This window comes from Ammospiza caudacuta, chromosome 20 (genome assembly GCF_027887145.1).
Source record: "Ammospiza caudacuta isolate bAmmCau1 chromosome 20, bAmmCau1.pri, whole genome shotgun sequence".
Lineage (NCBI taxonomy): Eukaryota > Metazoa > Chordata > Aves > Passeriformes > Passerellidae > Ammospiza > Ammospiza caudacuta.
In genome coordinates, this window is record NC_080612.1 from 6664978 (window position 1) to 6786681 (window position 121704).

The following is a 121704-nucleotide window of genomic DNA, read 5'->3' on the forward strand; positions in this document are numbered from 1 at the left end:
AAGCAGCTTTTGCCAGAAAAAGCACTTCTCTGAGGTGCTTCTATCCCAGGGATCCTGCTGGAGAAGCTTTTCCAAGGAGGGGTGATGGCTGAATGTCATCTCCTATGCAGGAAGCAGCCAATGGAGGCTGGCACACACTGCCCATGGATGGGCAAACCCTGGCCCAGGGAAGGAGGCATCCCTAAGGCCAGCAGAAGCAGGAAGGACAGACGGACCATGGACTGATCCACACTGTTTCATGCCCAGGAAAGGTTTGCCATTCCCAGTGTGCCATTCCACCAGGATACCAGAGCTCAGAGCTCTCCATGGCCAGGCCAGCTGGGACAGAGCCAGGGTGGGAATGCAGATCACCCCCAAGAGGCTTTGGTGAGGTTTCTTTGCTGTTTGAGAAGAGGAAATACCCTGGAGCCCTCCCTGGGGTGGTGGGGCCAGGAAGTGTCTCCCACCCCACAGCATCCCCCCAGGACACCCCTGACTCTGCTGCTGCCTCTGGCTGCCCCACACAGTCATTTATCTCCTGATGAGCCTGCCCAGGGAGGACAGCAGCTGAGTGCTTAATTACAAGGCTTTTTTCTCTTTTTTCCCCCTCATTACTACCATGCAGAGAGCAGCCAGCAGCCTTTATCTCCACAGAGACATTGGTGCAGCAGGAGCAGCCAGGGCTCTGCACTCCTGGATGCTCATCCCTGGACCTGGAGGGTCCCCCAGTCCCCCCTTGCCTGCAGCACCCACATTTCAAACCCCATGACACTCCCTGCCCACCCTGAACCCAGCCCTCTCCATTTCCAGGATGGCTCCAGGCTGGAGAACAGAGAGATGCTGCAGAAAAAGCTGTCTTGGGGGCTCCTCTCCCTCTTTCTCCCATCAGGACATGAAACCAAAAACCTGGAAGGAAGCTAGAGAAAGGGGGAAGATCCCTGCTTGGAAATCTTTCTACACAGAGAGGCTCAGGGAAGGAGAGAGGAAAGGAGAGGATGATTTCTGCAGCAGCCTCTGCTTGCTTGTCCCCAGTGGGAATTCATTTTATCCTGAGCCCAGCAGTGGATAAATTCATTGCTGAAAAACCTTGAGAGTGTGTGGGATAGGGAGCTGGGCAGGTAGATGGAGACAAACTGGCAGCTGGATGGGTACCTGTGAGAGAAGGCTGCATGGTAGGGGGAGGCATGCAGGAAACGCTCCCTGAAATGTTCCCATGAAAAGGAGAAATCCCTTTGCACCAGGTGGAGCTGGACTGGGGGAGGACATGGTTCTGCATCCCAGTGTCCCCTCAGCCTGGAGCAATGTCCTCATGGAGCTGCCACCAGCCCCCTGCCTCAGCCACAGCACGGGCAGGGAAACAAAGGAACAGGAAAAAGCCACCCACAACACTCCCCCAGCTCTCCAAAGGTGCCCCTGGGTGCCAAACAGAGCCAGCCCTACCCTGCTGGTGACAATGGGGACAAGACATCAGACATCATGTCCCCCAGCTGGGTCTGTGTCCTCCCTGCCCCACAAGGAGAGCCCTGCACTCACAAGGGACAGCTCAGGGACACAGAGTGGCTGCCACCACCACACAGGGACCACCTGGCCCTGCCAGCACCAAAATCAGCACCAAAGCCATCAGCACAGCCCTGGCCAAGCAGCAGTGGTTTCCCACCAGGCTGGGAGCTACCCCGATAATAAAGATGATGGTTAAATATTTCATTATCTGCAGTAATTACCCACAAAACATCAATCACTGGCAGCCACTGCCTGCCTGCCTTGCCCAGAGGGAGAGGAGGCGTCCTGGGGTGAGCTCTGTGTCTCCACACACTCCCAAAGGCTGCAGGATGTAGCTGGGGACAACTGCTGGAATCCATTCCCCTCCCAAATTCCCTTACTGCCACCCAGGAGGGCGCAAATCCCCTGGCACCAAGGGTTGGAGCTGCTGGGGAGACTCCTGAGCAAATCCCTCTCTTCCCATATTAACCAGGGATTCACCCACGTACTTTGGGATCCTGATTCTCCTCCTACGTGCCACCTTGGGCCTTGGGGAGGTCAATCCAGCTTTTCTGCTTGCAGGTGCTTTCTGATACCTGGATTAGAGCTTTTGGAAGTGCTCAGAGATGTGCCATCCTCCATCCTCATCCTCCATCCCTTATCTTCAATCTCATCCCCAAATTCCATCCTCATCCCCTTCCTCATCCTTCTCCCCGTCCACCATCCTCATCCCCATTCTCCATATCCATCCCTATTCTCCATTCTCCTCCATCTCCATATTCCACCTTCATCTCTCTTTTCCATTCTCCTCCTCCTCACCCTCCATCACCATTCACCACCCTCCATCCCATGCCTGGTCTCTCCCTCCCTCCCCAGCCACGCTGAATCACACCCAGGGCGTGGAGGACCTGGACACCCACAATACCAGCTCAGAGACTGCCAGGACAGACAGAAGGACAGACACACTGCACACAGCCAGAACTGGGGGTGCAAGGCCCAGCCTCACAATCCTGCCAGGTTTTGGGGCTGCTGATTTCCAGCCAAGCTCTGAATGGTGGCCCAAGGATGTGACCACCCCCATGTCCCACCTGGGCTGTCCCAGCTGGGCTTTTTCCAGCTCACAGGTCCAGCACTCCAGCCCGAAAATAAAGAAGCAAAATGATGGGGGAAAGAGCATTATTTCACCGAACTGCTTTGGCCCTTCCCAGCCGGCTGTGCTGAGATCTCCCCCCCTGGGTCCCGCTGAGCAGCCCCGGGCGCTGAGCAGCCGCCGCAGGGCCCTGCCACAGCCGTACTGCGGCTGGAGGCGCTTCCCGGGGAGAGCGGGGATGGCAGCGCGGAGCCGCCGGTGCCTGGATGCTCTCCCGGGTGCCTGGATGCTCTCCCGGGTGCCTGGATGCTCTCCCGGGGGCCTGGATGCTCTCCCGGGGGTCGGGATGTTCTCCCGGTTGCCGGGATGCTCTCCCGGGGGCCTGGATGCTCTCCCGGTTGCCGGGATGTTCTCCCGGTTGCCGGGATGCTGTCCCGGGGCCCGGGATGCTCTCCCGGTGTCCCTCCCTCGCTAGGGAAGGGCGGCAGCGGTCCCCGGGCGTGCTGCCCCCTCCCCTGCCGTGCCTCGGTGCTAATTAAAGCCGCCTCCGGCCGGCGCTCCATTAATTCTCGCCACATCCAGCTGCACCAGCCGGGGCGGCCGTGAGTGAGCACCGGGGATGCGGGCACGGGATGTGGGCACCGAGCCCAGCACGGAGGATCCCTGGACGGCTGAGCGTGCCAGAGCTCGGCCCCAACACGCCACAGACAGCCCAGATGGGGTGAGCATGCTCCAGTCGCTGCAGAGAGGCTGACAGGGGTGGTCCCCATGGTTCTGCTGCCTCTTGGGGTCTCATCAGGACTGCTACCATCACCCTGTCCCCAAGCAGGCACAGCCTCATCCCAGGCTGCTCCCTGTCTGTGCTCTGGCGACAGCTGGGAGAAAAATCTTTTTTTTTTTTCAGGACACAAAATATGCCAGAACACCACGGCCAGGCAGGCAGCCTCCTCTGAACACCCAGCTGGAGTTACAAGGAGGAAAAGTCCGGGGTTGCTGCCATTAATTGGGCTGACCTTCTCCGGAGCTGCCTTCCAGTGCCAAAAACTGTGAGTCAGACCTTGAAGAACGAGGGAAAAAGGCAAATGTAGCTTTAAAAGTGCAGCCATTCTGGGGCTCGTTAGCGCTGCCCTCCAGCCCCAAGGCACAGGGATGATGCCCCTGGGAAGGGACAGTGGGAATGGTTTGCTGACAGCCGTCCCACTGCTTCCATCCCTATTTCCCCGAGCCCAGGGCATCTTTTCCTACAGCTGCCTCAACAGAATTTGACACCTCACAGACTTTAAAGCAATTAGTAAAGAATATACGGATGCTGGCTGGGGGGTCAGGAGCTGCAGATGCGTGTGCATACCTACGTCTGTGCAGATATATATAAATATATATATATAAAAATACATATATATTTTAAAATAGATGAGGAGGCTGGTGGAGAAGCTAAACAGTTGCTAAGCAACTGGGTTCCTTCCTGGCTTGGGGATGTAGGGATGGGGGAGCCAGGATTGGGAACTGGTCCCACACTGGACAAGCATCACACAGGGGTGTGGGCACACAGATTCCCTGGAGATGGTCCAGGGAAAAGGGCACAATGGAGGGTGAGGAGCCAGGATTTACTCCTGTCCCCCAAATGCTGCAGATGAAGCCCCCTCAGCCTGAACCCCTTGGGCTGTTGGCTGTCGAGGAGCTCCATTCCCAGCTCTGGCTGGAGAGGAGCTGGTGGGAAAGGGGTCACCCCATAACAGGGAGGGAGCCCCACGCAGTGAGCCCGTTCCTGAATCAGGGATGAGGGAAAGGAGCAGCACATCCACGTGGCAACAGCAATCCCTCCATGCTGAGGGGAGAGGCAGCAGATCCAGCTGAGGGGTTTTCCTATGGGATCCCCAGCCCTGGACCCCTTTGGCCACGCTTCCCTCATCCCCCTGGGAATGCCCTGCCAGACCTTCCCCAAACAGGAGGTGCTCAAACAAGGAATGGGGATGGAGAGGGGGAGCAGCCACCCCAGGTTTGGCACCCTTGGGGCCATTTGCTTTGCTGGGCAAGGAGTCAGGAGGAGGCACAGTCAGCCCGAGGCCCATCGCCCCTCTGAGGAAGGGGAGTAACAACACTACTACAAATAAAAGCAATTATCGAGCACATGGAGGAGCAGGGGGATGACTGTCACAATGAGGTCACCTTCCCCAACGGGGACACAATTCTGGTGCACGAGCCCTGGAGCTGAGCACCGCAGGCACAGGGGGGTCACGGCCAGTGCAGGGGGAGCATGCAGCCGGGAATCCCCCCCAGACCCCCCTGCCGTGCCTGGCTGGGTGGTTGTGTAACGGGAGGAGCTATTCCGGGGTTTGAGCACATTATATAAGCCACGGGCCACCTGGCCGGGGAAAACGGGAGCTGGGAGACAGGAAGGAGGAGGAGGAGGAGGAGGAAGGGCTCTGGGGATGGGGGACCCCCCATATCCGGCAGACCCTCAGCATAAGCACCAACCCCACAGGGTGATCTGCACCCCACAGGCATCCCCTGCCCAGATATGGGGTGAGCACCCTCTGCTCACTCTTCCAGCAGCCTCCAGGACCTGCTGCCACACACCCACCCACAAATGGATCTGGCCCTGGGGCACAAGACTCTTTGTCCAGGGGAAAAGCAGCATTTTCTTGGCACCAGAGACAAAGCCAACCAAGACCCCTGCACCCCTCTGCCTGGCAAAATCCCTGTCTGCCATTCCCACAGTGACCAAGGACCAAAGGTTCCCTTCAAACCTGCCCAATTTGTGGCTCTGAAAGCCCCCAATGTTCCCTGAATGTGCTGTCAGGATGAGTCCTGGGGCAGGGGGGGCAGGTGGGATGCCAGGGGGATTTTGGGGAAAGCAGGTGAGGCACAGAGGGTGGCACTGTGTGAGGCAGGGTGGGACAGAGCGAGGACGATGTGTGTGTGTGTGGGGACACAAACACTGTCCCCAAAATCCCCCCACAGAGGGGGTGTCCCTGTGCTCCTGCCAGAGGAGAATCCACATGCCAGGGCAAGGAGACCAGCGAGCATCTGCACCCTCAAGGAAGGTCCTTGACATTTGTCATCAACCTGAGACACCCCCAAATGCTGCTGGCTCCCGGGTGATCCCCCTACAGCACTGGGAGAGCAGGCAAACCAAGACACATCCAGTCTGAAACCTTGCTCTGGAGGGAATGAATGAACCTGTGTCCTCTGGAAGTCCCCCTGAGCCACGGCCTGACCCATCACCCCCAGCCCCCTGCATGGCACAGCCTGGACATCCCTGGGGACAAACCTGATGTGGGAAGGAGAAGCACAGAACACTCCCAAAAGACAAAAGTGGTTGAGTTGCTGCTGTGGCTTCCCGCTGCCAAGCCTTGCCCCCTTCTCCTTCCCTCGTGCAACACCCGCAGGGTTTGAAATCTCGTCAGCCAAACCCTCCCCAGCACAGCCTGGGGGTCCACGCAGCAGGAGGAGAGAGGGGCTTTGGGAACCTTGTCTCAGCCTTGTGTCCCACCTGCACCAGCATCTGCTGAGGGATCATCCCTGTCCCGTCCTTCCCAGCCAGAAACCACTGCAGGGGGTCACCCGCTGTCCCAGTGCCATCCTGGCTTCCCCCAGCACGGAAAGAGGGATTTGGGTGCCCCCCCCAGCACCAGAGAGCCCCCGGCACATCCCCGGCCCTGGAGGGACCCCCTGTACCCCAAAAAGCGCCTCATCTCCCGACCCCTCACCCATCCCACACCCCCAGGAGCATCAAACCCCACAGGGGACACCCCCGGCACACCCCTCCCGTGGGGTCCCCAGCTGTCCCAGCACCCCCAATACCCCGCACGCCTTCCCCATCCCTTCCATCCATCGGGGTCCCTTTGCAGACCCCAATTCCCAGCCCCCTGCCCAGCACCGCACCCCCAAATCCCCATCACGGGGGCCATCACCCGCCTGTCCCCAGCACCACCGGATGGGTGGGGGGGCTCCATCCTCCCGCACCCCCTGCACCTCCCAGAGCCCCCTCACGGCCCGGCGCGGTCCCGCCGCCCCCCGCCCCGCTCCGCTCCCTTCCCGGCCCCACAGCCCCGGGCCCGGCCGCGCCTCACCTCGCCCCGCCGTCCCGCTGGGCCCGACCCCGCTGGGTGGCTGTGGGCCGCGGGGGGTACCGGGGGTGCCGGTGGGTGCCGCTGGGTGTCGGGGGTGCCGGGGGTGCCGGGGGTCCCGCCGGCCGCGGCCCCTCGGCGCGGCCCCGGCGCGGCCCCTGCTGAAGTGCTGGACAGCTCCGGCACACGGAGCCGCCCGACACAGAGCGCCGCCGCCGCGGGGGAGCGCGCCGCCACCGCCCGCAGCGCCGCCTGCCGGCCGGAGGGCGCCCTGCACCGCGCAGCGCTGCCCCGGGACCGCGGGGCTTACACGGAGCCCGGTGCTTACACAGAGCCCGGTGCTTACACAGAGCCCGGTGCTTACACAGAGCCCCCGGCATCCTTACACAGAGCCCGGTGCTTACACAGAGCCCGGTGCTTACACAGAGCCCCCGGCATCCTTACACAGAGCCCGGAACTTACACAGAGCCCGGTGCTTACACAGAGCCCCCGGCATCCTTACACAGAGCCCGGTGCTTACACAGAGCCCGGGGCTTACACAAAGCCCGGTGCTTACACAGAGCCCCCGGCATCCTTACACAGAGCCCGGTGCTTACACAGAGCCCGGTGCTTACACAGAGCCCCCGGCATCCTTACACAGAGCCCGGTGCTTACACAGAGCCCGGGGCTTACACAGAGCCCGGTGCTTACACAGAGCCCCCGGCATCCTTACACAGAGCCCGGGGCTTACACAGAGCCCGGTGCTTACACAGAGCCCGGGGCTTACACTGAGCCCGGTGCTTACACAGAGCCCCCGGCATCCTTACACAGAGCCCGGTGCTTACACAGACCCCGGTACCTACACAGAGCCCGGTGCTTACACAGAGCCCGGGGCTTACACAGAGCCCGGTGCTTACACAGAGCCCGGTGCTTACACAGAGCCCGGTACCTACACAGAGCCCCCGGCATCCTTACACAGATGGGTTAGTACCGGTACTTACACAGAGCCCGGTGCTTACACAGAGCCCCCGGCATCCTTACACAGAGCCCGGTACTTACACAGAGCCCCCGGCATCCTTACACAGATGGGTTAGTACCGGTACTTACACAGAGCCCCCGTCATCCTTACACGGAGCCCGGTACTTACACTGAGCCCGGTGCTTACACTGAGCCCGGTATTACACAGATCCTTGTTCTTACATAGAGTCCGGTACTAGCACAGAACCCAGTACCTTTACACAGAGCCCGGTACTTACACAGAGCCCGGTACTAACACAGATCCTTGTCCTTACACAGAGCCCCCGGCATTCCATGGATCCCTGTACTTCCACAGACCCCCGTCATCCTTACACAGAGCCCCCAGTCCTTCTACAGCTCCTTTGGTCCCTCCACAGCTCTCTCTCACTGCTCAGAGCACCCCATCCTTGCATAGTGCCCCCATCCTTGCAGAGACCCCCATCCTTACACAGCCCTCCTGTCCTTTCAGAGGCCCCCATCCTTCCACAGAGCTCTGCTTCCCTGTATCCCATCCCATTCCATATCCCACCCTTCATCCCATCCCATATCCCATCCTAAACCCCACTCTGCATTTCATCCCATATTCCACGAAGTATCCCATCTCATACCCTACTCTGAATCACATCCCATCCCATATTCCACCCTGAATTCCATCCCACCCTTCACCTCCTCACCACGGTGCCCCCAGTGATCCCCCAGTGATCCCCCAGTGCCCCCAGTGCCCCCAGCCCTGCCCAGTTCCCAGCTGATTCCCCAGCCCTGCCTGGGAGCACCTGAACACCCTTTGGGATGGCTTTGGGATGGCTGGGGGGTTGTGGTGATTTGGGAGCTGTTGGGTCCCCATCAGGGACACTCCCCAGTGCTGCAGCTCAGGGAATGAGTCCGTGTTAATGAGCCCATAATTAATTTTCATTCCCTTCAGTGATGCTGAGCGCTCGCCCTCCTCAGCAGACAGGAAATGGTGAAACCAGAGAAGGGGAAAAGCTCCCAAATCTACCCTAAACCACCTCAAAACAGCCCAGTGTGGTCATGGCCAGGGTTTAACCTCCCAAGACACTCTGAATTCACCCTGGCTGTCACCCAGGGACACCAAACACACTTGGCTGGGGACACCTGGTGCCACCCCTGGCTCAGTTTCCCCTGCACTGCCTGGGCTCTGCATCCCCTGTGACCACAGCTCCCAAGCATAGCCCAACAAAAGCCCCTGGCCATCACTCCATGGGGGATTTGGCCCCAGAGCAGGATTTGGGCAGGGAGTTCCTGCAGAGACAGGGATGGGAAGCCAAAAATGGGGTCTAAGGGGAGCTTTCCTGGGGGCAGCCAAGGCTGGAGAGGCCTGTCCTGGTGGGGATGTCTCCACAACTGATGACAACAGGGTGATGCTGCTTCCTGAGGAAGGACAGATCCAGGAATCAAAATGCTGCCAGCAACACCAGCCCTCCATTCCTGACCTTCCTCCCCATGCCTGTGCACAGGCTGAGGTGTCAGCAAACCATGGGGACAGGTCCAGCTGGGGATTCACAGATGTAAAAGGGTTGCAGGGCATGAGAATCCTCTTTCCACAAGGGTTAAACATCAGTTTTTGGGGTGGTTTGCTACCTCTGCTGAGCAAAACCTGCACCCTGCATCCATTATCCATGTCAGGACTACAGAAACAAGGGGCCATGTGCTGGACCTGGGTCTCTATTAAACTCTATTTAAAAATTTGGGAGGTGCAGCCCCTGGAGCACTGCCAGGGCCACTGCTGCCTCCCTCTGCTCCCACCTTTGTCCCTGCCATGTCCCCCCAGGGCTGACAGCAGATGTCACCTCCTAGGAGGAACCTCCTGCGTGGTCAGGACTATTCCTGGTTTAATGCTGGAGGGGAAATTCAGCCCATGACAGCAAATCCAGCATGGCCAGGGTGAGCCCGTGCCCTTTGCAGCACCATTATCTTCCCCACAACCCACAGTGCTGAATAATGCATCAGGCACTGGGAAACAAAGAAATGAGGGATGGAAAAGCAGCACAGGGAGACCCTGGCATGGCAAGGACAGGAGCCCCGTGGGGTTTCCTGGTTTTGGCCAGCAGCCAGGGCTTTGTAGCAGGGTTTGACCAGTGGACCAGGACAACAGCAGTGGAAGATGGAGAATAGCCCAGCTCAGGGTGCAGAATCCTTGGCGTGGGCCAGAACCACTCCTGGAATGGGATGGAGACAGGCAATATATTGAATTTTTCCCAGCCAGGTGGGAAAAATTCAAGAAAAGCAGAGAGAAAAAGCAGCCAGGCAGGCAGGTGGGCAGGGTGAAGCCACGAGAGCAGCGAGGAGTGATGTGGTGGAAGAACAAAAGGGGAGAGAGATGGAAGGAGCAGAAGGGTCGGTAATTGCAGGCAAACAGGCAGAGCCAGCCGCGGCTGGGGGGAGAGGAGGGGAATCATCACTTGAAAGAAAGCGAGGATTTAGGAAAGAGCAGAAAGAAAAAGGCGATAAATAATTAAAGGAGATCAAACGAGGCAGGCAGCAGAACAGGCCTAATTGCGAGGATTTGCGCCGAGGATCGACATCTCCAGCAGCTCCTCCCGAAGCAGAAGAAAGCGCGGCCGCGAGTGGCGGCGCCGGGCGGGAGGGACCGGCACAGGAGCAGCCCCTGATCAAAGCTGAGCTGCCTTTCATGGAGCTCAACAACCTCAACGAGCCGGGGAGGGGGGAGAAAATACCAGAAAATGGGGGGTGAAAGCAAAGGTATGAAGGGGATGGGGATGGGGCACCGCGATCCTGTGAGAGCCCAGGATGGGATGGGCACAGGGCATGGGGACAGCCCTGCATGTGCCCAGGGTGACCTTGGCCCATCGATTTGGGCTTGATCGTGTGGTCATGAGGCCCAGCTCAGTGCTGGGGTGTGTTTGATGGGTTTCCTGCTTCCTCAGGGTTCCCTAAACCTCCTAGGCCTTGGCAGAGGTTTTTCTTCCCTGTGGATTTATCAGGTTCAGAAGCCCTGGGAAATGTTCTGTACCCACACTGTGCTGCAGCAAGATGCCCATCTCCCTCAGCTCATCCAGAACTCCTGCCTGCTGCTCTCCTTGGCACATCCTCACCCAGAGGTGACAAGTCCAGGAGGAAAGAACACAATCCAGAGTTGCCCATCCAACCTGGAAGAGTCTCTGAGCAGTCATTCATCACCAGAGCCATCCTTTGCTTTTGCAAACTGTGAAAAATGCATGTATTTTATGATTGGCTTTTAGCAAATATTCAAATGAATATTATATGTGTTGTATTAGAAAGTTATGCTGTATTAATTCTCCCAAGTAGTGTGTTAAATATAGTTTTAGGTTATAAAAAATGTTAAAATAGAAACTATGCTATGTAGGATTTTGTTTTAAAGAAAGGACTTGCAGCGAGATAGCAGTCACAGGACATCTACATCTTTCAGAGAAAAAGAATTTATTGCTCCCTTATCAGAAGAAATGAACTTCTTCATGCCTGGAAGGCGCTGTTAGGATTCAGAGGAAGAAGCTGACACTGACCAGACAGAATCCTGTATTTGAATGGAATTTATGCATCATGTGTGAGGTGTATGAATATGCAACAGGCTATTGCTTTTAAGGGTTAATCCTTTGTTAACTTTTAAGGGTTAATCCTTTTCCTGCTGCCCAGAAAAAGGTATCCAGACATCCGTAACTCTTTGTCTCTATTGTCTCATATTGTCCTAATTCAAATTGTCCAAATTATTATTGCTCTAATTGTATTACTATTTTTATAACCATTTTATTACTATTAAACTTTTAAAATTTTAATAACAAGTGATTGGCGTTTTTCACACAAACCCTCCCAGAGCATCGCCCGGCATGGCAGAAGCAGAGACCTGCCCCTGTCCCCGGGTCCCCAGCTGCATCCTGCCCTGTACCCGGTGCCCACACTCTCATCTGTGACCCCATCCAATCTGTCCCAGTGTCCCCACAGAGTCCCTGCAGGCAGCAGGTGCCAGGGACAGGCGGGGAGGTGGCAGAGCTCAGCCTGAGCGTGCTAACCTCTCCTAACAGGCAATCGAATCCCTGCCCCGGTAGGACTCCCTGCATATTAATTGCACTGTGTTATCCAGCCATCTGTTCCCACAGCCAGGAAAAGAGCAGTCCCTTTGGTCTCCTTTATTAACAGGTTTCCCTGTAAATGCAAACAAACCCTCCTGCCTCGGTGCTGCTCTCCAGCTCTGCTTTGAGGCACCCAGGAGGGAGGTGGGAGCTCCGGGGCACTGCAGTAAATCAGGGGCAGGGAATGCAAAGGTGGTGATTTCACACTGCCCGTGGCCAGGAGGGAGAGCCAGGGGAGGGGCAGAGCTCTGTGCAAAGCCAAATCCGCAGCTCAGATGGTTTGTGATGCTCCTGGTCACGCTAAAACCCTTTGCCCTTGCCCTGTGAGGAAAGGAGGAAGCTGAGCTGGCTGTGGGGGAGATCTGCCTGCGCCCCCAGCTACACCCAGCCAACCTCAGGGTGTATTTCCACCTCTCCTTCCCCCACTCCTGGGCAGAGGATGAGCTGCCTGCACTGGACTGCCAGCCCCAGTAATGTGAGGCTGAGCACAGGTACCTCAGGTTAGTGGTGTACACATTGGGCTGCCCAGGGGAGGGAAAGGGCAGCAACAGCTCCCTGTCCTGGCAGCTTCTGTGGGGAGAAATCACTGGAGACTGTGAATTTTGGAGATTGGCTCCTGAGAGAGGGCAAAAGTTACCCAGAACCTTTCTGAAGCACCTCCAGCCCCTCCAGTCCTGCTCTCCTGCTGGAGCTGGGAAGGCAGCCAGCTTTGGCAAGGCAGAGGCTGCACTAAACTGTTGTTCTTCCTTCTGCTTCTCCTAAATATCACCGAAATGCCATGGATTGTCCTCAGGCTCAGCCACGCCTGCTGCAGCTGTACCAGTCTTACCCCAAGGAAAGAGGCTGCTGGCAGCACCCAGGGTGAGCTGGGGTTTGGGTGGGAGGTCTGTACCCCCAGACCAAAGCACCAGCACAGAGTCAGGAAGGGAAAACAGATTTCCCAGGAATAACCAGCCTGCTCCTGTGGTCATCCCACCCCAGCCCCCCAGGACAATGATGATCAGGATGAGTTACACCTCTCAGCATTTGCTTTTCTCCTTGTTCCATCCTTTCCTGCATTTAACACGCTGCTGCAGCAGCACAGGAGCAGCAGGTGGGCTCCAGTGACCTGACATATGGCCATCTGGAGAATCTTTATTTATGACTCTCCACACACATCTCCTCTGTATCTTGACATCTGTGCTCGGGTGCAGGGCTGGGCTGCCCAAGGACGTGGCAGCTCCATGTGCAGAAATGATGCTGCAGGGGAAGAGGTGCTCAGAGACCATAAGGCAAAAGTCTGCTCAGTGAAAAGGATGAAACCCAAGAGATGTGCACAGGGCAGGTTTTTCACCTCCTCCAGACCTGGTCACTCTCCTCCACAGGAGGTTAACACAAAGGCTGCCAGCCTGGAATGAGTGCTGTGACTCAGCAGGGCAGCCCTGCTGCAGAGCTTGGAAGAGAGAGGATGAAGGTCTCATGTCAGAGCCACAGCACCAGGAAACAACTGCCAGCACAGAGGGTTGGCTTATCTGGGTACACACAGCTGATTTCTGCTCTTCCCTTATCTGGAATATGCCCCAGATCTCTTCCTCCTCCAGGGAATCTGCTCAGAGAGAAGGGTGGGATGACCCACACCTCTACAAACCGTCCTCAGAGGGATTGTTACCCACCACAGCACTGCTCAGCCACAGGGAGAGCACAGGGAGCACTGACACATTTCTCACCTTTAGCCAGCGTCCTTCTGGCCTCTGATTTCATTGCAGAAAGCCACAAAAGGGTGTCTCCTCTCCTTTCCCAAAAGGGAGCAGATTTCCAGCACAGGCTATAGCTGCATGTTTCCAAAAATGCAGCACGGGATTGGGGAGAAGAAACAACCCCAAAATCCAAACAGAGCAGGGAGTTTGTTAACATTCAGGAGATTTGAAGAAGACCTTGGAGAACCTAAAAGTCAGCAGGTGCTGAGACATAATCCTCTTCCACCTCAGCTCCACTTGCCCATGCTGTCCTTGAGTCCCTCCTGGTATAGGCAAAGCTTTCTGCTTGTCCCTGCAATTCCCCCAGACTCTGCTGGGTTTGGACTGCTGACACAAGAAAAGATTGAATAACCTAAGCCACACGATGAACCTCAAGCTCTGAAAAGTCTCCAATGCTCAGAAATGTGCTCTATCTGCTGTATTAAAAATAGCAGGACTGGAACAAAGGCGTGTTCCTGTCCTGCAGCCTCATGGAGCAGTGCCCCTGGACCACCTGGGCACCCAGACTAGACACACACCTCTGCAGGTGTGCACACACTGGTTTTAACACCCTGTGCTGCCTATTTCAGGTTTGAAATTGCTGACAAGTTAGAACAGTCTGCCACATGCTTTCCATTTCTTGTTTGGAACAGCCTCTACCACATTTACCAGGTCTGGCCTGTCACTCCTCCTCAGCGTCCTCCAGTTCCACATCCTCCCCTGCCCCCCTCCAACACCATCTTTAATCCTATTAATACCACCTAATAATTACTTTGTTCCAAGCCTGCTGAGTAACGACTGCCAACGCTTCTATTTCATTACTATTCCTGTAAAGAAACCAAGCTTTGAACATGCTGGATTTCTGCAGAGGAGTGACAAGGACTGTGCTTGCTGTCCTCCTTGCCCACATCTTCCATGGGGCAGGAGAACAACCAGGCACTTTATTCTCCATGCATCTACAACAGCCACAACTGTGTGATGTGGTTGAGAATGATGAACTAATTAAAATCAAAAAAATAAAACACAGTTAAGAGAAAAACATAAATGTGGGAGGAAGATAAAAGGCAGTGACCAAGGAGTATCTATGACTTAGGTATCTTCTAAGAACTACCCCATGTTCCCTGGCTCAAACCAACAGTTTGAGCTCACCTCAGTTCCTCCAGAGGTGCTGGGCTTTGGCTTTTCCTTCACTCATCAAAATAAAGTCTGTTCAACTTAGAATTCAACCTACACGGATGAGAGCAATTCAAAGCACCAGCGTAAGCAGCGCAGAGCACGGAGGAAGAGTGAATTAATAACTTCCTTCATTAAAGCTTACCTTCAAAGAAGTCAGCAACAGAACTCGTCATCACCATCTTCTTGCAGACATTTATTTTTATATTCACAAGAGGATGAATGTAAGAGAAATTTATGGAGATGCTAAATCAAGGCTTTTGTTCCTAACTAGAAAGAAGTCGCTCTCAGCAGTTTAATTATTGTCTTAGTGCAGGACTGACGTTTCAAACGCTGTGCTCTTTCACTAACTCCTTTAAAATCAAATTACATAAGAGATTAAGGTAACACGAGGTAAGAGAAGTAATGCCACCTCCTGGAAAAACAACTTTTGCATAATTTCACTCAGTTATCCCTACACCCATCCTGATCTGGTCACACCTGGTTCCCAGTGGCTGTGCTGAACAAGGAGCCCAAACCCAGGCAGCAGCAGAGCTGAAAATAATCAGTTCATCCCCTTTCCAAGGCTATTTCATCCCTGCTGAAACCAATCCCCTCTCAGAGACCTACAGCCTCCACCGTGCAAAGGACAAGCACATCAGGACACCTCCACATGGTACACTGAAAAAATGAGGCTGTTTTATTGATGATTAGACTGCACTGGCAACAAGCATCAAGCTAATACAGATAGACTTCAACCAAAGCATGAGCTTTGAATCAGAAGTCGGTAAGTGACATGATGCCTTAATAAATTAAGGAAGTTAATTCCTCCCCGTTGTCAAATCTTCACTTGAAGTTCTTTGCAAATTCCTCTCCTTTCTTAATAGAGCCCTTCAGCTCAGACATGGCTGCAGCAACCATCTTCTCTTCAAAGGGGGAGAGCTTGCCAAGGCCTAGGTTCTTCTCAATTCCTTTTTTCTGAGGGAAAGAGGATTTAAGGATTAACCATTCATTGAATGACCTAAAGAGTAGCTTAACAGTTCTGACTGAGTATTATCCAGCTGAGACAGGGACCCAGCCTGGCACCTGTGTCATCTCTAGTCTGCCAACCTTGTGCTTCCTGGAAAGAAGCTTCTTACTATCTGTGGCAACTTCTAGAGCCCTCACCAACTCCTCATTCACTGTTCACATGTGTGAAACCAGAAGCCAACCCAGCAGCTCCTTCAAGAGGCGACTGCCACCAACTGACCCTTCCTAACTCCACACCCACCATGTGGCAAGAGGATCTCCTCTGGTGTGTATCCTTTTCTTGCCATCTCAAACTGCCCCAGAGTGGCACTCCCAGGTTTTCAAGATGTCTATATTCCCTCTTAATATCCCTCTGCTTCCACCCTCTCACCAGCAAACACCACCCTTTGCATCCCACCAGCCATGACAGGGCTGCAGCATCACTGTTTTCCACTCCCCCAGGGTATGGGTGACAAAAGGAACACTGCTTTCAGAGTTCAGCAGAGGTCCTGAAAGCAAGCTGTTAATCCTAATCCACGCTGCAGCTCCCCATGTGCCTCAGTTTGTGAGGATTTGCTTGTAGCAGATGAAGCTGAGGAGACAGGATTGCTGACTCTGGTTAATCATAGGAAAGCCCAGAGTAAACAGGCCTGACTTGAGGCAAATGTGACCTCTTAAGCCAAGTCTGAACCTCTGGTTACTCAGTGACCTGCACTCTAAGAGCAGATAAAAGCAGCAGCATCCTTGTCAAGCTGAGCTGTGTGCCTAAGTACCACACCCAAACACTGCAGACTCTTAAAGGCACACTCAGCAATAGCAGGCATGAGCTAAACTGAAACCCCTGAGTAAAACCCACATGAGGTTTTACTGCTGTTCATAAGGCTTGTGATGTGAAGTACATACCCCAAGCTGCAGAGGTGTAGAGAAGTAGGGGACCTCTGTCACATCTGACCGAACAAAGGCACATTCAACAACCCCCTGCTTTCCACTCATGGCCTCCAACAGGGAGAATGCAAATCGAGCACCAGCATAGGCCATGGACAGGGTGGCAGATCCTGCAAGAGTTACACCACTTTCAGAACACAGCACATTGAAATTTGATACTTCCTTTAGCATCAAAGGTTTCCATACTAGTGTGCTGTCAGTAATAATGTGTCACCGACTTCAAGTTCATGGCCAGTAAGATAAAGCAGAAGCTTTTGGCCAGCTACATGTATCTAACTGATAAGATTTATAAAACAAACAGCTTAATTTGACAGAGAAAATTCTTTTAAAGCCATAGGTGGTGTGGGATCAGTTAATATTTAGTGTTACATACTGAGCTGTAGCACAGCCCAGGCAGCAGCTGACAGAAGAGCAGTGAGAATGACAACGAGCAGTTCATAACCTGTAAATAAGAATAAACTGCAGAGGACTGCAGCCCTACAGACAGCCAACAAGAATTACCTGGGAGCTTTACTCAAGAACCCACCTGCTCCTGCTTTAGCTTGGACAACTTCAGTCCCAGCTTCTTGAATTCTTGCTGTAAGCTTCTCCAGCTGATCCTGAGGAAACTCCACTTTTGGTGTGCACTGGATGGGAAAAAAGAAGTTACTACAAGTACCAGAACCCCTCCAGATTCAGTATAAACACAACATTTTTGTACCACTGCAGTTGTTATCAATAATTCTCAACTGGGCAAAATGGGTTTTCCCAGCTTGTGTGACACTGAGCAACTGTAAAAGTCAGAGCTGGGGTTACTGCATGGCTGGAACAGGAACCCAGCCATGCCCAGCTTCCTCAGGAACAAACCACAGCTTCACAGCCAAACCAGGCCTTGCCATGGCTCCTCACACTGTGTAGTCCTGTGCATTACAGACACCCTCCAAGCTTTAGGAATTTCAGAAAGTCATCCTGTAAATATCTGGGTCACCGTGGCATTATGGAAGTCAAGCCTTATGGAAGATCCAGTTTCCCAGCAGTATTTAGGAATTCACTGAACCTTCAGCTACAGCCACACCAGCAGCTTAAGCACAGTTGTGTCTGTCCCAATGGACTGCTTAACTAAAGCACCTCTCAGCATTCAGCCCTTGCTCTTATTCCCAAGAAAATCCTTCTCTAAAGGATACTTTATTCCCCACTTAGAGCACAGCTTTCCTCCCTTTGTTACAGACTGCTCCTGGCCACATCCCAGCACCTCCCCATGAGACTGCACCTGCTTCAGAACTGCATTTCAGCCTGGCTGAAGGGCCAGACTAGCAGTCATGGCTGGAACAGGCTCCCTGCACAGCCTGAGCTGTGCTTTCAATGCTTGAGCTTTGAGTGGGGCTTCCACTCCATCACAGCAAAATCAATTTTTCTCCTGTCATGAGATACCTGTCACAGGACAGGTATCTGTCAGGACACCTAAACACCCACACTACCCCTCAGTTCTTATCCCAAACTCCTTTAGAGGAAAGCTGGAACTATTTATACTGCCCAGATGGGTTCAGATTTAGGCTGCTGCCTTCTACTTCATCCTGCACCCCATCCCAGAAGGAAAGCAGCCATGAGAGCAGGAAAACTCTCTGTGCTCTATCCTAGCACATCTCCTGCCATCACAAAAGCACTTTATATCAACCCTAACATGCTGCTGAGTGTGCTGCCACACACAGCTGTCACCCTGACTCACCTGAGAGATCAGAGGGATGATGGTCTTCCCAGCATGGCCACCAATAACTGGCACAGCTACTCGAGCTGGATCCAAGCCCTGAAGGAAACACAAAACTTTCCAGCTTCTGAAGCACACAGGCAAGAAAAACAAGTGACTTCACTCCCTGTCCTGGATATCAGGACACACAGGGCAGGAGTTCCAGAGCAGCTGCACTCTAGGGACAAAGCCACATCCACAGAGCAGAACTCTGGGTGGCTCTGATCACTTCATAAAGTTACAGCATATTGTTACTGCAGGGCTGGGTAAAGAGCAGCACAACATAAACACCAGCAGGGCTATTAAGAGCAGTAACCTGTCACAGCTCCTGATACTTTGCAGAGTATCCTGTGACACACAGCACAGAGTTTGACTTGCAAACACACACCACAGCTCAAGCCTCTCCTCTGGTTGCATGGCAGGGTTGGGAATGCCAAGGCAATTAAGGCCAACACTCAGCTCACTTGCAGGGCTCAGCTGTGAAAAGGAAAGGTCAAAGTCTCTCGAACCACATTTTGCAAGAAACCTTATCTTGAGGCTCCTCTAAATAAGGGAGACAGGGAATCACTGCCTTTGCCTCTAGCTGCACAGAAATCTGAGCTCCTTTGGCTCTCTGCAGTGATTTTGGAAGCATTTGATAGATCTGATGATCAAAGCAGGCAGCATCCCTCCCCCTGCACATTAACCATGACCTGCCTTGAGTTCAGCCACAAAAGTATTTGCTCTGACGATGTCCAGTGTTGTAACACCAAAGATTTTGTTGGGGTTGTACACACCGTGCTTCTTGAAGACCTCTGAAGTTATTGGGATGGTTGAATTTACCTACAAGCAAGAAAAGGCAAGCACTGATTAAAAGCAGTTTAATAAAGAAGCCAATGCATGAACTTAACAGGCCAATTAACAACCTGAACTATACTTCCAATTTGGAATCAACTGTAGCCAATTACTTTAATGTCTAAATTGAAAAGCAATTTACAGTCAGGCTGGAATAAAAATCATTAATTTTAAATAACCATTAAGACAATAAATTTGTTCATTCCCATTACAAAGGCTCCTCCCTTAGTGAGCTAAGGCTTTTATCCCAGCTAATACACCAGCTTGCATTATAACCAGTCACAATGACTTGGAGATATTAAGCACTTTTACATCCAAGTTTTCTCTGAATTAAAAACAGCCAAGAAAAATGGGTTAGTAGAACCAGGCTTTTCTGCAAATACACTGCAGACTTTAAACATACTGGTCAAAATTAGTAGGAATTTGGATTACTCTAATATTTGGTATACTCTAGTATCTGGAATTTGGTGAGGTTTTTCCTCTACATTCCAAGGTCTCCAGAAAACACTTACTGGGTTAGAAATGATACAGATCATGGCTTCTGGACAGTGCTTTGCACAGGCAGTTGTCAAAGAGGCAACAATGCTGGCATTGGTGTTGAACAGGTCGTCACGGGTCATACCTAAAACACAGCCAGGGCAGGATTCCAGGTTACCCACAGTGACCATCACAGGCAGGAAATGCAGTCAAAATCCAAAATGAAAACTCTGCTCTGCACAGACACACATCTGGTCTCACAGGTCAAGAACAAATTCTCCAGCTGCAGTAATGAAATGGCTCCACAGGCAACTCCTCTCACTAATAAAGAGATCAGCCCTTCCCAGGAGGAACCAGCCCAACAGAACCCACTCCACTGAGGCTGCCTGAGTGCACTGTGACCACACAACCCACACCAGGTGCTCAGAGCAGCACAACTGCCCCCAAGATGAACTCTCCTTCCTCTTTTAAGTCACTTCCACAACTACAGTTTAAATGACAACTGCTGTGTGCTGGTTGTGCAAGTGCCACCTCCTATTGCTACTGCAGCAACTACTTTAACCATGAAAAATGAAGATTTAAAAAGAGCTAGGCTCTTTCTAAAGTCTAGAATTTTGTTATGCTCCTAATAGGATACTGGAAAACAGAAATGGAGGAGGTCAGAAATATTCCAGGAAGGTTTAACAGAATTTATTCAGAGATGCCCCAAGAAGTTGCTGTAAAATTGACACAAAACAAAATTGATTATTACTCTTCTGCTGAGAAATTAAACAAAGAATCAGCTTTTATTCCTTGAGCATTGCTCTGGGACAAGGAACACTAAGGGAGATTTAGGGTCACTTGCATGAGAAGCCTTTGCAGTTCAGGCCCAAGGAGGAACTCCAGGGATCAATTTAGCCCATTTCAGAAGGGAGAGTGTCAGAGAGGCTGAAGGAGCTGCCTGGTACCACCAGGAGCTCAGGGGCAGGAGCATGGACAGACCCCTGACACCCCAACAGACACAGCTCTGAGCAGCAGAACTGCAGAGATCCACAACAAACAGAACCTACCTGGTTTTCTCGGGACTCCTGCTGGAATAACAACAACATCACAGCCCTTCAGACATTCTGGCAACTGCTCAGGTCCCATGTAGCCTGAAATGGAAGACATTCAGGCATTATGTTTCTGACAGTTATGAAACAGTTGACACTTTGAAGTATAAAATCATGCCCAGAGGCATCCAAGTCTTTTTATAAAATTTAACCTTCAATTTAGACTTGATGCTGAAAAGCAAAGAAACACAACTAAGGATGGATCCCATTTGATGTTTTATTTTTATCCTTGTTTCAAAACTTACAGAATGAGAGTGGTGAGAATCTCACATTCACCTGTTTCCAAACTCTCAGTGTGGAGTGTATTTACTCTCCAAAAGCCTTGGCACTAGAACCAGTGTCCCCAAAGAACTGCAGACTGGCACATTCATGTGAAATGTCACCTTTTGGTGATCAGATAAAAGAAAGATGAGCAGATTAAGTTTTGATTTCATCAGAATCTAAGAGAAAAGAAGCACATGGAATCCACCCAGGGAGTGTTACACCTATTTCTAGTCAAACTTTTAAATTCAGCACTCTGAGATAATTTCACTGAATGCTTCCTGCCAGATGTCACAAATTTCCCTTCAACCACAGCCCATATTTATCTCCATACACATCAACCTAATCAGCTAAACCTTAATTAATCATTCACTGCTTGAGGAAAAAGCTACTTAAATTGATCCTGGGCTCCAGGATCAGTGGGTGAGGACCTCCCCGCAGAGGCAATGAGCACTGAGGGTCGGAGCCACCCCTGTGGGAGGATCCCTTTGGCAGCCGGGCCATTCCCAGGGTACCTTTGACGCTGGCTTTGGTCTCGATGTGGCTCAGGTCGGCGGCCACGCCCGGCGTGTGAGCGATGTCGTAGAGGCTCAGCTTGCTCACCAGGGGGCTGTTCTTGAGCAGCAGCGACAGCGGCTGCCCGATGCCCCCCGAGGCCCCCAGCACGGCCACCTTGGCATGGTTCTGTGCAAAACAGACAGCAAACACGTTGGAGAGCTGCTCTGGCGCTCACCCACCCTCCCCCAGCAGTGACCTTGGGGATTTCACCACTCTTTCTTTACTTTTAGTTCTGCTTCTCATTTTTTTTATCAAGCACTGTGCAAACTTGATGGTTTAAGGCTAAAGGAAATGACCCTCACAGCAGCCTGCCCGAGGTTTGTTGGTAGGACAGGTTGGAGGAAATGGTTACCTGTGATCTGAGCTCAAAAGGGAAACAAGGCTCGGTTAAAGGAACCCAAAAAGGGTTAAAGGAGATGGTTACCTGTGATCTGAAACTCAAAAGGGAAACAAGGCTCGGTTAAAGGAACCCAAAAAGGGTTAAAGGAGATGGTTACCTGTGATCTGAGCTCAAAAGGGGAAGCAAAGCTAGGTTAAAGGAACCCAAGGGATCTCCCCCCAAAAGAAATACCTGCCTGACACTAACACCTGCCACTCTGTGGGACCAGGCCTGGTTTAGGGCAAATCTGCTTTGTAGTTTTTCTAGTTTATGGTGCCAGTATAAAAAAAAATATGCTTTCCATCTGGCAAATCAATACATTTAATGGAGTACAAGAAATGCAGTAGTATCTTGGATTTATATCAGGTCTAAACACGTTCTTCACATATAAGCAGTGCATACATGTGAAGAACATGTTTAGACCTGATATAATTCCAAAATAGCACCTGCAGATTGAGGACTGGGAATATTAAGTGACTACAATTCCCAGCTTTGATCACATGGCTGAGAATCAAGTTAAATCAACTCTGCTTGGTTGCCCCATGAACCAATTTTGTCCTCACTCAGGTGCTGACTGGCAGGGTGTAATTTCTCTCAAAAATGCCTGTTTGCAAAGCGTTGCTCCACAAAAGGAAAGCTTCTTCCAGGGTCCAGAATCTTAAAGTGCAACACTGCCAAAGTGATGGAAAACTCCTGTGGAGCTGTAACAGGCAATTACTGCTGATAAAGCTATTCCTTATCACAATCTTTCCAGATAAAAGCCAGAACAGCTCCACGTCCCTTGATGAACAGCTTAATTACTGTGCTATGCAGGAAATAATCTACCCCAGATTAACCTCAGCCCAGTTTTCTTGCTATTGTAACAAAGATAATTTTGCATGAAATTCTTGAAGAGGAAGCAAAGTCTGGCATGAGTCACTGCTGAGCCCCATCTGTGACCGAGCTGATACTGTGGGGTCAAAATCTCACTGCTAATCAATGCAGTTTGCATGAAAAGACTTAGACAAGGCTCTCCTATATAACACATATTTATAGGTGCAATAATCAGTGTTTTACATTCCCCCAGGCCTATTAACACTGGACAGAGGTCGGTTTCTATCCGTGCAGCCACGCAGAGTGCTCTGGAGCCAGCACAGTGGATTTTGGCACATGAAGGATTACTGCTAAACCAACCACCAGCTTTAGCTCATAACACCTCCTTAACACAGGGGCATTTTTGCACTGGAGTGGGGAAGCACCAAACCCATCACTTTCTGCACACCATCAGAGTGAGTTCATACAGCATTGTCACACTCACAGCCCGGCAGGGCCACGGCGCTGTCACCGGGCACAGCCAGCACCGAGACCCCCGAGCCCTCTGCCCTGTGTGCCTGAGGCTCCCAGCCCCTCTCCGAGGAGTTCTGGGCTACACCCGAGCCCTGCAGCCCCTCACTGCGGAGCTACCGGGCTCCACAGTCCCCTCACTGAGGCCCTGGGCTCCTTCCCGGCCCCGCAGCGAGGACACGGGGCCCTCCCTGGGCTCCACCGAGCCCCGCTCCGAGGAGGGGTCTGGGCTACATCGAGCCCAAGGAGGGCTCTGGGCTCCACTCGATCCCCGCAGCCCCGCTCCGAGGAGGGGTCCGGGCTCTACCCCGAGACCGAAAAGGGCTCCGGGCTCCACCCGAGCCCCGCAGCCCCGCTCCGAGGAGGGGTCTGGGCTCTATCCCAAGCCCGAGGAGGGCTCCGGGCTCCACCCGAGCCCCGCAGCCCTCACCGAGCAGACCCAGGGCTCCACAGCCGAGGAGCACCGGCGCTGCCTCCCAACCCCGCACCCCCATCGAGGGCCTGCGTTCCACCCGAGCCCCGCAGGAGGAACTGCGTCCAATTCCGGCCCTGCAGGCTCAGAACGGAGAACAACCCGCCTGCATCCCCGCTCCGCACCCCTCCACCGGGCAGCGCCGGTGCTGCACAGCCCCCTCACCGAGCAGCACCGCGGCTCCTCCCGCGCTTCCCCCTCGGGCTCCAGAGCGGAGGAGGAAGCGCGGGGCCGCACTGCGGGGGGCGGTGTGTGTGCACGGGCCGTACCTGGGCGGAGGTGGCGATGCCGCGGCGCAGGGCGGTGGCGGTGCTGAGGCGGGACAGCATGGCGGGCACGGCGGGCACGGCGAGCGGCAGCGGCTCCGGTGACTCCAACGACCTCCAGGGCCCGCGCTGCGCCTGCGCGGCCCCGCCCGCCGCTCTCGCGAGAGTGCCGCCCGCGGCGGAAAGGGAGGGGGGGAAGTCTCGCGAGATCCCGCCTGAGGTAACCTTGGAGACCGGCGGGCGTCCCCGCGTGCGGCCGGGCGGGGCGGGGCAGCGCGGTGTCGCGATAGGCGGCGACAGCCGGGCCGATGGGGCATGGCGGGGGTGATGTTCTGCGAGCCCCGACACCTCTACAACATCATCAACCAGTACCGGTGGAGATCGCGGCTGGCCGAGCCCAACTACCTGTGCCTGCTGGGTGAGGCTGCGGCACAGGCCTGTCCCTACCTGTCCCTGTCTGCCCCTGCCTTGCCTTGTCCCTGTCTGTCCCTGTCCCTGCCTTGCCTTGTCCCTGTCTGTCCCTGTCCCTGTCCCTGCCTTGCCTTGTCCCTGTCTGTCCCTGTCCCTGCCTGTCCCTGTCTGCCCCTGCCTTGCCTTGTCCCTGTCCGTGTCCCGGTCTGTCCCTGTCCCTGTCCCTGCCTGTCCCTGTCTGTCCCTGTCCCTGTCCCTGTCTGTCCCTGTCCCTGCCTTGCCTTGTCCTTCCCTCTGCTTGCCCCTTCCTCTGCCTGTCCCAGTCCCTCCTCCCACCTGTGCATGCCCCTCCCTGTCCCCACCTGTCTCTGCCCTGTCTGCTCCTTCCCCGCTTGCTGCTTCTGCTCCTCCCTGTCCCTGTCCCTGCCTGTCCCTGTCTCTGTCCCTGCCAGCAGCCAGGCACTGTGCTCAGCCCAGGCAGATATCCCAAGCCATCAGGGCTTGTGAGGAAAGGCACACACATCACTTCTCACCATTTCTGGGGCCTGGCACCTCCCTCCCGTCCCGTTTCAGGTGCTGTGAGCTGGTGCTGTTTGGCTTTCCTCGTGCTCAGCTCTCCCTGCTCTCATCAGTCCCATGCACACACACTCTCCCCTGCTGCTCCCAGAGGTTTTGGAGCTGGACTGGGTTTCTCAGCCATTACACAAAGATTCCTGAAAACCACATCCATTCTGCACAGTGCCAACAGCCCCAGAGGGGTGCCTGACATTGCAATGTCACTAAATGTTTTGGTGAGGGAGTTGGCCAGTTTGGGAGTGGGTCTGGGGTCTTTGCAGTGCCCTCTCCCCAGCTCTGGAGCAGCAGAGGCAGAGCTGTGACCGTGTTCACAGGGGTTCTTGGATGAGGGAAGAGATGAGGATCTGACTCCATGTTTCAGAAGGCTTGATTTATTATTTTATTATATATATTACATTAAAACTATACTAAAAGAATAGAAGAAAGGATTTCATCAGAAGGCTGGCTAAGAATAGAATAAGAAGGAATGATAAAGATTTGTGGCTCGGGTTCTCTGTCCAAGCCAGCTGACTGTGATTGGCCATTAATTAGAAACAACCACATGAGCCAATCACAGATGCACCTGTTGCATTCCACAGCAGCAGATAATCGATGTTTACATTTTGTTCCTGAGGCCTCACAGCTTCTCCGGACGGAAAACCCTAAGGAAAGGATTTTTCATAAAAGATGTGTGTGACACAGAGCTGCTGGGCAGGTCAGGACAGGCACAGGACTGAGGCTGGCAATGCTGCAGGAGCACACTTGGGGCAGCACTAACACTGCTGGTGTTACACACAGACTCACATCAACCCTGGGGTTTGTTATATCCACACCAGAAACCATCAGATTCTAAAAAACACAAATCACAGAATCATCAAGGTTGGAAAACACCTTCAAGTTCACCCAACAGGTGACCCTGCAACACTACAACCACCCCTAAACCATATCCCCAGCTGCCACATTTCCAAACCCCTTTCTCTGAGTGCTGCCTGAATTCCCACTGACAAAATACAAAGAGGATTCCACCTTTAAAATCCAATTGTTCTGTCTTTGTTGGCTTTGTTTTTTTTTTTTTCAGATGCCCGTTCTCAGTATGAATTCGATGACAGCCACATTGTTACAGCCCAAAGGATTGTACTGGTGAGGGGATTGCTGTTTGAATTTAGCAACTAGCAGGAAGCCAGAACTGCTTTGAAACCCAGGGGAAATGTCCCAGCCCTGCCCGGCCGTGCCCCGCGGCTGCCACTGGGGGGATGCATTCTGTCACAAAGCACAGGTGGCTCCAGCAGCCCCAAGGATTGGCACACAGCAGCTGAAAATCAGGGAGAACATTGCTCAAGAGCTCCCCCAGCTCAGCCTTGCCCCACAAGGCCAGCGCTGGCATCTGCACCGCTGCTCTGGTGGAGCAATCAGCGGGGTTTGCATCATCCCTGACTCCTCACCGGGGCTGTCATTGCCCACCCACACGTGCAAACACAACAAACCCAAGCCAGGGTTGCAGCTTGCAGGGTGTCAGGAGTGTTGATGGCAGCAGAGGAGAGTGATGGAATTGCTCTGTGATTCTGGCAGAGTCCTGCAGGGCAGTATGTGATCCCCAATCCCGAGGAGCTGGGCTATGTCAGATTCTGTGTGGTGTATGACCATGACACTGGATTTTTGACTGACACTGACAATCTGGAGGAGGAGGAGGAGAAGGAGGAGGAGGAGGAGGAGGAAGAAACAGGTACGTGTGACCTGTGTCAGTCCAGTCCTTGAGATCCTTCCCATTCCTCATTTAATGTTATGAGGAATAATAATGTTATGAGGTGGATTCCTTGGCAGGAGGAGGAGCAGCCATCTCACATAATCTACTTCACTTTAAAACATTTGTGAAGAATTTAATTAAGACATTTCCTTTTTTTCCCCCGTTTTCCTAAAGCAGTTAAGAGCTTGTTGGAGGAGATGTAAATGTTTCCAGTTTTACATGAAAAACTGTGCCCTGCCTCTGTTTTTTCACTGTGTTGTGTATGTTCTCAGGCTTCAAAAAGCCAGGTTTTATTTCAGAGCATCCTGGCAGCCCTGGTTTCCCATCTGTGGATGATCCTCTGAAACTCCTTGTTGCATGTGAGGAATGGGTTCTTTATTTTGTCACATTTCCCTGAGATTTGGCTTGTCCAACAATTGCCTTTCAGGGAGCAGCACTTCTTCAGAGACTGAAATCAGCAGCTCAGATTCCGTGTGTTCCCACAGTGAGTACTTTGAGGGTCACAAAAGGCTTTCACTTCATGATATTTAAAAAGATTTACCTTTAATGGGGATGGTAATTTCATGGGGTTCACCAAGAAACGTGAAGTGCTGGAAACTTTTCCATGGCATTGTTCAGTTTTCCTTGAACCATGGAAGTGTTTGGCTTTCACACATTCTTCTGTGAGCAGAACCACTTCTGTTTGTTTGAGCTTTACAAAAGCTACAGAGTTTTAGCAAAGATTTACATCACTTTTTAAAGAAAAAAAACAGTGGAGGTGTAAGGGGAATGAATAAAACAAGCAGGTTCCTAAATGCTCAGTGGTGAGGCAGTAGAGGGAAGGTGTGAAGAATCAGGATTTCTATTGTGCTGATCCATTTCTAAAGCAGACACAGCTAGAGGGAAGCAGGATGGATTCCTTGGGAGGAGGAGGAGCAGCCATCTCCCATAATCTACCTCACTGAGGGGGGTGTTTAAAACATTTGTGAAAAATTTAATTAAGACACTTCCTTTTTTTTCCCCTGTTTGCCTAAAGCAGGCTAAAGAAAAGGGCCTCCATAAAACTAAGATTATTAAATTTAAATTAATACAACTTCCCTATTATGGGAACTCATTACAAGCATTTCCCAAAGAAAAATGGGGAGAAGAAAAGAAATCTGGTCCTAGAAAAGAAACCAGGAGAGGAAAAAAAAGATCAGGATGAGAGGGGGAAAGCAGCACCCCCTGTAACTGACCTGCAGCAACAAGTAAAGAATAAATTGAGCTTTTAACAAAGTTTTCTCCAGATGGAATGAAAAGGGATTTGCTGTGGACCCAGGGAGGCAGATGGAGACCCTGAACCTGCCCAGGCCAGCAGCTCTTTGGTCCTTTAGGTCCTGAGGAAAGAGGTGCCATCTTCCATGCCAGGAACTTGGAGCATTTCACCCGGCACCCTGTGCTGCTCCTGAAGGGAGGCTACAGGCGCTTTTCAGCTTGTTACCATTTCCTCAAGAGCCACAAGACACTGTGGATGCCCCAGGTGAGATGAGAATAATTTCCAAGCAGATTACATCAATATTCAGCTGCTGATGGCTGGTGAATTCAGGTTAGATGGTGCTGCAAACCTGGTATCACAGTAACTTCAGACAAAGGAATTGAATGTAATTTGAGTTACTGTGCTTGCTCTGAGCCTCACCACTGATACTTTTACAGCCACACTTCTTCCTCTTCTATTGCCTGAAAGGAAGTTCATGGAAACAAGCTGGGAATGTTCCCCTGATAAGCCCAAAACTGGCCCATGGAGAGCACAGATAACTGAACAAACAGTAGCAAGTGATGACAGGGAGCAGGCTGCTCTCTCACACGTGGTTATCTGGCATAGTACTCAGCAAATGTTTTCAAACAGAAGTACAATTCCTACCAAGCACTGGGATCCATGTCTTTTCATCAGGAAGGGTCACAAATGCCTTGTTTCAATAGGCCCAGGAAGAAAACAGCCATCCACTCAAACACTGAGTCCTGATTGCTTGGTTTCACCTATAAACATCAACCTATTTAGCTTATGAGAAACAATTACCCTTTATTGCACATTTAGGACAGGCAGGGCAGGTTAAGAAGGTGCTGAACAATGGAGCATTTATTCCAAGGTGTATTTTGTTCCCATTGTTCCCATGTGGTTCCCAGGGAACAGCCCATGACACGGTGCTAACCTGGGGATGCCACAGCACAGGAGAGAAAATAATTCATTTTGTGCTGCCCTGTGAAGGCCAATTCACTGCTGAGCTTCCTGCTCACACTCAGCTGGACACAGGCACCTCCTTAAACTGAGAATTGAAGGTTTAAATTGTCAGGCTCCTCCTGTGTGCTCCTGGAGCAGCATCCAAGGCACATCCCCTCAGGGATGTGAGGCACTGCTGGCTGTCTGGGTGTTTTCCTCCTCTCCAGGAGGATGCAGCTGTGGGTTTGTGCTGTGCCACTCCAGGGCACCTGCGGCTCACCAGGTGGTAAATTATTTCATTTAGCCTTGTAAACAGTAACCAGGGAGAGCATCAAAGGAATCTGTCCTGCTGCAGCCCCTCCAGACAATGGGAAGAATGTATTCCACCTCCTGTTTGGTTGGGATTTGCTTCAAGTAATGCCACAACAGCAGTGAGGCTGTTAATTATTCTCACTAAAACTAGCAAAGACTTCAAAATACAGCAAATCCAGGTGATTGAATGAATCATTACACTAAAATATGTCATGGGCTGCTGACTAAGTGCCTGTTCAACTCTTCCCATGACTTCTGTTTAAGAACTTACCCAGCAAAGGCACTCTCTAACCTGAGCTTGTGGTTTCTTTCTGGCAGGAGCTAGACACCTTCCAGCCATACCCTGTAGAAATACTGCCTGCCAAGCTATATATGGGCAATTTCAAGCAGGCCAGTGACAAACAAATCCAGAAAGATCTGAAGATCAAAGCACTGGTCAACGTCTCAGAACAGCCTGTGACTCTGTAAGTTAAACAGTTCAAGGCTCACCCTCACCAGTGTCTGTGATGTGAAAAATAGAGGTGACACAGAGTTTATTGGCAGAGGAGTCAGTGCCTGTGGCCTTCCAAGGAAACCTCTGCAGATTCCAGTGTCATTTCATGCTCAGTTTTCTAATTTCTGCTCTAGAGTTAGCACAACAGCAACACAGTCCTGCAGCCCTGACCATGCCACAGGTAATTGGGTAAGAGGAGGACTGGGAAGCCCTTGGTATTTCAAGTCTATCACACATCACCACTCTTCAGGAAAAACCTGTATCTCTAAATATTTTTCAGAGTAAAATCTTACCAACACATGTGTGTAAAAGCTAAGTCACCAATATGTCACATTTTGGGTCTTCCTTCCTTACCTGCTCTGTCCATGAGCAGACAGCCTTGCTGGAAATGCAATTTCACACAGTGAAAAACCCAGTGGCATTTCTCAAGGTGGTGACCCAAACAAGGTAATAAATCCAGTTACCCGCCCCAGGACATGTGCACCACCAGACATTTCTCATGCCTTTGGCTCTCTGTAGAGGAGTGTCTCTGCACTGAGGGTGATATTCCCATGCTCTCTGCATGATGTGCTTCCACATTTTGGAAATTCCTCACCAATTTTTGCCCCTCTGAGTCTGTGGAAGGAGGAGGTGCTGCCATAGAAAACCTCATGAAGGGAACTGGGGGACCCCACAAAACAGCCACCCCACACTCTGTGAAAGCACATCTGCTTTCAGTTATCTGCTTTCACTTATCTCTCTGCAGGTTATCTATCTGTAGGTTAAGGCATCAATATTGATACCGCTGAAATGGAAAATCAGTGATTAAACTGGTTCTGTGTTACAAACATCTCTGTGCCTCACCACAATAAATCCCTTATCATGTTAATAATGATGATGATTAAAAACTCACAAATGTGACAGCAAACAAAACTATCACCTTGCCTCCAACAAGCACATCTTGTCAAGGCTGCTCCTGTGCTCCTTGTGGTCTGTGCTCTTTTTCCAGGTTTGCAGAAGAAGGTAAATCCCTCCATGTACCTGTTCCTGATTCACTGGAAGCAGATCTTTTTTCTTCCTTCCCCACCATTTCTCATTTCATAGGTGAGTGGATCCTGGTCTGGAATTCCTGAGCCCTTGCTCAGTGTGGGATATTAGATGGGAGTGACAGGAAGGCCAGGCAGGAGCACACCCACACCTGATGGATGCCAGAGCTGCCTCCCTAACCAGCCTGATGGGCAGAGAGGAGATTTTACAGAGCACCTGACCCTGATGTCCCTGCTCACCCTAAGGGATACCTCACTGATAACAGGGAGCTTTCCACCCAGATCTTTGCAGCAGGGAATCTACCAGGGCTGCACAGGATTTCCTCTTACTCCTCTTACTCAGCAGCCCAAATCCTCAGCCACCAGAGCTTTATTTGGAGCAGAGTGTGTCACATTAGAGAGCTCAGCATAAGGCATTGATAATCTTTGTGATTTGCAGTGCAGACCCACTGTAGGGCCCAGGAGGACTTTCAGGTTGGACAGCATGAACCTGCCTTCAGCTGATTACATCAGATAGCACAAGAAAAACACTCTGCAGCTCAGGCCCCTGCAGCTCCATCCTGATGCTGTCCAACCATGTTGTTATCTTTTATTGTGCTTATCAAATAACACCTGCCACAGACCAAGGCCCTGCTGAGCTGTGCTGGACAGAGCCAGAAGCAAAAGACCACCCTGTCCCCACAGAGCTTAACCCAAGTACAATATCAGACATGACAACACAAAGAAACAACATTTGAGGATATAATTTTGTAGTCCTGAACTGAATTTCATTATTTGGTGTACCTGAATGTTGACATTCACTGACTTGCCTCTCATTGTGCCTCATGCTTTTCCCCAGTTGTGTTTCAGAAGTTTCCTTCTGACATTACACATGACTTGTGGCTGTTTCCAAACCAGACTACAAGAGCCACTTGTGGAAGTGTTCCACTGTTTACCTGATAGTGGAACTGTTTGTTTGGCAGTGGAGAGCAGATTACTCAAACCAGAACACGAGACTAAAGCTCTCCACATAGTCCAAGAGGAGTGTGCATGTCCTCATGCCAGGTGTGTGTTGGAGTGAGGCCAGTTCTACCCAGACAGAAGTAGTATCTCACAATAGAAATGGGTTTAAAAATGCTAGTTTAGTGCTTGGGGAAAAAAACAAAAACATCTTGACAGCACTAAAAGAAAAGGTTTTGCTCTATGAATTCTGGAGTTCTGTTGCTAATATTTTAAAATCATCATTCTGTCTAGAGAGGGAGGGAAAGAATTTAAAAGTTATTAATTAAATATGCAACCTTCCAGGCAAAATAAAATTTCAGTACCTTTAGACCTGTCTGGGGAGAGTCTGTGATGCTGACCACAGCTGGTAGCTCATGAAAGATGACATCTCCTCAGATCCCTGGTGTGAGGGTGACACTGATGTGTAATGAGGCATTGACTGGTCATTGTCATTGGTGCTGCTCTTCAAGGCCACGTTTTAACCGTGGATTTTTAGGAAAGGCAAATGCTTACAGAAATGGGAGCTGGCAGTGCCCATCTGCTGCTGTCAGGGCTCCTGAGGGCTCCTGTCTCTCAGGCTGCAGCCCCCCTGTCAGCTGTCACCAAATTAGTGCCACGGGGGGCTCCGTTTCCCAGCTCAGTAATTTGTGACTGGCATTTCTTGGCTCAGATGCTCAGCTGGATGAGGGAGCAGTGCTGGTGTTCTCCAGCCTGGGGATCAGCCGGAGCAGCACGGCCACCATGGCCTATCTGATGCACTCGTGCCGCTTCTCCCTGCAGGTATGTCCCTGTGTCACAGTGCCACACCACTGCCTCTGCACCCCCTCCTCCCTGCAGGTATGTCCCTGTCACAGTGCCACACCACTGCCTCTGCACCCCCCTTCTCCCTGCAGGTATGTCCCTGTGCCACACCACTGCCTCTGCACCCCCCTTCTCCCTGCAGGTATGTCCCTGTGTCACAGTGCCACACCACTGCCTCTGCACCCCCTCCTCCCTGCAGGTATGTCCCTGTGTCACAGTGCCACACCACTGCCTCTGCACCCCCTCCTCCCTGCAGGTATGTCCCTGTCACAGTGCCACACCACTGCCTCTGCACCCCCCTTCTCCCTGCAGGTATGTCCCTGTGTCACACCACTGCCTCTGCACCCCCTCCTCCCTGCAGGTATGTCCCTGTCACAGTGCCACACCACTGCCTCTGCACCCCCTCCTCCCTGCAGGTATGTCCCTGTCACAGTGCCACACCACTGCCTCTGCACCCCCCTCCTCCCTGCAGGTATGTCCCTGTCACAGTGCCACACCACTGCCTCTGCACACATCTTAGTGTCTCACTATAGGAATGAGTTTAAAAATGCTGGCCTAGCGCTTGGGAAAAAAAAAGAACAAACAAAACATGGTCTATCTGATGCACTCCTGCTGCTTCTCCCTGCAGGGATGTGTCTGTCACAGTGCCACAGCACTGTCTCTGCACTGCCCTTCTCCTCCTGAAACCCCATCTCTGTAGTAAAAATATTCTCTGTGATTTCATGCACCATATCCACCTGATGATGGGACTGATTGTATGATTTGAGATTGCATCTTTAGACCATTAAGGAGGTGGATTAGGTGTGATTTTGGGTCTGTGAGTCCTTACTCTAGAACTTGTGATATTTTTGTTTTCCCTGCTTAACTAAAGCAAAGCTGTGGATACAGAACATGGCATTTATCTCCTGGATTTGAGGGAAAGAGTGGAAGCTACTGCAGTTAATCCTCTCAATTCCATCGTGTTAGACAAGTTCAGAACCCAGTGTTTGCAGGGCTCTCATTCACCACTGACTTCAGCTCTGACCCCTTCCAAAATCCTTTTTTATTTCCTCCAGAAGCAATCCCCTCCCACAGACACCCCTGTCACAGTGCCACAGCACTGCCTCTGCACTCCCCTTCTCCTCCTGAAACCCCATCACTGCAGTAAAAATATTCCCTGTGATTTCATGCACAATATCCACCTGATGCTGGAACTGATTATATGATTTGGGATTTGAGATTGCATCTTTTTTGAACCATTAAGGATTAGGTGTGATTTTGGATCTGTGAGTTCTTACTCTAAAACTTGTGATATTTTTGTTTTCCCTACTTAACTAAAGGGCTAGAAAAGCCAAGCTGTGGATACAGAACATGGTATTTATCTCCTGGATTTGAGGGAGAGTGGAAACTGCTGCAGTTAATCCTCTCTCTTAATTCCATGGTGTTAGACAAGTTCAGAACCCAGTGTTTGCAGGGCTCTCATTCACCATTGACTTCAGCACTGAGTCCTTCCAAAATCCTTTTTTATTTCCTCCAGAAGCAATCTCCTCCCACAGACACCCCTGTATAGAAATCTGCAGTGGGAAAACACCTGCCCAGAGGGGATGTGCAGGTCAGATGTCCAGTACAGGCTGTTCCATAGCTCTGAATAAGGAAAGAAATTAAAGAAGGGTGGCTGGGGATGGCCTGGTGGCCTCTCCCCTGGTGCCATCCCTTTGCAGCATCTCCTGGTGCCTCCTGACAGGGAGCAGAGTTCCCATGGCAGCTGACCAGCCTCTCCTTAAAAACCTCACCCTTGTTTGGAAAGTTCAGGAGCTTGAAGGGATTGATCCAAACTTCACTGAGGCTGGGTCTGTATCTGATAAGGGGATTGATTTTGTGCAAACATGTCCAGTGTAAGAGGAAAGCTCTTTCCATGGCTGGGTGATAGTGGGTAATTAGAGGCTGAGGGTGCCAGCAGGGCTCAGACAGGGTTCAGCCCCTGCACTATCAGGGGTGTGATTGCTCCTGCAGGCTGATAACAGCCACTCACTCACTGAATCACAGAATGTGCTTCCAGTGGCAGTGCAAAAGTCACAGCCTGAGCCTTGCCATTCCCCTCAGTTGGCATCAACAGGTTGGCCTCAGCATTTTGCTAAATGCCAAAAAAAAAAAAAAAAAAAAAAAAAAAAAAAAAAAAAAAGAAAACATTGACAGGGCAGTGCTTGCCCACTGTTGGCTTTCCTGAGGGATTACCCTGGCAGCCAAGTTTGTTTGTTGCAGACAAAAGCAGTGCAGCAGATTTCTGTGTGATCCTCCAGCCAATCCAGGCAAAGATCTTTGAAAGTTTCCAAAAAGGCAAAAGCAAGGCAGAGTTGGGATGTGCAGCCCCTGATTCTATTAGTGAGCAATGTGTGAGTAAATCCAGGGGAACCAGAGACACCCACACTATGAACCCAGAGGAGTAAATATTGAAATATCAGCCTCAGAGCCTGCAGAATCAGCAAGATTAGAAAAACAAACCAATGGAGCACTATCTGCTGACCTTTGGTCTCATTTCCCTTAAGCAACCCTCCAAGTGCAGGGGTCAAGCTCTTTTACATGCAGGAAGATGAGCACTGACAGGAAAACCCAGGGATGGAGCTGCAGTAATGCTGGGGGATCTGCCCTGTGTGTGTCAGAGTTTCTGGGCGATTACTTGGAGCTAACAAATAATTAAGATGGCTGTAATTAATAAAGTGGGATAAGTGCAAGGTCGTAAATGCTCTGCCACATCAGGTCACATCAATTCAAAAATGTGATAACCTTCATTGCTTTATAACCTTTATGGCTGATACTTCACTGCTTTGCTCATCATCTGTGGAAGGAACAGCATTTTGGGGTGGAAAATCCAGGATTGCATCACTCCAGCAGAGTAGAATAACACTCAGTAGTGAAAACAGCCTGAGCTGTCCTCACATCCAGGAGAGCAGAGCATGAAAAGGGACAGGTTTCTCTCAGGGCCACATCTGGATCCAGCCTGTCCCCACTTTGGCACCAAAGGTTTCTCTTGGGGTCACATCTGGATCCAGCCTGTCCCCACTTTGGGACCAAAGGTTTCCCTCAGGGTCACATCTGGATCCATCCTGTCCCCACTTTGGCACCAAAGGTTTCCCTCAGGGTCACATCTGGATCCAGCCTGTCCCCAGTTTGGCCCCAAACTCCTCTCTGCAGGTTCTTGCTGTCCAGCACAGGCAGCAAATGCAAAGCTGTGTTGACTGAAGTGTAGCTGCTTTCTGAAAATGCCCAAGAGTCACTTTCTGTTCAACTCCTAACACTTCTTTACTTTCCTTCTGTTTGCAGAGAGCTTGGAAATACCTTCTGAAATGCAAAATGAACATGAGACCAAACCGGGGCTTTGTGGAGCAGCTCTCAGCCTGGGAGACCCAAATCTATGGGTACCCAGTCACAGATGTGTCTGAACCAAATTACTGACAGAGAACACCCGTGGGCAAAGCCACTTCCCTCCCCCTCTCTGGGGAGAAAGTTACTTGAAAGCTGTGTGAAAAAAGACCCAAATGTGATGGAAAAGCTTTCCTCTAGCTCCATGTTCATTTTGAGTCAAGATCTGGAGCTTCCTGGGGAACTCAGCTGTGCTGGAGGAGGTGGAAGTTTGGGGAATGCAAGTCCTGCAGGAAGTGGCCCATTAGACACAGCTCAACTCTTCTGTGAGCACAGGGGATTATAACCACAGCTGTGGGGCAGTCAGTGGGGTTATCACTGTAAGGGTTTGTTAGTCATGGTCTGGAATAGGAAATTTAGAGTCTGACAATGCCCACTTCCAGCCCAGAGAGGTGACAACAGAATTTCAGAATTTCTCCATGCCCTGTGAGTGCCTTCTCAGCCACCTCAGCCTCGCTGGCTGGGTTGTTGACAATCCACCCTTCCCGTTTGCTGCCTTCTAATCCCACAGCCAAACCCCTGGGCAGAGGTGGTGATTTTAAACCCTCAGTGCTGTCACATGCAACCTCAACCAGTACCTAAATCAGTCCGCCCTTTCTCTCAGAGCACTCTGAATTCTGTTCTTTGAATCACAAAATAAAACACGACAGAAAACCCTCCCTGCCTTTGCAGCACTCTGTGTTTGGGATTTAGGGGTGGGTTTGGGTTTCTCATCCTGACACGGGCACCCAGGGCTGGGAGTGCACCTCGAAAGCTGGGAGTGAGCCCGGGGCACCAAGGGCTGAGATTCCAGGGAATTTCTGGTTTTCCAGGCTCTGATTTTGAGGGAATTTCTCATTTTCCAGGCTCTCGTTTTGAGGGAATTTCTGGTTTTCCAGGCTCCGCTTTAGAGGGAATTTCTCCTTTTCCAGGCTCTGATTTAGAGTGAATTTCTGGTTTTCCAGGCTCCACTCTAGAGGGAATTTCTGGTTTTTCAGGCTCTGATCTAGAGGGAATTTCTGGTTTTCCAGGGGAATTTCTGGCTCTCCAGGCTCTGCTTCAGAGGGAATTTCTGGTTTTCCAGGGGAATTTCTCATTTTCCAGGCTCCATTTTAGAGGGAATTTCTGCTTTTCCGGGGGAATTTCTGTTTTGCCAGGCTCGGTTTCTGAGGGGAGCGCGGTCTGACGGAGGCCCCGCCCCCAGCCCCGCCCCGGGGCGTGCCCGGAAGGGGGCGTGGCCAGCGCCGCCCGTCGCCGCGGGCCGGGCCGGGCCGGTCGCCGCCGCCGCCATCGCCGCCATGGCCTGGGGCGCCTCGCTCGCCGAGTGCCTGCGCGAGTGGGAGGAGCTGCAGGACGGCTACCAGCGCATCCAGGTACCACCGGGCCCGGCACGGGCTGGGGCAGCGCTCCGGCCGAGCGCGGCACGCCGCGGTTACCGGCACCGGGGCTGGGGGATCCCCCGCCGGTGCTCCGCGGCATCCCCAGCGGGCACGGCGGGAGCCGGGCTGTCCCCGCCGTGCCCCAGCCCCCGTGTGCCTTGGGGCACAGCGTTTGGGAGCAGGGCAGGGTGCGGGCTGTGCCGTGCTGTACCGGGCTGTGCCGGGCTGTGCCGGGCTCGGGACCAGCGGGGTTCCCCGCTCTGATGCCCCAGCTCGCCGCGGACGTGGCGTGGAGAGCTCAGATCTCCCGGTTTTGCTGCTGGGAGCGGCGGTGCCCGGCGTGGCACGGCCGGACGAGGTGCGCAGATGCTGTCCCAGCCCTTATCGCCGCTCTCGGGGCAGCCGCGGGGACACCGGCCGGCAGAGCCAGCGCTCCCGGAACGCGGGCACGCTTCAGCCCGGTGCCGTGTCCCCAGTGCTGTCCCCTGTCACCGCTCCGTGCCAGGAAGGTGACCGGTGTCAGAGGTGCTTCCACCTGCTTTGTGTAATCCCCAGGGCGCTGCCTGCCTGCGTGCCGGAGAAGGAGTGGGCAGGGTTCAGCTCGCACAGGGTCACCCCAGGGGAAGGTTGGCCAACCGTGTCCTGTCACCGGGCTGCAGCCGCAGCCGTTCCCTTTCGCCCTCCTTCCCCCCGGAGCAGGGTGACAGGGTGAAGCGGATGCCGTTGCCCAGATCTGGGGCAAGGGAGGCTTTGAGAAACCTCCTCTTGCTCCATAGGGCTTGCGTGGATGTCCCGGGTCGCCCACTCCGAGCCCTGAGAGGCCGCTCAGCGCCGGCCCTTCCCCTGGGACACCTCCTCCCTGCCCGGGTCGCTCCTCACACGGGCTGTCCCCGGGGCTGGCACGGCTGAAGGACTGGTCACAAAAGCCACTTGCTCACGGTTAACTCCACAGCCAGAGCGAGGTGACTGAAGGTGGCAGCAGGAAAGCTCCGTGGTCAAGCAGGGAATGTCCTGGGATAAATCAGGGACATAAATCACTGCTGTGGAACCGGGACTATCTGGGATCCGTTCCCTCCTTGCTTGTCACCAGAGGGAGAAGGGCTCTCTCCTCTGCTCTTGGTTTCACCTTTCTCCTTTGGGAACACCTTTTAAGATCTGGTAAACGAGTGGTTGATAAGAGCTACAGAGGTTAGAATTAGTTCGTGCCAAGGTCTAGTCCAAGGGTTGGAGTGAGCAGCATGTGGAGGTGGCCCTCAGGCTGCTGTGGCCGAGGTGAGGCTCTTTTCCTGCTGATCTGGACAAGCAGCAGCAGCAGCATTGATCCAGCAGCTCTCCCCTTTCCCTACTAAAAATAGTGGAGAAATGCACTGCCTTATCCAGGTGTGGTTGGGTTACATTGGCTGCAGCCCTGCTGGGAGCCCTTCCTTTGTCCAGCTCATGGACAGGCTCCTTCCAGCTTCCCAGGGGAGCCCCAAAGCCACTAGCTGGGAGAGCTGAGGCACAAAGAGCTGCTCATCCTGTCTTCTGTGGCACCACAGTTGTACCCTGGCCCACCCAGGGTTAATTCCCAAGCCTTTCCTATCTGCTGTGTGCAGTCATTGGTGTCCCAAGCATGGGAACATCCTGTGCATGTCCTGCTTGGGATTGGGGCTGGGCATCCCCATGGAAGCAGGGCTGGCTGTCCCAAGCACACCTGGCCTTCTGCAGCCACCCCTCCTCTCACCCAGCAGCAGCACAGGTGAAATTAAGGGAATTAATGTCCTTAAAAAATTAAGGACATTTTTTAACAAAAGCATCATAGAGGGCTCAAGCTCCTTCCAGCTTCCCAGGAGAGCTCAGGTGGAGCCCTAAAGCCATGAGCTGGGAGAGCTGGAGGCACAAAGAGCTGCTCATCCTATCCCAGAACTCAAAGCCAACTGTGGCACCACAGTTGTCCCACCCTGGGTTTATTCCCAAGCCTTTCCTATCTGCTGTGTGCAGTCATTGGTGTCCCGAGCACGGGAACATCCTGTGCATGTCCTGCTTGGGATTGGGGCTGGGCATCCCCATGGAAGCAGGGCTGGCTGTCCCCAAACACACCTGGCCACCCCTCTTCTCACCCAGCAGCCACACAGGTGAAATCAAGGACATTTTTCATAGAGGGCCCAAGGACAGAGGTGTCTGGGCTGGCAGCTCTGACATGTGCTGGTCTCTCTCTCCTTCCCAGGACAACCACAAGCTGTACAAGCAGAAACTCGAGGAGCTGACCAAGCTGCAGGATGGCATCTCCAGCTCCATCGCCCGGCAGAAGAAGCGGCTGAAGGAGCTGTCCCTGTCCCTCAAAAAGTGAGTCAGTGCTTGTGACACCACAGGAGGGGACAGCAGGCAGGACTGAGCTCCCCTCATGCCTCAAATGCAAACCTCTCTGCAGCCAGGGGCTGTGGGCAGGCTGCTCTTCCCCAGCCCCCCTTTCCTGTGTCCTGTTTGCAGTTGAGAGCTTGCAGGGGTTTTGCAGGTACCATGAACTGCCCCCCTCCTGCACAAAGCTCTCCCCATCCTTGCTGAGGGTGAGAGACCCACCTGGCCTCACCTTGAGCACCACCACGGCCTGACAGAGGAGCTCACCCTGCAGATGGAGTTGTGGACTTGCCTCCCATGCCCCTTCCCCGTCCTTGGGGTGTCCTTGCCCCATCAGTCACTTGTGCAGTGCCAGCACGTGCTGCTCACGTCCCGGAGGCTCTGCTGGTGCCAGTGCCTGTGTTTGCTCCCCAGATGCAGAGCCCAGGCGAGTCCCGAGCAGGAAGCATCCATCCAAGAGACCCAGAGCCTGATTAAAGAGAGGCAGAACGTGTTCTTTGAGATGGAGGCCTATCTGCCAAAGAAGAACGGGTGAGAAGGCGCCTCAGCTCTGCCTGGGCCACCCTCCACATCCCTGTGGCTGTAAGGGACAGACCCTAGGGCTGCCACCCTGCACCCAGCTGTGTCACGGCTGTGCTGCTCCCCTTGGGCTCCCCAGGGACACCAGCAGTGCTGCCCTCACTCCTCTGCCTGCTCATGGCCATCACCCACCCTTGCCCAGTGGCTGTGCCCGAGGAGAAGCCCTGGTGAACACCCCAGGGCTGTGGGAGGTGGGCTGTGTGCTCCCCACCCATGGGAGGGGATTCCAGAGGGTTTGTGGAAGCACCTGGGGCTCATCCCTGGTCTCATTGGTGGCACAGGAGGGGACAGCTGCACAGGCAGGTCCTGTGCTAACGCTCTGCTCTCTCCCCAGGTTGTACCTGAGTCTGGTGCTCGGCAATGTGAACGTGACCCTGCTCAGCAAACAGGCCAAGTACGGCCCCCCCTCGCTGCTCCTCTGATTTTCCTGCCTTGGGATCCCCTTGGCACCAGGAACAGCAGCTCCTCCCAGGCAGACACGGGGCTGCCTTGGCTCACCTGGTGTAGATTCCCTTCCCAGGAATCAGCCAAATCCTTGGCTCCCCCTCACATTCCTGCTGCTGGGCTGGGCTGGACCATTAGCTCTGACAAGTTAATGGGATCCTCCAACTGAAGCCACGTCTGTGTTTCCACTGTGTCAGGAACTTCCAGGAAAGACAGACAGTGGATAGTCCCCTTCTCTTCCCTTGGGGAAGCACCAGAAGTTGGTTTTGGCCCCTTGGAGCCTTTCCCTTGCCAGAGATGCCCAGCCAGGAGCCACTCCCCTCTCCCTCTGCTCCCCAGTCCTCCCCTTGGAGATGTGTGCCCATCCCAGTGTGCCCATCTCCCCCACCAGGGCCACCCCCAGGCTGGGGTGGTTTGGGGAGCTCAGATGTGTCCCAGCTGTGTGGGAGCAGCCTGATGATGTGCTCTGCTCTCAGAAATACCCCCAAGGCAAGGTTCTCCCAGAAACATCACTTTACCCAGCCAGATGGGACGGGAGGACACAGATTTCCAGCAGCCCCCTTGCTCCAAGCCTGTCCCTGTGCTTCCCTGCAGGTTTGCATATAAAGATGAGTACGAGAAGTTCAAGCTCTACCTCACCATCATCCTCCTCATTGTCTCCTTCTCCTGTCGGTTCCTCCTCAACTCCAGGTGAGCCTGTCTTGGTGCTGGGCAGAGATCTCCTCCCTGCCCTTCGCTCCCATCCTGGAATATCCAGAGCTGAACAGGAGATGCTGCTAAAACACCTGGAGGTGGGGTGGCCTTTGTGGCTGTGTGGCCATGGTGGGTGGTGGGGAGCAGGTCCCTTCCCTTGGGGTGGGTGTCCCAGGGGCTGTCACCGTGCCTGTGCCCCCAGCACGTGCCTTGACACCCTGCTCTGTGTGACACAGGGTGACAGACGCCGTCTTCAACTTCCTCCTGGTGTGGTACTACTGCACCCTCACCATCCGCGAGAGCATCCTCATCAACAACGGCTCCAAGTGAGTGCCCTGGGCCTGGGGAGGGGCTGGGCCATCCCTGCCACGGGGGAGCAGCTCCCTCCCACTCAGGGTGTGTGCAAACCCTGCTGGAGCTGCAGGAGGAACCTCCCGTTCCGCGTGGGCAGGTGGAGCCGGCAGGGCCCTGGTGCTGCCCAGCCCCGAGGCCCTGGGTCCTGCTCTGAGGCATTTCCCAACCAGCCCTGGGAGCTGGGGATGGCTGGGCTGGGCTGCTGCACTCTCCAGGCTGCCTTTGGCTCTGGGTCCATGCTCCAGATGTGATGGTGCTTCTCTGTGTCTGCCTCCAGGATCAAAGGCTGGTGGGTTTTCCATCACTACATCTCCACCTTCCTCTCAGGTGTCATGCTGACGTGGTGAGTGTCTGTCCCTTGTCCCATGGAGGGACTGCCTGGGCTCTGGGACAGGCAGAGCTGGCTGTCCCCTCGCAGCCCCACGTCCCCCAGCCAGCACTGTCTCTCCACAGGCCAGATGGGCTCATGTACCAGATGTTCAGGAACCAGTTTCTGTCCTTCTCCATGTACCAGAGTAAGTGCTGCCCTGTGTGCTGGGCCAGGGAACTAACCCAGGTGCTCTGCACATGGAGACCTGGCTGCAGCTGCTCAGCTCTCAGCTCACCTGGTGCTTCCCTTGGCCTCGTGGGGTGCTGCTGAGGCTGGAAGGTGATCCCTGGGCAGCTCCTGACAGCAGCCCTGCTCTCCTTGCAGGCTTTGTGCAGTTCCTGCAGTATTACTACCAGAGCGGGTGCTTGTACCGGCTGCGGGCGCTGGGAGAGAGGCACAACATGGACCTGACTGTGGGTGAGTGGGGTGTGCCCTGTGCTGCTCAGCTCACTGGGAGCTGTGGGTTGTGCTGGAGGAAATGGTGGCACTTGGATTTGAGGTCACTCTCATCAGTGGCAGGAACAGTAAAAGCTACAAGTCAAACAAACCAAAGCTCCCAGAGCAGCATCTCCTATGGGGCAGCACCACCCCACAGGATGATTGTCCCCCTCCTCCTGCTCTGCTGGGACCACCAGCCCACAGCTGGCTCCTTCAGGATGTGATGTGTGGCTCTGGGCATTCCTGGGCTCCCTCAGGATGTGAGGTGGCAGTGGATGTGGCTCTGGGCATCCCAGGTTTGCCCCTTCAGACGTGGCACACCCCTCAAACCCCAGGCACTGTGGGCTGTCACCTCCGCAGCCCCTGTGACACCGACGGCAGGAGCTGGGGACCAGAGCCCTGTGCTGGATTAGGGGTCCCTGCCTCTGTCCCCCCTACCTGTGCCCACAGTGAGGCTGGAATGGCAGCACCTCCTCAGGCAGGCACGTGTGGGACTGAGCCTCCCTGCCCTCCATGTCTGGGGGAGCTGGGCCCCATCCCCTGCCCACAGCCCATTCCAGCTCCTCACAGAAACCTTCCTCCTTTGCAGAGGGCTTCCAGTCCTGGATGTGGAGAGGCCTCACGTTCCTGCTTCCCTTCCTCTTCTTTGGGCAGGTGAGGCTGCCCCAGTCCCTGCAGGATGTCAGAGCCTGGGTGGGAGTGGGATGTGCCCCATTCCCAGCTGTGCTCATGCCCTGGACGTGGCACAGACCCCACAGGCTGCCACAGCAGGGACATGCTCCCAACAAATGCTGAGCCTCTCCCTCCAAAGCAGCCACCACAGCTGGGGAAGTGAGGTGGGGAGGAGCTGGGGTGGTTCTGCTGGGTGAGAACCCTTCCAAAGCCTTTCCAAAGCCCTTCTGAGCTCCAGCTTTGAGCTGCTGATGAAAGGATTGAGCCCTTCCTCGGTCAGATTCTTGAGGCTGATGGCCAAAGGCTGCTCTGCGGCTTCCTGAGGCCCTTGGGCTCCAGCTGGCCTGAAACAGGGGGGATGTCCCAGCTGGGGTCCTCTGGGAATGAGCCTGGATGGGGTTTCACTGCCCCCACACGAGGTTGGGGTGGGGTTTATGCCCAGAGGGAGCAGTGGGTGTGGGGTTTGTACCCAGAGACAGCAGTGGGTGTGGGGTTTATACCCAGAGACAGCAGCTGTGTGGGGTTTATACCCAGAGGGAGCAGCTGGTGTGGGGTTTGTACCCAGAGGGAACAGTGGGTGTGGGGTTTATACCCAGAGACAGCAGTGGGTGTGGGGTTTATACCCAGAGACAGCAGCTGTGTGGGGTTTATACCCAGGGGGAGCAGCTGTGTGGGGTTTATACCCAGAGGGAGCAGTGGGTGTGGGGTTTGTACCCAGGGGGAGCAGCTGGACAGGCTGGGGCCTGGGCTGAGCCTGTGGCAGCAGCAGCAGCTCTCCTCAATCTCCTCTCCCCTCAGTTCTGGCAGCTGTACAATGCCATCACCCTGTTCCGCATGCTGCAGCACCCCGAGTGCAAGGAGTGGCAGGTAAGGAGGCTCCTGGAAGGGCCCTGGAGGGGGATCCCAGGTAGGTCTGTGCTCCTGACCCCATCCTCTCCTCCCACAGGTCCTCATGTGCGGCCTCCCCTTCTCCATCCTCTTCCTGGGCAACTTCTTCACCACGCTCCGTGTCGTCCACCAGAAGATCCAGAACAAGAACCAAGACACAAAGGAGAACTGAAGTGGGGCCCTGTGGGGGCCTGGACTGTTTCTCCATCCCCTGTCCCCATCTCCTCAATTCCGTCCGGACTCTGGGGTCTCACCCCATCCCTTGGAGGCCTGGCTGTGGGACAGAGCTTGGGGCCTGCTCCTGGACAGTCCCTGTGGGGCTGGATCCCTGCTGGAGTCACTCACCTGCAGCCAGGGGCACCCTGCACCTCCCGTCCTGGCTGCCTTCCCCATCCAGACAGCAGGGGACAGCCACTGCCCTTCCTGGCACTGGGATGTCCTCTGAATGCTGCTGCTCCTCACTGGGACAGGGCAGTGCCCAGGGACTGCCTCCCACAGCTCCTGGGGTGCTGCAGGATCCCCCTTTGCCCCCCAGCCCTGCACCCACGGCAGCTGGGGCTGTGCACAGCTCTGATTCCAGGGCTGCCCCAGCTCCTCCCTCACCTCCAATCCACAGGGAATGGGGTGGGAGCAGCAGGAGCTGGGGCTGGGCAATGCAAGCAGCAGCCTGGGCTGGCAGCTCCTGGGGCTGCAGATGTGAAAATAAAGGGAAGAAGCTGCCCTGGCTCAGTCTGGGAACTGCTCCCACACTCTGCTCTGTGGCTTTGGTTCATCAGGATGTGGGTCCTGGCACAACCTCCCTGAAAAGAGGGTGGAGGTGGGGGGCAAGAGGAAAATTGTCACAATAGGACAAGAGGAAACAGCCTCAGCTTCCACCAGGTTTAGATCAGATATTAAGGAAAATGTCTTCACAAAAAAGGGTTGTCCAGCCCTGACAGAGGCTGCCCCAAGCAGTTGTGGAGTCACCATCCCTGCAGGGATCTAAAAGCCATGTAGATGTGGCAGCTGGGGACATGGTTGAGTGGTGGGTTTGGTAGTGCTGGGTTAAGGGTTGGACTCTGTGATTTGGAGGGGCTTTCCAGCCTAAATGAGCCCAGGATTTTATGAAAAGTCATCTCCCTGTGCCCTTCCACCAGCCTGAGCTGCAGGGGGTGCTCCTTCCCACGGCATCCCAAGGAGCCCAGCAGAACCTCAGTGTCCCTGGAGGTGGGGAAGAGTCACCCTGCACCAGCTGTACCAGCACTGGGAGCTCTGGAAGAACCAAAGAGCAGGTTGGGCACAGCTGCACCCCAGTCCAGAGCCCCCCCTGCCATCCTCCCTCCCCTCCAGAGCCCAGCACTCAGGGTAGGGGCTGCCCCAGCTCAGACCAAACCCAGAGCTACCACCACATCCCCAAATTCCCTCCTGGTTTTCATCCATTGCTCCTCCTGCCTCCTTCTTCCCTCTGGCTGAGCAGAGAGATGCAGGAAGTGAACTCCAGACACAGGGTTTTTATTCCAAGGGTAAATGTATTTAAATAATTTACAATCATTGGACAGCCTGGAAGTCTGGGGTTTGTGTTGTTTTTGTTTTGTTTTGTTTTTTTTTTTTTGGTTTTTTTTTTCCACGCTAAAATCACAAAGATGTTCAAAATAAAAACCGTATTTAAAAAATGATCGTACGTGATGTGAAGGAGGGGCTGGGCTCAGGGGAGCAGGCAGGGCTCCCAGGGGCTGCTGAGAGCCCGCCTCCAATCCGGCGTTATTCCACAGGGGGAGGAGCTTCCCGCTGCTGCTGGAGCCAGGGCAGGCAGCAGGAATGGAGCAGGACACGCTGCTGGGGCCATGGGACAGCTCTGTGCCCACTGCCAGCCCCACATGCCAGGGGTGGCAGGAGGGAGGCAAAGCTGCGACCCCAGCCCCAGCACAGCCCCTCCACCCCCCTCTGCTGTCCCTGCAGGCCAGGCTGGGCTCCAGCCCCGGGGATAAGGCAGCACCTCGTGTCCAGGAAAGGACTCCCTGGCTGTGTCTGTCCCTCGTGGCCGTGTCCCTGCTGTCCCTGGCCTCAAGGCCAACGCTGGTGCACCCTGAGGTGTCGGTGACACCGCAGCTCCTGGGCAGCAGCCTGAGCTACCCCCCTGCCCCTCTCAACCCTTTCCACCCCCTGGGTGCCCAGCCTGCCCCGAGGGAATGCAGAGGCCCAGGAAGGGTTGGGAGTGACACCGGGGTAGCCGTGGGCAGGGGACAACACCGTGGGCAGGGGACAACACCGTCACCCACAGCAGCAGTGGGTGAGCAGGCACTTGCCAGCTCCCCTGGCCCATATCTGGGGACCTGCTCTCTCCCTGGCCCCGCCAGCCCTGCTCTTAGCTCCACACATCCAGGGAGTAGCGGCCCTTTGTCATCAGTTTCTTTACATAGTCCACGGCCTGGGGCTGGCTCATGTTGCCAAACTCGGAGACGATCTCGTAGAAGGTGTTCTGCACGTCCCGGGCCATGTTCCGCGCATCGCTGCAAACAGGGGGTGAGTGAGACACCAGAGCACAGCCACACAGCCACCTCCCACCCTGCAGGGTGTGCTCACCACAGCCCCCTGCCCTCCTGTGAACCTGGGCAGCAGAACCCTCCCAGGGCTTGTAATGCACACCTGGGGAAACTGAGTCACGCTCCTTTTCCTGAGAATTGCCCCCAAATTCCCATCCTGTGCCCAGACCTACCCGCACACGTAGATGTGAGCCATCCCCTCATTAACCAGCTTCCAGACATTCTCCTTGTTCTTCTTCAGTAAGTGCTGGACATAAACCTGGCAGGAAACAAGGTGGGAGTGAGGGGAGAGGAGCAGAGCCCCCACACCACAGACCTTGGAGGGGGAGGCTCAGGAAGGCAAGGCTGTGCTCACAGCTCTGGGAGACAGGAGGGTGCTGGGCGCTCCTGCCTGCCATGGAGTATGGTGGGCAGCAGGAACAGTGTGGTACCTTCTCAGCCTGGTCCCTGGAGAAGGCCACATTGAGCTGGGTGAGCACTCCCTCCTTCTGGAAGCGGGCCAGCTCCTCCCGGTACAGGTAGTCCTCGCGCTCGTGGCGGCAGCCATAGTAAAGCACTGTCTCACCCACCTCCTTGCCTGCAGGGTGGGTCACACAGCCTCATCAGCTGGGCCTTCCAGCCCCCTTCTGAACTTCCCCTTGTCCTGACAGCCCCAGCAGCCCCCAGCCCTGTGCTCTCCCCCACCCTGGGCTCACAGATGGGTTTTGGTTACAAGGGGAAGCTCAGGACTGATTCCACAGGCTTTAGAATCCAGTCTGAGTGACCTGACTGTGGTTACTTGGAGGTGTGGTGCTGGCATGTGGTATTCACATGCCCTCTGAACAGAGAGAAGCTGTGAGACAAGCAGAGAAGAAGGAAAACACAGTTGTTATCTCGCTTGCTGTGCCTGTGTTGGGCTAAAGTAGAATGCAATATGGGGATTGTTTACCCAAAGTGATGGTGTTTTGTTCCCTTGGCCTATCAGGGCCAATTGTGTGTGTGTTGGACTGTCATGGGACAGTCACGAGAGAATGAGAGATGAGTGCAGTTCTGTGCAGTTGTGAGCAAGAGTGCACAGCAGATTCAATTTAGATGAAATTATATAGTATAGTATAATAAAGTAATTAATTAGCCTTCTGATGATGGAGTCAGATGCATCATTCTCTCTCCCCTTTGTTGGAGTCACCTTTGATTTACAATAGTGGCAGAGCTTAGAGAAGTGCCCCAGGTCTGTCCACCCCCAAACATCCTCTGTGGCCAAGAGCAGGACAGACACCCTTGTGTGGACAAAACCACCAGCCCTGTTCACCCTGCCCCAGCACTCTGCTTTTGGCTGGACCAACCCGCAGCAGGACCAGCAAAGCTGCACCCTGGAGGCACCAAACTGCCCTTAGGGAGCCCTGCAGCAGCTCCAGCCCTGGGCACTCACCCTGCTGCTTGAGCCAGGCCCTCTCTTGGATGAAGCCCATGAAGGGGGCGATGCCGGTGCCCGGCCCGATCATGATCACGGGCGTGCTGGGCTTGAAGGGCAGCCGGAACTGCGACTTGCGCACGTACATGGGCACCAGGGAGCTGCTCCCCTGCTGCACAGGCACCTGGGAGCTGCTCTCCTGCTGGCCAGGCACCTGGGAGCTGCTCCCAGGCTGGCCAGGCACCTTGCTCCTGAGCCAGCTGGTGGCCACCCCTTTGTTCAGGCGGCCCGTCTTGGTCTCGTACTCCACCGTCACGGCACAGATGTGGATGGAGTTGGGATGGACCTGTGTAAGGGGATAGAATATAAGAAAATAGTGTAGAAAGTAGGCTTACCCCTAAGGAGTTGCAGCTGGGCCAATTATCAAAGATTAGGAGCAGGCCTGACTTGAACAGGCCACAGCTGTAAGCAATGAGAAGAAGATGCTATGAAAGAGTGGGGTGGCTGGTTGGGAAGGGAGCTGGAGTCAGTTGGTTACTTTGTGAAGAGTCAGTGTTCTGAGGAGCTGCCTATGAGGAACACCAAGAAAGTATAGAACTTTTGTGATAAGGAGACAACAGCATGTTCCCTGCAATACAGACTTGAAGGGAAGAGATGCTGGAACTAGGCAGAGAAGGAGCCCAGCAACCCCACACTGTGTTCAGGAATGTGGGAGAAATTTAACCTCATGTTAACACTGGAACAGTTACTCCTCCCTGCATGCTCCTCATGGGGCTTCTGTCTTGTCCTCAACTCATTGCGGGACCACTGAGCTTTCCTGGAGGTTGCCAAGAGAGACTTTTGACCAGCCCCTAAAATGCCACCTTGCCAGGCAAATGGGCAAAGAGGAGCAGGACTCCAGAGAGTCTGGTGGTATCAGGGCACAGCCGGCTGCAGCATGGAACTCTGCACAAACCCTGTGAGAAGCTGGGATAACTAAATCAGAGATCACTAAACCTGCCCCTCTCAAATGGCACCAGGAGAAGCTTCCTGTGTCCAGCTCCCAGCTGAGGGGAGCTGCAGCTGGAGAGGTCCCTCCATGGGCCCATTCCCTGCAGGAAGCACACCCACCTTGGAGGAGGAGGCGATGGAGTAGTAGCGGGCCTGCAGGCGGGGCAGGAGCTCGCACAGGTGGTCGATGGGGGGGCGCAGGGAGGGCATGTCCTGCAGGATGGCCAGGATGTTCCTGCGGGCCTCCACCACCCAGCTGAGGTACAGCGCCTGCAGGCAAGGAGAGCACAGGCATCACAACCTGCCCACAGGGCTGGCAAACACCCCCCTTGAGCCTGAAGGGCCTTTGCATAATATCCACAGATGTTTAATTCAGCTGCACGGTGAGATGTTCAGGTGTGGAGGGAGAGAATGTAAGACAATAGTGCAGAAGGCAATCTCACCCCTTAGGAGTTGCAGTTGCACTAATCACCAAAGATTAGGAACAGGCCTGCCCTTAACAGGCCACAGCTGTGTCCAATAAGAAGACAAGTGCTACAAAAGAGTGGGTTAGCTGGGTGAGAAGGGAGCTGGAGTTTGTTGGCTGTACTGTGAAGGAGTCAATGCTGTGAGGAGTTGTCCATGAGAAATCACCAAGGTGTGGGAGCTTTGCAATAAGATGACAACATTCAGGTCTCCAGCACACACACCTGCAGAGCTCAGCTTTCTCTCCCAGGGGCCTGGGGGCTGACCCTGGTCTGGGGGCAATACAAAAATAAGGGCCCAGCAGGGAAATGGGAGGGAATGGCTCAAGAACATAGGGACAGACACAGGAACAGGGGAAGCAGCCAATGGGGTGTAACTTAGGAGATTCCCCCCAGGGCCTCCCCACCCCGTGGGCTCTCTGGGTGCCTTTTGGGGACCCCCAGGGCAGGTGGGCAGGGCAGTGCTCCCACCTTGCCCTCAGCAGCAGATGAGGCCATTTTGCGCAGGCGCTCCTGCTCGCCACTGTCCGAGGCGTACTGGGCCAGCTCGTAGAGCACGTTGGTGCGGGGAGGGTTGGTGATGTCCAGGTAGTAGGTCAGGGCTGTCCTGTATGATGTGGGGCAGGGGAAGGGATGCTTCTTGTTGGATTCCTCTGGAGAAGTGGGAGAGAAAGAAAAATTAAAGATCATCCACCTTGTGCTGTTGCGTTAAGAGGTTTTGTGCCGGCTGTGAGGGCTGGAGACAGAGCACAGTGGGTTTCAGGGAGGAAAGAGCAGCCTGTGGGTCAGAGCCTCAGCTCACACTGAATCACCTCCCTGCCCAGGCAGCTCCATCTCCCAGTAGCCCATTTTGTGTTTCATAGATGCTTCCTGACAGTTCTGAAGCAAAAAATACAACAGACACACCCTGTGCTCCCCAAGGGGCTCCCTGCCCTGAGATCTCCACGCACAGTCCAGCAAACCCCCAGGCTAAGCAGGGGCTGCCCTCCACGGCTAATTTGGCCTCAGGCACTTACACCTCCATCAGATCTGGCCTCAAAAGTGTCCTCAGGCTCTGTCAGCTGTGCTCCAAGGCCAGCGCCATTCTCTTCAGCCTTGAGAGCTCCATAAGGGACACAAATGACAGCACGGGACACTGCACGGGGGCCACAGGCTCCAGCAATGCCTGAAATTCACTTTGTCTCTAGAAACCAGGAGCTCTCTCAGGCTTCTGGGCCAGCACATCTGATGCCTCAGGTCTGGTTGTGCTGCTCCAGGACTGTGGTGGGCAGCAGCTGCCATCTCCCTCCTGCCAGAGGCTGGTTCTGCTGGGAATGCTCCCCAGGAACAGCTCCTTGGATCAGCACAAGTGCTCCCTGCTGGCAGCTCAGTCCCCAAGCCTGTGCCTCCTCCCATGTCTGAATAAGAACATCTCACACACTCAGGGCCCTGAGGAGCTCCAGGGCTGCTGAAGGATGCTCTGGTGGGCTGATGCTCCATAATTAGGAGTGTGTTGTTACATAATTTGTTGTTGAATGGGCTCACCAAGCACATTTCACAAGTGACCCACTTCAGCTGATCTCAGCAAGCAGGCTCTGAGCCCCTGCTAAAACAGCACAATGCTGAGAGGGGCTGTGGGACATCTGGAGGTGCCTCACAGGATCTGAGGGTGAAGGACAGAGGCCACAGCTGGAGAACTGGAGATCCCTACTCACCATCCAAGTTGTTCAGGGACATGACAGTGTCCAGGTCCGTGCCCAGGATCTCACCAATCTGGTTCACCAGGGAGGAGTCGTTGGCTGGGTACACAGCCACGTGGTCCCCAGACTCATACCTGGCACAGAGCAGGAGGAAGGAGAGCACATGGAACACCTGCACCCCTTCTTGAGCACCCCCAGCAGCTCAGCCAGAACACAAGGGGGCTGAGGCAAGGGGCAGCAGGACAACCCTGAGGTCTGATGCACAGGACCTGCAGCACCAGCATCCACAGAGCCAGCAGTTGCATTGTGGGATAATGGTTTCCCAGGGTTTTTATTAACAGCAGTTTTGCCAGAATTCCAGCAAGGACAGGTCAGTTTCCCAACAGAACAGAGCAGAGCTCCTCAAAACCTCTGCAGTTGTTATGTTAAGCCACCTGGATTCGTGACTTCCTAACAATTTAAGGGATTTAGGCCAGTGAGAGGGTTTTAAGAACAGGGCTTTATTCCCCCTATGCTCATACATCTAAACCAGGCACATACAGGCAAGAGCAATCCCCGGCTCAGCTGCCCTCTCATTTATTGACTTCTAGAGAATTCCTGCAACTGGGACTGCTCAGGTAGGACAGGGATGTGAGATGGGATGGACCCAAAGCAGTGCAACAGCTGGTACAGAAGCCCAAAAGGACAGTGTTAAGGAGCAAGGTCTCCTTCTAAGTGCTGGATGAGGCTGGTGCCACATCCTTGCTCTTTGCTCCTGACAAGAGAGAGGAGCAGTCTCCCCCAGGGCAGTACCTGATTTTGGAATTGGAGATATCCAGCTCCAGGTGCATCAAGTGTCGCTCTCCACCCTCGTTCAGCTTGCGGTTCTCTGTGACCTGAGCCAGGAAGGGGTTCTTGGCATCAAAGGGGCTGCAAGGAAACACAAAGGTGCTCTGGGATTCCCTCCTGCAGACTCATGGAGCTCCTTCTATCCAGGCATGCTCCTCTGACTCCAGAGCAGGCTGCCATGATTTGCATCCTGTTCCAGAGCACACTGCACCCCAGCACGAACCAAATTATGATCTGCTGCTCCCCACACTGGCACAGAAACAGATCATGGCCCTGCTGCTCCCCACACTGGCACAGAAAACAGATCCTTTTCCTTCTCAGCACAGCCCAGCAGTCAACAGCTTCTGTCCCATTAAGGACACATGACAGAACTGGATTGGAGGCACTGTCACATCTCAAAGGAATATTTCAGGCTGGAATGAATGTTTCAAGCTCATCCCCCCACAGCAATACTGCCAGCAGCCATCATGCATTGGCCACTGCAGGCAAGGAAAGGCTCAGGACAGATGCTGTGGATGTACCAGCCAAGCAGCACATGTGACCACAGCCATTCCATCACCGTGAATGATTCATTAACTGGGAAATCTCAGAGTCCCAGTGGAGCTCTGAGCCCATTTCTCTTGGGCAGAGACCTGCTGCGCTGCAGGTGCTGTTAGAAACATCAGGGAGCCACCAGCCAAGCCCTGCCCAGGGGTTTGGCACTCACGGCTTCTGGTTCTCGTAGCTCTTGAGCCTGCCCATCTCCCCCGTGTAGACTTTGTTCATGTTCACATCTGTGTGCACCACCAGCTCGTACTGACGGATGCTGGGAGAGAAAAAAGGAGAGAAAAGAGAAAAAAGTCAAATTGGAACCCACAAGGTACAGCTGGAAGCATCATCTCCTTTGCTGGATTTGCTGCAGCTCAAAAACAAATGCAAATTCCATCCCTTTGTCCCTCTTGAGACATGAGAAAACAGGCAGACTCTGCAGAAAGCCCAAAGCAAGGGGAACCCTCAGCCTCCCTGAAGCCTCACAACCAGCACAGCCAGCCCCAAAGGAACCAGAGCCATCATCTCCCCACTCAGAACAGGAACCCAGAGCTGGGCACAGACTCACACCAGCACAGGCTCAGGCCAAACAGCCCCACTCACTGCTACACTTCACTCATGCCCTTGAGTCTGGAAGCGGAGGCAGCACAGAGGAAATGGAACAGCAGCCCAGGGCTGATGGCACAGCCACCAGACAAGGTGACCAGTCTGTGACACCCAGGAGGAGCTGCTCCCAAACCCACCTGGACTCTTCTCCTGTAGCCTCCACCCCGAAGTGCTCACACACTGCTGGCCAGAACTGCTCTCTCCAGGTGATGAAGTCTTCCTCCAGGCTAGGCAGGGCAGAAGAGAGAGTCAGTAATCCAGCCCCATTCCCAGAGAAGCCACCTGAGACCCCTGTGCCCTCCTCCCATCACTGTGGAAAAAGGCATTTCCTTAGACCCAGGCACCCCTGGGACCTCCACATGCCCATGGATCACCAGGAAAGCACCTGCAGGGCACTGAGTGGGAGCTGCTGCTACACCAGACACCCCTCTCTTCCCCAGCCCTGCCAAGGCAGGCTTTGTTATTTAGGCTCAGTCTTTAAAAAGCTCAGCTCCTCATTGTCCATCCCTGGCATGAGGGGACCTTCCTAAAAGGTCATTATTCCTCTGTGGCATTGCTTATTTTTCCAGGCTCAGAGAGCCTTCCACACATGTCACATCCCTCCCAAAAGGCCCTGCAGAGCTTAGAGGTAGAGCCACAGGTTGATGTAATGTCCCAAGGTGCTCAGGTGAACACAGAAAGGTAAAAAAAATAAAAAGAAAATATCATTGTCTGAGCTGGAAAATTGCTGCCTCCCACCATAAAACAGCTCCCAAGGAGATTAACTTGCTTCCTTCACTGGGATGGGTGAGTTTATCCACAAAGGCAGAGGAGGCAGCAAAGCCTGCTCCAGCTGTGCCATGGGCATTTAGAGCTGAGGTAGAATTTCCCAGACACAGGATCCCTCAGGACACTCCCTGTGCACAGGGAGCTGATTGTGGGAGACACAGCAGACACAAACACATCAACCCCAACAACAAACCCTGTGGAGCTTATTTCTGGCTTGGTAGTGGAACCCATTCCCTGCCAAGGTCCCTTCCAAGGTGCTTTCAGCCAGCTCTGCCCAGCCCCTCAGCCCAAGGCACTCACTTGCCATCATCATCTCCCAGCCCCAGCTCAAAGATGCGCTGCGCTCCAAGCTCCTCCAGCCTCTTGTCCACATACTTCCCCATGGCATTGAAGTGCTCATAAGTTTTGTTCCCCAGCCCAAAGACCTGGAAGGGAACACTCATGAGCATGCAGAAGCAAGAGGTGGACTTTCCCCATCCATTTGACATCCTCTGGCCAGGTATCACCCCACAGAGGATGCAGAACAAAGGCAGTGAGACCTCTCCCAGCTCCCCCATCAATTCTCCAGTAAGAATCTACCAGTGTGTGGTCAGGAGGCACCAGCACCTCCCCTGAGCCTGGATGCTCTTCCAGGAACTCCTGCATATCTCCTTGTGGGACCAGTAAGAACCTGGACTGCCTGGAGAGCCATTGCTGGCCTTTACCTCCCACAAACCATACAGTAAATAAATCCTTGCTCACTGCTTCACACAGAGTAGCTTCACATCTCCACCAGTGGATTTCACTCTCATCTGCAATATTATGCTGCCTAAGGAATTTGGCCAGGGTTTAGGTGGGCTGGCTGTTTCTCAGCCAGTTATTCAGCTCTGCACATGAAGAGAGCTACACACTCCTCCAAGTGATTTAATTTGTGGGAGAAGATCTGGCCCCAGGCTGCCCAATTAGCTTCTGAAGAGCAGCAGCAGCCTGCAGCTCATTTACAAACCTGTATTCAGTGCCTGCAGGGCTGTTTGGGGCTGTTTATACCAGGAAACCCTCATGACTTAAGAGAGTGGAGAGCAAACTCTGATATTTGCATTTAAAGCCTCCAGAAGTACATTTGCAGGATTCCATAAAGCCTGGGCAGGAAGACAGCAGGGATCTCATCCCAGACAAGGTGTACAAGGCACAGACATCATGTTGTGCCTTTCCCCACACCACTCTGGAGGGCTTTTGGCCTTCCTGCCCAAATACAACATAAAAACTGGAATGGAGCCACTTACTGCAAACCGGAGACCCGAGAGGTCGGCATCAGCCTCCTGCAGCCAGTCATAGAAATCCTGGGCATTGTCTGTGGGATCCCCCTCTCCATAGGTGGCCATGCAGAACACTGCCAAGGACTTGTCAATCTCAGAGAGGCGACTCAGGTCCGACTGCAAGCAGAGGAAAGAAGGAATCTTCAAGGATCCCACACTGTGGCTGTTGGGCAACTCCTATTCCCACAGCGTAGGTGTGCAAACAGCACCCCGTGTTTGCAGAAGGGGTTGGGAAAGGCCAGACCTACCCAAAATGGTTGGGAAAATAAAGGAAACCACCCTCACTGGACTGCAAGTCAATATTTCTGCTCCACTAGAAAGAAAAGCAATGGGATTTGCCATGCAAGGCTTTAAAGGATCAGGAGAATGCAGAATGGCAAGGATTGAGCCTGTACCTGCATCACTCAGGCTGATCTTTTCTACCCTAAATGACACAACTGCCCCTTGGCCAGAGTCATTGGATTTTTCTAGGGAGCACTGAAAGGTTGTGACTATCCCAAGGCTGTTCAGGGCTCAATTACCAGGTCATACTCCTCTGGGTCTGCTGCCATGCCCCGGAGGCCATAGCGATGGGCATCTTTGGCCAGGCGATTGGCAAACTCCTCAGCTGTGCCCGTCTGGGAGCCATAGAAAACCACAATATTCCGGCCCTGGAGAGAGAGAAAAATCCCTTTTAAGTGATGATTAGTTATTTGGCAAATGCATGGATGAAGCACAAGGAAATGCCTGAGATCAGGAATCCTGGACTGCAACCTAAAGGCAACCAGGACTGTGTGCTTGTGCAGGACTCCAAGAGCTTGGCAGAAAAATCAAGGCTGAGCTGTTAAATGAGAACATGACTCTTGCCACTCTCAGAGGGAAGATTCAGGTCAGACTAAAACCCAAAGCAAAGGATAAACTTTCCAGATTTATTTATTCTCAACTTGGAGGCTGCAGCGTGACTCCTGGAAACAGGGAACACCCTGGATGAGAATGCAGAACTTGCCAAAGGCTCTGGGCAAGTGCCTGAGCACCAGAGCTCCTGCTCTGCTGCAAGCCAGCTACTTTGAAGTAGAATGGAAAATGCATCCAGCCCTTGCTTCCTCTTGTGTCCAAAGTCAAAAGCTGACAGCTCTGTGTACAATTCCCACTGCACAGCCAAGCCAGTTTGGGAACCAACCACACAGATAAACAACTGCCAGCCAATGACTTCAAAGTCTCTGCCATTTCCCTTCTGACTTTGATCTCATATTACATTATTTTTTTCCACCACTGAAATTTCACTTGAATTTCTTCTCTAAGAACAACTCTCAGGCACAGACTGAAAGAGCTATTCCTGGCTGCTCACACAGCCTTCCTCTGGATGCTCTCTGCAGCAGCCATGTGTCTGAATCCAAACCAGCTCCTCCTGCTGACAGTTTCCAGAGGAAAATGGGATGGACATGAGCTCCCCCACCTTCCCAGAACAAGCAGCTTACCGTCTTCTTCATCTTCTCAATGAAGCTGCTGTCTCTCACTGGAGCTGCTCTGAAAGACAGGAGGAACATCTTTTCAGATGAGCACATTCATATTTGAGGTTAGGAGTAACCAAGTGGGAGAAAAGTGGCCTCCAGACCTCAGGAAAGCTGCCCAAAAGAGTGAGAATCTCTACTGGCCACAGTGCTCAGTCACAGGGCTTCTGCACACAACCATGGAGCAGGGACTTGGAGCACAGGGGAGAAGCTGAGTTCCTGCCTGACCCCCATCAGTGAATCCTCCCACAGGAAAAGCACAGGAACACAGCCCTGCTCACCAGGAAACCTTTATCAACTGCTCTGAGGGGTTTCACAGCTCAGCTAAAGGATCTCACAGGAACAGGTCTCCAGATAAGTCTCAGGGGCCAAGCCATGGTTTGAAAGAAGGGGATGGAAAACTCCTTCCTTCCCACACCACCGTGGGCAGGCAGGATCAGTCCTGAGCCATGCTGCCCAGGGCACATCCCCCAAACCTGAAGTCAAACAGGGCTAAAAATCAGCTGTTTGAACCTCCAGATGCCAGCCATGAGCCCCAGAGCTGCAGAGCCCTGTGGAGCAGGCACACACAGCTGCTCAGAGCCACAGAGCTCCCAGCAAGGCCAGCACTGCCAGCCAAGGTCCTGTGGAGCTCATTCTGTGCTGGCTTCTCATTCCCAGCATGGATTTCCTGCACAGAACATTTGCATTATTGTATAGATGTGGTTTTCCCTAGCTTGGAAGTGGGACAAACCCCACTGGAGGTTTGGATTCACACTGCTGTGGCTGCGAGGGAGGGAGCCCAGCAGAGCTTTGCTATCCTTAGTACATCTTTGGATTTTCAGTGTCATGGAGTGAAACCAGCCCAGCCCTGGGGACTCTGGGAGCCTCACAAGCAGAGGTGACCATAACTGCAGTCAGATTAGGTGCTGGGAGCTTTGCAGAGCAGGCCAGGACAGAAGCTCCCCTGCTGTCCTCCCCCAGCTCTGGTAGCAGGGAAGAGGAACGTGGGACCCGTTCCTGTCCCACAATGGAAGAATGCAAGGCCGGGTCTCCTGTGGGAAGAGAGAAGCCTCCAGGCAAAAAACAAATGGTTTTGGCTCCAGCCCATGTGAAGAGCTTGCTAACAGTTTCCTCAGCTCTGTAGCCCAGAGGGAGGGATCCCGAGGATGTGCTGAGGCATTTGTGGAGAGCACACACACGCAGAGCAGCAGGGCGGGGGACACTCATTAAACATCCCTTCCAGCACCCCTTGCTACCCAAAGGGATCAAGGAGCTCCATAACTGGGCCTGACAGCTCTGAGCACCAACATTCCATACAAAAGACAGAGCACACACAAAGGACAAGCAGAGCTGACCCCAAAAAGCTCCCCAAGGCAGCCGTGCTCCCAGGAGAGCTGCTTCACACCCTGCTTGGCTCTCTCAGCAGTTAACAGCCTCCCCACGTTGTCATTTGTCCCCTGTTGGGAACTGGGATATCAAAAATATCTTAAGGGAGCAGCCTCAGCCCTGCTCACGCTGCAGCCAGGGCAGGGGCTCAGGAAAGCTCTCAAGACACAGCTCTCACTTAGTTTTTATCTCCTTGGTGAACTTTTTAACTCCTGCCCTCTGCAAATGAGATCCAATTAAAACAACTGTTGGTTTAACTACTAAACAAAATGCTTTTAAAGGAGGAGAAAAAGAAAAGTTTTTAGATCCTTTCAACAAGCTCCCTTTGGAAGAGAAAAGGGAGCAGCACATGGAGCTCGTCTATTTTCAAAGGAGGCAATCCTGCACTGAAGTGAGTGCTGGAGAACAGGCTGTGGCTCAGATACAGAGGAAATAATGAGCCTGGCTTTGGAAAAAAGGCTACACAGCTCCCTGAAACTGCTTTATCAGAGTGGCCTGAAAATCTGAGCAACGAAAACACACAGGCACCAAAGGCAGAAACTACACACATTTCCACTGCTCTGCCAGGGAAACTTGGAAGAGAAAGTTTGTCCTCAGCAAGGACTGCTCTTACAGCTTAAGACAGCTCAAGGTAGCAGCTACAAGCACTGGAAGAAGCACTGGGTGAGGGAAGGGGATTAACCCCATTGTCAGAGTGAGCCTGTAGCTTGTACAGCTCCCCCTGCACTTGGTGAGAGCCCACAGCACAAACGACTCCCAGGGCTCTCTGTCACTTAGGACAGGGGAGGAAGCTTCCAACAGCTCAGCAAGAACACCAAAGCCTGTCTCAGCTGAACAACTCTCTTCAGAAAGCTCCAGTGGCTTTCCTGCTGAAAGCACAGATACATCCAGAAGTGAGGACACAGCCTGGATGCCGCACAGAAACCGAGCACCGACAGCTCAGTCAGCGCATCCAGAAGTGAGGAGCAGCCTGCTTCCAAGCAGAGCCTCTCCCTTTCCTTCTCCTCCTGCTGCAGAGGGAGGAGGCACCCACCCCACCCAGCTCTGGAGCTGGAAGGACCCCAGCAGCCCATGAGGCAGAGTAACTCACCTGGCCAGGGCCGGCTCTTCCCGCGGGGCCGAGTACACACAGCCCATGGCAGGGCAGGGAGGAGGCAGACAAAGAGTCCAGGGCAGCTGTGTCTGCAAAGGGAGCTGTGGGGGGACGGATCTAACTTAGCTCTGGAGCCACAGGCACACAGGCCTTTCCATTCTGCTCCTCCCGGGCGTTAAAGCCGAGCATCAGCCTTTTGTTGAGGAGAAGAGAGCCGGCACAAAAGGTCCCGGCACGGGTCATAGCAGGAGTGGTGCCGTCCACTCCAATCCTCCTGGTGGGGCTTTGGAAGTTACTGAGAGGATCTGCTCAGTCCTGAGAAACTGCAACATCTGGCAGCAGTGGCAGAAAGGAATTAGGAGTGGAGAATGAAAGCTCCCAGGATGCTCCGCAGCACACGTCCCTCTCCCACCCGCACGGAGCAGGGGACGGGACACAAAACCCTCCCCCAGCCTCGTTCCCTTGGAAACTGTTTATATCACAGCTGCTTTTATATATTCTTTTATTAAAAAAAAAAGAGGGAAAAAAAAAGCTTGATGCTGTAGCTGAATGAAACGATTCCAGACACTGCGTGAGCAATGCTTTGGGTAACTATGGCAGTGCCATTACGGAGGCAGCTCAAAGGAGTTTGTTTTCCTCAGGATCCTATTAAATTAAATTAGAGATGGTCTCTCTCACACACACAGGCAGCAGAGAGCTAATCAGGCTGAGGACTTGGAGCAATTCCTGCCACAGGAAGCCCTACAAGTACCAGGGAATGGATTTGTGCATAGCTGCAGAACAGAGATAAGCCAGCTTCTGTCCCAAACAATGTTAAAGAGCGGGGGGAGAAGGGAGAGGGTGACACTCAGCATACCAATGGCTGTCCCACCAGCATCTCCCCAGGATGACTGTCTGCAGAGTGGGGACAGGACAAAGGAAAGGAATCTGTGATTGAGAAACTTGCAGAGGAGGAGCAGCCAAAGAGCAAAAATAAATTCCTGCATTCCCCGGCAATGGCCCTGCGAGGAAGCAGCGCAGTGGCCGTGGCTGCTGGGATCCAGAGCTGCTCTCCCTAACGACATCTGCAGAGCAGGCTGCAGGGAGGGCTGCTCTGCTGGTTTTAATTAAGTCTGAAAGTGGTCAAAACACCAGCAATGCTCACTCAGTGGGATCCCAGCCTGGCCCACACACTCGTGTTACACGTCACAGGTACAGGACACCTCGTCTGCATGTGCTGGGTTCTGTCCCTTCTGTGGGCACTTCAGGCAGGAAAACAGCTCCACTTAAGGGTGAAGATCAGCAGCCTGATCCCTCTCTGAGCTGTGGCTGAACTGGAGATGCATTGCTGGGAAAGGATCATGATTCCCAGGCCACACAGAGAGAACCCAGAACAGGGCATCTCAACCTCACATCTGCTGTTCCACAATTAAGGGCACTAACAAAAGTGGCGTTTTCTTTGCAGACCCTGCTGAGCTGATGTGGTTTCATGAAGGTGTGCTGCTCCCAAAAACCCCAGAAGGACACTGAGGTGCTGGATGCTGTGTTTAGGTCAGCATTGCACTCTTCAGCACTGCAAACACATTGCTAAAGCAGCAGCCACTGAGATGTGTCTGAATTGTTATTCGGCACCTTCTGAGGCTGAAATTGGGGGGCCAAAGTGAAAACAACAGAAACCATCATCCAATGCCATCAGATAAAGCAGTTCAGGCACTTTGGCAGAGCTGCAGAGAATGAGCTGAAGAAATGCAACCCCTCCAAAGGTCAAGGCTCTCCACTGCAGCCAGAGACAGCCCCACTGAGGCCTCTCTGCCTTCATGGCTCTGGGACAGCTCCCCGGCCCCCCATATCCAGCCAGCCACAGGCAGAGGCTGACAGTAGGACCCTGATTTGCTTGTTCATCAGAAAGGAAACTCCACCCCAGACTGAAGGATTACAGGAGGGAAGGAAACCCAAGGCTGACCAAGCTTGTTTTCTCACTCATTTTCCTCCCGGTTCCAGGCATCCCATAAAATCCCACTGCAAAAGCTGCAGGAAGTCACTGTCTCTGTCCTGAAGGATGGATGTGCCACCAGCCACAGCCTTGGCTTTTAGGGTCACACTGCCCTGGGACCAGCTTGATATAATGACCACAGCAGGGCTGCAGCAGGGTACAGGGAAAAAACCACCCCACAGCCTCCTGTCACTCTGCACCTGCCTGGCTGACACTTTTCCAAAGTGCAGCTGTGTCAGATAACTTGCTGAACAACCTCACCTCTGGTTAGCAGCAACATGAGGTGCTGCTGTTCCACATCTCCCACAAGGAGCAGCTGCTCCCTCACTGCTCACCGAGACAGAGAAAGCAGCACAGACCCCAGAGAGGAAACAAAGTGCCTGTGAGGCAGCTCAGAGCCAGGACCTGCAGCCAGGCTGGGATGGACCCACGTGCTGAGACCCTGCAGCAGAACAAGGTGGTAACACACAAGCAGCAGTCAAAGCTTCCCTGCAAGGTCACCACAGCCTCTGGAAGAGCTGCACATGATGGGCTGCAGGTGGAATCAGTCACAGCCCAGGCTGTGCCACGACAGGATCCAATTTCAGATGGACAGTGCCCTTTCCCCAGCCAGCACAGCCATTCTTACAATCTCCAGAGGCGACCACGTGCACTGACACACACAGCCCTGGCTGGCAGGCACGGCAGGGAAAGCATCCCAGCAATCCAACAGGACACATTCTCAAGGTAAGGCTGGGCTGGCACAGGCAGCTGGGCTGCTGCCAGCCATGTGTGCACCCATCTGCACAAGGCAGCACAGCCAGGGACACTGCTGCCCTTTAAAACCCTCCCAGCCAGAAAAAAATGTACTTTCCAACCTCCAGAAACAAAGCATGAGCTAAAAAAATCCAGCAGAAAACCGATGTTAAGTTTGGAATGTGACTGAGACAAGGAATGAAATGCACCCAGATCTCCACCTGTGTGGCTCATTCCTGGCCCCAAGCCCTTTGCAGAAGGCAGGGTAGAACAAAGCTCTCTCTCTCCAAATCCAGTCTTCCACTCCAGTGGTAACCTGGTATCAAAAGCCAATCATGATTTACAGCAGCTGCCAAGCAGCACATCCCAGGAACTATTTCTTTCCTTCACAGCCAAGGGTAGATAAACAGGAAATCTGTTTAAGAGCAAGCAACCTTTTTCCAGATTAACCTAAATGTGACTTTTATCAGAAAACACCAAGAATGAAATCCTTAAGAGTTCTAAAGTACAGCCAGATGCTTTCCTGCCTTGCTTGGGAAAGGCCAATTCCCAATCTGAGCCACACGGTGGGGTAAGGCAGAACTGCAGCCTGGCCTTTCTGCACTGTGAGCAGAACCCACAGCAGCTGAGGGCACAGAAACGCCCCCTCACCACCTCCCACAACCGGCTGAGCCTCCCACAACCCACCACAAGAGAGAGAAGCTCCACTAAAGCCACACAGGCTGAGAGTTGTTACTTACACTGTCTGCATCTTGGGGAGCTCAGGCACCTCCTCCTTTTTCTTGCGGAAGAAGAACCAGTAGGTGAGAAGCCCAGTGATGAGGGAGATGAGGAACACGTCTGTCATGCTGAAGAGAGAGTCCTGCTGGGCAGGGCTGTCAGCAGCAATGCTAGGGTCCATGCTGGGCTCCCCCATGGCACTCAGAGGCACTGTGAGCAAGGAAAAACAGTGAGCACCAGCGGCCACATGGGACAGCATTAAAGCACACACAGAAAATGAGTTTTGCTTTACACTTTGTCTTAGGAGCACAAGGCTGCCTAGCAATTCTTTGGATAGAGGCCTTGCAGCACAGCTCTGCAAGGTTCTTCCGTGTCCCACCAAGCTTTTTCCTTGCTGTTGTATCCATGCTGATCCATCCCACTCCAGCCAAGGAGCCAAACCAGGCTCCTACTGACACCCCAGCAACACCCAACAGGGACCCATGGCCAGCCTTTACTAAAGCCCTTACTCACCACACAGCCCTGGGGTGTTACTGAGGGATGACCCCACTCCTCAGGCACCCCACACATCTGGGGCTTCCTCCCTCCTTCCCACAAGGCCACAGGATGCCCTGGCCCCATTGCTGTGCTGATAAACCACAGAGCAGGACTGTGGCACCAACCCCCTGAGCATCCCCACAACAGGCTGTTAGAACACAAATGGTGAATATTTCTGATTTACTCCACTGCAGATTGGATTTACTGTCCATCTCTCCTGGGCCTTTGGCCTCCCAGTCCCCTCCATGATCTCCCCCAGTTTAATTTCCATCTCCTTGAGTTGCTCCTTTACACTTACCAAGGCAGAGTTTAAGCAATTTGGGACCTGCCCACAGCCATTCCCAGAGTTTGTGGTAGCACAAGGATCAACACCCAGCCCTCAAATACCCAGGCAGCCCCATGGCCCTTGTCCTTCCCCTGGGGAGCCACCCATCCCTCTGCTGTGCCAAAGCTCTGAACCCCTCTGACCCTAAGCCAATGGCAAGATTATCTTCCCTACATGCAAGGACACACTCTGTCCAAATAAACAGATAATTAACTCCAAACTTGATTTGGAAGGGCAAAGTGACTCTCTCTTTGTACTTGGGCATGCTGCCAACCCAGGGGACCATGGACATTTGAACTTGCACGTAGAAAAGTGACTCAGAGCCATGCTGGTGTCACAGAGGATACATGCCATGGCTGAGAAACAAAAGTGACTGAAGCTGAAGGTTATGCTAAGACATTCAGGAGCTGGGAAGAGAAGAGAAGGTGATGCTTAGGGAGCACTAACAGGAAGACCAGGTACAACCTTCAGCAAAGATCAACCCCCTATTTTTACCCCCACGAGGGAAGTCCAGCTCCAGACAACACACAGCCCTGTGCCACAGGGCACCAGCCATAAAAAGCACCCCGTGAGCACAGGCAGAAGTGCACAGCCACCTGGCAGTGACCCTGGGTGGGTACTCTGGCAAGCCAAAGAGTGCTGAGCCCCACAAGAAGTTTCATTTGGTGGAGAACTTGGCAAGTAACTGCATTACAAAGAGCACTAAACCACCTCAAAGCTGCCTGTTAGATTCCCACTGAAGACACCGAGGCAGGGTGCTGGAAGAAAAATAAAAGTGATGTGACTGCAGACAAGCAAATTGCACATTCCTCTCCATCAGGCAGGTCACCCTGTCCTCCCTCTCCCTCCTTGCAAACAGGCTTTCCATGGCTGGAGCTTGGAGCCAAGCAAGAACTGGATGTTACCTCAGTACAACTGTAGACTAAACTGATAGTTAAAGCCTCCACAAGTGGGGTTTAGGTGCCAAAAAGGCACAGCTCCCAGGAGGATCCCTCTCCTCCTCCTTATCTGGTTCCAGTAAACCACCAGGGAGCTGGTCTGGCAATCAGCACCAGGGGAATCTGCTGGTGGGGGGAAAACGTTGCTGGTTTATTGCTTTTATTCCTGATGAAAGCTCAGAAATTTTAATTACAAGCTCTCTTCTTCCCCTCTGCCACCCAAGCTGTAGAAATTACAGCAAATCTCAGCCAAAACATGACAGTTAACCTTTCATTTCACAGTTTTGGGGTTTTGGTTCTTGCCATCTCACTCATCACTTGAACTCTCATTAAATCTCAGGGCAAAGAAGCCCTGAGTGGTCCACGGTTCCCAGGGAGCCTCAATTGCTGCCTGTGCACAGCACAGCCCAACTCTGCAAAGAGAAGGAGGAATCAGTGCCCAGACACAGGCAGGAGTAAACATCTCCAACTCTGCAAGGTGGCTTGGTTTGCTCAGCAGCAGTTTCATTGCCCAAATTACACAAGGCTGGACAATTCCCCTCATACAGGGAATGGCCATGTCAGTAAAATAACCCTCAGAACAGCCTGTCTTCCACTCACTTTCCCTGAAAACCCCAAGGCACACAAGGCAGTGACAAACCTTTGCTCAGAGGAAGCCATGAGTAAACACAAGGCTGATGGAGCTGGTTTGGGGCAGGAGCTGCAGCTCCTTTCCCTTCTGAGCCCTGGCAAAGGCTCCTTGCTCAGGCCACAGCAGCCTCCCTTGTCCCCAAGTGCAGGTGCAGAGAGCTCCAAACCAGCCATGTTTGTGGTGAGCAGCACCTGGCCCACAGCAATTCCCAGCTCAGACATGGATATTCATGGATATTCTTTGCCCACACACGGCAGCTCATGAATGAGGGCAAGAAGGAGCCTGTGCTCTGCTCAGCCAGGTGAGGGCTTTGTCTGCAGCCAAAATTCACCACTGTGCTCAAAGCAGCAGAGCCCCAGCTCCCAGAGCACAGGGGTTTGGCTTTCCCAAAGGTTTTGGGTTTTTTCTCTCTGCTCTCCCAGGCGGTGCTGCCCTGCAGAGAGGCATCCTCAGGGAGCAGCTCCCAGGAATGCTGCCCTGTGGGGATGTGGGGGTGGGAGCTGTGCTATCTGCTTGCCTTGACCACACTGCAGCTCTCCAGGGCTTCAAAGGGAGCCCTGCAGCTGCAGCCAGGCCACCCACCCACTGCCCACAGCCAGGGGAGGGAATGGAATACTCCTGGAGGTTCATGGCTCTGGTGCATGCTGCAGAACCTGCTTTGCTCTCCTCTCTTCATTCACAATCTCCACTGCACAAAGTTTCCACACTGGGCTCTAGCCTGGCAGGAAACCTGGTTATGGTCTGGTGACAGGAGCTGCTTTGATTTTGACTGATTTTAATTTTGGGCTCCCTCTGATCCTGGACACTCAAGGCTTATATCCCAGCTCGAGATTTTTCTTTTTGCTTTCCCTTCACCACCCCTACCCTCAGGAAAAGGTTTGCTCAGACATAGCAAGAGAAAAGCAAAGAATGTGAAATTAGGCCTCATTTCTCTTTTTTAAAGAGTTGTCTTAACTCAGGAACTATTGAACTCACTTCACCCAGCACAGGAAGATTATTGCTCAGCTTATCTCAGTCTCACCTAGCTGGCTGTAACAATTATTTTCCAGAAGTTCACAGCAAATTTGTTGTTTTCAAATGACATTTTCATGTCATTTTCAAATACGTCCTTTACTAACTTCCAGTGAAAAGAAACATGACTCTTACTTGAAATTCAGCTATCCTGAGAATCCTGCAGTCTCTGGAAGGGCCTTGGTAGAATCAAACCAGGTTTTTAAAAGGAAATTTATGATGCAGAAGTAAAACTTTCCCTGACAACAGTTTCAAGGGTGATCATTTTATTATATCTTCAATCAAGGTAAGACAAGATGTCCATATCCCTGGGATTTTTTTCTAATGGTGGCTCCAGCTCCTGGATCCCTGCTTGTGCACACAGCAAAGCCATCAGGCTCAGCAAGCTGTGAGCATTTCCATCACACAGAAAAGTCACAACATTTTGAAAGATTGCTATCAAGCAATGCTGTGTTTTAGCACAGCTTTTCAGCCCCTGAATGTGAGAATTTGCTTGATACATGGCAGCTCACAATAATTCAAATCATCAGGGACCTTCTTTGCACATCTCTGTGCTAGCAAACACTTCATCTTCATATTAAATTAAATGTGTTCCTCATTCTCATGCACACCTTGGAAAAAAAAAAAAAAGGACTGGAAGCACTCTCAGTGCCAGGCATCCTCAAATTCCCCATGATTTCCATACAGACTAAAGGATCTATAAGGTCACAGGGTTAAAAATACTTAAATACATAGAGAAACAATATTACAACAAACAAGACAGGAGTGATGAACGCCAAGTGGTCAGCAAGTTGAAGAGATTTATTCTCCTTCCTTGCATCAGGAGATGGTGCATCAGATGTTCCCAACAGCACCCTGGGACACAGCACCAAAAGCAAAAAACATGGCTGGGAGGTTTCCCCTTGTGGAAGTCACCCTGTGATATCTCCTAGTGACCAAAAGCGCCCCAGGACACAGGAGCACAATCACAAAATGTGTCTGGGAGGTTCCCCCTCATGGAAGTCACTCTGTGGGATCTCCTAGTGACCAAAAGCACCCCAGGACACAGAAGCACAAAACATGGCTGGGAGGTTTTCCCTTGTGGAAGTCACCCTGTGGTATCTCCTATGACCAAAAGCCTTGGCTCTGAAGCTAAACTGGCAACGTGGGCAGGAAGTTCTCTCTTGAGACTGAGGCAGCCTTTTTCTTAATGTAGTTCCTGTGATGAGTTTCAAGTACCTCAGCTGGACTTCCCAGCCCCAGACCAGGACTGCAGCCTGTGACTCTTGCCCCAAAAATGAGTGACCAAGTTCTGTGCTTGACTCTGCCCCGTGGCACCAGCAGCACACCCTGAGTGCAGAGTCAGCCTCGCCCAGAGGGGAAGGAGAAGGAAAACTGCTGAGCAAGCACAATTTCACAGGGCTGGTGTGATACTGGCTGTTCATTCCTGGGCTGCTCCAGGGAAGGGGCCAGCTGAAGGAAGATAAAGTGACACATCAGCATGGCCCCAAATGAAATGCTCTGCTGTGCAGAATTCTGTCTTATCCCATCTTGTGTTCAGCACTGCATTCTCCTGGGGGGCACTGAGGTGTTAGCAAACTTTGGAACACAAAAGTTATCAACTCCTGGATGGGGATGGGCATCTTTCTGTGGGTCAACACGTTGGATTGATTTTTTATTTAATAAATAGGAGGGGCAGAGGGAAAGAATCAGTCCCAGGGTTTTCCTTGAGAAGCATAAGAAGGAAGATGCCTTGCTAAGCAGGGAAAAGGAAAACTGCTGAGTCCAGGCTGCTCACTGCCCCCATCTCTGATCCTCCACCCCCAGCAGCAGCTGGAGCACCAAGGAACCCCTGATTGCAGCCCAGCACACCAGAGAGGGATCCCCACATGCCCTGCAGACACTGCCTGCCCTGGCACGGCTGGCACAGGGGCTGCACCCCCAGAACTATCAAAACACCCAAGGTTTTTCCCTTTGGACAGCTGCAGATAAGCACAGGAGCTAGAGGTGGAACCTGTGCTCTGCAGCATGTGCAGAAAGAGAACCAGTGGGGATGGAGTCAAGGAGGAGCTGCGTGACAAACGTGCAGTGCCACAGCCACCCTGTGCCCGACCCTGGCACCAGTGCCAGGCTCCATTCAAAGGCAGCTCAGCAGGGTGCTGAGGCTCAGAGGAGCCTTCCCAGCCCACAGCAAGGCCCAGGCTGCCTCAGCTGAGCAGCAGCAGGGACAGCAGGCAGGGGTTTGGGGCCAAACCAGCCCTGCAGCAATGAGATCTCCTTGTTTCTCACATCACGGTGCCAGCTGGGGCTCTGGAGCCCCCATCCCCTCATTTCTCACAACACCATCCCAGTGCCAGCTGGGGCTCTGGAGCCCAAATCCCCTCATTTCTCACAACACCATCCCAGTGCCAACTGGAGCTCTGGAGCCCAAATCCCCTCATTTCTCACAACACCATCCCAGTGCCAACTGGAGCTCTGGAGCCCAAATCCTCTCTCCACCAGCCCAAATCCCCTCATTTCTCACAACACCATCCCAGTGCCAGCTGGGGCTCTGGAGCTCCCATCCCCTCCCCACCAGCCCATCCAACCTCTCCTGCAGCACTCACCCAAGGACTGCTTTCCAGATTCTCATGAACAGGAGTCCATGAAGTCTAACTGCAGATATAACAACACACACTCCAACAGCTCCTTCAGACTGACTTTCTGCAGCTCAGGCTGCCACAGAGAGCCCTGCAGAGGCACACAGGGCAGGGGACAAGGGGGCACTCGTGCTCCCTGCAGCCACGTGACAGTGACCCTCATGTCCCTGACTCAGCACAGAGGAAGTGCAGCTGTCATGATTTCCAGTGCTGGCAGCTCTGTGTGGCTGGGGATGTCACCACTGCCACCAGAACTGCCAGACCCCTCTTTCTGAGCAGGAAGGACCACCCTGAATTCCCAAGGCAGAGGCAGATGTGTGTGACCAGACCTCCCTTCCCACCTGGTCTGCCCTTCCTCTCATGCTGACAGATTTAAGGCACTATCAGCCTTAAGAAGAAGCCTTAAAAAAAGCCCAATTTTAAATCAGAGACCAATTTTTTCCACCAGCATCATGGCACAGCCCTAAAATTTAACCTCAGAACAGAACAACCTTATCTGCAGGCGTCCAAAGGGTGCTGATGCTTGGAAAAACCCTGGGTGTTTTGATAAGCAACCAAACCAAGTGAAAACTCCAATTCTGACCTGCAGCCTGAGATTTAGGTACAGTGGCAAAACGGGGAGACTGTAAATAGAAATTAAACAATTTCCATGTGGGAGGAAAAAAAAGAAAACCACTGGACAACCCTCTCAGAGTTCTGCAAAGTTGGTGGAGAGCTCACAGCACCAAAGGGAAGCTGCACTGAGACCCCACCACTCCTCCCAGCAGCAGCAGAAGGAAGAGAGTTGCCCACAAACAGGAATGCAGTCTCGTGACCAGCCAAGGGCTCTCCTTTCACCCACTAATGACACCAGGCAGGTCACTGGTGGCTGTGAGGAAGAGGAGCCCCACAGACAGAATCCCAGGAGGAAGGAGGAGAGGCAGCAGCAGCAGAGAGAGCAGGGCTGTGGTGGAGCTGCCATTCCTGTGCCTGCTCTCCTCTGAACCCCACTGCAGCCAAGATTCCCTGCATGTTTAATGTGATATTGAGCCAGGAGACCCTCAGGGTAAAACCAGATCTTCTCTTATTTCTCTTAGAAATGCAACCAATTAGAGTAAGGAATTCTGTTTACATCAGCCTGTGCCAGCCTCAAACAAGCTCTTTTTACTTTCCCTTTTAGTAAAAGGAGACCTGGCAGGAAAAGTCAGCCTTTCCAAAACAAAAGCAGTCCAAGGAAGCAGGTGCTCAGATCCAGGTTATTTAACAACTGCCTTGGATCAGCCACAGCTCTGCCACACAGACTGCATTTCCCATCAACAAGAGGATGCTGATCCGGCCCTGTGTGACCTGTTCTGCACAGGCTCCATGCTTTGGGTGGGAATCATCCCACAGGTGAGTCCCTGGGCTCGTGGGGAAGGGAGGCACAGTGAGAAAGCTCACAGCTTTCCTTGTCCCTTCAGCCCCTGCTGGACCACAGGTCCTGGTGTGGAAGATTGCTACACCTACAGCTTCCCTATCACTTTCTTCCCACATATTTCCCACAGCTTCCCATTAACCAGCTCAATAAAGAAGGGAAGAAAGTAGCAAAACCCCACAGAAAAGCAGGGAAGGGCTTCTACACTCTTCCACCAGCTCAGAAATCCCAGTCCAGACTGAGCAGCTGGCTGCAGCAGCACCTCAAGCAGGGAAGGGAGCACAAAAACTGCTGAGTTTTTTTGTGAAATAAAATTTACTCTCACTGTGAAAGGTGTTTTCTACCCAGACCCTGACACACCAGCTCAGGCATCAGCAAAACTGCTATTTTAGACAGAGGACAGATACAGAGTGTGCATCAGTCAGTCTGGATCTTGAAATACTGCATATTTGAGCTTTCACTATGTCACACTTGCATGTTTTCTGGCCCCTGGGTCTTATTCAAGGACAGCAGAGCAGCTGCAAGAGCAAGGAAGAGAACAAGAACTGTTTTAGTGAGGCAGAAAGGAAATCTCTGCTATGGGTATGCTCAGGTGGGGCTGTGCAGTGAGCCCAGTGCACTGAAACAAAGGATTTAAGGCATAATCCAACACAAAAATGAACTCAAACTTGCCAAGCTGCCTTAAAGCAAGCTAGAATTACTGAACTTGCACATTTCCTTCTATGAGATAAAAGCCTGACTCTGAGCCTTTAAACATGGGGGACCTCCCCAGCTTAGGCACTTGGACACCTTCACTCACAGATGAATGTGAGCCAGCAGAGAAAAGCAGGAGTTCAGGGTTACAGGATAAACACAAGCTGAGAATGGCAGGTAACTGAGCCCCTGTGAACCAACACTGCTCCCCAGGCTCCCCTCCCAGGGAGGGACAAATCCAGAGCCCCACAGCTCAGGAATTGCTTGCAACAGGAATTGGTCCTGCCAGCACCAATATTCAGGAGCAGAGACAAATCTGCAGGAGGTTTACACCACCCTGATGCCAACTCCACAGGCACCTCTCAGGCCAACAACTGCTCAGAGGGCTGCAGAAAGAGGAGAAACCCATCCAGGCACGGAGTTTCCATGGTTCAGGTCCTGCTGAAGATGTTTTTCTAAGATCAAGAGGGAAAATGACATTTTTTCAGCAGCCTCTTCTGTGAGTGCTGTACCCTGAGCTGCCACAGCCACAGCTGGACATTGCTCTCCTCCCCACAGGCTGTTTGCTCACCCTGTGCCTGAGTTTATGGAGGGTTGGTGTGACAGGCTGTGGCTTTGCCACTGGGAAAGGAGCCCCATGGATGAGGTCAGTAGCCAGAGACTTTGACCTCTTCCACCAGGAAAAGTTTGAACAGCAAACCCCTCCAATGCTGGTCTCTTTTGAGAGGTTTCCTTTTGAAACCAACAGCTGAAAGAGCACCAGAGGGACAGGGTTAAACACATCTTGGAAAGTTTTCACAGTTGTCAATACTTTTGATCAGAACAGTGTGTTTTGGGGGTTTATTTATTTATTTCAAGAGAACCAAGAAGCCAGGATATTTTGTATTTATAAGCCCAGTTTCCTCTGAGAATGGAAGAGCTTTTCAGACATTACAAGCTGTAGGCTCTGGGGATGTCACTGCATGACCCTTGCACCTCTTGGAATCTCAGCACCAGAGCTATCCTGCACTGGCTGGCCTATCAGGAGGATGTGCAATCACCCTACAGAACCTCCCTGCCTGCCATGGATCAGCAATCTGACCTGGACTTCACCTTTTTGATATGATTTGGGAAACACAGACCACTTCCCAGCCCACTGCAATCACACACAGACACAGCAGACCTCAGAACATCAATTCCAGCCCCAAAACATGACACAAGACATCAGAGAGCTCAGGGGTCACAGGCTGAAAGGCTGGTCCCAAGCTGCAAAAACCACAGCTCTCCAATGCCCCAGCAGAATCAACACAAAGAGAACAGACACTTGACACAGGGGTTTTTTGTTCCTCTGTAACAGGAGCTGCTCCTCTCACCTCCAGCAGTTATGCACTGAGTCCTGTTACACAACCAGGACTTGCACAATCCTCGAAGGCTTTTGATCAACTTGCTCCTCCAAAGCTTGGAGTTAGAGAGGAGATGCAGCAATGACCCGTGAAAGAGAGTCAATTGATGTGTTTCACAACCACACAGCAACATCCAGCACCACAAAACCAGACCTACCAACTCCCCAGGCTGGTTGTTAAACCTTCCCAGCAGACTTCCCTTGCACTGCCACAGCCAGATTTTACCAAGGATAAAAATCTAACCCCATCTTGAACTCCACACAGCAAGAAAGGAAGATAAATCAATATCTCCTTGCAAAGGAGTGACTGAAGGCAGGAATGTGTCTGATTACTAAGCAAAAATACAATAATAATCTGCCACCATGGGTCAAACTCAGCCACTCTTTGGACTTGTGGCGCTCCAGAAGCCACCAGACATGGCTTCTGGTCTCTCTGTGTGGATTCCATGGGTAATAGCAGCATGCAATTAACTTGAAATGTTTACTCAGGGACAAACAGCAAGAGATTATGAGCAGCCTGCAATTATTATTTGTTTTGACCTATGAGATTGTCAAGCCTATAAAAAAGCAGAGGTGCACCTGTCACTGCAGGGCTGGTGATTCACTCTGCACAGCAGTGTGTACAAAGTAATCTCATCACTGGCATCAAATGATCTCGTTGGGAAAGCAAATTATGCAAGTTCTAAGAATTGTGTTTTTTGAGGCAGGAGAGTCCACGTCAGGATACAGAACAAAGTTCAGTGCCCACAGAGGTAACTGCAGGTGGTTTTCCTTCATACCAGGGGAGGAGATGGCAGGAGCACAAAGCTGAGCAGAGAAGCCTTTTCCCCAGTCCTTCAGAACTGAGCAAACACAAACTTTGCTGTATCCCAACAGGCAAAGGAGAGAGCAAAGACCTAACGGGGTTTCAGTCAGGCAGTTCCACACTTGGCTGCAGATAAAGAAAGCATCACTCCCAGCACCCACTGCCAGCCATCCTCCCCAAACCCAGCTGCACCCAGAGGTGCTCCAGAACCTGTGACACCCAAAAGAAAGGGGTTACCTTGCACCTATGGCTCTGCAAACAACAGCTGGTGGGGCCTGAGAGCTCCAGCACGGAGGGTGGTGAGCAGCAGGGAAAGTCTCCCTCGAGACAGTTCAAAGAGTTTTGGTTGTATGGCCCTGTCCAGCTCCTCCAGATGCTCTGCAAGAAACAAAAGAAAAGTTGCAGAAGGCACTTGGCAGTCCAGGAGGCACAAACCCAGAAATTACTGACTGAACAGGAGGCAACTGTGAAGTGATGACAAGCAAGAGGTTCTTCTCTGTCACAATTAGAGCAGGACTAATTAAGAGGGGATTAAGCCAGATTTGTGACTCTACACCCTCCTTCCTGCCCACTCTTCAAGGCTCTCACACTCAAGGATTAAAAGAAGGCACTCAGCTGGTGTTTCTTCTGTAGTTCTGCAAATACAGTTCTTGTGCACAGTCACATCCAGGTGCAAAACCAAGGCACATCCATGCCATGCACACCCTGCCTCAATCAGCCCAAGAAAAACCTGTACTGAGACAATGCTGGGCTTTCCAGGAAGGGTCTGGCTCAGCAGCCCTCCCAGACAAAACACTGATTTCCTCATTTGCAGCAGATTAATCAGCGAGCTGCTCTGTGTGCAACAGTTCCTTGGAATTTCTCAGAGAATTACAGAAATGTTGGAACAAAGCCCATCTAGCAAAAGGGATGTGTACACCACTGCACCTCAATAAGCAAAAAAGATTCTGAAACTCCACAGCTCCTCCTGTCAGCCCACACAAAGTGTGGAGTTCTGTTGAGGAGGGGATGTCCCCACCAACGCTATCTCTGATTCACTTCCACAACTCAGAAACACAGACCTCACTCCTTCCTTGCACTTTTCCAGCTTCTCAGCCAGATAGATGTTTCTACTTTTTAAAACACAAACTCATTTCACTTTTCCAGACTCACATCAGAGCACCTCAGTGACTCCTGTTGTCTGTACACATTCCACTAAGCATTCCAAAATGCTTTCCTTTCTCACTCCAAAAGCTAACTCAAGGTCTAAGCACTGGCACAACAAAGCACACTTCAAGCTGCACCAGCTGTGCTTACTCCTGCAACTAAGACAACTCCCCAAGAAGCAATTCCAGGCTGATGACTAACTCCCAACACCACCATCCAGGTACCTTCACCCCCTCCAGCCTCAATATTCCCTAAACCAGGGGCTTCCCATCATTTCCTCTGGCAAGCACACTTCCTAGGTGAGTAATTTCACTCTTCTAAGAAACTCCAGCAGGAAAGCTAAGGAGCAAACAAACAGTCTTCCCACACCCCAGCAGTTTATGAAGTGAAATAGATGGAGCAACAGCAGAACAGCCCAGCCTGCAGCAAAGGTATCAATTAAACGCTGGGAATAACGTTCTCCAGGGAAGTGCCAGGAAATTAATCTCGTTAAAGGCTTTTAACCTGCAACACCTTGGGATGGGGTAAGGCTGAGCAACCCTTCAGTGCTGTGAGAGCAAGGCAGGGCAGGCTCCCAAGGGTGCTGGTCTGTCCCCTGCCCCACAGCCCAAAAAACAGGGGGTGCACACCTGCCAGCCCTCCATACACACACATTTATTTAATTCAAGAGAACCAAGCACTGTTCGTAAGGAACCAGGATATTTTGTATTTATAAGCCCAGTTTCCTCTGAGAATGGAAGAGTTTGTGAGACGTTACACATCGGCCACAATCTTGTTACAATCTTGCCAGTAACAGGGGCTCAGCACCACCAGATATTCCCAAATAAGAGGGGCTCTGGTCACCCCAATTCCAACAGGTAACAGGGGAGCAGTCACATGAGACTTCCCAGATAACAGGGAGTTCTGGAAATCCTAATTCCTACCAGGTAACAGGGGAGCAGTCACATCAGACTTCCCAGATAACAGGGAGTTCTGGAAATCCTAATTCCTACCCGGTAACAGGGGAGCAGTCACATCAGACTCTCCAGGTAACAAGGAGCTCTGGCTATGCCAGTCCCCCCAAATCACAGAGGGGACAGCACAGCACTGTGCCCAGATAACAGGGGTCATCCCAGTCCTCCCTGATAAGGATTGGTCATCCCAGTCCTCCCTGATAAGGACTGGTGATCTCAGCCCTCCCCGATCCCCCCAATAAGAAGGATCTCTAAACACTCAGTAACTCCCAGTAAGAGGATGCCCGCTCACACCACACCTCCCAGTGAACAGGGGGTTCAGCCCATCCCAGCGCCCCCCAAAAAGAGATCCATTCACATCGATGTCCCCGCCAGCACCAGCGGTGCCATTCACCCCGACAGGGGGACAGCAGCCATGCCCGCAACACGCAGCCAGTGCCCCCAACACAGAAACAGCCCCCATGCCACGCCAACCCCACCGGGGGATGCCGGGCCGCCCCTCCCCAGCACAGAGGGCCCCGGCGGCGGAGCTCAGCCGCAGAGAAGCCCCGGTGCTGCACCCTCCTCACAACACGCCCCCGGGGCCGCAGCTCCCCTCACCCACCGCCGCTCCGGCCCGTCTGGCGCTGGCGGCTCCCGCGGCCCCGGCGCGGCCGGCACGTACGGCGGACCGCACCACCCGGGCACACCCGCGGGGGAGCACGCTCCGCCCTCGCCGCCTGTTAATAGGCGCAGAGCGCGCCCGCTCGTGGAGATCACCCCTCTGCGGCGGCGCGTGGTACAGCCCCAGGACGGGGGGTCTTAAAGGGACAGGAGCGGCGGGAGGGGCAGGGTGAGGTGAGGGTCAGGGGCCGGTCAGGACCGAGGGGGCCACGGGTGGGGTCAGGGTGCAGAACAGGGCCCAGAGGCCACCGTGGGTGCCAGCAGGGGCTCGGTCTGGGGGCAGGCTCAGAGAGGGGACAGGTTGGGGTGAACATTGTAGTTTGGGGTATGGGGGCGAGTGTTGGGGCATGGCGGGGCCAGAGTTGAGGTGACAGTGGGAGCAGGGCTTGTGGCACTGCGGGGTCATGTTTAGGGTCAGTGTTGGACACTAACTCTGGGCTCAGCCTGCACCTGCAGACCCAGGAGCCCTGTCTGTGGCCACTGCTGAGTGCCCATGGTGTGGGACCCCCAGCTCCCCCAGGGTCACTGCCCACACCAGGGCCCCGTGGGGGGACAAGGGGACCCCATGGTTGGGCTGGCACCCGTCACTGCCATCCTCCATGGAGCCAGGGGCAAGCACATGCTCTGATGTAACCACAGCCCGGATGATTTCGGTGTTTTGGGGTGGCCTTTCTCTCGCTGCCACAGCAGGAAGTTGCTCAAGCAGCTCTGGAAGCATCCCCAGCATTCCCAGTGGGACATTTCACAACCCAGACCTCAGATCCCACAGGAACTGCTGCTCTCCTCCCTGTTGGATTTTTGGGGGGGAAGCTGAGTTACAACTCTGCTGTTCCCAGCTTGGCCAAAGCCAGAGGCACAGCTTGTCGCTGAGCAGCCCCACAGCTGTGTGGGGTCACCCCAGGCTGGGTCCCCTGGCACATCCAAAGTCACCATCCTGACGCCAGCGCGGTGTTCACGTTTGCTCCAGGGTCAATAAATCACTTGGGGAAGGTCCAAAGTTCGAGCTGGGCCTGGCAGGCACCTGAAGAGGTGTGAGAAGGGGGCACAGACCCAAAGAACACCCAAGGATTCAGGGACACTCTGTTTCCTGACAGCAGTTGAGCAGAGGGTCCAGGGCTGTGAGGTCACCTGAGTCCTGGTGCTGTCACTGCAGGACACAAAACATGAACACACACACTGCTGCTCTCAAGGTGAAAAAAGGGAAGTTTATTTTCTGACTCCAACATTTATAGATTTCCAAAAGTGACAGTGGATTGAAGGGTGACAGTGCCACCTCTCCAATGACACTGGACAAACCAACAGTCCATCAAATTCCTCTTCTTCCATAAAAGAATACAAAACAATAAGTTATTTACAAAAAGTATGTGAGAAAGTTCGTTACAAGAATGTAAACATCAGAAGGCTTAAAAATCTTAAAAAATCAAAGTGACACTGGTGCCACTCACAGCAGCTTTGGGACTGACCCCATGGAAGCTCCCTGGGGTGGCTGGTCTGTGACCCTACCCCGTGGCATGGGTTAAAGATCCCAATGGTCCTGAGGGGACAGCAGGACAGAGCAGGTCCATGGCTGGGGTCATCCCATCAGGTGCCAATGGCACAGCCTGTCCCATTCTGTCCCCACAGGGAAGGGGCTGGGGGCTCATCACACCCAGCCCAAACCCCCCAGGGTTTGCAGCAGAGTCCTGCAGCCCACAGAGACCTCTTTGGTCAGTGCTTTGTCTCTCTGCCTATTTCTCCCAGCTCTCCTCTGTTCCCAGCACAGTTTGAGACTGAACTTTTGGCCACAGACCCTCACAGTGCCAACAGACAGGGGACACCATGGGACAGCCATGGAGGTGGTGTTTGGCAGTGTCCTGCCCTGGCACAGGGAACCTGGCCCCTAGTCAGGATGTCTGCATGGCCAAAGTTAATGACAGGAAAGCAAACACAGACCCATTTTCCTGCCAGCACCAACATCCCCTGCCAGGCTCCCCTCTTTGTGGGTCCCCTCTCACTCCTGCATGGGGCAGCAATGGAGTCAAAGTCAGTTCTGCTCTCCTCATGTACCCCTGACTCCTTTTCCCTTGCACCATGCAGAGGGGATGGACTTGGACATCCAGAGCATCCCTCCCATGGCAGGACAGCTACTGCAAGGACAGGGAGCAGCTGGCTCTGCTCCCAGCACTGTCCCCTGACTGTCCCTCTGCAGTGACCTCTGAGGACATGGGGGCAACCCAAGGGGATTTCTGGACTCTCTGTGCACCCTGGCATGGGATGCAGTGGCAGTTTTACTAGGAATGAGCCAGAGGCACTGAATAACAACCTCCAGGGACAGCACGTTCCCAGGGCAGTCACCCCAGGGGCAGCCATCCCAGGCTGAACTCGGAGGTTGTTGATTTTTTTTCTTTTCTTCTTTTTTAATTTTTCCTGCTTTAGGAACTTCAATTCTCTGTCTCCCCACCAAGGAAATGAGTGGGTACTGCAATGTGTGATGAGTAACATTACTGAGAGCTGAGACAGGCAGATGCCAAAGCCCAGTGAGCTGATGACTTTTACTTCCCTCTCTTCCAAATTTAAATCCCCTTCTCAGCCTTAGACATGTTTACAAATCCTCATCCCAACCTGTTTCCTCCCTCTCAGCAACTTCACTTCTCTGGGTGATGAGTTCTGAGTTCACACTCAGCCCTGAGGATTTGTTGGACTCCACTGTCCAAGAGCATTTCACTGTGGAATGGACGCCCTCAGGAAAGCAGGGAGCAGAAAAGAAATCCCCACAAACACCCATCTGAAGGGCACTGAAGACAGGTCCAACACATTGCACATGACCAGGAGGGGCAGCTGGACTCTGAACACTCCTTGGGGACATTGTGGAGGCTGCAGAAATCAGAGAGACCAAGTGATCTGCCACAGCGACTGAGAAGCTCCCAAAAGATCTGGGAGCAGAAAGAAAATAAATCCAAACTGGGGTTTTGTGCTCAGTCCTGTCCTCATCTGGAAGGCTGTGGCAGTTGTCTTGTCCCAGCATGGAAAGAAGCCGCTCCTTCCCTGCTGGAGGGAGGTTTGCACCACCTGGGACTGGGGCGGTGACTCTTACAGGGTTCCTGGCACTAAATCCAGGAAATGCTCCCTGGAAACGCATCCCTGGGACAGCTCTGCGGGGAGAGCGATCCCTCACCGCATCACTGACGGAGCTGGACCAGGAAAAACACCGGGATTCCAGCGGATTGCAGCTGCAGTACCGCCTGTCCCCAGCGCTCGTCCTCACTGCGCCACCAAAGCCACCGGCCTGACACATTGCTGTGCCAATCCCACTGATCCCATCCCAGGGATCCCACCCCACTAAACCCACTGATCCCATCCCATGGATTCCACCCCACTGATCCCATCCCACTGATCCCACCCCACAGATTCCATCCCACTGATCCCACCCCACTGATCCCTCTTCCCACAGATCCCACCCCAGAAATCCCATCCCACTGATCCTGCCCCACATAACCCATCCCACTGATCCTTCCCACAGACTCCACCCCAGAGATCCCACCCCACTGATTCTGCTCCAGAGATCCCACCCCATAGATACCATCCCACTTATCCCACCCCAGGGATCCCATCCTACAGACTCCATCCCACTGATCCATTCCACAGATGCCATCCCCCTGATCCCATCCCACAGATCCTGCCCCAGGGATCCCATCCCATTGATCTACCCCCACTGATCCTGCCCCACTGATTCCATCCCACACCACTGATCCCATCCCACAGATCCCACCCCTGATCCCACCCCACACATCCTATCCCCCTGATCCCACCCTACTGATTCCCCCCACCCATCCCCCAAGGGGCAGCTCCAGCTCCCCACTGTAAACAATCCCAGAGAAAACCAGTCCATCTTTCAGATTCTATTTCAAGTTCACACTTTGGAGACACACAACATTTGTGATTGCTATTGATCCTCATCACCCTTCTGGTAAAAAAAAAATCAGTGGTAAAATTCCTCAGTTTACAGGCAAGGATTTCACAAGGAGGAAAAATCAAGGCACTAACAGGAGTGGAGTGTCAACATTTCAATGTTATCTCTAGCATTTCTTTCCTGGTATTAAAAATGCTTTTAAATTCCAAACAAACTCCTTATCCTGCTCTTGCCCACACTAAAAAGCAATTTCTGTCAGCAGGAAAAACAGGACCATGAAATCAAGTCCACTTGTGATCCCACAGAGGAAATAATCAGGTATGAAACAGAGTTGTCCCAAAACTCCAAGTTGGTTCCCAAGCTGATGCTGAAAGCCTTGCCTGGGTGCTCACCTTCACAAGAAGAGCTTCTTACTCATGTTTTACTCCTGTGAGGTGCAAGTTCTCAAAACTGACTTTGGTCTCCTCCAAAAGGAAGTCCCTGGATCCCACATGGGACCATGGCAGTGACTCCAGAGGGACTGCTGGAGAAGTAAAGCAGCTGGGTGACAACTCAGGGTTTGTTCTCACCCTGATGATGGAAAAATGAAAGAGGTTTGGAATGTGCCAGAGCTGCCTCTGGCCAGGCTCTCTGGAGAGCAGGGAGGAGCCCCGAGGCTGTGGAGTTTCTGGGGATGGGTGAGGCACAGCAAGAACATCTCCAAGAGCAGGGATGGCACTTGGTGCTTCATGGAGCACTTTTTTATGGAGCACAGCAAAACTCCAAGGAGAGTCAAGGGCAGTTGTTGAGATCCTGGCTGATTTACAGACACAGAGACAGCAGATTCCTCCTGGGCACTGTACAGAGCTACACAGCTGGGAATAAAGCTCAAATCCCAGCAACTCCTTCATTATAGCCTCAGGCACCAAACAGTGAATCCTATTGTAAATCCCTGGCTGAAAACTCCCCTCTCCCACATTCCTGCCCACCAGCTCTGAAAAAAACAGAGACATTGTGCTAATATTGGTGGGTGAGATTGCTGAAGCTGAGCAGTGTGAACACCCCCAACAGCACTGCTACATTCCACTTAATTCTTCTAACCCATTGTTAAGGTCCCTCCCAGCTCCTTGGATTTATAAATATTTGCTCCACAAAGGGCCAAAATCCCTCATTGAAGAGTCTCTCACTAGTTCATAGGCATTTGAGGTTGCCAAGTGCTGGTGATACAGGCTGGGCTGGTGCAATGCTCTCAGAAAATGAAGGCAATCCATTGATGCAGGCACAGGACCTTCAGCATTTTAGAGCTGTGTTTTGGAGCAGAAGAAGGTACTCTGTATTCTCTCCTCCTGCCCCAGGTTGGTGTAACAAGCCCTCTTCAAGGCACTCTCTTAAGTGGACAAGTCACCAGTAGAACAGACATTGTCCTCCTTAATTTAATTTTAAGTTACAAACTAAAGCTCATATGATTCCCACTCTTTTGGGGTTTAGCTACATCAAAGCTGTAAAAAAGACAGGAATGTAAATGGGAAGTGCTTATTGCTGCAGTTTAGTTAAAGCTGCAAATGAGCATGAGCAAATCTTAGTTAAAGCCCAGATTTGCTCAGTGTTTGCCACTGAGGTTCCTACCTTGGCCTGGGGAGCTGGTGCACTGCAACTCCAGTGGAATTGTGGGAAAAGGCAGCTGCTAAATGCAGCAAAGAAGAAAGACTTAAAAAAGATGAGAAGTTCACAGAGGTGATACAGTTCCCATCCTCCAGCCACATCAAAAAGTTAAAATAAAAAAAAAAAATTATAAAGGAAATATAATTCAAGTAGCAAGGGAATGGCTTTCCCTGGAGCTACCAACACTCACCCAGACACAGCACAGATCCCAGCAATGCACTGCTGTGCCAGCCTCACTCAGCACTCCTGCCCTGTGTGAGTCCTGCTGCTCTCTGGAGGATCAGTACACCTGCACTCTGGTAAATTCAGCTGGAACAGGCCCCACTGGGGCTGCTGGGTGCCCTGCTGCTGGCTGAAGGCCCATGGCTGTTGATGGCTGTGGGACAGAGAATTTGCCCAGCTGGCAGCACTGTCCTGGTGAGGCTCCAGCCTGCCCAGGGCACTCTCCAAAGGCACCTCTGGCTTGGCAGGGGGCAGAGCTGGGGCTGTGTCCTGCAGCAGGGCCATGCTGAGGTGCCTGCTGTCCCAGAGCCTGGCTGTGATGAAAGGCCTGGCCCTGAGCACTGGGGTGAGCAGGAAGAGCCAGAGGCGATGGGCAGCGGTAGCTCTGGGTGGGGTAAGTGCCAGGCACGGCTTTAATCCTGGGCAGGAAGAAAACAGAAGGTTACAGTGTGCTCAGAGCTGCCATTGCCTAATTAGTGCTGGAAATGCCCTGGGGGCAGATTTCCTCCTGACCAGCGCTCAGAGAGGTCACTGCAATCCATCAGAGGGATTCACTACAACAGAAGCTCTCATTATAAGCAGTACTTGAGTAAAAAATGTCTTTAGTGGCCTCCCAGGACAGCTGTTCCCACTCACAACCCACTCTCACTCCACACCCACTGAACCAGCCTGGCTCTTGGCCCCAGACTCTTTGTGCAAGGAACACACAAAGCCAAATTTCAACATGCTTTGAGATCCCTGGGCACATCCTCCCTGCCCTGTGAGTGACACATCTGCCAAGTTATTAATGAGGAGAACTTACAGCTGCCAAGTGTTATTTATCAAGAAAACACAAAAGGCCTTTGGTGCCAGCAAGAGCCCAGAGTATGGAGCAAAGGGAAAAGAAAAAAAAAAAAAAAGGAAGGAGGAAAGAGTTAGAAATAAAAGAGAGAGTTAGAAATAAAATTAATCATTCAGAAGCAAGGGTTTGCCAGCAGAAGGCATGACTCATCCTGCCAAAACCTATCAGGAGAGAGGCAATCTGCCTGCCAGCCTCAGCCTCTGGGACTTCAGGAGTGCTGCTCAGCCCACGCACATGAGGATGAGAGCTGAGAATCCAGGCAATATTCATCAAGCCATGGGTGCCAAGTTCCCAGCAAGAAGAAGAGACTGGCTCATGCTGGGATTTTCAGGCTTGGAGATTTCTTTTTAATTATTTGAGGTGTGGGGTTAAGTTTGGATTTTTATTTGTGGACACAAACACGATGCCAAGGCCTGGACTTCAAATAAATATCTCCTGTCTTGCAGCCATTTAATGCCTGAACCTTATGAAAATTTGAAATTCAAACAAATCCCAAACTATTAAGAGCTTTTGCTTGGAAATAAGCATCAAAATAATAAAAATTAAACTCCAGAAGTTGTATCTAAGACACAGACATGCAAATTCAGCTGCAGCAGTGAAAGCATCCTAGAAACACCTTCCCACCCTCTGTTTGATAGTCAAATGTTCATGTAAATACCTTTGTGTCACAACAGTCTGTGTCACCTCAGCAAAGGAGGCAGGTTCAGGCACTGAGGTGTGTGCACAGCAGGATGGGACTGCTGCTGACACAGGCTCAGCACAGAGCCAGGCTCACTCTCCTCCCCAAAGCTGCACTGGCACAGGAGGGAGAGAGGGAAAAACACAAATTCTGGCTCTGTCTGTCCTCCACTGCAAGCACTCACAGGTTTTGAGTGCCCTGATGGACCTGGGGGACATTCCTGCTGCAGGCAAGGGTTGTTTTTATGATTTCCCATGGTGAGGGCAGTGCAAACACCTGGGAATGCTTCCACTTCAAATAAAACTTTACAGCAAGCTGATGGCTTAAACAATACATAAAATGTAACCTTGAATAGAAAACTATTTTTCCTCTGTGAAACTGAAAGGACATCTTAGAATAAGTAAATATTTGACCTGCATTTTGAAGCTTTTTAGAGTACAAATGAATTCTCATGGTTTGTGTTAAACTTAAAACCTTTCCTGCATGTGGGCCCTAAGGTTTCTTTTCTGTAAAGCAACATTGCCTTGACACTGAAAACCTGCTGAAAGGTTAAAAGACACCAAAAGGTCTTTTGTTAAAAGACACCAAAAGGTCTGCACTGAATTTTTTAAGTGCCATCCTTAATTTACAATGCTGTGGTCATAAGTAGGATTGGACACAACTCACTCCACAGCATTCCTGGCAGGAAAGGTGGGGCAGGTAAAGATAAGGATCATGGCCCAGGGAGCCACATAGCCAGGAACAACTGCCTGAAGCTGGGGCAGAGTTACACAATTTAGCTTTCCTGTCAGCCAGAGCTGCAATATTCCCAGTGTACAAACTGCCCTTGCAGCAAAGGAGAGGTCTAGAACCTCCATTTAAAGACCTGGTTGAATTAATGTGTAGTGATTCATTAGTCACAGTAATGTCACCACTGTAACATCACTGGGTGACTCTGCTCCCCATGGCACCCACTCTGTGAACAGGAGAGGCACAATGCAGCTTTGAGAGATGGTTTAAGGCCTCTGCTCACACCTCAAAATTCCCCTACAAATGTTTCACAGGAACTCCTGTACTTACATGCTGTTTCCAGAGGCTCTCCTCTCTGCTAAGGACCCTGGGATGTATTTCAGCCCTGGTATCCTCTTCAGCAGAGTGAAAGGGAACACCTGGTCCAGCTTAGAGCCCACAGACTCTGGGAAATCCAAGCAGAAACAGTAGCCAAGACCATCTGAGATCAGGAGGAGCTTGTTAAGGAGAGCTGAGGACAACACACTCGTTTCTGACACAGCCACACAGAGCCCCTCTGTTCCCAAACCACTTCCTCTGGAGAATTCTCCCAGCTCTACCCAGCAGCACCTTCAGAGACCATCACCTTCCTCAGCTCCACATTCTCTGCAGGCACTGAGAATGGGCAGTGGGAGTGAAACACAAATCTAGAATGGGATGGGATGAGAAAAGCCAGTGAGGGTTGGGAGCAGTGTGAGGTGAAACACAAATGCAGAATGGGGTGGGATGAGAAAAGCCAGTGAGGGTTGGGGGCAGTGTGAGTGAAACACAAATGCAGAATGGGGTGGGACGAGAAAACCCAGAATGGGATGAGCATGAGAAAAGCCAGTGAGAGTTAGGAGCAGTGTGAGGTGAAACACAAATTTAGAATGGGATGAGCAGGAGAAAAGCCAGTGAGGGTTGGGACAGTGTGAGTGAAATACAAATGCAGAATGAGGTGGGATGAGCCAGTGAGGGTTGGGGCAGTGAGAGGTGAAACACAAATGCAGAATGGGATGAGCATGAGAAAAGCCAGTGAGGGTTAGGGGCAGTGTGAGGTGAAACACTGTGGAAGGGGCTAAGAGGGCTTGTTAGCTAAAGGAGTGAAAAGAAGCTCAGAAGCAAGAAGAAGCTGATAAAGAGATCTCTTTAAGGTTGTAACTAAAGAGACTGAGAGAAGTGAGAAATAGAAGAAAAATAAGAGAATTTTGCAGCTGGACAAAGTACTTTTAGAAAGTTAGTTGAAGTCACAGTAACTTTTTACTTAAAGTGTTATGTTGACTTATTGTGGCCAATAGTTAGGGTAGAAAAATCATAAGCAATTAGAAAGTGCATAAAAAGTCAGCCATGTTCAATAATAAAGAGCTGCCATCTGAGACTGCTTGTGGTCTCTGCTTTGTGTTGTGACCACCTTGACAGCAACAAAACACAAATCCAGAATGGGGTGGGATGAGAAAAGCCAGTGAGGGTTGGGGCAGTGTGAGTGAAACACAAATGCAGAATAGGGTGGGATGAGCCAGTGAGGGCTGGGGCAGTGAGAGATGGAACACAAATCCAGAATAAGATGGGATGAGCAGGAGAAAAGCCAGTGAGGGTTCAGTGCAGGACAAGAGTGCAGGGAAAGCCAGCAGTGAGAACTCAAGCACTTCCCACCACCCTCCTGCTCTGGCCCAGGGCTTCCCACTCACAAAGGATACAGGCTTTCCCAACCAGGAGCCCACACAGGTTCCCCAAGAGGGAAGAATGAGGGACAAACCACGCCAGGCAGAGCCCAAACCACGGCACCAGCAGCACAGGAACTCTGTACCCCAAAAGCAGAGTCCTCTTCATGCGTGAGCGGGTGCTGGACACCCCCAGCATGGCAAAAGCCACTGGCATGAACCCCTTGGCATCTCCCACCTCCAGCAGCCTGCAGACAAGGGGCTGGAGGAAGAGGTAGAGGAGGGCAGAGAGCACAGAGAAAGTGGCAGTGAGGATGCAGTGCTTCACTGTGCCCACGTTCTTCTCAAAGCTGCCAGCAAAGTACCAGATGATGACAGCACCACAGGCCAGGGAGGTCAGGTCCTCATAGATGAAGATGTAGGTGATCAACCTGTGAACTGAGCACAGCAGCACCTCAGACAGGCACAGACAGCACTGGGGCTGCTGGAAAACAATTACAGGCTTGAGCACAGGGAGAGTGAGCCCATGGGATTCATTAAGAGCTTTCATTTCTATCCTGGTGGAGAAGAGAAGGAACCTGAGGCCTTTAAAACCAGGCATAAATAAGCAGATAGTGTGAAAAAAAGTGCTGTCTTGGGTGTCACAAACATATGGGCTGGCTCTTGCTGCTTCCTGGGAAGCTGCCTGGAAAACAGCAACAGCATCTGTAGTAAATTTCAGTCTCATTAAAATTGAAGGCAAGAGACATAAAAATAACTGTTACAGTACTGATGATTTTGGCAAAAAGATAAACAGTTCTTAAATTGCTGCCAGGCTGATTTTCACCACCAAAAATGTCTGGTGTCACCAGGATATTTTCTGAAAAATCCTCTTTGCCCAGGATTTTCTCCTGGGAAGCTGAGAAGCCTCAGAAAAGAATGAAAACAATAATTATCTGATTGTTTTGGTATGTGGTCTGGAGATCATTTACCAACAGGTGCATCTTTGATTGGTTCCATGTGGATTGTTTGTAATTAATGACCAATCACAGCCAGTGGGTTGGACTCTGAGTCAGCCTTGAGTTTTTATTATTCATTCTTGTTAATTAATGAACATTTTTAGTATAGTTTTAGTATAGGTGTTCTATAATGTAATGTATAATAGAATATAGAATAGAATAGAATATAGAAAATATAATATATAATATAATAAAAGTTATAATAGAAAATATAATAGAAAATAATAAAACAATAGAAAATATAATATAATATAACATTTTACATATTATATATTATATAATATATAACATAATAGAAAAATAGAAAAACAATCGAAAAATTATAATATAATATAATATAACATTTTACATATTATATATTATATAATATATAACATAATAGAAAAATAAAAAATAATAGAAAAACAATCGAAAAAGTATAATAATATAATATAATATAATATAATATAATATAATATAATATAATATAATATAATATAATATAATATAATATAATATTCAGCCTTCTGAGAACAAGGAGTCAGATTCTCATCTCTTCCCTCACAAACACCAGCCTGGAGGTTGTCACACCTCAGAAGTGTTTCTGGGCCCTCTGTTTAGGTGTTCCCCATGGCACACAGCAAGGATTGAGACATTTCTCCACCTCCCTCCCATCAACCTCAGTTCCACAGCCAGAAAAACACCAGTGAGAAACACAACAATGCAGTGCAGCCCCTGGAGACACGTGAGGAGATGGTGGAATCACCCATCAGCTCAGAGAACTGGACTGATAAAGGAAATCACTGCACAGGGGTAAGCTGGAATTAAAAGTGTGATAAAAATCATTCTGGGAATACCACAGGGGCTGAGAAACACAAATCCCCCAAGCTCCCAGTAGTGTTATCCCCTGGGCTGATAGGCAAAGGACAGAGATGAGGGTGTGGAGGAGCAGCCAGATGTCCAGGGACTGAGATGGGTGAGCAGGAAGCTTGGGGCAGGCCCGGGGAAGGGCACGGAGAGAGGGGGGGAAAAGGGACAGGGAGAGAGGGAAGAAAAGGGACAGGGAGAGAGGGAAGAAAAGGGACAGGGAGAAAGGGAAGAAAAGGGACAGGGAGAGAGAGAAGAAAGGGACAGGGACAGAGGGAAGAAAAGGGACAGGGAGAAAGGGAAGAAAAGGGACAGGGAGAGAGAGAAGAAAAGAGACAGGGAGAAAGGGAAGGGACAGGGAGAGAGGGGGGAAAAGGGACAGGGAGAGAGGGAAGAAAAGGGACAGGGAGAGAGGGAAGAAAAGGGACAGGGAGAAAGGGAAGAAAAGAGACAGGGAGAAAGGGAAGAAAAGGGACAGGGAGAGAGGGAAGAAAAGGGACAGGGAGAAAGGGAAGAAAAGGGACAGGGAGAAAGGGAAGAAAAGGGACAGGGAGAAAGGGAAGAAAGGGACACGGAGAGACGGACAGGAGGGAGCAGCGGACTCGGAGACAGGCTTGAGGAAATGAACAGAAATGGGGGCTTGGTGGTACCACGGGGTCCAGGGCAGGACAAGGAGAAGACCGGAGAGAGGGAACACAAAAGCTGCGTTGGGATTTGAGGAAGGCCGGAGAAAGGAGACACAAAGGGATTTGGGGAAGGCACGGAAGGGAGCGAGCAGAGGGACCAAGGAGGCAGCGGCTGTCCCCTCCGGCGGCCCCGCTCACCTTCCCCGTCGTACAGGGCTGCGGGGCGCAGCGCGGCGGCGGAGCGGGCGGCAGGGACAGCCCGCAGCAGCCCGGGCGCGGAGGCTCCGAGCGACAGCAGCACCGTGAGGGCGGCGGCGGCCGGCGGGGCCCAGGGCGCCGCCATTGCTGCCCCGCGCGCCCGCCGCTTCCGGGCAACGCCGGAAGGCCTGGTCGTTACCATGGTAACAGGAGGCGCTGCGCTGTCGTTACCATGGAAACGAGGGGGGTTTCTCGCTTTCTCTCTCTCTCCACCCCCTCATTTGGGTTTTTATTTAGTTATTGTTATCTTTTCCCTGTTCAGAAAGGGAAATATCGCAGCGAGAGGTGTGATGTCTCGCTGGGAGCCCGCTCAGGGCTGCGTTCTAGCCGGGTGTGCACACTGAGCCCCAGGGTGGGAGGCCCATCTAAGCCACCACCCACTCACAGGGTCTGGGAATAGATAATCGATCAGCCTGGAAAAGGTCTCTGGGATCATCGAGTCCAACCCGTGACTGATGAACACCACCATGTCAACTAGCCCGGAGCACTCTGTGCCACATTCACTGATTCTGTAAACACCTCCAGGGACGACCTCAAAGACTCCAAAGACTCCACGGCTACCCTGGGCAGCCCCTTCCAATGTTTAATCGCCCTTCCTATGAAGGAATTCCTCGTCATATATTCCTCCTCATTTCCCACATCCTGAACCTGCTGTGATGCAGCTTATGACTAAATCCTCTCACCCTGTCCCTTGAAGCAGAGCCCAGCCCTCACCTGGCTACAACCTCCTGTAAGATAATTGTAGAGCACAAGAAGGTCCTCTCTGTGATAAATGTGTATTTTATTATTGTCCTTTTGAAAATATTAAAATGAATATTATATGTGATATGTTAGAAAGTTATGCTGCATTAATTCTCTTAATTACTGTGTTAAATATAGTTTTAGGTTATAACATAAGGTTAAAATAGAAACTATGCTATGCAAGATACTTTTTTTCTAAAGAAAGGACTCGCAGTGAGATAGCAGCCACAGGACACCTAAATCTGTCAGAGAAAAAGAATTTATTGCCCCATTATCAGGAGAAACAAACTTCTTCCTGCCTTGGTCAGCCCTGAAGAGCTGTCAGGATTCAGGAAGAAGCTGATGATGACCAGACAGAATCCTGTATTTGAATGGAATTTATGCATCATGTATGAGGTGTATGAACATGCAACAGGCTGTTGTTTTTAAGGGTTAATCCTCCGTTAGCATGGGTTCTTTTTTGGGCTCATGCTGCCCAGAAAAAGGTACCTGGACATCTGTAACTCTTTGTTTTTATTGTCTCATATTGTCCTAATTCAAATTGTCCAAATTATTATTATTCTATTTATATTACTATTTTTGTAACCACTTTATTACTATTAAATTTTTAAAATTTTAAAAACAAGTGACTGGCATTTTTCACAAGAGCTTTCCCCAGCTCTGTTCCCTTCTCTGCTCAGCTCCTCAGTGTCCTTCCTGAACTGAGAGCCCCAGAACTGGACATGGGACTCAAAGGCTGAGTGGAACATCCACACCTCAGCTGCTCCTGCCATGCTCATACCAAAACCTGTGGTAGGTTTGTGTTGTCTGCCTTCAATCCCCCAGAATATTGGCTTAATCGTCCCACACCACCTCTGATTTTGCAACGTGGAGAAGGATTTGAAGCAGCTGGGATCACTTCCAGGCGAGGGGAAAGAGCAGAGGGTTGAAGGGCTGATGTTTTTCCCACATCTCAGCTTCAAAGTTTTTGGTCGGGACCATAGCACAGATCTATCAGCAGGCAGGCACAAAAGCCTGAAACTCTCTCTGAATTAATTCCATTTCCACCTATGAGAAGCCTTCAGCCCCTGAGGAATGCACAAACACCCAGAGGCTCTACTCAGAGCCCGACCCCACATCCCCTGTCTAGGGAGCATCATTTGGGATCTGTCCTAATCCCTTTGTGAGCTCCCAGGTTGGCACAGGCAGACTCACAGAGCAGTAGAAGATATCAAGGCTGAAGGAATGAAGTTTCTCAAGGAGAAACCAAAAGACAGGCAGGGAGCTCAACCCCTTTTTTTCTTTTTTTTTTTTTTTTCCCTTTAATTAATCATTGCAGTCACTGCTTGTTTTGCCCAAACTTATTTTTGGCTATGGCAGTGGGATTTGCCTCCTGCTGCTACGCCCAGGGGGGAAAGAAACAGCCCAACTTCTCTCAAATATGCTCAAAGCATTCAGCTGAAATCAGAGAAAGCTCCTCACTGCCTTGAAAATAAATTAATAAAAAAAAACCCAGGGTAAATCCTCACTGTTCTCAGTCTGCATGTGCAGACTGTCCCTAGACAGAAAGGTGCAAGTGTTCACTTACCAACTCCAACAAGAGGGTGGTTTGATGTGAAACAAGAAATACAACTTCTAAAAATAATCAGATTAAATAATCAGCATTGCTTTTGCTGTCTTCTCATTTCATCACTCTTCCTCTCTGAAGCAAACCCTCACGTTTCACAGAAGTGGCTCCCAAGATCATGACCCGTCCCTTTCTTTGGAAAACCATTCTCCAAGTTGATATTTGGCTTTTTAACATACCCAGAAACGCTGGCAAACCTTTCTTATTTTTCCTTTAGGACCCAGATTTTGGATGTTTTCTCTAAGCCCATTTAGCATCTGCTACAAACGGTGATGCACAAGTGGGGTACTGAGGGAAATAGGGGGGCTACTGCTGCGGAAAGCCGTGTGTGCAAACCCCCATTTCCCCCTGCGTGCCCTGACCACGCGCTTATTAATTTAATTAATTAAATTAATTTAATCCTTTGATGCTGTGCCCGCACATCCTCGCACCCTCTCCCCTCGGTACAACTGCCCCCCCCTCCACCCGCTGTACCTTGGCACGGCCCAGCTCACCTCCCCTACCCCCCCGCTTCCCCAGCGAGTGGTAGGCGCCGCGCTCTCTGATTGGCCGCGCGGCCCCGCAGTCCGCGCGAGCTGCGGGTGCCTCAGTGTGCGCGCGGCCGGCGCGGCGGGCGGGTCGCTCCCTGCGCTCCTTCCGCTCCCTCCGCCCCTCAGCGCCGCCGCCATGGCTTCGGGTAGGTGCCGCCAGCCCCGCCGGGCTCAGCGGGCAGCGGCGGCTCCGCTTCCCGCCGCCGAGCGCGGGCGCGATGGGGCGCGGGAGGGCGGGCGGAGCGAGCGCCATGTGGCGCATGTGGGAAAGGCCGCGGCCATGTTGCAGGGGACGCGCCCGCTTTTTCCCTCACGCCCCCCCCCCCACCATTGCTCTCGGTGAGGGGGAGGGGAGCCACGCCCCCGCCGGTGGCCCCCGTGGGCACGCCCCCCTCGGCCGAGGCCACGCCCCCTCCCGGGGGAGCCCCGCTGCGCGAGCCGCGCGGGTCACGCCCCTTTAGGCGCGGGGGCGTGGCCTGGCGGGCGCGCCCCCCGCCCGTGTCGCAATGGGGGGCCCTGGGGGCAGGGTCCCTGTGGGGGCCTGTGCTCCCATGATGCGTGGGGTGCACCCCTTCTTATGGGGTCTGAGCCCCCCCTTTAGGCCACGGCCCCCCCAGTGTGAGTGTGGACCCCATTTTGGTTCATGCTTCCCACTGTAGGCCCTCCCGCCTTGGGCTGTGTATCCCCCCGTGTGTGGGATGTGGGCCTTGTTTTGTTCATGACCCCCCCTGTAGGCTCCCCCGCTTTTGGGTTGTGTACCCTTCACCCGAGTGTGAGAGGGAAGCCCCCCTTTTCTGGGTCACAGCCCTTCTCTTGTGTGAACCCCGACTTTGGGTTGTGGTTTCCCCCATCATATTGCGATGGGGTTGTGTGACCCCATCCCGGTGTGAGATGGGATCACCTTTGTGTCGTGGCCCTCTCCATAACCCGCATTGTGTGCTCCCCATTTGGCCCAGCGCCCCCATGGAACGCAGGTACATCCTCCCTGGGGTCCTGCCCTTCTTTACACGGGCAATGCCCTCCCTACCTGCAGCCGGGGAGCCACCTTTGTGTCCCGCTGTGTGCCACCTTTGTGTCCCTGTATGTGCTGCCTCCGCTCTCCACACAGCGTGAAATGGGGGGGCTTCACCCCTGCTGTAGGTTTAACACCTCCCTGGCTGGGATTGTTTTCCGGCGGGGCTTTAGCCGAGCACAGAGGCAGGATCTGCTCTCCCTGGTGACCTGAGCCAGCCCAGCCTCCCCTGGGGCCTCTCTGAGCACAAAGTGCTGTTCCTTCACCCCTTTGATGGCTGCTCCCCCGGCAGGGCAGCCTTGGCGAGGTGTGGGTGCTGGTGTGTCCCAGAGTGGGAGGAGGAATTGGAATTCCAAGGCTGCCCGTGCTTTGTGGAGCGAGCCATGTTTTGTTGTGGTCGAGCCATTTTGGCGTTGTCTCGTGTTGTGTGTGTGAGTGATAGACAATACAAACAAAGCAAGGGCTGCTGCAGGAATCCTTTCATTCAGGAAAGGCAGATGTGTCCAAAGGTACTAAAATGAGTCCAAATCACAAATTTTTCTATAAATTGTATCCACTTTCCCCCATCTATCAGCTACTGACCATTCAAGCACTGAGTGTCTCCTCTGTTTTTAGTGATGCTCAACCATGAGCTTCTTTTTCTTTGCAGTTCACTGAGAGCCTCTGCTGCTTCTTTATATGAATTACTTAATAAGAAAATCTCAGTTTTCAAATGTACACAGCAGATTGTTGTATCTTGAGAGGAATAAACCCCCTGAGCAGTGCAAGGTGATTAGGGTGCTACGTCCCACTTCGTCAACAGGAAATCCTTCCATGAACTTTTTAAACATTAAATAAAAAAAAAAAGTCAGTGTAGGAATTTCCAGAATAAACTGTTATTTCCAAAAATCCTTACAGGCTCTTGTCCCCATTGAGCCCACGAAAATAAATTGATCAGGAGTCTCTTAAGAGGTCAAGCAGAAGATGTAGAAAATTGTATAAATAAAGGAAATTCCTCTGCTTGTGTGTTTTCATATTTTACAGGCTCCTTATCTGGTTGCTTTCAATTTTTTTTCCAAAATGTTTTGGTTTGGTGGAAGTTTGTTAAGGAGATGAAATGCAGTTCATAAATTTATAGCTAATTCTATCCTTACTCAAGATATTCTGATATTATCATTAATATTCTTGAATTAGTATTAATGGCATATAAATGTTAGAGTTAAATCACAACCATGTTTCACAATGTGGTTCCATGTTTAATCTTTGTGATCATTTAAATGGAAACTGCAAAAATTTTACCTTAGCCCTTAAAAACAAACTTGAATTGCACCTCTACATTGGATTTGTAATTGTTTTTTAATATGAAAAAGCAGTGAAATATTTATGTAGCAGTGCAAAAGGAGGAGAAATTCACATCTGAGTGAAACTGCTTTATAGGACATGTGAAATTTAACCTCCTTTCATCTCATGTTTAGTAAATGTTTCTGTTACAGAATATGAAATTGGATACTTTATGTTGCTTTGAGGAGATACCTTACCATTAAAATGCAGTTTTGTGTGTGAATATCTGGGGTGATCCCCCTCATCTCACATCCATCACCTCAGGTGATGCCCTCATCACAGCTCTGCTTTAGCTCTGTAACCACGGGCAGGACTGGATTTATGGCCTGCTGGGGGAGGTGTAATGAGCACATTCAGCAATCTGATGAGTGTTTTGATTGGAAAATGGTCACAGTCATTTCTGACATTTACCCTGCCTTGTCATTAATTCTCAGTGTCAGCGTTTCAGGCACTTCTGGGGACAGAGGCTGGAGAGAGAATGCGGGGGGAGGGTGAAAATGGGGATGAAAAGCTCCTGATAGATTTTATTATACCATGGCACAAGAGTATTTCTGTACATTCTTGAAGAGAAAAATTGCAGGGCTTATCCAGAATGTTTGGGTTTGGACAAGAAGGTGGGAATTTCATGCAGTTTCCTCCTGCCTAGGAAGGGAGCTGGATGGAGCCTGAGCAGAACAGAGGCTGGAAGGGATCAGGGCAGAGTGAGGAATTCTGCAGAGCAGGGCTGGGGATGGATGTGAGCTGAGGGAGCCTCAGTGTGTGTTCTGTGTGTGTGTTCTGTGTGTTCTGTGTGTTCTGTGTGTGTGTTCTGTGTGTTCTGTCTGTGTGTTCTGTGTGTTCTGTGTGTTCTGTGTGTTCTGTGTGTTCTGTGTGTGTGTTCTGTGTGTGTGTTGTGTGTGTTGTGTGTGTTCTGTCTGTGTTCTGTCTGTGTTCTGTCTGTGTGTTCTGTCTGTGTGTTCTGTGTGTTCTGTCTGTGTGTTCTGTCTGTGTGTTCTGTGTGTTCTGTCTGTGTGTTCTGTGTCTGCATCTCTCACGTGCTGCTCAGCTCCCAGCTGGGATTTTCCCCTTGCAGCAGGAGCAGAGGGAAGTGTGGTGGCTCCTCCATCCCTGGTTTTCCATCTCCCATTCTGTGTTAGTGCCCTTTAGCTCAGCAGAGCTTTCTCAGAGCATCCCAAAAAGGGGTTCAGCTGCACTGACCTACTTAGCTTTGCTTGATTAATTAAGCTGCTGCATTCTGCTCATTGATGATGGCACTGTACTCTATAGCCATTGGAGGGGTTCTACAGTTCTGGGTGTTTGGAAAGACTCCTTGAAAACAGAATTCCTTCAAAAAGGATATTTCCAAGTGTGTTGTGTCCCCCACACCCTGTGCTGCTGTCATTCCAGTCTCCTTATTTTCACTTCTGTTAATGAAGAGGAAGCTTCATTCTGCAGGGATGGTAGTTTTAATATCCAGTGTACCTAAACCTTTCTCCTTCTCCCCAAATTTTCTCCTCTATTAAGTAGAGACTAAAATATTCATTGGAAATTCACAATATGACTTATTTCTTTTTCTAGATTCTGGAAGCTACAGTCAGTCTGGGGGCCAGCAGAGGTATGTGAGGATTTCTGTTTTGCTGTTAGCAATTACATCTGCAGACTAAAAGACCATTTAGTATTCCCAGCATGATGGCTGATTGTTCAGGATGGAGTATTGATAGGTTTTTGGAATTAAGGATGCAGAAAGCTTGCACCTGGGCCTTTCTCAAGATGTCTTACAAAACAAGAGAAATCAGTCTGTATTCCTGAAAAGAAGACAATAGTCATGTGATGTAAATGGATGTAAATTGGAAAGACATCTTATAATAGTGAGAACTTTTGAAGTTACATGAATATAGAGAAATACTTTCCATGTGATTGCCTTAAGCTGTTCAGAGATTTTAGCCAAAGGTTCTGATATTTGTTACATGGCCCAAGGCTGCAGGGCATGTTTTGATCAGTGAGACAAGAGTTTTTATGGAAGTATAAAAATCATGGCTAATGCTGCCTGTGCTAATGAAGATCATGAGGCTTTGTGCCTGAGTTTGGGTTTGTACCTCAGTATGATGAGTTTCAGCACCTGCTTCTTCTGGCTTAAAGTGGCAGAATAATGAATAAGTGTAATATAAAATTACAGCAAACCCAGCTTTTCTGTACTTAAAATTTATATTTGAAACACAGCAGAAATTAAAATGAGCTCTTCTGGCTTCTGCCAGTCAACCATTAATTCATTGATGCAGTTTTAATATGCCTGGAACTGCAGTACTTGGAATAAACACCTATTTTGGAATGAAGAGAAACTTAAAGACACCAAAAGTACCTTTACTTTCCAGCCTGTGTGGAGGGCACTCTCAGCATTTCCTAAATGCATTTTTCTCTTCCAGCTACTCATCCTATGGCAATCAGAGCAGTCAGAATTATGGACAAGGACAGGTATGTTAAAAAAAAAAATTGTGACTTTCAAAGCAGATATTCCTTGAGTGAAAAAAAAATTGTTCCTGGGCCAGGAAGAATTCCAGTCTCAGCTGTGCTTGATGTTTGCAGTTGTGTCTAGCCAAGGAAAACTGTGATTTACTGCTGTGGAAGTTCCACTTATTTGAGTACATTCTTGAAATTACAGGGATATTCTGGTTATGGGCAGAGTGGAGACAATTCCTCCTATGGACAGAACTATGGAAGCTATCATGGGAACTATGGACAAAATCAATCAGGTTTGGCTAGCTTGTTACATTCATTGGCAGGATTGAAAAGGTGAATATTGACTAAAAAATTTCTTCCTCCATTTCCAGGTTATGGACAAGATTCCCAGGGATATGATGATGAATCTAATTATGAAAATCAGAATCAGAGCTCCTACAACCAGCAGTCCTATGGCAGCCAGGGGCAGCAGAAAGGGTCATCCAGAGGGTAAGGAAGCAGAGTTTATCAGTATCTATTTAAAGTATTGTTTAGTGGTCACAAATCACATAGATTGAGACCAGGTATTGATTGTTTTGACACATTCTTAACTAGAGCTATAACATATTTCTTGATAATATTGCTTAGAAAAATACAAATATTTGAAGATCCACATCCTTGAAACATGTTTAATGTCTGAAAGGGGGTACAGGCAGAATATTTCTTTATGTGAGAAGGATGGGTGTAGTTGTTTTGAAGTCAAGCTGTATGGGGACATGCACTTTAGAAAGTCTTTGGATTGTGGCTACAATGAAGAATGGACTTGGCAGAGTGTTTTGATTAGGAGAAAGACCTATCAAATCCCTCTCCAATCACATTCTTTTGTATAAACTCACAGTGCTCTTTTATTAACTTCAAATAAGCTCTTAGCAGTGGAACTCTTAGCTGCTCTCAGATTGCACACTGCTTATCTGGCTCAGAATGCCTTTTCTTGAAAGAGAAGGGATTCAAAAATGTCATGTAAGAAATATATTTTGGTTTCTCAGCTAAGTAGAGTTCTCAGAACATGGTGGGTTTATATCCTCACCAGGAAATGAAATGTGCCCATGCATGCTGCACTCTGTGCTATTGCAAATGTATTTTACTTGTGATGTTTCATTGGATTCAATTTCAGGAGGATTAAAGATACAGCTTTGAAAGTATGTTGGAAAACACAACTCAACTTCCCAGAATGACTAAAAAGGCCATTTAATGCAAGAATACCTCCCCTGTCTGCTTTACAGGCTTTGTGCCTCCACCCCAGGTCACTGCTTGTGTTAGAGCTTTACTGAGGCTCATGTGACCTCTCTGAAATACTCTGAGTCCTAAACCTCCTTCTTGTGTCCAAGGTCCAAATGGTTTTGTATTTTTTACAAGGTGATAAAACAATTATCACAATGATTTTGAGGTGATAAAACAATCTGGTCTTGAGCAAACCTCTACCTGGTTTCTGGTTTTGTAGTTCTTACAATAAAACATTTTAATATTAAAAAAAAAATCTTAATCTGCCAGCAATAAGTGCTTTCATTCAGATGTCATTTTTGCTTCTGTAACAAAGGCAGGTACACAGTTAAATTTTGTTTTCTGAGTATTTATTAGAGGTAATAATGTAGTTTTTAACTCTGTAGATGTCCAGTAGAATAAAAATACAGCACATAGGTTCTCCAGCAAGTTTGTGATCTAGAAAATGAAGAAAAGGCCTTGAAGGGAAGCTTCTCAATGTAGGGTTGTAACAAATAAGGAGAAACTGAGAAATGGTAGCAGCTTTGAAGAGGGTGCCACAAAACTGCAGCTGTCACATCCTAGGGGAGGGAAGGGAGACTGCAAATAGTGGATGCTTTCAGCAGTGCTGCCTTTGGTGGTAAAGATGCAAAGGCTAAAGCAGAGCTGACTTTTTTGAAATGGAGATAATAACAAGAATCTTCACAAGCTGTTTACCACTGGGATTAGCAAGGTTAAAGCTGAGATCTAGGCTACAAGTGGGAGAGAGCAGATTAAATGGTATTTACACAGATGGGATATTTTGGGATTGGTTAGACCCAATGCACTACATCTGAAAGTGCTTTGAAAAGCTGCTGGAAACTTCCTGGAGGTTCTTGTGGGTTTTTTTCCTTTTTCTGAGATACTTTCACTGGCAAGTAAGATTGCCAGAGACTGGAGAGTGGCAGATCTAGTGCCTCATCCTTCCAAAAAGGGTGAAAGCAGGGAGGGAGAAGGGAAGAAAAGGTGGTAGAGGTCAGAGATTCTTTTCAGTTACTGAAAAAATAAGACAGCTAAGGCACAACTAAGTACCTGGGGGAAACAAAGGAATGAATAACAGCCAGTGTTCCCTGGATGCAATTTATTTCTCATAAATCTATATTATGCCTTGCCATGAAAGGCTAAGAGAACTATTGTCTCATATATCTAGATTTTCAAAATACTTCAGTTTCTACTGTAGGCAAGTGTGGTGTAGGTGAGATTCCCTTGTGGTTGCTCTAAAGTTATTAATCTTGATCTTGGAGAAGATTTATGACTCCCTCTTGGCATGTAGAGCTGCATTGTGTTGGAGCATCCTGGATGTGATGCTGCTCTCAGTGTTTCTGATGAGGGCTGCTGGGATAGTGTAGATGGCACTGAAATGAGAAGAACCTCAGGTATATTACAGTTAGAAAAATTCTTGATAAAATTGTAGAAGGCTCAGAAGAAGAGAGGTTGCAATTCAAAAAGCAAAGCAAAATTTGGGGATTTTTTAGGCAGCAAGTCTCAGCTGCACTATGAGCATGAGCACTGAGGCTCTGCCCTGCAGGTCAGAGGGAAGGATTTGGTGTTCAGCAGGTCACAATCAGCCATTGATGGTTCTGGGGAGAGGGGGGAAACCAAGTGTTGGACTGGGACACGTGAGAGGAATGATGCTCCTAATTTACATAATAAGTTAACTGCAGTTAGGAAATGTTAGCAATATCATGAATTTTCAACCCTTATTTTCCTCTCTATTCGCTGAACATTTAGCTATTAATTCCAATTCTGTTTGTTTTAAGTGGAAGAGGCTCTTATGAACAAAAGTCAAACTATGGTCAGCACCAAAGCTCTTATGACCAGCAGTCAAGCTATGGACAAAACCAAGACTCTTATGACCAGCAGTCCAGCTCCTATGACCAGCAGTCGGGCTATGGCCACCAGGGCTCCTATGACCAGCAGTCTGGCTATGGCCACCAGAGCTCTTATGACCAAAAGTCAGGCTATAACCAGCACCAAAGCTCATATGGGCACTCCCAGCAATCCTACCAGTCTCAGAAGGGAAGCTATAGCCACAACAGCCAAGGTAAAATTGAGCAGAAGCTCTGTGAAATGGTTGGATTTCCTTCTGCAAGCAGTTTTTGATTTGATGGATACTTAAATTCTTTTCAGTGTTCATGTTCTTGGGGGATGTTTTATTTGTTAGGACTTCAAAAGCATTGTAGGGAGATGAAAATCTCTTGGGGACCCAAAGAGGTTGCTGCTCCTATGACCAGCAGTCTGGCTGTAACCAGCACCAAAGCTCATATGGGCACTCCCACTAATCCTACTCGTCCCAGAAGGGAAACTATAGCCACAACAGGTAAAATTGACAGCTTGAATTCAGTATGGACCAATAAAATTGACCAGAAGCTCTGTGAAATGGTTGGATTTCCTTTTGCAAGCAGTTTGGTTTGATGGATACTTAAATTCTTTTCCATGATGATATTCTTGGGAATGTTTAATTTGTTAAGACTTTAAAACATTGAAAGTAGGGAGATTCAAATCTCTTGAGGCCCCAAAATGGTTGCATTTAGATGTGTTGGAACAGCATTGCAGAGGATCTGCCCCTCAGTTCTGCAAATTCTAGATGGATTTTTTTTCCTCCAAGCTATTTTGAACCCTCTTCCTGCATGAGGGTGGCATGTCTTGATCAGTCATGAAAAAGCTCTGTGAAATGGTTGGGTTTCCTTTTGCAAACATTTTAATTTGATGAATACTTAAATTCTTTTCAATGTTGATATTCTGGGGATGTTTTATTTGTTAAGACTTTGAAAATATTGAAAGTAGGGAGATTAAAATCTCTTGAGGCCCCAAAATAGTTCCATTTAGATATGTTAGAACAGCATTGCAGAGACTCTGCCCCTCAGTTCTGCAAATTCTAGATGGATTTTTTTTCCTCAAGCTGTTTTGAACCCTCTTCCTGCATGAGGGTGACATGTCTTGAAGAAGCTCTGTGAAATAGTTGGATTTCCTTCTGTAGTTTGATTTGATGGATAGTTAAATTCTTTTCAATGTTGATATTCTTGGGGGATGTTTTATTTGTTAGGACTTTCAAAACATTATAGGGAGATTAAAATCTCTTGGGCCCCCAAAATGGTTGCATTTAGGTACATTAGAACAGCATTGCAGAGACTGTGCCCCTCAGTGCTGCAAATTCTAGATGGATTTTTTTTTTGCCCAAGCTATTTTGAACCCTCTTCCTGCACGAGGGTGACATGTCTTGATCAGTCATGAAGAGCTTCTGCACTTCACATTCCAGCTTTATGCTGTGTAGGTGAATTGTGAGATAGGAGAAGTTGAAGATGAAGCTTTTTTTTTTGCATTAACTTCACACCAGCAGCACAACCCACTCTATTTATCCTTGTTCTGTCTTCAGCGATGCCTTTTGCAAACTGGGAGGACTGTATGGAAATCAAATGTATGGAAATCAAATGGAAAGTGTATTTTAGCCAATATGTATTTAATGTTTGGAAAGTGGAATGTAATTACAGAGTGGTTTTTCATTTTGATATACTCAATGACCCTGGAGATAATGGAGCAAAGTTTGGTGTTTTTTTTTTTCATTTTTGGCACGGAGAATGTCAGAGAGATTTGGGAGTTGATACATTTCAGATGTAAACGAAGAGGAGGTGGGAATTGAGGGGTGTGAATTCTCTCTGTGCTGCAGTTTGCACTACAATTGACTCTGTTTGGTTTGACTCCTCCCAGATGATCGCCGTGAAAAGAGCAGGTATGGAGAAGATAATAGAGGATATGGCGGGTCACAGGGAGGAGGTAGAGGGGGATATGACATGGATGGAAGAGGTCATATGTCTGGATATAGGTAAGTGATCTCATTCCAGTGCTGCAGCTCCTTACCCTTGTTTCCTATTTAGTTATTCCTATTATTTGCTTTTCATTTTTGGTTATAATATGTCTATTCCTAAGGTGGTTCGGGTTTAGATTTCCAAAACTGGAAGGTTTCTAAAATTAAACCTTTCTGCACTGCACAGAAACGGGTTTTGCCTAGGGGAGCAGCTTTTAGATTCACATAGATTGAGAGGAGGCATTTGATTGTTTTGACACACAGCTGCATTTTATTTGCATGAGTTGCAATACAAAAACTGCCCCAGCCCATCACTTGTTTTCAGTGATGAGAAAACCAACAGACAATTGAGAAAAATGTAATTTATACCTAAGGTAGCTCACATTTTACCAGGGAAGTATTTTGGCCTTGAATACTTTAGCAGTAACATTATTTATTCTTTGTTGTTTTTTTTCAGTTATAAACTTCTATTAAAATACAGATCTTTTATTATTGATTTATTTGTCAGTCTGAACACGTTTATTTTGGGCAGATCTGAAATACTAACAATGCTATCACCCCTTTCCCCATTGCCTTAGGCCCCGCACTGTCAAGAAAATTTATGCACATATTTAATTCTGTGCTTGCAGATGATCTCATGCCGAGGTCTGCAATTGGGACCTTGGCTTTAAAGCCTACTGAATTAAACATATGACATATTATTTATTAATAACTCACACCACAGGCTCCCCTTTGTGTCTCTGAGTGGTGGGAGGTGCTCACTGATGCAGGGCAGGAATGTTGAAGCTTCCAGAGAGCTTTGAGGTGTTGCTTGTCAGCACCACTTACCCTTCAAAAGGCTGCACAGCTCTGGGTTATTCCTAAATTCCAGATGAAAAACTCTGTAATTATACAGTGTTTTCTGTTGGAACTGATCTGATTTAAATAAAATGATCCTCTACTTGGTTACTTGTAAAGGTATTTATTTTAAATAATATTTAAAATCTGTCTGCTTCTGAGATGCTCCTAAACTGTACTTAATGGATTGTTTATAATGGTGTAGGAGGATCTTACCTCTTCTAATTAGGTGTGGTAGCACAATTAGAAAATCATGTTAGTGTTATTTTGTGTTTGCTGGGGTTTTATATAATATCAACTTAATGCATATTTTTCTGTAATATTTTTATAATAACCACAGATTTATAGACTATAAATAAACATAAATATATATAACAAAGAATTCTATAATATATAGCACCTCACATAAAACAAAAATAACAAGCATAATAATTTCTAGGTTAATTTTAATTTTCAGTTAAAATTGAACTTTTTTCTTAAATTAAGATTTTCTTTGTGGATGAGGACTTTCCATATTCCTGTGATAAAAACTATTAAAAAAAAATTCATAGCTTAGCCCTTTCCAATAATAGCAATGAATGTGAGCTTCAAAAAACACACTGCTGATAGAGTTTGTCACTTTGAAACAAACTTGGGTCTTTGCAAAATAAAGTCAAATGTATTAATGTCTGTGAAAATAAAGCCTCTTGCCATATTTGTCCAAAATGTGAGGAAATTTTGCTCACACATCCATGTAGATCATGGAGCCAAAAGAAGGGAAAGAGGGGAAGTGAAGGAAGAAGTGGAGGAAAATTCAGGGAAGTGGGAAGGCATTTGTGGAAGGAATTTTGTCTGCTTCTGTTAAATGATGTTGGCTTTAAGGGTATTTTTGTGGAAATTTTCTGGAACTGCAGTGTCATATATCTTTATTCAGTCTTTTTGCATAATTGTGACAGAGGATTCTCCTTCTGACATATGTATTTTACCAGACATGCTTATTAGAGAAGTCTAAAAGGTTAAATTAATTAACAAACTCTATAATGAAGGGGAAAATAACTTGTAATAAGGTAAGAAATCATGTTTAGTCCTGTGAAAATGTGGGGTTTAAGGGTAGGGGTTCTTTGGGGGGGTTACATTCTTGGGTTTCTCTTATTTATATGTTTATTTCTTGGGGGAAAATATGTGTAGGAATATCAGGTTCATCTTCAGTAGCCACCATTTTCAGTTGTTCTGATCCCCTTTTAATGCTAAACCATGACAATTCCATGGCCATCAGGAGATAATCTAAAAATCTTGTCTGCACAGATACTTTAATGGTGCTGTAATCACAGAATTCCAAAATGGTTTTGGGTTGGAAGGGACCTCAAAAATCAACTTTTCACTCCCTCTGCCATGGGCAGGGACACTTTCCACTATCCCAGAGCTCCATCCAACCTGGCCTTGAGCAGGGGATGGAATAATAACAGGCTTTGACTTTTACAGTGCTTAGAAAATAACGTGTAAAAATTGCTCCTTGACTTCACAAACAAATCAAAATCAAATGTGAGACCACAATAAATGGATCTCTTGTTCCTAGCTAGTAATAATTCTTCCTTGACTGACATTTAGACACAAGGAGAAGCTTTAGAGGTGTAGTTTTATTGTGACAACCAGTTCATGTCCTGGACTGAATGCTTCCAGCACTATTTTTCTTTAGTGCCTGTGTAAAGTCACCCAGCACTGTAAAGAAAATTTCTTTGGAGAAATTCCTGTTCACATTTTTAGCTGATATTAGTCCAATGAAGAACATACATTTTGTCATGTGTCAGAAGTTCACATTTTAGTTTTAATAACTTAGGATTTCAGAATTATCCTAGAGATTTTTTAAATTGTCTTGAATTGCATCTTTTGGGATTTTAGTAGAATTTCCCCACCCTGTTGTTTTGAAGCTTGAAAAATTGATGATCTCCCAAATTTTTATTCTGGCTAAGAAGTAAAATATTTCTCTTTTCTTCATAGTTAGAAGAGTGTCATCTTTTGGTTAGAAAGCAGGAACAGCAAGTCTTGAGAATGCAGCGTTTTACTTTAAGAAATTCACCCAATTTTTAGAGTCCTCATCTGAAAAAAACAAGGAATTCATGGTTACTGTGGCTGGGGGACTGAATTGTTTTGGTTAAGGCTGTAAGTGGGAAACACAGGAGCAAATAAAGCAGGTGAGAGGAGCTTTGCTTTTGGCTCTGCTCACACAAACTGTGCTGGGGGAACCACAGGGATGCAGTTCAGAAAGGATTTGCCATTGTGTTAGGATTTGTCATAGAAATCCTGACTTTGCTCAGCAGAGATTTTTTTTCTCTCTCTTGTGCAGTTTTATGGTGATCTATAAACACAAGCTACCTGTGCAGCTTTATTTATCAGCTATTAGGAGTGGGAATTAGTGTGATATAAAGAAACTGCAGCATAGTGCAGATGAGTTTTATAAGTGTGGTTTGTGTTCAGAATTGATATTTTGACTTGTAACAGATATACTTGAGCTTAGCCTTATGGAGACTTTGGAAAAATGTGAACAGAGGCAATAAATATAAGCAAGGAAAAAAACCCCATCTGTTGGTGCACTAAATATTCCTTTCTTGTTTGTAAAATACACTCTAGATGTTAGGGACACACTTGGTGAGACAGATCCATGTTGCAGGCTGAATTTGGTCCCTGAATTCTTAGTGCTGCTTCTGCCAGTATCTGATATTTATAAAACTGCATTTCTTGTATGTTGAGCTCCCTGTATCACCTGTACTTTAATTTAAAGAGATGTTCCCAGCTGGATTAAGCAATATCCAGATGAAATCCAGTTGAAGTCTAGTAGGGAATGATAAATCTGTGATTGAATATGGGAGAAATGAACAACTGAGGACTTGAGGCAGCAAGTTCACACAGCAAGTGGTGCCCTGGCATGTTCTGGCTGCCTGCAGTTCAGCCTCTAATTTATTATCTTAGCTGGTGGCACTGCTGAATTTTAACTCCTGTTCACGTTTCTAACACAGAATATTACAAAGACCCCAAATTCCATCTGGTCACCCCTCTCTGAGGTCTGTGTGCAGGCCTGGTAAAGCAGTGGGCTGTGAATGCTGCAGTTGTATTTTCCACATGTTTTATGCCAATAATGGGGGGACAAATTCAGTTGCTGAGGTTGAATTTTGGGTCTCAATGAGGGGCAAATCTGAGACTGTGCATCAGCTGCTTGCAGTTTCTGTGTTTGACTTGGATATCTGCCTGATCCCAGGGAGTCTTGGCTAGCTTTGCCCAGCAATTGCAGGAAGGTGACAAACTGCAGCTTCATAAATCAGATATCAAATGCCACATAAAAATGTAGCAAAGCATCAATCCACTGTCAAAGGTGTCTATCAGTGGATTGTTCCACATTTTTGTTGTGTTGGTCATGTGTGACTAAGCAGACAACATGCTGAGGCATATTTAAGCAAAAATATATTTCTGTAGACATTAATTAAAAAATTAATTAAAATTATTGATTGCACTCATTAGTGCAGAGTGCAGAACTGCTGTATCACAGAATTAAGGCATTGGGCTGTGGCTCCCTTTACATTTTGTATATTAAGCTCCTGCTTTTCAGGATTATGGTGGGCACATTTTCACTCCAGCATCCCACAAAACCCTCACTTCCAGCAAAATCCTGGATGTGTTGACACAAACTTACTTTGTGTAAGTTGGGTTTTCTAACTGCCATACACTTCCACATCAGAAAATATATTTGTTCTGGATATTGCTGTCCTGATGAGCTGGGACCATAATCTGGGATTGGAAAATTTTCATAACATTTAGATGATTGATATTATTCACTGTTGTTGTTTCTGAGTTGAAATCCCAGAAAAACAGGCATCTTACTCAAAATTGTTGTGTCATAATGAAGTTTTTTTTTTTAGCTGAAGTGAATTGGAGGTGGCAGAAAGGTATTTACAGTAAATTTTATCATCACCATTGTGTTTTTAATCATCAGTCCTTGAAAACAGACAGCCTTGAGTAAAGACCAGCAGTGATGCTGCATGTAAAATCTTTAATGAGCAGAGTGAATTAATGAATAAATGACACTACAATTTAGCATTCAGATTTCTTCTGTGGAACAGCAATAAAATCTGCAGCAAATATTAATTCTAAGGAAAGTCCCAGTAAAAGTAATTTTGTCTCATGTGCCAAACTGTCCAGATGTCTGTCATCCTCCAAAGAGTGTCTGTTAATCCAGGTTTGATAGTAACCTGTTGAAACCTGATTTGGTCCTCATTTTGGGCAAATTTTCTCATAAATGTTAACTATCAGCAGCTTCCATTTATGACTTTCCATTTGCTGTAACAGATGGACAGAGTGCCAGAGAAATGACTCCCTAATTTTATTGCATTGCCTTTTGGTGGGTGCTCGTGTGCCCTGTTTGGGCTGACGTGTGAGCAGACAGATGGAATTAACACCTGCAGTGATTTCTGGTCACAAATGCTTTGGTGAGGAGGCACAACAGCTCCAGAGGCTGGAGATGTTTCTCTGCAGCAGGGTTTGAGCTCACACTGGTGGGTTTGAGCTCTCATCATGGTGAGAAAGCTCTTGGGATGAGGTGACCCTGCCTGATTTTGAGGTGGCAGCTGTGTCCCTCAGGGCAAGGAGGACAAGCAGGCAGTTGTACATGGAACTATAAGAGAGTCCTGACATTTGGTTATTGACTTTCTGAAAAACTCAGTGGTTTTTTTTCTGACAGCTCTGAGTATTGATTATGTTGTGCTCATAACATGGATGCAATTAAAAATGCTGCTGTGAAAAATCCTTCCAGTACAAACCTATCCAGTGAAAAAAAGAGTGAGGGTTTATTTTCATGCACATAATTGGAGGCATAACCACCTGTTTTAAATCCCCTTTTAACCTCTGAAAATTGATGTGTGTATTCTCTTAACTTGGTCTACATTTTGTGCCACAGGTTTCAGAATGAATGAAATAAAACTTCACGGCCTCTGCTTTTGAAGCTCACATGCACACACCCCTTCTCTGTAATGCCAAGTGCTGTAGTACAGTAGGTCCCCACAGACCCTTGCTCAGAGAATGGCTCATTCTGCTAATTTATCCCCTCTATTATGAATGCATAACAATAGAGATTAATTTTAGCTCTTTTGACTTCTAGGAAAGTACTAAAGTACTAATTATTCCAAAGTAGCAATTACATCTACAATTAAAGCCCACATTAATCTACATGAAAATACCATTTTTGTTTTAAACCCCAGTTTTGAATAGCTGTTATTTTGGCTGATGGGATGGGAGAAAGTATTGAACCAACCACATGTGTATGGGTTAGTTTAAAATACTCCTTTAGGGCTTCTCTTCTCCAGTGCAGCACCCTGAGAGATTTTCTTTTTTTGTAATTTAATCTTTGAACATGAATGGGTAGTGAGGAGAACATAGACATGGTGCTTTAGCTGCCAGACAGTAATTCTCAACTTGTCATCAGTTAACTGTAGATTGAGCCTTGGGCTCAGCACGTAGAGACTTAAGGAAGAAATCATTTCTTCAATTTTTCCTCTGCAGTGGTGGTGACCGTGGTGGCTTCAAAAATTACGGTGGTAAGTGCCGAGTATCCAAAAATGTTTCAGTGGAAATTCTTTATAAATCTAAAAGCCACCAATAATATCTTGTTACTATCTAGTAGAAGCATTATAGAGTTTTGGTGAGGCTGGTGTGTTCACGAGTTTTAATAGCCAAACTTGTAGCAATAAACTGGATTTCTGCTTTGTCAAATTGCATGAGAGAATTTGTGGAGACAGTGACGTTCACCGGATTATTTTTTTTCTTTTCTTTTTTTAATTTTTGTTACAAATGCTTCTTAGAAAGGTACTAGAGGTAGAAAAAAAAAAAGTGGGAAACTGCTTGGTGATGTGACAACCAGCATTTGCAAGCAAACACCAGCACAGCATCAGTGTGGCAAGTGCCACATGCTGCAAGTTAAAGAACACGTTAACGTCCTACAGACGCCTTCTGTTGAACGTTTAAATCTAAATATTCTCTAAATCTCTGGTGAATGTCTTAGATCTTAGATGCATTGCATACATTCTTTGTATATTTTCTTGTTGCTAAAAAAGTCACTTGAATGTGTTGTGCTAAAAATAGTATTCTTTCTTTCTTTCTTTTTTTTTTTTTTTTTGTCCAACCCGTATCATAGGTCAAAGGGATTATGGACCGAGATCAGATGCTGGTAAGGAAACAAGCAGTGAGTGGGAGTGGATTGTAGCTCTTAGGTCACTGCTTCTAAAATGTTTGTCTAAAAAGATGGATGTGGCTGCAGTTCCCATGGCTCAAGAGAAACCTAGCTAAAAAATGCCTTCCTTGAAAGAAATATATTTAATTTAAATGCATGTGAAATTTTGGATGTTAATGCAGCAAGTAAGAATTTCCTGTTGAATTCTGAATGTGCTTGAGCCAAGCAGCTGCTTTAACTGTCATCACACTTCTGCTAAGCTTGTGTTATTTAAAACATCCTCTGCTCTGGTGGGTTGGGATGCCCAGCTGCATGAATGTTGGGTGTAAGGCAGGTCAGCTGTCCAGTGTACTCAGTTGATGGTGTTAGCCTCAAAATTAAACTCCCTGCTCCTCTTTTATTTCACACAAAATGTCTCTGGGATTTAAGGGTCTGCCACTGGGCAGCACAGAGCTGAGCTCAAAGTATTGCTCCCACAGAAACTTGTGGTAAATGTAGCTTAATTTTCCACAGATTCAGAGTCTGACAACTCTGATAACAACACCATCTTCGTGCAAGGACTTGGAGAGGATGTTTCAACAGATCAAGTGGCAGACTATTTCAAACAGATTGGTATCATAAAGGTAGGTGAAATGAGAAATCTTGGGTCAGAAGGAAGGGAACTGGTGGAGCTGGTGTACTGGAAATGTACTGGTATCATCCAAGGCAGAGTTCTCTCTGACTCCCCAGCAGTTGTAGATAATATTTTATCTGGGTTCCCAGCTGACAGCTCATTTGTAAGCTGGCAGCACTAGCACCTTTCTCCTGGTGACATTTAGATTGCATCGTGTCTCTTCTTTAGTCTTTATAGCCCTGACACTCTATCCATTGTGCCACCCTCGTACTGCAGCATGTGTCCCTCTGTCTGGGGCTGCTGCTTCTGGGTCTGCCATTCTAAATTAGGATTTTATGCACTTGACCTCATTTTGTTGTTAACAGCCAGTCAGTATCCTTCAGTCAAATCCTGTTTCTGCAGGCCAGCTCCAGGAGAATATTCTCTCTAAAGATACTTAGTGTTACAGTGTGTGCTCTGAACTGATTGCACCAGTGTTTCTGCTATGCCAAATGTACAACCTTTCTTTTCAGACCAACAAAAAGACTGGCAAACCCATGATAAATCTGTACACAGACAAGGATACTGGCAAGCCCAAGGGAGAAGCCACAGTATCTTTTGATGATCCTCCTTCTGCTAAAGCAGCAATTGACTGGTTTGATGGTGGGTGAGACTTACCTGTTCCTTTGGCCATTTTTGAATCTGACAAGCAGTGGAAGAAGCACATAAATTACCTTTTTGGAGGCTCAGTGCTGCTATTTATGTAGATTTTGAGTTGGGGCTTTTGGTTTTGGTTTTGGAGGTTTTGGTTAGGATTTTGTTAATTTGGGTTTCTTTTTCCCTTAAGCAAAGGCCTATATTTCATTGTTTCTTGTGTGTATTGGATTTCTCTCATTTCATTAAACAGCAGATAGTGATTTAGACCAAAAATGTGCAGTGAAACTGTGGGTTTGCTGCTGTACCTCAGTCACCCATGCACAAGGTGCAAGAGATGGTGTTTGTCACTTCTTGTTTAGACCAACAGAGCTGTAATCTGTGTTAGCAGCTGGAGGGATTCCCTACAGGGTTGCATTGATATTTTTAGTGTTGTGGGAGCATTCTTAGGGTTTGGGAATGGTTCTGGCAATCTTGTGCTGAGTGCTCTGTATATACACAGTGAACAACAAGGTTTTAAAATAATGGATTTATCCCAGAATTATATTGATGTAAAACTCCTCAGACTGCAGGAAGTACAGTGACACTCTTGTAGTAATAAATTCAAGGGGGTGAGGGAAAAGTGCCTTCTCTTGTCACCTTGTGTGTTCACAGAATTTTAGTGATACTGGGTAGAAACAAAAGGTCATGCTCTGCATCTGGTGGGAAATGATACTGCTTTAAAAAATTGGCATGCCATGCTTGTCTGATGTTTGTATTTGCTAACAAAATGCAAATTGACTTTTGTTTAAGAGGGTAAGGCAAATATGACTATATTAGGCACATGTACAGTGCTGTTTGTCTGTGATAAACATTGGATCTGTGAAGAATGCAGTCACTGAAAATCATGAACTTTATTTAAATACACTTGGGAGTTGAGTTTTGGGCTGGCTATTGAGTGGTACAAAAGCCTTGTTGCCTTGGTGGAATTACAGAAAGTTCAGACATCCAAACTACTTCCCCATGAGCATGGCCAAAAATCTTTTAGGCGTTCTTATGTCTTTAAATTCAACTTACAGATCTCATTTAAACTAAAATATCTGTGGGTTTGAGGAGAGTTTAGCAAGCAGATCAGAGTTTCCATCTCACCTTTGGACCAGTGCTTTCAAAACCAAGAGATTGACAGCAGCTTCCCTGTGTCTCAAGAATTTTGTGTTCAGTCTGGGTGTGCAAATCACTTCTGCACTGCTGGGTTTGCTGCTGTGTTGTTGGGAGCTGTATTGATCCTTTCTCTCCTCCCACAGGAAAAGAATTCAATGGCAATGTTATCAAAGTTTCTTTTGCAACCAGAAGACCTGAATTCATGAGAGGAGGTGGAGGTGGCGGGCGTCGAGGTGGGACTGAAAGTCTGTAGAGTTCTTGGTTTTGCACAGTTAAATGCTTTTTCACTATGATTGATTTATTAAAAAGAAGTTGACTTTGAAGCAGTGATTCATCAAATATATGAGCCTTTGGAATTCTGCCAGGAAAGGGAGTAATAAGGATTGAACCCAGTTAAGTAAACTGAAATCTGTAATCTCTTCTGCACAGCACAGAATTTATGCTTTCCTTTAGAGCTGGAAAGTCTCCAGATCTTCTCTGCCTTGCTTTTAAAGAGAAAGTGTAACAGGGATGTTGAGCTGTACCAGCCCCACATATACAGGGGGGAGTTCCCACTGAGTATTTGCTTGTTACAGCAGAGCTCTGAGATTCTCTCTTTCCAGCTGGGATAAAGCAAGGTACATAATTCAGCTGCTGCTGATCTGGAGCAGCAGTTAGATTTCTGCTTCCTTTAATCAAGGCTGTATCAATCTCCCTCATTCTCTGCATATACAGTTTTGTCGGTAATCCACTGGGTATTCATTACCATTTTCCAGGAATCATGCTTTGGGCAGTGACTGACAACAAATTCTAGTTCTGAAATCAGGCAGTTCTATAAGCTGATGGAAAAGGATTCTTCAACAACTTCATTTGGGATAAAAATTCTTAATTTTGTGATGCAGAAAGCAAGAATGTTGTCCCTCTGCCTGTCAGAGGCATCCTGGGATTAATCCAGACTTCTTTTATTGTTCAATTTTTGTTCTGTGCTCAAGTCTGGCCATAAGTGACTGATCTTATACCTTGTTAAATCTTTCAGAAATTTTATTAATGCATGTAGTGGGTTTGTATTTACCCAGCGGCAATTCAAGCAGATCAGGTTTCCCTTTACTGCTGAAAAAGAATTTATAATAAATAATGGGAATATATTTGCATTAAACACTTCTTCCACTTGAAAAGTCTGTCTGTCACTGAGGGTCTGAAGGCAGTGACAATCTTTGATACCTGTTTGTCATGTGCAATTTATAGAACTTTATTCTGATTATGATTTTGTCTGCAGGTTCACGAGGTGGCTACGGAAGAGGTGGGGGCTTCCAGGGCAGAAGTGGGGAACCCAAAAATGGTGACTGGGTTTGTCCTAACCCGTAAGTGTCATTTGAATTGGGATGGGATTTTCCCTGTGTGCTTCACCTTCACAGCTCAGTCTGGGCAATCCTTGTCTGTTCCAGCTCCTGTGGCAACATGAACTTCGCTCGCAGGAATTCCTGCAACCAGTGTGGGGAGCCCAGACCAGAGGATTCACGTCCATCAGGAGGTGTGCAAAACCAGCTACACCTTTTAAACATTTCAAGTGTTCATATCACCTGCATCTTTCTGAAGAAGCTGATGTATTTCCATGTTTTTCCCCAGATTTCCGTGGCAGAGGTGGCTACGGAGGAGAGCGGGGCTATCGAGGGCGCGGCGGCCGAGGCGGCGACAGGGGAGGAGGCTATGGGGGCAAAATGGGAGGGAGGTAAGAGCAGCCTTTGCCATTGCCTGGCTCTGGGATTGGTGGGGACTGTGGGAAAAGTGTTGTTTATGTGTGCAAGTACAACTGCCATGAAAATATTCACTACAGACAGGAGCTTCCAGAGAGAGCCACTCAGTCTGTTGAGTTTTGTGAATGTTTCTGGATGAGGCTCTCTGGAAACACAGACGTCAGAAATGTTTGACTGAAGGGACGGTTTGTTATTTGCTTCATTTATTACATGCTTAGAACCTTTTCTTTCCCTTTCCAGAAATGATTTCAGAAATGATCAACGCAACAGACCATACTGAAGACCACTGTGAATGTTTTGTTTGTCTTCTTGATGAGTTTGATAGTGAAATTGCCTGCAGCTTCACCCATGGCCTCTTTCAATAGTGGAATTGAGTGAAACTAGATTTTTATTTTGGTGGGAGGGACTGGGATGGTTTGGGAGGATTTTTTTTTAAGCAAGACATTGAAATTTAATCCTAATTTCCACATTCTCCTCTTTTCTTCCCCCCCCCCTCACCCCATACCTTTTCAACAGGCCCTAAGAAGGAAGAGATAAACTGTAAAATATTGCCAAAATATGAAGTGTTTTGTAATACAACAATAAATGCTGATTGTTTTATTTGTGAAATCCTACTGTTTCATAATCACTTGAGTTGCATGCATTTCCTTACATATTCCCAGTGTTCCTGTGGTGTGGTATGGTTTAAACAGTAAATAGGCACTTGTTTGGAATGGCACTGCGGCTCTGACCCAAGCTCTGTGTGTTCACAGAATCTGCAGGCAGGACAGTGATGAGCCTCCTTGCTGTCCATATCCTCTGGCCTGGATTTGCAGACTTGTCCCCTGCTCCTTTCCTTTTTCCCCCCTGTGGTGCCTGCAACCTGCTTTGATTCCCTGCACCCTAAGGGGAGCAGGCAGAAGCAGTGTGAGTGTGTTCTGCTGCTGCCAGGGGGCAGAACAGCTCAAAGTCCAAGGTGGGATGGCTTAAAAAAAGGGATTTGTTACATCCTGCTCCTTTTGGAATGTGGGTGATGGAAGCAATTGTGTGCAGCTGCTTCATCCTGGAGTTCAGATGCAGGTGAGGTTCAGTAGGTGCATTGTGAGCATTTGGGATTGAGCTCTGCAGCCAAAGGAGAGGAGAGAAGGGAGGTGAATTATCTCTCCTGCTCAGGTAGGTCAGGTGAGCAGTCTGAGAAGGTGGCACTGCCCCAGCCAGGTCATGGCAGTGCTGCCTCTGCGCCACAGGCCTTTGAGAGAGAACCTCTGGCTGTCCAATATTGCAGTGGGCAGCATTATAAATACAGGTCCTTGGGGGCTGTGGTTACAGCTGGGCCATATCCACTGAGAAATGAGCAGAAATTGCTTTTGTTAAGGTTTATGAGCCACTCCCCAGCTTAGTGTGCATTGATGGTCATGGTGACAAAGTGCAAACCAGCATTACTCAGGGTTGTAAGTGTGGTGACTGCTGGGCCTTCTTCAGGTTTCTCTGGAAAGCATCTGCAGTGTTAGAAAAGACATTTTTCACAGATTATGGACAGCTTGTCTTCTTAAAGCAGTGGAATTTGAGATATATATGTACTAGTGACAGTGTAAAATCCCATGTATGGCATGTGAGGGTTCAGAAAGTTGATGAATTCAGTACCTGTTGTTTTGCTGGCCTAGGAAAGCTCTGGATGCTGATGGTTTGAAGCTGGAGTTACTGTTTGGAGGGAAGAGGCTAGAGGGTGCTCTTGCCCACTGTTCTGCTGGCAGATCAGGAGTGGTGCCAGCTGGATGGGATGGAAGGAAAGCAGGAATCAGGCACTGAGAGCAGCCTCAGTGTCTCTGCTGAGCTTTGTTCCCAGCAGAGCTCACACCTTGCACTGCACACACAGCTCCTGAGGGTGCAGCTGCAGCCCTCAGAGGAGAGCACACAACTGGGAATGGCTGAGCTGAACTCAGCTGAGCAGAACCCAGGGCTGGTGCAGCATCACCCTCTGCTCCCTGCAGTTCCCTGCTGGGGCTCTGCCTTTTCCCCTCCTGGAGAAAGACTTGGTTCTAGCAGCTGGTGCTTCCAGCATTGGGAGCAGCAGTTCTAGCTGCCTTTAATGCCAGCTCAGCTTCCAACCCTGCTTTTCCCCCAGGCTAAGAGCACTTTCCTCTTCAGTCACTGCCCAGGATTACCCAGTAGATGAGTCTTCAAATGAGCCCCAAAACTGGAGCTGTCACCACCTTGTCAGCTTTTCCAGCCTGGCAATGCTGCTGAGCACTTCTTGTTTATGTTCTGTTCTGCACTGGGGCAAAACCACCTGAGTTCTTGCATGGTTTTAAGCATCTTCAGCAGCTGCTTGGTCTTTCAGAAAATCAGCAGGACAGATTGTACTGGTTTGATGGGTTGTTTTACTTGCCTTTGGTGCAGTGAGAGTTAAGTTAGTTCAGAGAGGCCTGGGAAGATGTGCTGTGAAGAATGTAAACCCAGCTGATGGTTTAGCTATGTCATTGCCCTCCAACTGCTTCTGCCAAGTCCTTTGGCCCTGCAGGTTTTCTCCACAGCTGCCTAAAGTTTGCCAGGACAAGCTTTAATTGAGGTTAAAAGGAAAGTAAAAACTTCTAAAATATTAAGGATTTAATTAATTGTGGTTCTTCCCAGTACTGTGTGAGGATTTGTTAGGACTTCCTATATTAAAATTCCAGATTAAGAAGGGATAGGACAGTAGATCTGTCCTGTAGGAGATGGAAAACCAGGAGAATCTATCTCAGCAGAAAGGAGCAGTTTGGGTTGTTCTCAGCATAGCTGGGAGTAGTTCTACTCTGCTCTGTATCTCTATTTGTGCTCCATCTTCCAATAATACATTTTTTTTTGTGGCAAGAGTTTCATTTTGGAAATCAGTCCTGTGTGGAATGCTGGTGGTTTATTTATAAAAACAGGTCCAGCACTTGCCAAGCTCAACAAGGACATCAAGAGGGATGCCAGTGCAGGAGTGGCACGTGATCCTCAGAGAGCTGAAATGCCACTCCTCTATAAAATAACAGCTAAATATTTTCAGAGGCAGACAAATAGTTTCCATGCTGGGCCTCTGCAGCCAAACCCACCTCACCCTGAGAAGAAATGCAACTTTTGAGTTGCTCAAATACCACAATCCTAAAGAGAGATATGGGGGCAGTGACTGAAGCCAATCTCTCAGGTCTCCAGGGCTTTGAGGCCAGGATCCAGGCAGTGCTGCTTTGCCTAATCTAGAACTGATAATTCCCATTTCCAGGGTAACAGAGCCCCTGTGATGATGTCCCAGTAGATGATGTTGCTAATGCTGCTGTAGCAGTTGCTTGTAAAGCTGTTGTAATAAAATACAGCTGTCAGAATGCACTGAAAACTGCCTTAAACTCCACTTTTCATACCAAGGTGATGATGTTTGCTGGAACTCAGGTGCCACCCTGATCCTGGAAAGAGATGCATAGGTTTGGCTGTTAGCCAAGCAAATAGCAGTGAGATTCAAAGTGCTCCAGCAAATTGGTGTGTTTGTGGGAGGCCTCATCAGCTGGATGCAGCTTCTTGACCTCATTGACTTCCAGGAACTCCACACACAAACGGTAAAGCCAAGGGAAGTCTGTGCAGACTTTGCATTTTTTCTTTAACATCCTTGTGGTAAGTGTCTGTTCTTGGCTCTGTTTGAGACAGGATACTGGCAAAACAGAATTTCTAACACATTTTAAGGACACAGGAAAGTCTTTGACCTGTGAGAATTTACTGTGCACGAATGAAGTACCCAGAAAACTGTCTGGGCAGGAAAGCTTCACTCTTGTGACAGCCCAAGGAACATTGAGCTGCTCATGCCTTGGTAAAGAATTTGATTCCTGCAGGCTGGGGCTGGGAAGGAAAGCAATGACCGTGCCTGTCTGACCTGGCAGGATCCAAAGTCCTGGCTCTGGCCCCTTTCCAGCAGCAGGATGAGGATTTTGGGCCTTGCCTGGCACTGCACACACTGAGCCATCCTGCTGCTGTACAGCAGCAAACATCTGAGGAATGGCCGTTCTCAGGAGGATGAAAGGGAACAACTTGAACCTGTTCTCAGTGCAGAGCTTTAGAGGTTTTTGATGGTTGGTTCTTGTGCATCACATCCATCTTGGGTAGGAGCTGGCCCAGAGGAGTAATGGCGTTGCTATTTGCTTATCTGTTATGATAAACACTCAGAGCTGCTCTGAGCAAGCTCACGTCACAAGAGCTGTTTCATAATGTTGGTTTATAAACTCTTGGATCTCACCTCAGACAGGGATCCAGCTCTTCTCTCTGCAATGCTCAGCTGCTCTTGGTGTGCCCCTGTGGACAAACCAGGCTCCCCCATTGCAGACCCCACACCTGTGGTAATGGCTTTTAGTTCTCTCTGATGTTCACAGGTCAGCATTCAAATGGTGTTAAATTAGGAACACTCTGGATCTCTCAGCTGGGAGGTGTCTTTAGGAAAGGGTTTGGAAATTGAGCTCAGTGAGTGCACTGAGATCTTTTGAGTTAAACTCAAGGGAGGAGGGATTTTCTCTAGAATCTCAAGAAATCAGGGATGATTAGGCAACCAGACCTTGTAGGGATCTATTTATCATGCTCTTAGTAAAACATTCACTAAGAGACTTCATTGCTTCTCTGCCACAGGCTTAACTTGTCAGCTTTCAGTTTTGGGGTAGAAATTACAAAGATTTAAACTCTTTTATTTTTTGCCCCATTTTTTTTGATCTTTCACCTAGCACCGTAAAAGCCGGAAATCTGTTCACCTTTCCAAGAGATAATATTTCTGTTCCTGATACCGCTCTGATTACAGCAGCTGCATAAACATCTTTATACTCCCAGCCAAAAGTCTGCACACAACTATGATTTGGCACCCCCAAGGCTGAATTCTCCTCCATCTGAATGCCAAAGCCCTGAGGACGGAGCAGCAGCCCCGGGAAATGCCCGGTCGGAAAGCTGGCGGCTCCGGGGGCTGCAGGTGCCCTCCCAGACGTTTCCCCACATTACAATGAGCAAAGGAGGGAGTTTCCTGCTCCTGCTGGAGCCCAGCCAGCCACTTTCTCATCATCCATATTCTTAAGTGGAAGAGCAGATGGATCAGTTGCTTCCTAGATACGACGCAAACACGGATGCGTTTGCAGACAGAGCTGCTCTTGTTTTGAAAGGAAGCGTGAGGCTGACCTGAGTGAGGAGCGGCCATCCCTTGGCTCTCCCTGCTGCCAGGGCTGAGTATTCCCCTCACACCACCCCTCAGGCTGTGCCAACTGCCCACTGTGCTCTCCAGCAGCTCCTCAGTCAGTTCTTACCGGCCCAGCCACAAAACTTTCATTTCTCCCATGTTTTTTATCTTGTAGCTTAGTGACTCCCCTATTTTTCCATGTTGTGTGGTTCACTTTTTCTCTCCTTCAAATCCTGCTTCCCCTCCCTGCATCCCTGTCCAGCTGTAAAGCAAAGTGTCACAGGCTCTCTGCAACTCTCTTCAAGCTGCACTCAACAGATGCTTCTGTAACTTCTGGTTTTGGCATGATTAAAAAGTGGAGGAAGGAGCCTGGGAGCTTTAATAAAATAGGTGTGGGGTTGAAGCTGGCATGAAAACAAAAGCAGATACAAGTCACATCCTATTTTTTTTCCCCTTGAACCAAAGCAGAATCAAAACATCCTTTTGCTTTAGTCAAATTAAAACAAAATAGTCAAACAAAACACTGCTGTGAGTAAACAGAGTTGTTGACTTGTCGCTGCAACCCTCAACATCATCAGCTCTGGGTGAGCTGCAGGGGAGCTGTGACACTGACAGGGGTGCAGCAAACTCCTCCTTGCCCATGGGCCACCATGTCCTGTGCTTGGGAGGGAAATTTAAGCAGAAAGAGTGTAACCCACAACCCTGAGTGTATAACCCACAATCCTGAGGGGGTAAATCACAACTCAGAGTGTGTAAACCACAACCCTGAGTGTGTAAAACACAACCCTGAGTGTGCAACCCACAACTCTGAGGGTGTAAACCCACAACCCTGAGGGTGTAAACCACACAACCTTAAGTGTGTAACCCACAACGCTGAGTGTGTAAACCACAGCCCAGAGAGTGTAAATCACAACCCTGAGGGTGTAAATCACAACCCTGAGCGTTTGGTTATTGTGTAGAGCCTGAGAGAACGCTGCTCTGATCTGTGGATTTTGCCAGAGCCCTGAAGAGGGGCTGCACTGGCCCAGCCCTCTGTGCTGCTGGGCCATGGATGAACACAGGGCTAGGAAAAGCTGGAATTGCTTTCTCCTCTTTCCGCAGCTTCCAGCCGGGCAGAGCCACCGTCCCACCTGGCGGACGGGGACCCGCACGGGCAGGGGATGCTCTCGGGGCACAGGGCACAGGCTCATCCCCCGGAGGGTGGCACGGGAGGCTCCCCCGAGCAGGGCCAGCCCCTGGGCTCGGTGCTGCAGCGGAGCCCGGCCCTCGGCCGGAGCCGGGGCTGGGGCCGCCCCCGGGGCCGGGGCCGGGGCCGGGGCGGGGAGAGGCGGCCGGGGCGGCGGCGGAGGGAGCGGAGCGGGGATGGCAGCGCCGCTGCGGGCGGCCCTGGCGCTGGGGCTGCTGGCGGCCGCTCAGCCCGCACCGGCCCCGGCTCAGCGGCGGCAGGCGGAGGTACGGCCGGTACCGGCACCGGCACCGGCACCGGGGAGGGCGGGAGCGCGTCCGGGCTGGGCGTCCCCCGCGGGTGCGCGTGTTCCTGGTGTCCGTGTCTGGTGTGCCCCTGTCCCCGTGTCCCCGGTGTGCGTGTCCCGTGTGGTCGTGGCAGAGCTGTGCGTGTCCCCGGTGTCTGTGTCCCTGGTGTGCATGTCTCCGGTGTGCCCACGTCCCCGGTGTGAGTGTCGCCGGTGTGCCTGTCCCCTGGTGTGTGTGTCCTGTGTGGCTGTGTCCCTGGTGTGTGTGTCTCTTATGTGCCCACATCCCCGTCCCTGTGCCCTGACTGCGCCTCTCCCCACTGAGTCCGTGCCCTAGGCGTGCCCGTGTCCCTGTGCCTGTACCATAGGTGTGCCCACGCTCTAGATATGACTGTCCCTAGTGTGCCCACATCCCCGTGCCCTGGCTGTGCATGTCCCTGTGTGTCCAAGTCCCTGGTGTTCATGTCACTGGTGTGCCTGTCCCCCGGTGTGCGTGTCCCTGGTCTGTGTGTCCCTGGTGTGCCCACATCCCTGTGCCCCAGCTGTGCCTGTCCCCACCGAGTCCATGCTCTAGATGTGACTGTCCCTAGTGTGCCCACATCCCCATGCCCCAGCTGTGACTGTCCCAGTGAGTCCATGCCCCAGGTGTGCCCATGTCCCTGTGCCTGTGCCGTAGGTGTGCCCACGCACTAGATGTGACTGTGTGCCCGTGCCATAGGTGTGTGCATATCCCTGTGTGCCATGGGTTGTCTTAGCCCTGAGTGTGCATGTCCCTGGTGTGCCAGTGTCATAGGTGTGGCCATGCCCCAGGTGTCATTCTGTCCCTGGTGTGCCCATGACCCTGGTGTGCCTGTGCCCCAGGTGTCACTGTGTCCCTGGTGTGCCTGTGTCCCTCATATGTCCATGCCCCAGGTGTCACTGTGTCCCTGGTGTGCCCATTGTCCCTGTTGTGCCTGTGCCAAAGGTGTGAGTGTGTCCCCATGGTCCATCCCCAGCACAAGGGAGTGTCCCTGAGCTCCTGACACCTTTGCCTGCCCTGGGCACAGCAGTGTGTGTGCCACAGGTGTGTGACTGTGCCAGCTGGAGATGGATGGGGCTGTGCCACAGGCTGGTATTGGAATGCCAGGGTGTGTGGCCACCTGTGCTGTGTGGAGCTGGGGCAGAGAGTCACAGACTGGTTTGGGTTAGAATGGACCTAAAACTCATCCCATTCCACCCCTGCCATGGGCAGGGACACCTCCACTAGCCCAGGTTGCTCCAAGCCCTGGCCTGGGACACTTCCAGGGATCCAGGGGCAGCCACAGCTGCTCTGGGCACCCCGTGCCAGGGCCTGCCCACCCTCACAGGGAGGAATTCCTTCCCAAATCTAATCTAAGCCTGCCCCATTTCAGCTCAAAGCCATTCCTCCTTGTCCTGTCTGTCCTTGTCCTTGCCCAAAGTCCCTCTCCAGCCCCTTTAGGCTCTGCATGGGCTCTGTGTGTCCCTGGAGCTTCTCTTGTCCAGGATGAGCAGCCCCAGCTCTCCCAGCCCTGTCCAGGTGATGTGCAGCTGCAATCCTCCCCATCTCCCAGCATTTCATCCCCAGGAGGGGGCAAAACCCAGCCCTTCCCCTGCCTGCCTCTCCCCATCACCTGTCTGGATTTCTCTGTTTGTCCTGCTGTCATTGTCACCCCGTGCCACCATCCATTCCTGTTCGTTTTGGGAGGACGAGGCATGAGCTCTGGCTGGTGAACAATGGTTCATATTGGGCATTTTTTGTTGTTTAGGCCTCGATCCAGTGTACATTTGTACAAATGCTTAATTTTCAACCCCAGCCAGCAAGTCCTGGTGAATTAGTTGGGATTTTGAGCCCATGCTCTGAGAGGAAAAGGGCACAGGAATGCTCAGAGGTTTGTTTTGATGTGCAGGCTCTTTCTGCTGGGTGATGCTGCTCCAGAGAGGTCATTAATAGCTTTGATTTTCCCACTGTGCACAAACCTCAGCCCAGGAAACCAATAATTTAAAATTCACTTTAAAAGGAAATAAACTGATTGTGAAAAACTGGTTTAACAACCCAAACTGCCTTTCCACCCCTCATTGGTGACTTCTGAGCTCTTTTCCCTTGAAGTTTCAGAGCAAATCCCAGGATTGTGGCAGATCCCTCCTGAGAGAGTTCTGGGCAAGGCACTTTCCTGTCTCCCTGCCTCAGTTTCCCCAGGGGGATGTGCTGGGCTGCCCAGGGGCTTGGGGACAACACACACACAATGGAAATGCAGAGACTGGGGTGTGGAACTTGTCTAAATAAACTGAGCAGTTAATTTTCTTTCAGGAGGAAGCTGAAATTCTCACATAACATCAAATAGTTCTGGTGATTTGTGGCTTTCAGAGCACTTCCAGGCTTTGCTTCTAAAGCTTGCTTTTTTTTTTTTTTTTTTTTTTTTTTTTTTTGTTAATTCTTTTAAAAAAGCCACAGTTAGCAACAGTATGTTGTGTAAACTTAGATGCATAAGACTGTCAAATGTCCAGTTGTGTGCTTTTCCTGGCTGGTTTCCATGTTTTCACTGCATCTGTACCAATTGTAGTTAAAAAAAAAAAAAAAAACAAAACACCCCCCCCCCAAAAAAAAACCCAAAACCCCAAACCAAACCAAACAAACAAACAAAAAAAATCACATTTAAAAAAATAAGGAAAATTCGAAAATTTAATTTGAAACATTTGTATGTGAAATCATCTTATCATCCACAGATAAGAGAGGGCCCAGTGTAAGAGCACATTGTTTGGCAGAGCTGGGTCTGGCTGGGCTGTGCTCAGACAGAAGCTTGGGGGTGGGAATGCCCAAAATTCCCTGATCCCGAGGGAATTGTGTAAAACACTGGGGGCATGTGAGATCCTAGCCCATGGTGGGAGTGAGGGGCTGGACAAAGGACAGTGAAATCCCTGCAGAGATTAGTGTGAGAAGCTCCAGGTGACATAAAAACTGAGGAGCATTTTGACAAAAACTGAGTGGGAACAGAGAGCTGGGCTAACAGATTGAATAATTGTAATTTTTGATTTTTTTTTCCAATTTTTTCACCCCTGTCCTGCCCTTCTCCTTCCCATCTTGCAGTATCTGGATGCTTCCAGATATGTTTTGATATATTTGATATTCTTCCCCTTATCAAACCAAGGTTTCAGATTTCTCAGATTTCGGGCTGGGAGATGCTCCAGCATCTCTGAGCTGCTTTAGGAGCAGGATGCTGTTGGATGAAGGATGCTGAGCACAGCTGGGTGCAGGGAGGCTCCTGGTACCACACAGACCCTGTGGGGCACAGAGCATCCCACATCTTCCTTCTGGAACAAGGAGGAGAAATCCTCCTTCATGTAAAAAATTACTGCTG

At 50.3% G+C, this 121704-nt stretch overlaps 6 protein-coding genes across 7 annotated transcripts; 3 read left to right on the plus strand and 3 right to left on the minus strand.

The window, feature by feature from the left end:
- Positions 1-15225: 15225 nt before the first annotated feature.
- MDH2 (malate dehydrogenase 2) lies at positions 15226-24029 on the minus strand. Its single transcript, XM_058817792.1, has 9 exons — positions 23889-24029; positions 21403-21571; positions 20585-20668; positions 19571-19680; positions 18921-19046; positions 18207-18284; positions 17028-17127; positions 16460-16611; positions 15226-15526 (listed from the first exon to the last, which is right to left on the minus strand). The coding sequence occupies exons 1-9, from the start codon at positions 23946-23948 to the stop codon at positions 15395-15397; spliced, it is 1011 nt and encodes a 336-aa protein (XP_058673775.1). The 5' UTR covers positions 23949-24029; the 3' UTR covers positions 15226-15394.
- A 125-nt stretch (positions 24030-24154) lies between these two features.
- Positions 24155-36377, plus strand: STYXL1 (serine/threonine/tyrosine interacting like 1). The gene is made up of 9 exons (XM_058817908.1): positions 24155-24303; positions 25930-25991; positions 26421-26574; positions 27023-27079; positions 27948-28093; positions 29402-29547; positions 30565-30659; positions 32253-32362; positions 35684-36377. Exons 1-9 carry the CDS (start codon positions 24201-24203, stop codon positions 35813-35815), a joined length of 1005 nt encoding a protein of 334 aa, XP_058673891.1. The 5' UTR covers positions 24155-24200; the 3' UTR covers positions 35816-36377.
- Positions 36378-37014: 637 nt separating this feature from the next.
- On the plus strand, positions 37015-45516 carry TMEM120A (transmembrane protein 120A). Its single transcript, XM_058817619.1, has 12 exons — positions 37015-37134; positions 39347-39465; positions 39892-40008; positions 40391-40450; positions 41095-41190; positions 41430-41519; positions 41825-41890; positions 42001-42062; positions 42242-42334; positions 42945-43009; positions 43826-43894; positions 43974-45516. Exons 1-12 carry the CDS (start codon positions 37060-37062, stop codon positions 44085-44087), a joined length of 1026 nt encoding a protein of 341 aa, XP_058673602.1. The 5' UTR covers positions 37015-37059; the 3' UTR covers positions 44088-45516.
- LOC131566362 (NADPH--cytochrome P450 reductase) lies at positions 45421-75475 on the minus strand. 2 transcript variants are annotated; one of them, XM_058817617.1, is made up of 17 exons: positions 75399-75475; positions 72933-73073; positions 62384-62573; positions 56443-56491; positions 55507-55635; positions 54953-55102; positions 53991-54115; positions 53060-53149; positions 52495-52593; positions 51753-51869; positions 50976-51094; positions 49753-49934; positions 48938-49087; positions 47846-48173; positions 46869-47014; positions 46611-46696; positions 45421-46404 (listed from the first exon to the last, which is right to left on the minus strand). In XM_058817617.1, exons 3-17 carry the CDS (start codon positions 62557-62559, stop codon positions 46260-46262), a joined length of 2091 nt encoding a protein of 696 aa, XP_058673600.1. In that variant the 5' UTR covers positions 62560-62573; positions 72933-73073; positions 75399-75475; the 3' UTR covers positions 45421-46259. The 2 variants fall into 2 exon arrangements, with proteins under 2 accessions (XP_058673600.1, XP_058673601.1); XM_058817618.1 differs by lacking the exons at positions 72933-73073; positions 75399-75475 and adding an exon at positions 68391-68506.
- A 3853-nt stretch (positions 75476-79328) lies between these two features.
- RHBDD2 (rhomboid domain containing 2) lies at positions 79329-87953 on the minus strand. Its single transcript, XM_058817876.1, has 4 exons — positions 87806-87953; positions 85174-85575; positions 83789-83939; positions 79329-81628 (listed from the first exon to the last, which is right to left on the minus strand). The coding sequence occupies exons 1-4, from the start codon at positions 87948-87950 to the stop codon at positions 81268-81270; spliced, it is 1059 nt and encodes a 352-aa protein (XP_058673859.1). The 5' UTR covers positions 87951-87953; the 3' UTR covers positions 79329-81267.
- Positions 87954-90778: 2825 nt separating this feature from the next.
- Positions 90779-112303, plus strand: TAF15 (TATA-box binding protein associated factor 15). Its single transcript, XM_058817811.1, has 16 exons — positions 90779-90888; positions 94632-94668; positions 95477-95525; positions 95713-95803; positions 95882-95999; positions 98549-98832; positions 100497-100611; positions 106957-106991; positions 107588-107620; positions 108137-108246; positions 108749-108878; positions 110153-110242; positions 111265-111349; positions 111434-111519; positions 111615-111717; positions 111983-112303. The coding sequence occupies exons 1-16, from the start codon at positions 90879-90881 to the stop codon at positions 112020-112022; spliced, it is 1416 nt and encodes a 471-aa protein (XP_058673794.1). The 5' UTR covers positions 90779-90878; the 3' UTR covers positions 112023-112303.
- Positions 112304-121704: the final 9401 nt, after the last annotated feature.

Coding starts and splice junctions, on each gene's coding strand:
- MDH2 (XM_058817792.1), bottom strand. CDS start 23,948: ATGCTGTCCCGCCTCAGCACCGCCACCGCCCTGCGCCGCGGCATCGCC. Junction 20,669..21,402: donor GACCAAAGCCAGCGTCAAAG/GTACCCTGGGAA, acceptor CTTCCATTTCAG/GCTACATGGGACCTGAGCAG. Junction 16,612..17,027: donor CCAAGCTAAAGCAGGAGCAG/GTGGGTTCTTGA, acceptor TAACTCTTGCAG/GATCTGCCACCCTGTCCATG.
- STYXL1 (XM_058817908.1), top strand. CDS start 24,201: ATGGCGGGGGTGATGTTCTGCGAGCCCCGACACCTCTACAACATCATC. Junction 24,304..25,929: donor CAACTACCTGTGCCTGCTGG/GTGAGGCTGCGG, acceptor TTTTTTTTTCAG/ATGCCCGTTCTCAGTATGAA. Junction 26,575..27,022: donor GGAGGAGGAGGAAGAAACAG/GTACGTGTGACC, acceptor ATTGCCTTTCAG/GGAGCAGCACTTCTTCAGAG.
- TMEM120A (XM_058817619.1), top strand. CDS start 37,060: ATGGCCTGGGGCGCCTCGCTCGCCGAGTGCCTGCGCGAGTGGGAGGAG. Junction 40,451..41,094: donor CTGCTCAGCAAACAGGCCAA/GTACGGCCCCCC, acceptor GCTTCCCTGCAG/GTTTGCATATAAAGATGAGT. Junction 42,335..42,944: donor CAACATGGACCTGACTGTGG/GTGAGTGGGGTG, acceptor CCTCCTTTGCAG/AGGGCTTCCAGTCCTGGATG.
- LOC131566362 (XM_058817617.1), bottom strand. CDS start 62,559: ATGGGGGAGCCCAGCATGGACCCTAGCATTGCTGCTGACAGCCCTGCC. Junction 55,103..55,506: donor ACCCAGAGGAGTATGACCTG/GTAATTGAGCCC, acceptor CTCTGCTTGCAG/TCGGACCTGAGTCGCCTCTC. Junction 46,405..46,610: donor GCTCACATCTACGTGTGCGG/GTAGGTCTGGGC, acceptor CCCTGTTTGCAG/CGATGCGCGGAACATGGCCC.
- RHBDD2 (XM_058817876.1), bottom strand. CDS start 87,950: ATGGCGGCGCCCTGGGCCCCGCCGGCCGCCGCCGCCCTCACGGTGCTG. Junction 85,576..87,805: donor AGCCCTGTACGACGGGGAAG/GTGAGCGGGGCC, acceptor TGCTGTGCTCAG/TTCACAGGTTGATCACCTAC. Junction 83,940..85,173: donor GCTCCTGGTTGGGAAAGCCT/GTATCCTTTGTG, acceptor TCCTGATCTCAG/ATGGTCTTGGCTACTGTTTC.
- TAF15 (XM_058817811.1), top strand. Junction 94,669..95,476: donor CAGTCTGGGGGCCAGCAGAG/GTATGTGAGGAT, acceptor TTTCTCTTCCAG/CTACTCATCCTATGGCAATC. Junction 95,526..95,712: donor AGAATTATGGACAAGGACAG/GTATGTTAAAAA, acceptor TTGAAATTACAG/GGATATTCTGGTTATGGGCA.